This window comes from Lactuca virosa, chromosome 9 (assembly GCF_052849685.1).
Source record: "Lactuca virosa cultivar CGN04683 chromosome 9, Lactuca_virosa_CGN04683_v6, whole genome shotgun sequence".
Lineage (NCBI taxonomy): Eukaryota > Viridiplantae > Streptophyta > Magnoliopsida > Asterales > Asteraceae > Lactuca > Lactuca virosa.
Genome location: NC_136434.1, coordinates 169,132,275 through 169,276,453, shown reverse-complemented (window position 1 = coordinate 169,276,453; position 144,179 = coordinate 169,132,275).

Below are 144,179 nucleotides of genomic sequence, written 5' to 3'. Positions count from 1 at the left end.
GCTTTCTTTGACCCTCTGCCCCCTTTCTTGGCTTTATCTGCCTCAACCAAAATTGCATGGAATTCATCAGTTAATAGACGAGGTCCTGAAGGAGTAAGAGCGCGATAACCTTCTAGAATTTTACTGGAGGGAGAAACATCACGAAACATAGCTTCCGGAATCAAGCCGATGAAAGAAAACTTTAAGCTGTCAGCCATAATGATACCAGTTGTGTGGAGTGTTGCAATAGAAGCCATCAGTGCATCAGACATCACTGGAATTTTGAGCTGCTGAATTGCTCTGTTAACGATGACGGTCCAAAATCTCGCACATGAGATCTCACTGTGACGAGTAACAGAGTGAGTGCTTTGAATAAGTTGAGCCCAGAGGATAGAAACATAGTCAACATTTTGACTAGTATACAAGACATACATTAGACCCATGAAGAGCTTGTTCGCATAGTCGTTGCCAGTGACCCTTTCAGAAAAGGCTTTGAACAAGATAATGAAAAGGGCGTTCCATGTAGGTGGAAGATTGGGTTTCTTGAACTTGGATACAACAGTGAGATTTTCCTTGTACCCCATTTGATAAAACATTTCCAAGATAGAAGCGTTGGAGATGGTTTCCGGGTTGACCATGTTTTCAAACTGAGGGAGCCTTAACAGATTGCAGAAATGGGTTTTGGAAATTGAGGTTGTATGATTATGGATGTCGAAGTACATCCGTTGTTCTGCCTTGACATAGTTGGCCGTTGTGTATGCTTTGGAGAGAATCGATAGTGGAACATTCTCAACTTGAGACAGAGCAATGGTGAGAGGGGAGTATTTCAGGCACTCAACAAGAGGTAGTAGAAAGGGATCATATCTAACCGGATCCAGGTCGATGATGAGGTTTTGATGTTGCTTCACGGCCAGAAGAGATGAATGAACAGTTTGGTCTTGAACAGAAAGATTTTCAGATGAAGCCGCCATTGATGAAGCTTGAAGAAGAAGATGAACAGTGGAGAGCTTTGTAATCGCCAGAAATCGTTGAGAGATTTTGAAAGTGGAATGGAACCGTCAAAACCTTTATATACGATTTGATTTGGTGAGGAAAATCCGCTGAGAGAGTATCTCGAATACTGAACCGTCGCCTGAAAAAACGCGATTTGACAGCTGTTATAAATCAGAAGCGTGCGTCACGCGGCGTGTTAATATCTGTCCGTTCAACTTTGCACGCGTCCGTTTGAATTCTTATCGTTTAAAATTTTCCGCGTCAGCTCATCTTCTTTCACAGTAGAGAAAGCATGTTGAATTCATACAACTGCGAACGTTCAGTGTCACTAATCATGGGAACAACTGCGAACCTAAAAATTATTTGTAACCACGAACTAGATCTTTGGAAAATCACTAGGATCTTTGTGCAAGAGTGTCAAAGAAAAAGAAATAAAACGAATTTTATCTGTGGGATGTTGTGATGTCTAATTAGAGACATAAATCTATTGATCCTAGGCAAAGATCTCTTTCTTCACAGTCAAGAGAGACTAAGAAGTGTCTGTGTGGAATCCTGTTGAATACGATCAAATGTTTGATGAGAAACAGTGAAAGGCATCTTTTTAATGAGGCTTATAAAGGTGGTTAAACCTTCAATCAAACTACGAACTTGACATAAGTGCGAAAGTTGGAAAAGGTACTCGTGTGACCAGTGTAGGCAGTTGAACGAGTAGGTTTGGAATTTATTTTAAGTGACTTGGAAGAATATTGAAATCTCAAAAAAATTTAAAATGGATCCATTGGAAGAAATGTCTTGGGACTAGAACACTTCATTAGGATCTCTCAAAAGAAAAGAGATTTCTTGGTACTGACCACGAATGTAGACTTTCGTTAATTCTTGGGTGAAAATACTAGAACGTTTGATTGTTCACCGTCAACTCATATAAGGTATTGACTTTTGGGTTTCACTCAGTTCGTGGTAGAAGGAAACTAAGATCATTAACACAGATGTTTGTGTAACAATAAACCTCAGTGGTAATTTCTGAGAGTCTCAAGGGTTACATGTATGGATGCGAAAGTGATGGAGAAGAGAGTAGATGGTTACAAGATAGTGACCATGCAGACAACTCTTAACTCAATGTGAGAAGAGTAAGGTAGCTCATTATCAATGTGAATTCGTAGCCTGATTGGTGGTATCAACTCATTAAGGCTTCGCAGTCAAGTCATTGAGGCTTAGGTCAACATGCAACAACATGCTTCTAGGGACACTTAGCTAACACATAAGTAAAGAGATTTATACCTGCCCCATCACACGAGTTGATAAATGTTGCGAACATCTTCGTCTATGATCTTGGTGTGAATCTACAATTTTTGAAATTTTTAATATTTTGTAAAAGGAAATAAAATTAGACACAAATTAAAAATATTTTTGTGATTTTCATTTTTATGAAAAACAATAAAATAAAACAAATAAATTATTTTTGGTTTTGGAGATTTTCTGAAAATGAAATAAAAAAAAAATAAAAAAAATAAATTAAAAAAAATAAAATATACAAAATTGAAAATAAAGATAAGCAATGATATACAAAATGTACAAAAGGATATATGAAATACCAAATCACGAATGAACAGTGCCCTTCGAACTACTACGAACATTCGCATTGATTCGCATCGATAAAATAGACCGTAAATGAGCAGTTGACTGTGAAAGCCTGCGAACATTCGCACCAATTCACAGTGAAAATTTTATGAGTGCGATAGTGGATTTGGTACAGAATCAGCTTCCATCATTCCCAGCCCTTGAAGGATTCTATTAAATGTTGTTTCAGGTAGGGCCTTGGTAAATATGTCAGCCAATTAATCAGTGGATCTTACGAAATGAATCTCGACATTGCCATCTTCCACATGATCCATGATAAAGTGATACCTTAGTGCTATGTGTTTCGTCTTTGAGTGTTGCACTGGGTTGTGACAAATGTGAATGGCACTTTCGGAGTCACAATAGAGAGGAATTCTTTTCGTATTTAAGCCATAATCACGAAGGTTGCTTTGAATCCAAATGACTTGAGATATGCACGAAGCTGCATCTATATATTCAGCCTCAGCTGTTGACAACGAAGTCCATGTTTGTTTCTTTGATTGCCAACTCACCAGCGTGCCATCAAGAAATTGGCATCCACCAGTTGTGCTTTTTCTATCCAAACCGCAACCGCCTAAGTCAGCATCTGAAAATGCTTGTACGAAAAAACCTGAGTTCGCAGGATACCATACTCCAAGAGATGACGTTCGTTTTAGATACCAGAAGATATTGTTGACAGTCACCATATGAGGTTCGTGTGGGTTGGCTTGGAACCTAGCACAATAACAAACTGAAAACATAATATCTGGTCTACTAGCTGTTAGATACATGAGTGAACCTATGATCTGACGATAAAGGGTCATATCAGCAACTGGTTTATCCAGCGAAGGAGTCAGTTTTGTTCCGAATGCCATTGGTACCTTCGTCTTTGAGTCTCCCAACATTCCAAACTTAGCGAGTAGGGTTTTCGTGTAAGCCTCCTGATTGATGAAAATTCCTTTCAGTCCATGTCTAATGTTTAAGTCAAGAAAAAAGTTAATTGGACCCATTGAGCTCATCTCAAATTTAGTTTCCATCAGCTTTCGAAACTTAGCTGTTAGGCTGGGATTAGTAGATCCGAAGATGATGTCATCAACATAAATTTGTACGATCATCAAGTGGTCACCCTATTTCTTGCGAAAGAAGGTTGGGTCAACCGAACCTTGCTTGAATTTGGACATTTTAAGAAAACGAGTTAGTGTTTCATACCAGGCTCTTGGAGCTTGCTTTAAACCGTAAACTGCTTTGTCAAGAATATAACAGTGGTTGGGATATTTTTCATTTACAAATCCAAGTAGTTGCTCCACATAGACGGTCTCTTTTAGTTCGCCATTTAAGAATGCACACTTCACATCCATTTGAAAGACTTCAAAAATTTTGTGTGCTGCATATGCCAAGAAGATGCGAACGGATTCAAACCTTGCAACGGGTGCGAAGGTCTCTTCGTAGTCAATCCCTTCTTCCTGGCAATAACCTTTGACCACAAGCCTAGCTTTGTTCCTGATCACATTCCCTTCTTTATCCATTTTATTCTGAAACACCCATTTTAAACCAACAACCGATGCATCTGGAGGAGTTGGAATTAGTCTCCAAACTGTGTTTCGTTCGAACTCATTGAGTTCATCTTGCATTGCTTGCACCCAGTCGGAGTGATCGAGAACAGTGTTGATGGTTTTGGGTTCAATCTTGGATACGAACGAATTAAACATACAAAATTCTACTTTGGAGAATAATGCAGTTTGCTTCCCTTTCAGTTGAGAACGGGTAAGGACACCTGCAGAGGATTCACCAATGACTTTAGCTTTTGGGTGATCTCTTGTCCATTTGATCATAGGAGGATAATTTGGATCTAAGGATGGATTTAGCTCAACATTAACTTCCTCGAATTCAGATTGAGCATCCGAGTCATCATTCGCTTCTTTATTCTCCCCCTCGAATGATGCGAACTCATTGACCTCAGGAATTGAATCATCACCTGCGAATGGAGGTTCGTGGGTCATAGTTAGTGGGGAACAATCTCCATCAGAAGGAGGTTCAGTAGAAATGGGTGATGCAAAACCCTCCCCCTGCAGAGAAGCATTTGTGGTTAGAGGTGTAGAATCCTCCCCCTAGAATTGTGTGTTAGACCCAGAATTCTCCCCCTGGAAAGTTTTGCGCGTGTCTTGAGGGACATTCGCAGTGGATGGCTGTTGTGGCATGTCTTTCGCAGTATCATCGATAATCTTCTTAAGTTCGTTGACTTTATTATCCGCTGCCTTAGCTTCATATGAGATGGCTTTCTCAGGTTCATCGATGAGTAACATGAATTCTTCATAAAGATTGGACATAGGAATAACGGCTGGACAAGGTTTAGGAAAGATTTCCTTGATATGACTTTCGTTCGACTGAATTTGCTTTAGATAATTGTCATCAAACGTGACATAGTAGGTTTCTTCTATCTTCTTGAGCATTTGTTGAGAACCCTATATGCCTTGGATGTTAGTGAATATCCCAAGAATATACATTCGTCGGCTTTCACATCGAACTTGTTCTGTTGTTCTTTGGAGTTGAATATGAAACACCTGGAGCCAAAAACATGGAAAAACTTAACGTTAGGTTTGCGATTATTTATGATTTCATAAGGAGTTATTTAGAATCGCTTATTTAGGATGGATCGATTTTGGGTAAAGCAAGCGGTAGCTATCGCATCAGCCTAGAAGTAGAGTGGCAGACATGAGAACGATAACATGGTTCGTGCAGCTTCACATAAGGAACGGTTTCGTCTTTCAACTACGGAAATCTTTTGTGGAGTGTAGGGAGCAGAGAAGTTATGTGTGACTCCCTTTTCAGCAAGAAATTCTTCAAACACTTGGTTTTTGAACTCTAGCCCGTTGTCACTGCGAACATTGCGAACCAGCTTTCGCAGTTGAAGTTCGATTTGCTTGATAAAGTCCTTGAGCTTTGGCGTTGCTTCAGATTTCTGTCTAAGAAAGAACACCCAAGTGAAACGTGAAAAATCATCAACAATTACTAGAATATACTTACTACCACCAACGCTTTCAATAGAAGAAGGCCCGCAAAGGTCGATGTGTAGAAGTTCCAAAGGTTCGATGACTTTCGTGTTCACAATAGTTGGATGAATTTTTCTACTTTGCTTTCCCATCTCACAGGCTGCACACAAATGATCCTTGTCGAATTTCAATAGAGGAAGTCCTCGTACATGATCACCAAGAACGAGCTTGTTGATGTCTTTGAAGTTTAAATGCGAAAGACGCCTATGCCATAACCAGCTTTCGTCTGAGTGAGCTTTTGTAACCAGGAAAATGGAAGGCTTTCCTCGTATCGGGTTTAGATTTAGTGGATACATTTCACCCTTTCGTTGTGATTTCAGAAGAACAGTCTTGGATTTCTTTTCAATGATTTCTGATCCTTCGTCATCAAATGACACTTTTAATCCGGTTCCTACAACCAACTGCAAGACATTTATTAGGTTGTGTTGCAAGCCTTCAACATAAGCCATTTTACGAATAGAGAATTCCCCATTCGTTATCATGCCGTAGCCTTTTATTCTGCCAAAAGAATTATTCTCGTATTTTACATTTCTGCCATCCTTGAGAGCCCTGAACTCTCGTAGTTCCTCCTTTCTTCCTGTCATGTGACGTGAACAACCACTGTCGATGTATCATTCAGTGTCGAACTGTTCGTCACGTATAACCTACAACATTTAAGCAGATTTAGGAACCCAAAGTTTCCTTGGTCCTTGTGAGCCTTTCACACAACTAGGAAAAGTAATATCAAAATCAACCATATATGTTCGTTTTATAAGAGTGGTTTTATCTTTTCGTTTGATTGTGAAAACTTTGATTTTGTTATCTTTTGAGTTAGTTTCTTTATAATCAAAAGTTTTATTCTTGTTATTGACTTGATTCTTGACGGGCTTCTTTTTAGCTTCCTTTTGGTTAGCATTGGTTTTCTTAGTTGGAGCTTTCGGCTCTGAAAATAGCTTTCCCTTGCCTTTGATGTTATTAGGCGTTGACTTGTGGATTGAGAGTGACAAGGCTTTGGTCTCTCCATTGGTTGCTTTGTGAAGAAGGGTTTTGGAGTCCCTTTTCGCTGAGAGTCCTTTGGACTATTAGAACAACAATGCAAACACTGATTGGAGTTCACTTGCAAAGGTGCTTTCGCTTTGTGATTCATTCTTCTTTCGTAGCGAATATAATCTGAATTTTGGGATTGCCAAAATTGCTTCCTTTCATTGAGATTTCTTCTATATCTGTCATTCCTTTGTCGTTTTTGATCAGCAAGTTGCTTTGATGACTTATGGATGTTCACCTTAGGATTCGCTTTTCTCACTTCAGGTTCGCTTTTCACGGGGTTAGGTTCGCTGCGAACCTCTTTGGTATCACTAGGACTACCTTTTGCAAATGCTGAGCGATTATTTAAGGGTTCAGCCACGTATCTTCCTTTGACTTTCCACGAAGTTCTTTCAGATAAACCAACGGTTTCGTCAGCATTATCTATGGGAGCTGACCAGAAGAATTCATCACATCTGTCTTTGTTGTCTTCGTTGACAATGGTTTTTAGCTCGACGGTTTGATTTTCGGTTACCCCATTGACTTTAAAAACTTGATTGGGTGTTATTTGAACTTTTGGAAAAACAGTTGCTTTTTCTTTCAAAATTTCAGGTTTGTTGTGAAAAACTCTTGCGAAGTCAACAGAATTTTCAGAAATAAGAGCTTTCACAAGTTGAGATTCATTTTTAACAAACTCTGAGCAGTCAACCTCATCCTCTACAGAAATTACGCTCATATCACTATCCTCATCAAATTCAGAAGTGCTTTCATGTAACGCCCGTAGATCCGGGCTAGTCAATTTAGAGACGATACGCATCAAAAATAACTTTTTGATGGAAGATTATTTAGAAGGATTAATCTTAACCAAGTGTAGTATATGTCTCAAGGTTTCCGGATATATAAAGAATGCCAAAATCCGAGTTATAACGAAGAAGTTATGACCTATCGAAGTTTCGCGACAAACCGGCACGGTGCCGAATGTCGTAAAAAGTGAGTTTTTGATAAACTACTTTTTAGCCTTAGTAATCTAAACGAAACTCGTAGTATTCGTTAAACCGAGAAGTTCGATAAAAAGAACACCCAAATCTGACTTCGTATGAGGAAGTTATGATTTTTCGAAGTTTCAGCTTAGCAGTAGACAGCTAAAAACTCGAATTTTAGATCGAGTGATTTTTAGCCGACACTACCTAAACGAGAATCGAAGGTCTCGTCATTAGTAGCACAATGGTAAAAAGTCTGACGAAAACAGACGTCGGATGAAAAAGTTATGAATTTTTAACGGATTTCCTGTCCCGGTCTGTTAAAAATAATAATATAAAAATTAAAATCAAAATTAGCCGACGAAGTCTAAACGAAAGTTGTAGAGCGTAATTTTACCTATGCGTGCATATAAAGAATGTCAAAAACGGAGCTCGTATGCGAAAGTTATGGATTTTAGAAGTTTTGGCGCGAAAATGGAGAAATTATTTTAAAATCCGAGAAAATTCGCATAGGCCACGTGATCCTCGCATGCTTGGCTCGTGCCCGACTCGCGTGTTGCATGCTGATTCGACCGAGGGTGCGGTCCAATAGGCTTCCGACGCGCATCGCTGCTGATGCCCCGCGTCCGAGGTGCTGGCCCAATCTGAAGCCTACACGTAGCCTCCTCGCATCCGAGCCTCGCCGAAGCTGCCACCTGGTCCGAACCTCGCAGCCAACAGCCTTCCCTCCGGATCCGAGGCTCGCATCTGCTGCCGCGTGGAGCTTCCTCAGCCATTGATCTTCGGTCTCGCAGCCTAGAAATAGGAGGGTGCGAGACCTCCCGGGTATACTTTGAAAATTTGTCATTTTTAGCCCTTTTTTCAATATTTCTTTCATTTCAACTTCCCTCGAAGCCCCGATATCAATTATAAACCCCGGAATACGCCCCGAAGTGCCCGAGAAGCCCGGAAAATTTATCTTTTCGGTTTCGAAGCCGTACCTTTCGCAGAGCCCGGTTTCTCAATAAAACTCCCGGTTTTATTGAAAACGATCGTTTTAGGAAACGAATTGCTGCCCGATTTTCATTAAATCAGGTCAGTGTGTAGTCACTTTCATCTTACACATAGATATGAAGTATTTTATATAAAATACGTGATATGTGTATATATTATTTTATATAAAATACGTGATATGTGTATATATGTTGTTTGTTTATTTGAGATGGATGTTGAATGAATGTTTTATACATGTTTAAAATGATTTAAAATGTATATATATTTTATCTTCAAATATGTTGGGTAAAACATGGGTAGATAAAGTATGAGGGATAGAAGTCCAGTATAGATGTACGTTGGTAGCTATGAATTTAGTACAGTATAGATGTACGTTGGTAGCTATGAATTTAGTACAGTATAGATGTACGTTGGTAGCTACGGATTTAGTATGTTGGCAGCTATGGACTTAGTGCCTGTTGTATAAACCTTGGCGACGATGTGACTTCGTGCCTATTAGATAAACCTTGGCGACGATGTGACTTCGTGCCTATTAGATAAACCCTGGTGACTATGAGACGTAGTGCCTATTGTATAAACCCTGGCGACTATGTGACGTAGTGCCTGTTGTATAAACCTTGGCGACAATGTGACTTCGTGCCTATTTCACATAAATTGCTGAGGGAAAGCAATGTTGTCACCCCGGTGTTTGTTTTATTTGACATAAATTGCTGAGGAAAAGCAATGTTGTCACCCTTTTGACATAAATTGCTGAGAGAACAGCAATGTTGTCACCTCGATGTTTGTTTGACATAAATTGCTGAGGAAAGCAATGTTGTCACCATTTTAGTTGTCTTATTTGACATAAATTGCTGAAGGAAAGCAATGTTGTCACCTTATTGGTTGTTTTATGTTAGGTTGTTTTGTTTAACATAAATTGCTGAGGGAAAGCAATGTTGTCACCCTGATTTTTGTCTTGTTTGACATAATTTGCTGAGGAAAGCAAAGTTGTCACCTTATTGGTTGTCTTGTTTGACATAAATTGTTGAGGAAAAAAATGTTGTCACCCCTAATGAAAATCCTTAGGCTAGGTCCCTTGTGATTGTTGTTTTAGTGACGTAAGGTGAGGATAACGGGAACGAGTAATTAGGGTTGTTTTTGGGTTGATGAAATTAATAAATTATTTGTTGATTGATAAACTTAAAGAGTTTATTATTTATTGTGGGTTGAAAACCCTATATGCTCACCAGGCTTCTAAGCCTGACCCACTCAGCTTTTTATATTACAGGTAGTGGACCCCGAGCATAGTCGGATGATGACAATGAGTGATTTTTGGATTATAGGCCAGTAGTTGTAAATAACTGTGTAAGGCTTATAATGTCTTGTTTATGCTTTTGATCTGTATCGGAACATGACATCCCGAGGTTTTGATATAAAAGGAAATTATATATTTCTTAAAGAAAGGTTTTGACAAACTTTTATCATGTTTTGTTTTGGGGACCAATTCCGCAACATCTTTTAAAAAGATTTATCTGAATTTATTTTAAAAAAAGCATAAACGAAATCGGTCTTTTCTGGCCGTGAAATTGGGGATGTCACAGTTGGTATCAGAGCATTAGTTTAAGCGAATTAGGAATTTGTAGGATTTCTAGACTTAAACTTATAATGCTAAGTGATGATTGTGAGATGAGTGTCTACCATATTTTAGACACGAGCACTAGTTTATTTTAGGAAAGATGCCTAAAATGCCCTTATGTGCTAAATGTTATATGTTTGCCATATATGCCATTATTTGTTCGGATCTATGGTCTGTTGTCGACCGGATCTGGAAACTTTATATGTATAGGATTCTAAGCGTATGATTACGAGATTAGAACTAACATGTAAACGTTTCGGAGTGATAAGGAGATTTATACGTCTATCGTAAATAAAGCTTTCTTATCTTAAATTCTCGTCCAGTACACCGAACGTCTGCTTGGGTGTACAAAACGTTATGGTGAAGACTCGTAGAGAATTGAGTAGATGGAGGAAATGAAAAGCTTATGATAGTGAATGATACCTATGAGAAGATATCGTAACAGTGGTATCTTGCCTTTATAATATGTTTAATAAAATAACGAAACGTTTAGAGGGGTATGGTACGTCTGAAGTACACCTCCGATTAGCAGGATGATGAATGGTTGGTGTATTTCTTGATGATGTCCCGTTGTCTGGAATTTCCATCACCAACCAAGTTGATGTAGAATTGATGATTGAAGATACTCGTGGAAGAAGTCCTAGTAGAGTCTAGGAAAATTCTATGATTAATTGGACACATTCGTATGTGTTAAATTGTTTTGTTATTTTAGGACTTGGGAACTGCGAGACAGTACTTGGGACGAGTATGAGTAGGTGTGAATAGTAGTAGAGATCTATACTACTGGAAGCACAGGACTCACGCTTGGATCAGGGAAAGTCACAAGGTTACCAAGAAACTAGTGATTGATTCCGTTTTATTCGGATATGTCATTACCCTTGTTTCGGTAATGACTAGTAAGTTGGTTGTTATTCCGACCCTAGTGGTCATATCAAATTGAGTCCGACTACGATGAGTTTATTACATGGTTCGGAGGACCAAGTTCGATGTAGCATCTGACTAAAGTCAGAAGGTTGAAATTAATGCGATCGATAGCATCGCGCTCGTTGTTAATGCAGCTTGTAGCTGGAAATGCTATATGCTAAAATGTGATTATATCACATTAAGATACGAACGAAGGTATATTCCATTTTGGAATTTGACTCAAAGAGACTTTAGTCTAGACGTTGCATCATCCGATGAAGGTCATTAGAACATGACCCGTCGATCTGCTACAATAGATAAGGGGAAGTACTTATCCTAAGAAGAAGAAGGAGTCCTCAGTAAGGATTTATTTTGTAACTTGTAGGTTACGATTGAAAGTCCAACCTAGTACGAAGAGCAGGTGTAAGATTGAGCATCATGGTTATTACTTAGGATGGAAAGATAACGTATGGAATCATTATACAAGTCCTATTTTCGTTGATGATTCCGGGACGTAATCATCCTAAGGGGGAGATAATTGTAACGCCCGTAGATCCGGGCTAGTCAATTTACAGACGATAAGCATCAAAAATGACTTTTTGATGGAAGATTATTTATAAGGATTAATCTTAACCAAGTGTAGTATATGTCTCAAGGTTTCCAGATATATATAAAGAATGCCGAAATCCGAGTTATAACGAAGAAGTTATGACCTGTCGAAGTTTCGCGACAAACCGGCACGGTGCCGAATGTCGTAAAAAGTGAGTTTTTGATAAACTACTTCTTAGCCTTAGTAATCTAAATGAAACTCGTAGTATTCGTTAAACCGAGAAGTTCGATAAAAAGAACGCCCAAATTTGACTTCGTATGAGGAAGTTATGATTTTTCGAAATTTCAGCTTAGCAGTAGACAGCTAAAAACTCGAATTTTAGATCGAGTGATTTTTGGCCGACACTACCTAAACAAGAATCGAAGGTCTCGTCATTAGTAGCACAATGGTAAAAAGTCTGACGAAAACGGACGTCGGATGAAGAAGTTATGAATTTTTAACGGATTTCCTGTCCCGGTCTGTTAAAAATAACAATATAAAAATTAAAATCAAATTTAGCCGTTGAAGTCTAAACGAAATTTGTAGAGCGTAATTTTACCTATGCGTGCATATAAAGAATGTCAAAAACGGAGCTCGTATGTGAAAGTTATGGATTTTAGAAGTTTTGGCGCAAAAATCGAGAAATTATTTTAAAATCCGAGAAAATTCGCATAGGCCACGTGATCCTCGCATGCTTGGCTCGTGCCCGACTCGCGTGTCGCATGCTGATTCGACTGAGGGTGCGGTCCAATAGGCTTCCGACGCGCATCGCTGGTGATGCCCCGTGTCCGAGGTGCTGGCCCAATCCGAAGCCTGCACGTAGCCTCCTCGCATCCGAGCCTCGCCGAAGCTGCCACCTGGTCCGAACCTCGCAGCCAGCAGCCTTCCCTCCGGATCCGAAGCTCGCATCTGCTGCCACGTGGAGCTTCCTCAGCCATTGATCTTCGGTCTCACAGCCTATAAATAGGAGGGTGCGAGACCTCCCGGGTATACTTTGAAAATTTGTCATTTTTAGCCCTTTTTTCAATATTTCTTTCATTTCAACTTCCCTCGAAGCCCCGATATCAATTATAACCCCCGGAATACGCCCCAAAGTGCCCGAGAAGCCCGGAAAATTTATCTTTTCGGTTTCAAAGCCCGACCTTTCGTAGAGCCCTGTTTCTCAATAAAACTCCCGGTTTTATTAGAAACGATCGTTTTAGGAAACGAATTGCTGCCCGATTTTCATTAAATCAGGTGAGTGTGTAGTCACTTTCATCTTACACATAGATATGAAGTATTTTATATAAAATACGTGATATGTGTATATATTATTTTATATAAAATACGTGATATGTGTATATATGTTGTTTGTTTATTTGAGATGGATGTTGAATGAATGTTTTATACATGTTTAAAATGATTTAAAATGTATATATATTTTATCTTCAAATATGTTGGGTAAAACATGGGTAGATAAAGTATGAGGGATAGAAGTACAGTATAGATGTACTTTGGTAGCTATGAATTTAGTAAAGTATAGATGTACGTTGGTAGCTATGAATTTAGTACAGTATAGATGTACGTTGGTAGCTACGGATTTAGTATGTTGGCACCTATGGACTTAGTGCCTGTTGTATAAACCGTGGCGACGATGTGACTTCGTGCCTATTAGATAAACCTTGGCGACGATGTGACTTCGTGCCTATTAGATAAACCCTGGTGACTATGAGACGTAGTGCCTATTGTATAAACCCTGGCGACTATGTGACGTAGTGCCTGTTGTATAAACCTTGGCGACAATGTGACTTCGTGCCTATTTCACATAAATTGCTGAGGGAAAGCAATGTTGTCACCCCGGTGTTTGTTTTATTTGACATAAATTGCTGAGGAAAAGCAATGTTGTCACCCTTTTGACATAAATTGCTGAGAGAACAGCAATGTTGTCACCTCGATGTTTGTTTGACATAAATTGCTGAGGAAAGCAATGTTGTCACCATTTTAGTTGTCTTATTTGACATAAATTGCTGAAGGAAAGCAATGTTGTCACCTTATTGGTTGTTTTATGTTAGGTTGTTTTATGTTAGGTTGTTTTGTTTAACATAAATTGCTGAGGGAAAGCAATGTTGTCACCCTGATTTTTGTCTTGTTTGACATAATTTGCTGAGGAAAGCAAAGTTGTCACCTTATTGGTTGTCTTGTTTGACATAAATTGTTGAGGAAAACAATGTTGTCACCCCTAATGAAAATCCTTAGGCTAGGTTCCTTGTGATAGTTGTTTTAGTGACGTAAGGTGAGGATAACGGGAACGGGTAATTAGGGTTGTTTTTGGGTTGATGAAATTAATAAATTATTTGTTGATTGATAAACTTAAAGAGTTTATTATTTATTGTGGGTTGAAAACCCTATATGCTCACCAGGCTTCCAAGCCTGACCCACTCAGCTTTTTATATTACAGGTAGTGGACCCCGAGCATAGTCGGATGATGACAATGATTGATTTTTGGATTATAGGCCAGTAGTTGTAAATAACTGTGTAAGGCTTATAATGTCTTGTTTATGCTTTTGATCTGTATCGGAACATGACATCCCGAGGTTTTGATATAAAAGGAAATTATATATTTCTTAAAGAAAGGTTTTGACAAACTTTTATCATGTTTTGTTTTGGGGACCAATTCCGCAACATCTTTTAAAAAGATTTATCAGATTTTATTTTAAAAAAAGCATAAACGAAATCGGTCTTTTCTCGCCGTGAAATTGGGGATGTCGCATTTCAACATTTATTTTATTATCTGAACTCAACTTGGCGTTCAATGAATCAAATTTTTGCACAGTATCGGATTTGATCTTCTTTTTATCATTCTCATCCGAAATTTGTTTCAACATGTTTTTGTGGTCCTTGGACTTAATGTAATTTTCAATACGTTCAAGTACGAATTTGTATGCTTCAGAAGTTTCTTCAGACGAAACAATAGATTCGCAATTGTAGCAATCTGCGTCTATTTCGTCTTCCTTTAATTCGAGAAATGGCAAAATCATTTTATGAATTTTCTTACCGATTACACAATCAAGGTGCAGTTGAGTGATATTAAAGTAAAGCCTTTTTGCAATCAAACAAAAAATGTTTCTCTGTTTTAAAAGCATTAAATTATCTCTCTGCAAATAAATAGATTCGTCCCTAGACTTAGACAAATCCAACTCAAATTTCTGGATCCACATACGCCTCTCCTCACTCTTGGATGTTGCCCTGCTCAATTGATTGGTTAGGTTAGAGTTTGATAGCCGGGTTCACTTTAAACTATCGCTTATACTTGAAAAAGTGAATTTTAGATCGTTAAGTTCTGTTTCGTATCTAGATACAAGAACATTAACTGATTCAAGAATGGAGTTTACCTTATTGATCAGTTGTTCGCATTCGTTGATCTGTTCCGGAACAGGGCTTGCTGCGAAACAACTATCTTCGCTCCTTCCACTCCCACTTGCATTCTCCTGCATCTGTGATCCGCCTTCAGTCACCATCCAGCATCTTACTGAGTACTATGAATTCTGCTCTTTCGCAACAAACGCCCTTCTATGTGTGGGCTTTCATACTTCTTCATCCTCTGAGTCTGTTGACTAGACTTCCACTCCTCCAAACTCACCTTGAGCCAAGTTTTCCTGTACAACAAAAGCAGGCATAGAATTATCATTAGATTTCTTTTTCTTAATCTCTTCCAGCTTTCGTATGTGATAGGCCTCCTCATCCTCTCCTTCATTCTTCTCATTCATCCTTCGCAGCATGCGCTCCTTTGCAAGATTGGTTTTACCATGACAATAATTGCAATCGTATCCGGAGTCACCAACTACCTTTTTCTCCTTCTTCTCTTCCTCTTTCTGAGAACTACTTTTGTTCTCTTCTTTCACTTTCTCTGAGCTATAGCTTCCCTGTCAGTTTCTATTTTTGTTTGAGGGAAACTTCTTCCTAGCAAATCGCTTAGGGTTAGACACCATTAAAGTAAAATCTTCGTTTGAGAGCTCGTACTCAGAATGATCTGAATCAGATCCATCATCAACAACAGTATTGACTTTCGCAACTAAGGCCAAAGACCCCATCCCAGACAACACCTTTCCTCATTTCATTATTTCACTCTCTCGCGCCTTCAGAATTCCCACAAGCCTCGCTAGAGTATAGTTCTTGAACTGTTCGTGTGCTTTAACAGTTGACACTACTGCCTTCCACTCTGATCGTAGTCCGTTCATGAACGTGACCTTTTGCTCAATCAGTTCTCGTCCAATCCCGTGCTTCATCATCTTGCTGAGAATATGATTATATCGATTGAAAGTGACACTCAGAGTTTCATCAGGCTTTTGAACGAATTCGCCAAACTCGGATAACAAGAGCGTTTGAGTCGAGTGTTCTAGATCTGCGTCTGTGGAATAGAGTTCTCTCAACCTATCACATATATCCTTCGCTGTGTCACATGAACTTACAAGACAAAAAGTATCTGCTTGCAAAGCGAATATGATAATCCTCATTCCTTTAATGTTGCTCATGAGTTTGTCTTTTTCGTCCTGAGGCACGTCCTTCACATCAAGAAGCAGTTGGTTGTATTATTTCTGGGTTTTGATTTTTTTTTTGGTCGCTGTGTGAACAAACGGACCTAGAATGATTGCTTCCCAAATCATATAACCATTCTCTTCTAAGCCTAAAACATAATCTTCAAAGTGCATCGCCTAGACTTCATATTCTTGAGGAAAGAGAATCGGGATCCTGGTTGTTGATCCGATGCTGCTCGAGATATTCAAGGAGTTGATATTTGAATCGTCGTTCTGCATGGTGAATAATCTCTTAATACCTGCAATTAATCAGACTGTAAACACTTATTAGGTTAATATCGAGATCACAGAGTAACATCAATAAATCAGTGACGGCTCTTAACAGATCCAATATTTGCGGAAACCCTAATAATTTCTTCAAACAGAAGAGATGTGTATTAAGTACACAGTCTCCCGCTCTGATACCAATTGATAAGAATAAGTCCTTAAAGATCGAATAGATTAAAAACAAGTAAACAAGAACACGATATGATCAAACTCGTGCTTAATGATTAATAGTCACATCTCAGAAGAACTCGATGAAGAATTGCTTCTGTAGAGGTGTAAAATAGGGTTACAACGATAATTATGAGAGTTCTCCAAAATACGTAGCATGCATGAACCTTATATACTATAACCCTAGCAGTAAATATGAGTGGTCAAGCCTAACTCGTTTATACAAAGTGGACTAGACAAAACAGGCCCAATGACGCAACACAAAATCTTCAACACATATCATGATGCAAGAGTGGCACATCAAGATCACCATGTCATGTTAACCATCATGGTGGCGCATCAAGCAATAATCCTTGAGCATCTTCAACTTCTGAGCTTCCTTGAACAATATCGAGCATCATTGGAGACTTCATATCATACGAATCATCAAGGAACATAAGTGGCACATCCTTGCAACAAGATGGCGCATCAACATGAGGCGCTTCTTGTGCAAGGAATGCCACTTCTTCTTAAAGGATGGCACTTCCTCCTTATGAGTGGCGCTTCTAGAACCATAATGGAGCTTCTACCTTCAAAGTGGCGCTTCTTCCTCCAGAATGGCATATCTAGACAATGAGTGACACTCCCACATTATGGATGTAGCTTCCACATCCATAATGGCACTTCTAAAATTGTACTTCAAGCATATATTGCACATCCATGCACCAGGATCTCCATTCCACTTCCAGGTGCTCCATACCCCCTTTTAGAATATTCGTTCCTTTGTCATTTTATCTGTTCTTTTGTCAGGAGATCCATTCATTTCTCAGATGATCCGTTCATTTGTCACATGCTCCATGAACCCCAAGTGTTCCATTGAGTTCCAAGTGCTCCAAATGCTCCATGTGAATGCTCCAAATGCTCAAGTCACATTTAACAATCTCCACCTTGACTTGAGCATCCTCCGAACTCCATGTTAAACAAGAACTTCCTCTCCATTCCTACCATCAATCCCCAAATGGGCTTACCTCATGCGAACATTAAACAAGTCCAAAGAAAGCTTGAACTTATCCGTGGGTAGTGACTTTGTTAACATGTCTGCTGGATTCACCTTGGTATCAATCTTCATAATTGAGAACCTGTCTGCTTCCAGAATGCACAAATAAAATTCAATCTGACATCAATGTGCTTCGTCTTCTCATGATACATGAGATTCTTTGCAAGATTCAATGCACTCTGACTGCCACAGTACAATACAAGCTTCTCCACCGTCAGACCAACACTCTGAATAAGCCCATGTAACCATAACTTCTCCTTTATTCCTTCCGTCATAGACATGTACTTGGATTCAGTTGTAGACAAATCCATGGGATCTTGTAAAGTTGACTTCCAACTGATGGCATATCTGAACAAAGTTAAAATAACATGTTCATGACATGCGCTTCAATAGATCACCTTCATGATCAAAGTCAGCATATCCAACCAAGTCAGTTTTTGTATTGGCTCCATACACTAATCAAACATCCGTCCTTCCCTTCAAGTATCGCATGATCCACTTGATAGCTTCCCAATGAGCCTTACCTGAATTGCTCATAAACCTGCTTACCACAATAACTAAATGAGCCAAATCAGGTCGGGTACAGACTATTACATACATGATACTTCCAATAACACTAGATTAAGGAACCATGCTCGTTTACTTCCTTTCTTCATTAGCTGTGGGTATATTATCTGGACCAAATTTAAAGTAAGTCGCCAAAGGATTTCCAACTGTTTTGGACTGATCATAGTTGAAAGACTGCATAACTTTCTTAATGTACTTTTTTTGAGAAATACATAACCGCCATGCTCTTCCATTCCTTTGAATCTCCATCCTCAATATCTTCTTTTTTTCTCCTAAATACTTCATCTCAAACTCATTCTTTAGGGTCGCCTTCAAGTCATATATTCCAGCTATGTCCTAGGCTGCGAAGAGAATATCATCAACATATAGCAATAAATATATGTAGGAATCTGGTGACAATTCCTTTAAGTAAACACAATTGGAAAATTGGTCCCGACTGTAGCCATGTGGGATCATGAATGAATCAAATATCTTATACCATTGTCATGAAGACTTCTTCAAACCATACATATATTTCTTCAGCAAACATACATGATCCTTCTTAGAATCAAGGAACCCTTCTGGTTGGTACATATAAATCTTCTATTCTAAGTTCCCATGAAGAAATTCAGTTTTCAAATCTAATTGTTCAAGCTCCAGATCATATTCACTCACCATGGCCAAAAAAACTCGAATTGTCTTGTGATTCACGACCAATGAGAACACGTCGTGATAATTAATTCTTTCTTTCTAAGAAAACCCTTTCATTACCAACCTTGACTTGAACCTAGTTGGTTCAAATCCTTGTATCCCTTCCTTCTTCTTAAAGATCTATTTGCATCTCATTGGTTTTTCTCCCTTTGGTAATGGAACTAGATCCCATGTTTCATTCTTCTCCATTGATTGCATATCTTCATTCATGGCCATCAACCAATTTGTTGCTTCTTTACTCGCCACTACCTCTTTATATGATTGAGGCTCCTTAATGTCAATGTCCTCTCCAGTTACTAAAGAAAAAGCAATGGATTTAAGATCACCAGAATTGACACATCCTACATATCTATCAGGTTGTCGAATAACCCTCTTCAATCTTCTCCTTGCTATTGACTCATAACCATGATCCTTCCAGGCATCAACACCACTAGACGAAGATCACATGTGTTGCCTTCGATAACCCTTTACTCTTGTTGCATATTCTAGAAATATGCACTTCATTTCCCTTGGCTCTAGTTTACCATCATTCACATGAGCATATACATGGCATCCAAATATACGTAAGCTGGAATAGGCAGAGGGTTTCCCGAACCATACATGTTAAGGATTCTTCAAGTCTATTGAAGTTGATGGCGATCTATTCACCAGATAGCAAGCAGTGTTAGATGCTTCCACCCATAATTGCTTGGATAAGTTAGCAAATATCCGCATTCATCTTGCATGTTTCATGAGTGTTTGGTTCATTCATTCTGCCACTCCATTTTGTTGTGGTGTGTTCTGTACAATGCGATGCCTCACTATACCTTCTGCCTTACAAAAATTATTAAATCGAGCATCACTAAACTCCAACCCATTGTCAGTCCTCAGAGTCTTGACCTATTTTCCAGTCCTTTTCTCAACCATGGTCTTCCACTCCTTGAACTTCCCAAATACTTCATATTTGATCTTCATAAATTAGAACCAAAACTTCTTTGAATAATCATCATTGAACGTCATAAAGTATGAGCATCCTCCTTCAGACTTCACTGGTGCAGGACCCCATAGATATAAGTGAAAATATTCCATGATTTCCTTGCTTGTGTGTTGACTATTACCGAACTTCACTTTGCGATGCTTTCCCTTAACATAAGCTTCACAAAACTTTATCTTTACAGTAGCCTCTCCACCAAGCAGTCCCTATTTACTCAGAACTGACATTCCCTTCTCAGTGATGTACCCCAACCTACAATGCCACAACTCTTTCTTGTCTTCGCCTTCATTCAAGGATTGATAGATATACATTTTTCCCATAATTGTACTGTCTTCTAGGATATAAATTCATCAATGATGCATTTTCCCTTTCATTATAACTAGATAAACTTTGGTCACTTTGACCCAATCACCTTCACCAGTATACCTCATCCCATTCTTAGCCAATGTGCCAAGAGATAGTAAATTCTTCCGAAGTTTCAGAACATACCATCAATCTAACGTCTTGACCATGTCTTCGTGCATCTTGATCTTGTAAGTCCCCAAAATTTAGCTTGATGTATCAATCAGATCCACTTGATGGTGCAGAATCCCAATCAAGTGGATGATGCAAGATAGAATGGAGGAGAAGAAGAATAAGAACTTGATGAATGTATGGTGTATTCAATAATATGAATGATGTTCCATACACATAAGATCCACACACACACACACTCTTCTTCTCTCTAGTTTCTCTCTCTAGAACACCTTGATTTACACACACACTTGACCGTAAACTCCCCTACCCTCCTCTCTTAGACTAGAGCTCCTAAGGACTCTATTTATAGTGAACAGTGGTTACAAACACGTTTACATCCGTAAACCTGTTTACAGCGGTAAACACGTTTACAACCGTAAACGCCACATGGAACGTAAACGCCACCCAACCATAAACCCAAGGCTGTTTTCGGTCCTAGACTGAAAACTATTAAAGCCTAGAAAAGTAAAGTATAAACCATATTATTGACCCAACAATCTCCCCCTTGGTTTATAGCTTTCTTTTCTTTTGACCCAACAAAACCCCCTAGGATTGTAGCTGGCTTTTCTTGTCAATCTTCATTTGGAGCTTGGCTTCAGCTTTTTGTCTTCTATATCTTCACAACTTCAAGATGAACAACTGAATCTTCTAGGTGAATGACTTCATCTTGAACGGATGGGCATTTTTTCAGAATTTGGCTTTGAACGAACGTTGGGTGTGGAGGCTTCATGTAGAGATTGTTGAAAATCAACACTTTCATCTTGAGAATCTTCAGAGAGAATAGAGAATGAACTTTTGGATCACTTCAGTAGGTACAAAGATAGCAGAAAATTGATTGAGAAGACTTCAATGAAACTTGTCACATAATCTTCAAGTCAGCTTCACCTTGCTACTGGGGTTGAAAGGTTGTATGTTGAAAAATGATCTTCACTTCTAGTTCCTTCGAATGAATGCTCTGAATGATCACCGTTACGTCTTAAGAAGTAACCGTGACTAAAAATTCCTTGTAGATCACAGAAAGAATCATAAAGACCCTTCTCACCACAGTTGTTCAAGGATGAATCCTTGGCTCAGAAAGAGACTCCTCGCAGTATCTGTGTGAACTCGGAGGAACGCACTGCGATTTGTTGAGTATCGAAGAACTACTCTTGGCTAGTTTTGATGTTATCCCCTGTATATCCTTGATCATAGATCTCAATACAGTTATCAAGTTAAAAAGTTTGGCGATACGTTCAGCAATACCCGTTTCCCTGTTGGGTGAATCGCCCTGGTGCCGTGACAGTTATTAGGTAAAGAAAGCTGACAAGACCAATCTAACAATTTGTACAGTTTCGGACTTTTAATTCCTTAGATACGACAGTTCTTAGATAAGAAACTACCTGACTAGCGTTTTATACAATGTCACACCAGGTATGAGCCATTATCCGTCAATTCATGGGTGAAATCTAGAACATATAAAATGTTCACCGTCAATTCAGAAATAAATGGTGTTGGATTTTGGGTTTCACTTAAAGTCATGGTGGCAATGACATCTAAGATCATAAACACAGACTTTTTGGCAATCGTCAGCCGAGTTGTTTTATACTCGAACCTCAAGGGGTACCAGTACGTGGAAGTGATTTGATGGAGAAAATTTTAGATATGGGTGAAGAATGGTTGGGTGTTTCACATTGTTCATGGTGAAAATGACCTTTGATCATTAACATTTGATGAGAAGACTCCTATTAAGACTGGTATATGTCTCAATATGGAAGATTTTATCACTCGCATTTGAATTTTCCGTCAATTCCTTGTGAAAGTAGTGTGAAGTGTAATGACCGTCAATTCCTTTCCACTTTCAGGTTTCTTCTCCTTGCTCAGAATATTTCGATACAGTCTCCTTGAGTCTCATCTTCTTCTGAATTCATTTTTCAAGACAAATGAAATTTTGAGATAAACATAAAAAATAAGAGTAAACTTAGCACACTAAGAAAAAGTAAAAGTAAAATACGCTCAAAAACAATATTTTTGGATTTTTGATTTTTCTGAAAAAGAAATAAAAATATTTTTGTATTTTTGAAATATTATAAATTTTTTTTTGTTTTTTTTTTAATTTTTCTCCCCGTAAATTTGTGCATATAAGAGAATATGAACAAATTTAATAAAAAACAAACGAAAAATACAAAAACTTTTGGGATCAAAGTTGTCAAGCAATTTAACTTGCCCTTTATCACTAAATCTTCATATCATTTCCCAAAATGATTTCCTACCAAAGAAAGACATTTTTTTAATTTGTTTTTTGATTTATTTGATTTTTTTGTATTTTGATTTCTCCCCCATAAATTGAGCACGGGAAGGAAATACAATAAATGTGCAAAATTAAAAGAAATTTGTCTTTGAAATGAATCATTTTAAGAAAAACTCAGGAGCATCGAAAGAATTCAAACTGAAAGTCAGCAATTGAAGACGCAAGCAGTCAACGAATTCAGCCTTAGCTGTGTTTCAATCTCGGAACAGATCCAAAAATTCTTCACATCATTAAGCACAAACCCCATGTATGATCCTTTCCTTTCTTCCTTTCCCGCAAAGGACACATACTCTCAGTTGAAGTTCTGAGTGTTGTACAGTTGAGAGATGCCTCCTATCATGTGCCAGGAACAACCACTATCAACAAACCGAAGTCTGATGATATGTCTCCATAGCTGCTCCGACACAGAGTGGGATCAATTGGTCTTTGGAACCCAGTCCATTTTGAAACTGGGTTGACCGTTGTCATCTTTGCAAGGAACTCTCTCCCATGACATATACTACTTATCACAAACATAAGATGTAGAAATATTAGAATCATTAGAAGATTTGGGAGATTGAAACTTTGGTACCCATCTGTAGTTGGGTTTAACCCATTTCTTGTTCGATCGGATGGGTGGCTCAGTACTTGCTTTTAAACTTGAAGTCGGCCGTCGAGATGGCTTTGACCTAAGCATTTTTGGTTTCACTGGAGCATCTCTTGGATTGGGCTTCTTGGCCGGAATTCCCTTCTTGTTCTTGGGATTTCGATTCTTGGCCTTCGGAGTTGAATTATTGTTCTTCTTGGCATTCCAGTCGCCATTTCGCGATTGTGATCTCGAATGATTTCCTTTGGAAAATCTTCCTCTTGGCGCGTTCTGCCATCCTTGTGCATAGTAGGGAACATATGCGCGATTTGGACAATTTCTGGTAATGTGACCAGGTGTTCCACAGTGAAAACATGTCATTTTCTTCACGTAGGAGTTGTTTCTTCCTTCCCCTGGTGACGTACTCTTGCCTTGTTTCTGATTGTTCCTACATGCACACTTGCAGCAGGCACTCTGTTTAGCTTGTGTTGGCAGCCTATATTTACCAATAGCAGATTGATCAGGAGTAACTGAGTTAGAAGCAACAAATTCATAGTTCAAGGAGACATTGGTTTGTTCAATAGTGTTCTCTTTGTTCTCATCTTCCGCTACTTTACCTGCACAAGAAGTACAATCATTAAAATCTTTCATCTCAACACCCTCAGTTGGCCCTGATTGCTCAGTCTTAACTGAAGCCGGTGTAGAGGGTTGACCATACTGAAGGTGTGCTTCATTTGCTATTTCCTCATTAGTTAGAGGAGTAGAAATGTAGTTATCATTGAAATGAGGTGGAACACTGTGATACCCTAAACCTTTATTTTGATTATCCTTAAATTTCAATTGTTTCTCAATCATAGTCTCAACTTTCTCACTTGATACATCAAACTTTTTGAAGTTAAAATCTGCATTTTCAAATTTGTTTTTCAATGTGTCAAGTTCAGCATTCAAACTGGCAAGTTTTCCCCTGATATAATCATAATTCACACATTTATTGCTGTACTCTTCCTGAAATGTCCTAAAGTCCTTAGTTTTGGCCTCTAATTGTTCTTTCTGGGGTTTCTGAGCTTTCCTAAGAGTATAGCCTTCGTACTTAAGGTCCTCATTTTCTCTTTTTAATAAATCGATTTGTTCACGAACAAACTTAATCGTAGTTTCACAAGATTGTGAGCATGAAACTTCATTGATCAGGACGTTTGTGGAACTCATTGTTTACCAAAAATTCCCTTTGACTATAAACCTCAAAAGTCAACCTTAAAAGTCAAAATTAAAAAGTCAAACTTAAAAGTCAAACTTGAAAAGTCAAACTTAAAAGTCAAACCGAAAGCTAAAAATGAAAATTTGAAAATTAAACGAGAAAGTCAAAGTTTAAAGTCAAAGGTCAAACTTGGAAGTCAAAGTCAATTTTTGAGGTCAAAAGTCAATTTAGAAAGTCAAAACTTTGAGTTGAAAATGAAACTTTAAAATTTGAAAAATTAATTTTTGGGCTAAAATTGTAAAAAATCCGAAAATAGGAACGGAATTGCGAAGCTATATGATTTAATCAGGGAAGGTGTTAAACATCTGGCTTGCTAGATCAATTGGTAAGGCGTGAGTTGGGTGTGGAAGAGACCCGAGTTCGATCCTTGCTCCCACCAAGATGCTTTTATTTATTCGTTGCTGACTGAACTAGACCACACACGCGAGCTGAAAACATGTTGGCCGCAAACGAGGACCGAAAACTAGGACTGCAATCGAGGACACGTTCCTCCGGCTGTAAACGCTTCGGACCACAAACTCGGACACGCTCCTCCGGCTGTAAACGCTACGGACCGCAAAATCGTACACGCTCCTTCGGCTGTAAACGCTTCGGTTGTAAACGAGTTTACAGCTGTAAACACTTCGGAAAAACACGCTGAATGCGAAAATGGCCGCCATATTTCGCTGTTTACGACCAAAAAACACGATTTTTCACTTTTTTAGCTCCAAAACTCGATCAAAAACTCGTTTTTATGAAAAACACGTAGAAGAAACCCCTAATATTTTTTCAAAAACTATTGAAAAACGTAAAATCCTTTAAGAAAAAGTGCAAAAATGCTCGATATCTTGCCAAAGAGATTGATACAATCCAAGCTCTGATACCAACTATAAGTCCCCAAAATTTAGCTTGATGTATCAATCAGATCCACTTGATGGTGTGCAATCCCAATCAAGTGGATGATGCAAGATAGATTGGAGGAGAAGAAGAAGAAGAACTTGATGAATCTATGGTGTATTCAATAATATGAATGATGTTCCATACACATAAGATCCACACACACACACACTCTTCTTCTCTCTAGTTTCTCTCTCTAGAACACCTTGATTTACACACACACTTGACCGTAAACTCCCCTACCCTCCTCTCTTAGACTAGAGCTCCTAAGGACTCTATTTATAGTGAACAGTGGTTACAAACACGTTTACATCCGTAAACCTGTTTACAGCGGTAAACACGTTTACAACCGTAAACGCCACATGGACCGTAAACGCCACCCAACCATAAACCCAAGGCTGTTTTCGGTCCTAGACTGAAAACTATTAAAGCCTAGAAAAGTAAAGTATAAACCATATTTTTGACCCAACAAAGCTACATCATGTCACTACCCTTGATACTGCTCACCCAATCATCACCCATGTTAAATGCGACTCGAGCATTTGGATCATGTTCATGGAGAATTTGGAGCACTTGGAACTCAATGGAGCACTTAGGGTTCATGGAGCATGTGACAAAGGAATGAATCATATGAGAAAGAAAATGGGTCATCTGAAAAAGGAACGGATCAAGTGCCAAAGGAACAGATCGTACAGAAGGGGGTTTGTAGCACCTGGAAGAGGTTTGCAGCACTTGGGAGTGATATGGAGCAACAAGGGAACCTTGTTGCGCCATATGTTGAAGGGATAGGCCAAGAAGGATACTTTTGCACCAAAGGAATTCCTTCTTGCACCATTATGCTCCCTCTTGCGCCATAAGGAGTTCCTCTTGTGCCAAGCGGTACTCCTCTTGCACCATGAGGATTGCTCTTGTGCCATGCATGGCCTTGTTGTCTCATGCATGGCCTTGTTGCGCCATGCATGTTCCAGTTGCACCATGGTGATGTTGTTGCTCAAATCTTGATTTTCTTGTGCCACATTTGAAGTCACTTGCGCCATCCATATTCCTGTTGTGCCATGATGGTGCAAAATGGACCATCTTGGTCCTTGATGAGCCAAGTATGCTATAAAGTCCTCTATGATTCTCAAGATCGTTCAAGGATGCTCAGAAGTTGGTATTTCTCAAGGATTACACCATGTTTTGCCACCATGATGGATGTTGGGCCATTAGTGTTCATGATGTGCCACTTGTACATCATGATGCTCCACTATAGCAAAAGGTGCTCCATTATGTGTGTTGCTGACGCTCATGGCTTGTATGACATGGATGAATGTTCCAGAAGATGTTACATGGCGGATTGTGATTGGCTGACACCTTTCATGGGCCTATGGGCCAATGGGCTTGGCCCATTAGGGGTTTAGGTATGATTTATCAACTATAAATAGGGATGCATGCTAGGTCATTTTGTATCTTGAATTATAGAGCGATAGGCGAATCTCTGTGTAATTGTACTTGTAACCTCTATTTGAGAGCTCTAAAATAAAAGAATACTCCCTTCCTTCCCGTAGACGTAGGTCACCTTGACCGAACCACATAAATACCGTGTCTTGTGTGCTTATAGTTTTGGTAGTTATCCGCTTTACTTACTAACAACCCATCTTGACTATGTCATCCCACTCTTTGAAGGATTTGAACCAGTCACGATTATACGTCATGTGATAGGATGCTCCAAAATCCAAGACCCAAGCATCTGCAAAGCTAGATTTACTTACAGTCAATACATCACCATAGTACCCTTCATCATAACTTTCTCGAACAACAACAACAATTTTATTACTGCTTGATCTACTCTTGAACTTGTTCTTCATCTGTGGAAAATTTCGCTTTGATGTGCCCTTTTTCCTTGCAATTATAACATTTGGCATTCGATGAACCTTTAGACTCTGACTTAGAACGTGATCTCCCTCTGTTTCCCCCTTTCCTCTCTTATGTCCTTCTTCTCCCTGCGAACAACACGGAACAAGACACCTCCTCTCCAATTGAAACTTTTCTTTTCAGTTCCTTGGACATCTGAGATTCCTTCACATCATTCATAGTGATCATTGTCCTACCATAGAGCATGGTATCAATGAAATCCTCATGTGAGTTTGGAAGAGAACATAAGAGAATGAGCTTCTGATCTTCATCTTAAATCTTCACATCTACCGCTTGTAGATCCAAGATGATGCAATTGAAGTTATCCAGATGATATTTCACTTGGGTACTTTCATACATTCTGAGAGTGTACAACCTTTGCTTCTGTTAAAACATGTTTCGTTAGAGAGTTGTTCTAGTACTTATCACAAAGTTTCTCCCAGAGCCCAGAAGCAGTTGTTTGATTCACTACTTCCCTCAGTACTTCATTTGGCAAACTCAACAGAATGGCACTATGTGCCTTCATCAGAATGCCCACCTTTTTATCAATCGTCATGTCCTTTAGCAGTTTTGGCTCTGCTTCCAGTGTCGCTGCACATCCTTGTTGAACTAGAAGAGCCCTCATATTCACCATCCACAAAGTGAAGTGAAAGACCCAAACTTTCATAAAAACTACATCATAATACTCCAAATCACTCCAAAACATGCTACATTCATATTCATAAAACAATATTTTACATTGATAGTTTAATTACATAGACTAGATACAAATCGACTATTAAGATTTTTACAAAATTATATATATATATATATATATATATATATATATATATATATATATTACATTACTTCCCAAGAAATTAAACATTAAATACAAAAGCTATAATATTATCTATTCTACATCTTCTACCAGTACATGACTATACTGGATGCTTATCACCTGCAATAGATTAAACATTGAGAGGGATAAGCGGGTGACGCTTAGTGAGTTCAATAATAGTTACAATATAACGGTATGCCATATACATATCAATATGACAGAAGCAAAAAGGGACAAAGAACAACAAAGGCATATGTATATCTTATAACAGACTTTCCATATCAACCAACAATCAATTTCAACTTGATATACATCAATAAAGTTTCAGCCCAAATGGCACAACAAATTTCAACTTGATATCAACCAACAATCAATTTCAACTTGCTAGAATATTCAGGCTTTCAGCCCTACATAGCCCTATGCCAATACCAGAAGTTATACAAGTCATGCTCTACATGGCCAAAGTCACAAAGCCAATACTAGAAAATTATACGAGTCATGCTCTACATGGCCAAAGGCATAAATCCGATATAACACAGAAAAGTACATTGAATATATAACACATAACATACAATTGTCCCTATATTGAACTCACCGTGAAATAACCGTAGGAATAAATGATAATTTGGGCAGCACTTCGGCTATAAATATGACTTTCTGTAATGAAAACGGGGATTTTAGTTGAAAACCGGGCCTTACTCGGGCAGAGTTTTGACTTGAAAATGTGATTTTCTCTGGAACTTTGGAGCGTCGGGACTTGCTTCGGGTGTCGGGGATGATATCAGGACTTTGGGGGGTTAAAAGTAGGTAAAAAGGAGCGTAAAGGGTGAAAGAGATTGAGAAATGGCAACCATAACCGGGCAATCTCGCATGCCTTTTATAGCTGGCCAAAGCCTCGGAGTACGCTGGGCGTACGCGGCGTGGCAGCTGCTCGGTTCCCGGGTCTCATACGTGTCATCAACTGTGATAGATGGCATCTGCGCGAAGAGAGGGGCGACGTGGCTAATCTGAGGCCCTGCATGCGAACGCTGGGCTTAAGCTTCTACGCGGGGCGTTCTCCATCGGATAAGTCTCGAATTTTCATTTATTTTTATTTATAAACTTCAAAAATTCATATCTTTCGCATACGAGCTCCGTTTTTGACGTTCTTTATATCCACGCGTAGATGAAATTATTTTCTACAACCTTTGTTTCGACTCCGTCGGCTAATTTTCATTTCATTTTTTAATATTATATTTTTAATGGGCCGGGGACAGGAAAAGTCCGTTAAAAATTCATAACTTCTTCATTCGATGTCCGTTTTCGTCTGTCTTTTTACCGTTGTACTACTATTGATGAGACCTTCGATTCTCGTTTAGGTTGCGTGGGCTAAAAATGAATCGATCTTTATTTCGAGTTTTTAGCTGTCTACTACTGTTCCGAAACTTAGAAAAATCATAACTTCCTCATACGAAGTCATGTATATAGACGTTCTTTTTATAAAAATTATCGGTTTAACGAATACTACGAATTTCGTTTAGATCACTAAAGCTAAAAAGTAGTTTTTCGAAAACTCACTTTTTACGTCATACGGCGTCGTGCCGGTTCTGTCGTGAAACTTCAATAAGTCATAACTTTTTCGTTATAACTCGGATTTCGATGAGGTTTTCGCCTAAATGTTTCTAACGAGATTATTTACAACTTTCAATAATAAAATTTTACTTATTTTCAACTTTTATATTTTCGTTAAATTTCAATATTTGACTTTTGTTCGGAATCTCATAAGACTTCCAAAACATTCTGAATGATTCTAGACATAGTTTTACTTCAATTCAAGTAAAAACTATCTCTTAGAACTCAATACTCAAATTCATATAATATTTCATAATATTATTCATTATAAAACACGATAATTGAACGTGTATGTTACAAATACCTCCTCCTTTTTGAGGATTTCGTCCCCGAAATTACAGCGATTAAAACAAATGGGGATATTTTGCTCTTATCTCATTTTTATTTTCCCAAGTATAATTTGGGCCTCTATGGTGTTTCCACTTGAAAAGCAGCAACTTCACTTCTTTATTACGTAGATTAGTCGTTCGTTTGTTTACGATCTCTTCAGGCTCTTCTACATATGTTAACTTATTATCCAGTTTCACCTCGGATAACGGAACCGCTTCATCATATATGCTTAAACATTTACACAGATAACTCACATGAAACACATCATGAATACCTGCCAAATCTTCCGGTAATTCCAAGCGGTATGCTTGTTTACCAATTCTCTGGATGATTTTGAAAGGACCAACAAATCTAGGACTTAGTTTTCCTTTCTTCCCAAATCTCATAATGCCTTTCCATGGGGACACCTTCAGCATTACGAAATCACTCACCTGGAATTCTATGTGTCGTCTCCTCTTTTCTGCATAGGACTTCTATCGATCCTAGGCCGCTTTCATTATTTCTCGTACAATTTGAATCTTTTTAGTGGTGTCTTGAATCATTTCAGGGCCTCCAAGGATTTTTTGTCCTACATCACGCCAACATAATGGAGTACGACATTTACGACCATATAATGCTTCATATGGTGGTATTTTGATCGAAGTGTGGTAATTGTTATTATATGAAAATTCAACAAGAGGTAAATATTTATCCCATTTACCACCGAACTCTAAGACGCATGCACGAAGCATATCTTCTACTATTTGGATTGTTCTCTCCATCTGACTATCTATCTGGGGATGATAAGTTGTGCTGAGAGCAATCCGAGATCCCAATTCACGTTGCATACTAGCCCAAAAATGAGAAGTGAAGAGAGTATCACGATCACAAATAATCTTTAGTGTCACGCCATGTCTTGTAATAATTTCATCTAAGTATACTTGTGTATATTTCTTCATTGGGGCTGTTTCACGCATGGCAAGGAAATATGCACTCTTAGTTAGTCGGTCGACAATTACCCATATGTTATCATTCTGTCTCGCAGTCTTCGGCAATTTGGTAATCAAATCCATGGACAGTTCCTCCCATTTCCACATAGGGACATTAATACCTTCTGGACTACCATATGGCTTTTGGTGTTCCGCTTTGACTTGTAAACATACTAAGCATTCTTGTACATATCTTCCAATGTCTCTCTTAAATCCAGGCCACCAATAATCAGATCGTACATCATAGTACATTTTACTTGTACCAGGATGTATTTGTTGGATTAGTGTCTAAGTCCATAACTATTTTGGTATGTACTTGACCCGATGGTGCATGGTCCTTTTGGGTTGCCTTCACCAAAGCAACTTGATAGGATGAATTATGGAGTGAAAGGATTAAATATGATTTATTAATATATTATGAGAATAATATATTAAAGGAGAAATCATATTGTTTAATTTATATTAGTCAAGAATTAATAAGAATTAAGTTTGTGGCTAAAAGAGATTAATTAAACTTAAGGGACTAGAATTGTAATTATAAGATAATTGCAATTGGGCTATGGATTACCTTATAATATAAGGTTGGACGAATTCTATGGGGAAACCCATTAGAAATCGTCCAAGGCTTATTAAAAAGGGGTTCATGGGTTGCTTAGGGCCTAAGCATCCAAATTAGGGTTTCCTTGTTAGATAACCCTAATAGCCTCACTATTTAAAGATCCCTTAAGCCCCAAAAACGTGGTGAATTGGTTCTCTAGGGTTTCCACACGTTTTGGGCAGCCTCCTTCTTTTCTCCTCTTCATCCTCTTGCTCTTGGTGTTTGTGAACCATTAGAGGAGTGACATTTGTGACTCTAAGCTTTCTAAAGTCAATACAAGAAGGATTTGAGATTGTTATTACTACATAACAATCAAGGTATGATCTAAACCCTAATTCATATGTTATATTGATTATCATATACTAGATCTAGGGTTTGAAGTCTTGGATGAATTGCATGTACAATAGAGAAACCTAGATCCAAGCATTAGGGTTTGTATGAGCACATATGATGTTCTTATAGCTAAAACCCATCAGTATTGACAACTTGGACTTATGGGCTTCATCTAAAATCTTCTGTCTTAATCCACCAATCTTTGGAATCCATAGTTGATTCTTGAACACCTTCAATCCTCGTGGATCATCAAGTAAAACATCAGCATAATGTAACATCCCTTCATTCTTCATATTTTCTGGCTTTAAGGCCTCTACTTTCCATTTCTCTAGTTCATCAAGAATAGTAAATTTTACGGTAGTGTGGGTAATAGTATAACACACACTATTATGATAAACCTTTCTGCTAAGTGCATCGGCAAACTACATTGGCCTTTCTAGGATGATATAGGATTTCACAGTCATCGTCTTTGATCAGCTCCATGGCTCGCTGTTGTCTCATATTCAAAGTTTGCTGACTGAATATATACTTGAGACTTTTGTGGTCGGTAAACAATTGGCATTTTGTACCAAAAAGATAATGTCTCCAAAGTTTTAGGGCAAATACTACTGCAGCGAGTTCGAGGTCATGGATGGGATAATTCTTTTCATACTCTTTTAGTTGTCTTGAGGCATAGGCTATCACTTTATCGCGTTGCATCAACACATAACCGAGTCCCAATCTTGAAGCGTCGCTATACACAGAAAAATCATTATCACCTTCTGGAAGTGATAAGATCGGAGCATGAGTCAAAAGATCTTTTAGAGTTGAGAAAGCTTTTTCTTGGGCTTCACCCCATTCGAACTTTACTTCCTTTCGTGTACGACTCATGAGAGGTACAGCTATACATGAAAAATCTTTAATGAATCTCCGGTAATATCCCACGAGACCCAAGAAACTGCGAATTTCGGAAGCATTACGAGGTGCTTCCCAATTTTGAATGGCTTTGATTTTGGTAGGATCTACGGATATACCGTCACCAGAAATCACATGACCGAGAAATTAAACTTGGCGAAACCAAAATTCACACTTCGAGAATTTAACATATAGTTTCTCTTTTCGAAGAAGTTATAATATTTCACGAATATGAATGGCGTGATCAGATTCAGACTTGGAATAGATTAGAATGTCATGAATGAATACGATGATAGATTTATCGAGCATCGAATGACATACGCGATTCATCATATCCATGAATACAGTAGGAGCATTTGTCAGACCGAACGGCATGACAAGGAATTCATAATGCCCATATCGAGTACGAAAAGCAGTCTTCGGTACATCCTGCTCGTGTACTTTCAACTGATGATAGCCAGATCTCAAATCAATCTTCGAGAAATAGCTAACACCCTGAAGTTGATCGAACAAATCATCAATGCGAGGTAGTGGGTACTTGTTCTTGATAGTTACCTTACTTAGCTCACGGTAATCAATACACATTCGCATTGAACCGTCTTTCTTCTTGACAAACAACACTGGAGTACCCCAAGGAGAGGTACTCGGTCGAATAAAGCCTTTGTCAAGTACTTCCTGCAGTTGGATCATCATTTCCTTCATCTCAGCTGGCGCAAGACGATAAGGAGTCTTTGCAATCGGAGCAGCACCAGGCACAAGGTCAATTCGGAATTCTACTTGCCTGTCTGGAGGAAGTCAATGCAAATCATCAGGGAAAACATTAGGATATTCATTAACAACGGGAACATCATTTACAGTTCTCTTCTCATCTTTTGAGATATCAACTGTGTAGACCATATAAATAGAACATCCCTTCTATATGAATTTACAAGCTTTGAGGATAGAGATTATTTTTAAAATTCTTTGTTTACCGTAGACATAAATATGATTCTCTCATTCAATAGGAATGTGTACTATCTTTTCATAGCACAAGAGTTCTGCATGGTTCTTTGACAACCAATCCATGCCGAGAATAATATCAAAGTTGGGCAAGGAGATATGAATCAAGTTAGCAAGAAAACTATAGCTTTCAATTTCTATGATACAATCCCTATAGACTTTATCAGCAAGTAATGATATACTTCCCGCAGTATCTACATGAAATGGTTGCGTGAGTTCATAGCAAGCAATTTGAAAGGAATGCGCAAATTCATGAGACACCAAAGAATCTGAGGCACCAGAATCGAATAAGATGTGAGCAGGTCTAGAGTGTACCCGTCACAACATTCGGGTCCCCGCGTGCCTCCTCTGTGGTAATCTGGAATGCACGGCCCTTAACTTTTGGCACCTCCTCCTTTTTAGTTGGAGTATCCTTTAGTTGTTGAACATGAGCTTGACTTTTTGCTGGTTGTTGAACAGAAGCTTGACTTCCCGTCACTTGGCTAGTAAGAGTAGGACATAAACGCTTCCTGTGGCCAATAACACCACAAGCAAAGCATGTAACACTCTTCATCGGGAAAACGGGTTTTATGTGGCCCATTTCTCCACATCCGTAACAGATCACCGATTCTTTTTCTGTTCTGCATTGGCCCTGATGGTTCTTCCACATTTTTGACACGATGGTGACTGAAGAGAAAAAGATTGTGACCTACCGCGACCACGAGAGGTATTATGAGATTGCACTTGTTTACCAGGATCAGTTCGATTAGATTGAGCTGGTGGAATAGAGGAAACAGGAACAGTTCGATCGACACGTGGATGCTTCGGGACAGAAAAAGTAGCACCACGTATTTCTAAGTCATGCTCGCGCTTTCGGGCATACTCAACAACTTTATGAAATGATAGAACATCCCGATTGCTCACGAAATCGTGGATTTCATATCGTAATCCTTCCAAGAATAACTGAATTTTCTCGTCTTCAGTTGGAATATACTTTGCAGCAAACCGTGCTTTTTGATTGAACTGAGTTTCATACTCATTCACATTCATTCCTCCTTGTTTAAGTTCGAGGATTTCTTTCTCTAATCTCCTCCTCATGTCTAGAGGACAATACTTCCCTAGAAAACGAGTTTTGAACATTTCCCAGGATAAATTCTCATGGTCATACTCGTTAAGAGCTTCATATGTTGCCTCCCACCAGACCAAGGCTTCTCCGATGAGCATTGTAGAAGCATAATTAGCCTTGTCTTCATTATCCACATGAGAGATACAAAATACTTTCTATGTGTTCTGAATCCAAGTTAGAACAACTATTGGATTAAGGACACCATAAAACTCTGTAGCACCACTACTCTTGAAAGTCTTGAATGAGGGACGTCTCGACTCTCCTTTTGAAGATTCTCCGGTGACTTTCTCTTTTCCTTTATCACCATTCTTTTTGTGTTCTTCGAGAGTCTGCCGAATAACACCAGTAAGTTTACCCAAGAGTCGTTCCTCACAAGGGGATGCTGGAGTATTTACTTCCTCAGGACGAGGATCTCCACCCACTTCTGGTGTATGGCTACCCACCGGCTCAGCCATTCTTCTGAAAATTAGGAGCGACATAATATTTTAGAATATTAGGATTTTATATTACCTAATACTTTACTTAATTCTTCCCTATAGTTTGTATCCATATACTTATAATGAATCTGTTCATATATTGAACTTCCGACGGTTTAAGTCTAAATACCAATCTGTGGTATTTAGTTCACTTAAACTACTGCTCTGATACCATGATTGAAAGACCCAAACTTTCATAAAAACTACATCATAATACTCCAAATCACTCCAAAACATGCTACATGCATATTTATAAAACAATATTTTACAGTGATAGTTTAATTACATAGACTAGATACAAACCGAATATTAAGCTTTTTACAAAATTATATATATATATATATATATATATATATATATATATATATATATATATATATATATATATATATATATATATATTTATATATATTACATAACTTCCCAGGAAATTAAACACTAAATACAAAAGCTATAATATTATCTATTCTACATCTTCTACCAGTACATGACTATACTGGATGCTTATCACCTGCAATAGATTAAACATTGAGAGGGATAAGCGGGTGACGCTTAGTGAGTTCAATAACAATTACAATATAACGCTATGTCATATACATATCAATATGACAGAAGCAAAGAGGGACAAAGAACAACAAAGGCATATTTGTATCTTATAACAGACTTTCAATATCAACCAACAATCAATTTCAACTTGATATACATCAATAAAGCTTCAGCCCAAATGGCATAGAAAATACAAATTTCGGATTATCATTTTGCTAGAATATTCAGGCTTTCAGCCCTACATAGCCCTATGCCAATACCAGAAGTTATACGAGTCATGCTCTACATGGCCAAAGGCACAAAGCCAATACCAGAAAATAATACGAGTCATGCTCTACATGGCCAAAGGAATAAATCTGATATAACACAGAAAAGTACATTGAATATGTAACATATAACATACAATTGTTCCTATATTGAACTCACCCTGAAATAACCGAAGGAATAAATGATAATTTGGGCAGCACTTCGGCTCTAAATATGACTTTCTGTAATGAAACCGGGGATTTTAGTTGAAAATTGGGCCTTACTCGGGCAGAGTTTCGACTTGAAAATGTGATTTTCTCGGGAACTTCGGAGCGTTGAGACTTGCTTTGGGTGTCGGGGATAATATCGGGACTTCGAGGGGTTAAAAGTAGATAAAAAGGAGAGTAAAGGGTGAAAGAGATTGAAAAATGGCAACCATAACCAGCCAATCTCGCATGCCTTTTATAGATGGCCGAAGCCTTGGAGTACGTTGGGCGTACTTCGGTACGCTGGGCGTACGCGGCGTGGCAGCTGCTCGGTTCCCGGGTCTCGGACGTGTCATCAACTGTGATAGGTGGAATCTGAGCGAAGAGAGGGGAGACGTGGCTAATCTGAGGCCCTGCATGCGAACGTTGGGCGTAAGCTTCTACGCGGGGCGTTCTCCTTCGAATAAGTCTCGAATTTTCATTTATTTTTATTTATAAACTTCAAAAATTCATATCTTTCGCATACGAGCTCCGTTTTTAAGATTCTTTATATCCACGCGTAGATGAAATTATGCTCTACAACTTTTGTTTAGACTCCGTCGGCTAATTTTGACTTAATTTTTTAATATTATATTTTTAACGGGCCGGGACAGGAAAAGTCTGTTAAAAATTCATAACTTCTTCATCCGATGTCCGTTTTCGTTTGTCTTTTTACCGTTCTACTACTATTGACGAGACCTTCGATTCTCGTTTAGGTTGCGTCGACTAAAAATGAATCGATCTTTATTTTGAGTTTTTAGTTGTCTACTGCTATTCTGAAACTTAGAAAAATCATAACTTCCTCATACGAAGTCAGATTTGGACGTTCTTTTTATAAAAATTCTCGGTTTAACGAATACTACGACTTTCGTTTAGATCACTAAAGCTAAAATGTAGTTTGTCGAAAACTCACTTTTTACGTCATATGGCGTCGTGCCGGTTCTGTCGCGAAACTTCAATAAGTCATAACTTTTTCGTTATAACTCAGATTTCGATGAGGTTTTCGCGTAAATGTTTCTAACGAGATTATTTACAACTTTCAATAATAAAATTTTACTTATTTTCAACTTTTATATTTTCGTTAAATTTCAATATTTGACTTTTGTTCGGAATCTCATAAGACTTCCAAAACATTCTGAATGATTCTAAACATAGTTTTACTTTAATTTAAGTAAAAACTATCTGTTAGAACTCAATACTCAAATTCATATAATATTTCATAATATTATTCATTATAAAACACGATAACTGAACGTGTATGTTACATGAAGTCATTTGAACCATTGAACTTCTCCAAATCAAACTTGTGAGATGCCATCTTCAATCGTAGGAATACAAACCGCAGCTCTGATACCACTTGTTAGGAAGTAAAGTGTATAACAAGCAAAACTAAAAGCATACAAGGAATAGTATTTATGTGGTTCAGTCAATGTGACCTACGTGCACAGGCAGGAGGGGAGTATTATTTATTTCAAAGCTCTCAAACAGAGGTTACAAGTATAATTTTCATAGAGATTCGCCTAACACTCTAGAACTCAAGATACTACATGACGTAGCATGCATCCCTATATATACTTGAGGGATAAGACTTAAAACCCTATTGGGCCAAGCCAATTGGCCCATAGGCCCATGAAAGGTTTCAACCAATCATAATCCACCATGAAATATCTTGTAGAACATTCATCCTTGCATGAGCATTAACAACACGCATGATAGAGCATCATGATCCCTAGAGGCATATCATGATGCAAGAGTGGCACATCAAGATCACCATGGCATATCAACCATCATAGTGGTGCATCAAGTTATAATCCTTAAGCATATTTAACTTCTAAGCTTCCTTGAACAATACTGAGCATCATAGGGGACTTCATAGCTTACAACTCATCAAGGAACCTAAGTGGCGCATCCTTGTAACATATGGTGCATCAGCATGTGTAGAGACCCATTTTTATATGAACGGTGTATGCGGAAGTAAGATATCTCGAGATTTATCGTGTTTTTGTAAGTATGAACACGAAGAACATATTATGAGTTCATGAAAAAGACTAAGAAAAAAGAGAGAATAATATTGATATTCATGAAGAACATGGTGGGAGAGAAACTCTCCCTGGGTGGGAGAACCCACCAAATTTCTCTCTCTAGAGATTACATTGTGAGAAAAGTAATCTACTAAGAAAAGTAAAATGAGCTAGCTAAAGTAAGAAATGACCAACTCTCCCTTTATATAGGAGGGAGAGTATTTACACCATAAATACAATAAGGGAAAATACAACATAATAAACACTCATTATTTGTAGAGCATTTCCATGCACCAACATTGTCTCCCTAAATGCTTACAAATGATGAGAGATCCAATAAGTGATACAAGGCTATAATATAGTAATCCGACTAGCAAGTGTGGTAATAAAATGAAATCAAGTGTTGAAATGTCTCTGAAACTCTGAAGTGTCTGTGTAGTCTGAAACTGGCCATGAATCTCTAACAATGAAGGTCTTCGGCTTCAAAGCAAAACCAATGAAGCAGAAAAAATAAGATCCAAATATTCAAACCAGTCATAATCACCCGAAGAAGGAGGTCACCATGAGCAAGTAGAAGATCCAATAAAAGAAACACTTCGGCTTCAAAAGTCTGAAAAACATCTCAAGTTCTCGAATCATAATACACCAAAATTCTTCAAAGAATAACCTGCTAACAATGTGAAGCATCCATAAAATAAAGTCCGGATAAAAATAATGTGAGTCCAAAAACATGGTCTAGCATTGCCGAAAATTTGATCCAAGGATCAAAAATAAGTGCCACGTCACATTGCCAAAATAATCTTCGTCTTCAACATATCACAAATCCAAACTCGTGAAACCATAAGATCTGAACCGGATGCGAACAAAAAATCATCCTGTGGTAGAGTCCGAATAATAAATAATATGAATCGGAAAACATCGAGTAATGCCAAAAATTTGATCCGTAAAGACCAAAAATAAGTGCCACATCGCATCACTAAATAAATAATCGTCTTTAGAAGTCTTCAAAAATCCAAACTCAAACAATCATAATAACCAAATCTGGATGATATTCTCTCCCTATTTTTGATAACCAATGACCGAATATCAAAAATCAACAAATCATCGGATGGAGAGTGTCGGATACCAAGAGCTAACAGAGAAGCTCTCCCTAGATGTATGAAGGGTCTCGATAAGAAACGAGAAAGAGTAAAAGAGATACTCTTGCGGTCATGAGGAGGCGGGTGACATAGTTGCTGAAGCTGTGCTGAGAATAATCTGTTGTGCCAAAAATATATATCCAAATATCCAAACTGCGGTGCCGGAACACTTGAAGTGGTCTTCAATAGAGAATAAAGTCCACATGCTCAAGATACATGATTCGTCAACCAAAAATCAAGAGCGCCAAGTCATAATATCCCATAAAGTGAAGAATGCGAAACAACTATGTTGATCAATCGCCATTGCGGTGCAAGCATCACAAAAATAAGATGAAGTCCGACTGCGGTAGGAGTATTCTTCCAATAATAACCGGCATGAAATGAACCAATGTGACAATCCAAGGTTCGGTTGTGGCAAAAATTGATGTTAAAAAAATAATTGGTGTAAAAAAATAATTGGCTAAATAAAAATAATTGGTGTTAAAAAAAGAATAGCTGAATAAAAAAAATTTGCGTTAAAAAAAAATTAGCTGAAAGAAAAAAAGAAAAAAATAATAATAAAAAAAACTGAATAAAAAGAAGTTAAAAAAATAAGAGGGTTTTTAAAAAAAAAAAAAAGGAAGGAAAAAAAGGAGGAAGGAGGGAATAAGGAGGGGGGAAGGAGGAAGAAGGAGGAAGGAGGGAAGAAGGAAGGAAGAGAGGGGAGGAGGGAGGGAAAATCCGAAGTTGAGAAAGGGGGGGGGGGCTGATGAGAGGGGTTGCGGGTCTAAGGTGTTACGGATCAGAGGGGAAGACGGAGGTGGAGTTGCGGTCGGATGGAATGGCTACAGATCGGAATGGGTGCGGATGGTGTTGACTGCGGTGCGAGGAGGCAAGCGGCTGCGGTGCGAGACTGCAGTGGAGCGCCTGTGGTCCGAACCGAAGTGAAGAAGGCTGCGTCCGAAGGGAATTCTGAAGTTGCGGTAGTTTTACTTTGAAGTTCGTCGGAAACGGACTTATAATGGAGAAGTAATAGCACTTTGAAGTTATTGACATTATTGGTCCCTGATAGAGAAAGATGGCAACAAAGGACCATGCATGCAAGGTAGTAGGCGCGAGAGTACGCCCAGCGTAGCGAATTAAGTGGACGCAGGTGTGGGAGGAGTATGCCCAGCGTACACTTAGAGGTCCTAAACCCTAATTTTGGGGGCTAAGCACTATATAAGGAACATTATAACATAAACCCTAGCCTCCTTACTAGCCCCTCACCTTCAAAAAACCCTAATACGCCCTCATACTCCATTGTGGTGTGTGTTTGATCTCTTGAGCTTATTTTTGGTGAAGAAAAGCTTGGAAGAAGTGAAGAGGAGTTGGAGAAGAAGAACTTGAGTATCTTGAGCTCAAGGATCTGGAACTTTTTCATCTTTTGGCACTCAAAGGAGTTATAAAGCTCCTAACTTTCCTCTTAGAAACTTAGATATAGGATTATGGAGCCTTGGACCTTTTTAGGTCCAAAGGATGGATCTTTATCATGCAACTTCGTTTTTGAGCTTAGGGTTGCCACCCTTGGAGCTCAAAGAATTCCTCTAGCAGTAAAGTTTCAACCTTTAAGGCCTTTATGTGGCCATTCATGAGATCTAGCCATTTCTATGGAGTTAGTTGCTATTATTCAATGTTTGGGCTCATTTGGTGGATTGCAAGCCACCAAGTGATCGAATTTATGGATTAAGACGATGAGAAGGACTTGGATCTGTGTTTGTAGCTTCTGGATTAGAGTATTAAGCACTTAATGGGAAAAGTGACTTAACAGAGGAGTACGCTAGGCGTACATACAGTTACACGCAGCGTACACTTCATTCAGCTAGTACGCTTAGTGTACACAAGAGTACGCCCTACATACTCATCAGTTATGGTATTGGTGTGTTTTGGGCCTCGGGTTGGACCAATGTGACATCCCCTAATTTCTCGGCCAGAAAAGACCGATTTAATTTATGCTTTTAAAATAAAATATGAGTAATCTTTTTAAAGGATGTTGCGGAATTCGTCCCCAAAACAAAACATGATAAAAATTTATCAAAACCTTTCTTGAAGAAATACATATTTGCATTTTATATCAAAACCTCGGGATGTCATGTTCCGATATAGCTCAAAAGCATAAACAACACATTATAAGCCTTACAACAATTATTTACAACTACTGGCCTATAATTCCAAAATCTCTCATCATCATCCGACTATGCTCGGGATCCACTACCTATAATACAAAAAGCTGAGTGGGTCAGGCTTGGGAGCCTGGTGAGCATATAGGGTTTTCAACCCACAAATAATAATAAATTTATTAATTTAATCAACCGACAATGACCCTGATTACCCATTCTCGTTATCCTCACTTTACGTCCCTAAACACCTATCACAAGGGACCTAGCCTAAGGATTATCATCGGGATGGACACTACTGCTAAGGGGACTCCTCATCCATACAGGTCCTTAAGGAAACCATGAGGGGGATGGAGTACACCAATGAACATATAGTTCACCAACACCTACAGGATGCGAACCTGCTAGCATTCCACTGGACTGTCTGGAAAGGTCTGTGGTCATCATCTATACTCCGCTAGACGACAACAACAACAACAACAACAACAACAACAACAACAAAAACAACAACAACAACAACAACAACAACAACAACAACAACAACAACAACAACAACAACAACAACAACATCGAGGCCTCTCATCATTTTAACACACATCAACTATTTCGTCTACCCATGTTTTACCCAACATATTTGTAGATAAAAATACATATACAGTTTAAAACTTGTATAAAACATCTATTCAGTAGTCATCTCAAATAAAAAATTAATATAATTACACATAGCACATATTTTATGGAAAATACTTCATATCTATGTGTAAGATGAAAGTGACTATACACTCACTTGATTTAACGATAATCGGGCAGCACTTTGTTTCATAAAACAATCGCTTCTGATAAAACCGGGAGTTTTAATGAGAAACCGGGCTCTGCGAGGGTTGAGCTTCAAAACCGAAAAGATAAATTTCTCGGGCTCTTCGGGACGTGTTTCGGGTGTTTGGTATGATACCGGGGCTTTAGGGGAAGTTGGAATGTAAGAAATATGGGTTTAGGGGTGAAATATGGCAATTTTCCAAATTATCATCGGGAGGTCTCACACCCTTCTATTTATAGCAGGAAGCTTCGAATTTGAGGGCTGAGAAGCGAACACGTGGCAGCAGATGCGAGGGGGCAGGTGGCGCACATGTGAGGCTAGGACACCTGGTGCGACACGCGTCGGACGGAGGCGAGGCGGCTTCGGAAGTGAGGAGTCACCGGGCACGCGTCGGACGCCTATTGGACCGCACTTCGGACAGCTCTCCGGATCAGACACGCGTCTGATGACTCACCGAGATCGGACACGGGGCGGGTTCCGAGTGAGGGTGATGTGGCTATTCCAGACCATGCGAAATTTCTCGGATTTCGTGTTTTTCTGGATTTTTGAGTCAGAAACTTCTAAAATCCATAACTTTCGCATACGGGCTCCGTTTTTGACGTTCTTTATATGCACGCATAGGTAAAATTTTGCTCTACAACTTTTGTTTAGACTTCGTTGGCTAATTTTGATTTTAATTTTAATATTATTATTTTTAAATGACCGGGACAGGAAAATCCGTTAAAAATTCATAACTTCTTCAACCGACGTCCGTTTTCGTCTGTCTTTTTACCGTTGTACTACTATTGATGAGACCTTCGATTCTCGTTTAGGTTGTGTCGGCTAAAAATCACTCGATCTAAAATTCGAGTTTTTAGCTGTCTATTGCTAAGCTGAAACTTAGAAAAATCATAACTTCCTCATACGAAGTCATATTTGGGCGTTCTTTTTATGCATACTCTCGGTTTAACAAACACTACGACTTTAATTTAGATCACCAAGGCTAATAAGTAGTTTATCAAAAACTGACTTTTTATGTCATTCGGCGCCATGCCGGTTTTGTCGTGGAACTTCGACAAGTCATAACTTCTTCGTTATAACTCGGATTTCGGTATTCTTTATATATCCGGAATCCTTGTCACGACCACTACAACTTTCTTAATAGATATCGACTTTATCTAATATTTATTTTCGATGCTTATTTTTTTTCTTAATTAATTAAATCCTAATAATTAAGCATAAAACACATAATTCACATAATAATCACATAATTCCTCTTCATTTCTTCAAAATGAGTTACAAAGGTTGACCTAGAATATTACATCATCATTAATGCCTATCGTAGAAACACGGGCGTTACAATTCTCTCCCCCTTAGGATGATTCCGTCCCCAGAATCACACATCAACAAACAAATGCGGATAGCGACTCATCATATCACTCTCCGTTTCCCAGGTGAGATTTGGCTCATTCGTATGTTTCCATCGCACAAGCACTAAATCGACCATCTTGAGTCGCAACTTCTTAGTCTTACGGTCAACGATTGCCTCTGGTTCTTCAATTAACCTCTTATTTTCATCTAACCTTAATTCAGAAATTGGAATTATGTCGGGTACTGTTGGGTTTTGAGCATTCTAACACTCATATGGTGTACATGCAACCCTATAAACCTTGGATCTGTGTTTTCTCTATTATACATGCAAATATTAACTATTCCAAGGTTTCATCCTAACTAGCATATTATGAAGCATCTATACTACAAAGTTCTAGTTAGATGAAATACCTTTTGATGTAGCTTGATGATTTCAAGCTTTAAGAGCTTAGCCCCAATAGTGTGGAAGCCTCAAATGGAATCACAAATCACCAAAACACATTGGAAGAACTTGAGAGAATATGTATGCACACTAAAATCGGCCCACTCTTATTTTCACACACTTGTGCCTATTTTGTGAGCCAAGGACCCCTTTATATATTATGGAGGATTAGGGTTATATCCATGTAAACCCTAATACCCATGACCTTTCATTTACATAGGATCCATGGGTTAAAATCTCCATGGACCATCCATGAATGCTTAGCCCAACCTAAATGAACTTGGCCCATTCCATATATATAAGAGTCCATATTTAATTAGTTCTTTTTGATCACTTAATTAATTCTAAATTAATTCTTGATCAATACTAATTAAATAATATGATTCCATATTAGTATATTAGAACTTATAATATATTAATATAAATCATAAATATACTATTCTCAAAAGACTATCCATATAAATTATGCCGGTGAAGTGCAACCCAAATGGACCATGCCGGGTCGGGTCAAGTACATACTAAATATAGTTATGGACTTAGACATTAATCCAACAGTCTCCCACTTGGATAAGTCTAAAACTATTATTGAGTATGACTTCAAAACCTAACTGGCAATCGTAGCTCTTAAAGCCGCTGTCGAACTCTGACCTTGTCAATGACTTGTCCATTAGATAAGGGATCATATATTCCTCCATTGTAGATATCATATGGACTGAGACATGGATTATAATCATTCTCTTTGTCCATTTGTTGTTTCCCGATTTTCGATTTATGATGACTGACTGATTGAACAAATCAAATCAGTCCTGGCTTGGCCAAGCACTCACTTGTGTCATCGCTAAATCATCGAGGGGCCCACAGATATTGCTTTTATCCCGAAGGCAAAAGGAATGGATAAACTTCGACTCATATGGCTTGCTCTACTACTTGTTGAATCATACACAAAGGCACGTTTTATAACATCGAGTTACCAATGCGTTTTCGTGCAATCAATGTATAACCAACTCATAGCAACAACTCATATCTCTAGGTTTTAAGAATATAAGATATTATCGTCTCATGATCACTCGTGATAAAATCCATGAAGTGATTCAAATGAGCGTGGGTTGAATCCAATACTCAGAACTTATGAGCACTCATGAGTGTTATAGCACCACTTTGTCCACCAACTTGGACCTCTACAAACCAACCCATGATAGTCTTGATTCATATCTACTTCCAACATATGACCGACTGTGGATGGTTTGAATAACTTAATCATTCAGGAAGAGCGACTTAGTTATTCTGGAAGTCAAAACATGCAAAGTGAAACACAAGAATAAATGAATCAAATATGGTATCAAACCCTATGAATTAAAAACACTAGTTGTCAACTTTATACTTGAATAACTTAATCATTCAGGAAGAGCGACTTAGTTATTCATTGTTTCAGTTTTATCAACTTTATACTTGAATTAAAAACACTAGTTGTCCCATGCTCCAAGCATGTACACTATGTTTTTCTTAAACAATAGCTTTGCCATACACCAAGTATGCACTCTATGTTTGTCTATGATCCTTACTTTGTGAAATAAACCAATTGAACATAATTTCAATGATTCTAATTTCACACTCCCAAATCCTTATCGAAAAATGTGAGAATTTCAAAGTCCTATCAGTTATCGAAATTTCTTTAGATTTTAAACTTATATGCACTGACCGTCCTGTAATGAATATGTACAAAGTCACAAAGACTTGTCAACAGTCATTATAAGGTATTCCAATGGAGATCAACTCCATGGAAACTAAGTCTCATATTCAAAGTACATTACTTTGGACATGCTTCTTGCATTAAGTTTTCTAATCTTACATAGATAACTTCCACCTATGGAGACAACTCCATATTCTCATTTTGACTATCACTTCTGAATAAGAGATGCCTCTTTTCAGAATATGTCAATATGGTCCTTCCAAAATTAGCACTATACTTCCAACTGTCCCTGAGCAACCAATCTTTGGAAAACCTCAGATTGTCCTCGACAATTGCTTAATCATTTTAGTCATGTCCAATTCTAGACCTTTTCCCTTCTTAATGCCTCTGGGCATTTGGAAAAATTTAGAAATGACAAATATTATAGCACATGCAATCGATCCTGTACCCAAAGCAAATGGTACACGATTCATGATGTCTCACATAAAGACATGATTCTAGACCAGTCTTTTGCTACAATATTTTTATTTGCCATGTTTTCAAAATTTGACTATGAAGAGGGATGCCGTAATCATAATCGAATTTTGAGAACGCAATATATAGAATTTCCTTAAGTTGAACCAATCCAACATGAAATTCATATATATATTCTTGACTAAAGATAATTAAGGTCTCAATCTAAGCCTTTAGAACTGAAATGAAGTATATCCTCTGCCTTAATTATAGCAAAACAACTTTTTCAATCCCTGCAGCCTCACGAATTGAAACTTTTGTTTTCTATAATTAACATTGCTAACTTGCAACACTAACAATAATTATCATGCTCCCACTAACATGATGATTATTATCATAACACTTATGCTCCCACTAGCTTTGACATGTACTCAGAGATCAGCTGGACTTCTAGAAATCAATACTTTATTGACTTTCTTACCAAAGTTCAGATTTCTGATACGAGATGCTTTGATAAAACTTTATCAAAATGATACACCTTTCGTTAGATAGCATGCATGTGTGTCTAAACAATTTTAGAACTATGAAAAGGGATGTCGTAATCATAGTCTCAATTGTTTAGACCTTTTGCCATCTGCTTCAAATCTACTTGGTGGAAGTGTTTCCTCATAATCATTTTCATGAATCGGAGAGAAACCTTATGACCCTTAGATTTTATGGTGTATGTGTTCTTATCCATGTGAATCGTCAAAACCATAGTCATAAGACAAGGATAATGACAAATCCAAACTCATATGGACTGAACTTATGCAATCTTAACTTCTTGCCACCTGGCAGTACAGGGCCTGCCATTGCTTCCAAGTTGTTATGCAACCAATTGAGAACTTTCAGAACTCCTATGCAAAGCCAACTTTAACTGGAATGGGCACAGAATATGTCAACACGATAGGTTATAAACCTCAAGTCGTGTGCTAGTGAAGAACCTAAGGTTTTATTCTTGATTAGTTCTTGAAATTCTTGCCAAATATTCAAGAGATAGTGCGGATTCTTTATCAAGACAAACACTTCACACAATTGGCCTTAGTTGGTCTTTGTTTTATCCAAAACATCACAACTTACCAATTTCAAATGTACAAGAGTAGGACACTTTTACTCTTTCATTTGACAAGTGTTTTAAACCTTTCTTTAAGATATGTCACTCAAGTTACAATCTTGGAGTATGACTCTAAGAATTGTTTTGGAACGAAGTATGACTCATCTTCCTGATCTAACCATTTCAACAATTCATGACTCCTCTTCTTAGTCATAAGAATGCACTAAGATGACATTTAGAGGACTAATTGTGATATGATTTCTAAATCATTAAGATGATCACAAACATGATACTAAAGTACTCTCCCATCTTTTCAGATTTGAGAAACTTTTATCTTTCTGCCTAATTTGATTCTTCCCATTCGTTCTGCCATACATTGAGACTTTTCCAATGTTTCAGAATTATACTTAAACTTGTAAGTATAACCATATTTACTAAACTTTAGTAAATCAAATAGTCTTAACGAGCTTTGTGGTGCACATGACCAGTACACAAGAATGTGTACTCGATCCCTTTAGTCCTTCACTTGACTCACACATCCATGTGAACAAGTAATTAGTCTTGATTTTCCAATGCTTGAAAGTTCTCATTCATCATACTATTCAACTTGCATGATTCCAAGTTTCGGTCCAATTGAAACTTGGGTGATGAGGAACTTTCCTGATTTGGTAAACTTGGACACTATCACAAATGAAAGAATCAAATCCATTTTCCAATATTGCTGTCAGTGGAATCATATAAGCAACAATTTTCCACAAATGCCATTGTAAGGATACTTCAAATAAATAAAATTAAACAATTTTCTTGTATTTTAAAACTTTGCAGAAAAACTTATCCTTACAATCCACATGGAAAATTGTTGTTATCTATTCCTTAGCAATATATCATAAATTCTTAAGCAACTGTTCAAAATTCTGATGCGATCGAAATCCACCTTCGCGATCAGAATCAACATATACTTCCTTTAAGATTTCTCTCTATTCTTTGATTCTTAAAACATCAACATGTGACCCAGTCACATCATGTAATGAGGACCTCAGAATAGAACTTAACAGAGTTAGATAATGGGCTCTACCTGATGTAGAGTCAAACTTATTGACTTTAACATCCGTAGGTAAATTTGGCAGCTTTGCAATCAACGCCCCTTCCTTTGGCAAAATAAACATATGGACCCTTTGGTAATGGGACTATCTCAGACTTAGCCTTTCTCTTTACCATTTGGTCAATCGGGTTGACTATGGCCAATCCCTTTCCATTGGGAAGAGAATGCTTTTTCTGGATTTCCAGTGTCACCATTGTCACTGTCCATAAAGTTTTTGGTAAGTTGATCTTCTAATCAAATTTGCTTTACTATCGATCCAAATCATTGCTGATTCAGCAGCACCAAGCAAATAGATATGATCATTAAGGTTCATTTCATAGTCTGTTTCATAGTAGTCCCAAAGGAACTCACTATGTGACTTAGAAAGTGATTGAACATCCAACTTTCTCAAGACTTTGACACCCAACTCTCCCGGCTTGTCAATATGTGACTTCATCTCTAAGATGTGATCACACATAGACCTTGCTTGCCATTAGGGCTTGAGTGACCTTGAACTTGTGGGTTAGGGAGAATAATTGGAGGAGGTGGAGGAAGAGAAGTATGACTTCCATGAGCCAAACTCGGGAAGTCATATTCATTAGGAAAGCTTGGTTTGGGAAGATCATTGTTATCTAAACCAGACATCAACAATGGGAGAAATTCACGTAAAGTTGATTTAAGTCCTTAATATAACACCCAATATGATATATTAAGGCTAGGACCCAACAAACTATTTTATAACTTGGAAGAGGGATGCCGTAATCCAAGCTATAAAATATTTGAAGGTAGGTGAATGACGATTCACTAATTTCCACCAAGATAAACGAAATGTATTATTAGGTTTTAATTGGTTTTGAAACTCCTAGATTCTTTTGAGATTCATTGAACTTTTCAATGGCATGTTTCAATCTCGAGTGTGCTCTTCAGGTTTTGTGACTGGGATGCCGAGGATCACAAAACAAGGTGTGAAGTAACCATGCAAATATACTTGGTACCCTTAATATTTACCCTCAATCGATGTGTTGGTTAACCACACACGCTCCAACGATACTATGATAAACATTAAGTTACCCTTTGCCTACCTTGTTAAGTCCAGGTTAGTGTGCCGGTTAACCACACACGCTCCACTAACAGCTTAAACAAAGTGCAAAGTGTAATTTCATGGATTAGCACGTTATTCACATTTTCCTAAGTAACTAAGATTAGGAATTTATAAGTGTTTAGTTACTTAGTATTTATCATTATACTTATAATGAAGGGAGAATTATAGTCCTTGTCCTACCTGTTCGGCTAACGACCCTCCACCGGTCAAGGAAGCGGTGAGTGAGAGTAGACACCCATTAAACTGCCATTTTATAGGCAGTAACCTTATACCCCCCTTATAGACCGGCTTCGTGAATGAGACCTACTAATGGTAAGACGACTTGCTCTTATACATATAATATATTAAACTTTTAATATTATAATAGTATAAGGGTGTATTTTAGACATTTAAAATACTTGGTGGTTTAATCTATTAATTAAACTAGACTTTTAATTTAATTAAAATCAAACCATATATTTATGGATTAATAATACTCTTTTAATTAAACGCTTTAATTAACTATTAATAAAGTCCATAAGAGTTAATTTGAACTATTCAACAAAACATCATAATTCCAATTATTAAACTCAAAATTAAAACCATTTAATTAATTGTTTAAGTTATGAACCCAAGAGTTTTAGAATTCAATTCTTTTTTTTCATAAAAAACTTTTCTCAAATTCCAAAACTTGAGGGCAAGTTTTGTAATTCTTGAAAACCTTTGAATTCCATAACTTATGGAATTAATGTGTTTTATGATGAAACTTTCCATGTTCCATAACTTAAGAACAAGTTATGAAATTCTTTAAAACATTAACACCAAATTTTGTAACTCCATAAAATTTTGAATCAAATTTTTTTTTTTAAAAAAACTTTCATATCCATAACTTATGGAAGTTTCAAAAACCCTTAAGATCACAACTTTAAAAAAAACTTTTGAGCTCCAAAATTTTATGACAAAATATGTAACTCCTTAAAACATTTAGATCAAACTTTTAAAACTAATAAAATAATCATATCATTTTATCTTTTACTAAATTTGACATAATTCAACTCATATAACAAATGATTCAAATTTTACAAATAATTCGTTTTTCACAAAACAAGTAATTATCTTAAAATTTGACAAACATCATGTTTTTTTTTCCTTTTTTTTCAACTTTGAAAATAAAACATTTGCATCAATATAACAGAAAACAACCCATGTCTCTGATACCACTGTTGGGTTTTGAGCATTCTAACACTCCTATGGTGTACATGCAACCCTATAAACCTTGGATCTATGTTTTCTCTATTATACATGCAAATATTAACTATTCCAAGGTTTCATCCTAACTAGCATATTATGAAGCACCTATACTACAAAGTTCTAGTTAGATGACATACCTTTTGATGTAGCTTGATGTCTTCAAGCTTTAAGAGCTTAGCCCCAATAGTGTGGAAGCCTCAAATGGAATCACAAATCACCAAAACACCTTGGAAGAACTTGAGAGAATATGTATGCACACTAAAATCGGCCCACTCTTATTTTCACACACTTGTGCCTATTTTGTGAGCCAATGACCCCTTTATATATAATGGAGGATTAGGGTTACATCCATGTAAACCCTAATACCCATGACCTTTCATTTACATAGGATCCATGGGTTAAAAGCTCCATGGACCATCCATGAAAGCTTAGCCCAACCAAAATGAACTTGGCCCATTCCATATATATAAGAGTCCATATTTAATTAGTTCTTTTTGATCACTTAATTAATTCTAAATTAATTCTTGATCAATACTAATTAAATAATATGATTCCATATTAATATATTAGAACTTATAATATATTAATATAAATCATAAATATACTATTCTCAAAAGACTATCCATATAAATTGTGCCGGTGAAGTGTAACCCAAATGGACCATGCCGGGTCGGGTCAAGTACATACCAAATATAGTTATGGACTTAGACATTAATCCAACAGGTACATCTCCCGTGAACTTCCTCAAATAACACACATGGAAAGTGTTATGAATACCATCTAGTTCTTCTAGTAATTCTAGCTTGTAAACTTGATTCCCGATCCTCTGAAGAACTTTAAATGGTCCAATAAACCTTGGACTCAACTATCCCCTTTTACCAAATCTTATAAGTCCCTTCCACAGCGAGACTTTAAGTAAAACCGAATATCCAACTTCGAATGTTATTAGTTGTCTTTTCTTGTCAGCATAGCTCTTTTGAAGATCTTGAGCAGCTAACATCCTTTCCCTAATCACTTTCAACTTTCCAGCAGTTTGATGGACTATTTCAGGTCCCATAAACTGCTTTTCCCCAACTTCCAGCCAACATGACGACGTTCGACACTTTTCTCCATATAAAGCTTGGTAAGGTGCCATCTTGATGCTTGAGTGGAAACTATTATTATAGGAAAATTCTACCAGAGGTAAATGTTCATCCCAGTTACCTTGGAATTCTTGGGTACATGGTATTAGCATATCCTCCAATGTTTGAATTGTTTGTTCGCTCTGACCATCGGTTTGCAGATGGTAAGCTGTACTTAAACACAACTTGGTACCCAATTCCTCTTGTAGACTCCTCCAATACCTTGAGGTAAAACGGCTGTCACGATCTAATATTAATGGAACACCGTGAAGCCTCACAATTTCCTTCACGTAAGAATTCGCAAGTTTATCCATAGACCATTTCTCGTTGGCAGCTATGAAATGCGCACTCTTAGTGAAGCGATCAACGACCACCCAAATCATGTCGTGACCGTTCTTTGTTCTGGGCAGTTTAGTCACGAAATCCATGGTGATGTCTTCCCATTTACCCATGGGTACATGTAAAGGTTCTAAACTCCCATACGGTTTCTGATGTTGTGCCTTAACCCTAGCACATGTCACACACTTGGCCACATACTTAGCAACATCGAGCTTCATCGTCGGCCACCAGTAGTATGGTTTTAGATCCCTATACATTTTTGTGATGCCGGGATGAATCGAGTACATGGTCTTGTGAGCTTCTTCCATCAAAAGATCTCTTATTCCTCCTGTCTTAGGTACCCAAATCCTATCTTGGAATACCTTTAGTCCTTGACCGTTTGTAACAAACACTAACGTTTTGCCCAAACGTTCTTCCTTTTGGTCATTTTTCTCTAAAGCTTCCTCTTGAGCTTTCTTTATACTTTCCACAATTGTCTAGACAACTTCAATTCTCAACGCTCTTGGCCTTTTCTTTTCAAGGTTTACCTTCCGACTGAGAGCATCAGCAACAACATTTGCTTTACCAGGGTGTTAAAGTATCTCACAGTCGTAGTCGTTGAGTAACTCTAGCCAGCGTCGTTGCCTCATGTTCAATTCCTTCTGATTAAAGAGATATTGAAGACTCTTATGATCAGTGAAAACTTTGCATTTAGTGCCATAAAGATAATGCCTCCATATCTTTAAGGCGAATACTACCGCTGCCAACTCCAGATCATGAGTGGGGTAGTTCTTTTCATGTTCTTTAAATTGCCTCGATGCATATGCTATCACTTTATCACTTTGGGTCAGAACACAACCTAACCCAACTCCAAATGCATCGCTATAAACTGCAAAGTCATCAACTCCTTCAGGCAAAGAAAGAATTGGTGCTTCACACAATTTCTTCTTTAACTTCTCAAAAGCTTCCTTATGCTTCTCATTCCAAGTATAAGTAGATCCTTTATGGGTCAAAGTTGTTAATGGAGTCGCGATCAAAGAAAATTCCTGGATAAATCTTCGATAATATCCAGCTAATCCTAAAAAGCTTCGGATCTCCGTAGGACTTTTTGTTTGTTCCCACTTCATCACAGCTTCAATCTTCGCTGGGTCAACCATTATCCCTTCTTGGTTAACCACATGACCCAAAAATTGGACTTCTTGAATCCAAAATTCACATTTGGAGAACTTTGCATACAGCTTTTCCTTTTTCAGAGCTTCTAGCACTTCACGCAGATGCTTGTCGTGCTCCTGCTTGCTTTTTGAATAAATCAAAATATCATCTATGAACACTATCACAGATTTATCGAGGTATGGTTTACAAAACCTGTTCATCAAATCCATGAGAGCTGCTGGAGCATTGGTTAGTTCAAATGACATAACCAAGAACTTATAGTGTCCATATCTTGTTCTGAACGCAGTCTTCTCAATATCCTGCTCTCTTACCTTTAGCTGATGATATCCCGACCTAAGATCGATCTTTGAAAAATAGCTCGAACCTTGCAACTGATCGAACAGGTCATCAATCCTTGGCAACAGATACTTGTTCTTTATTGTTGCCTTATTCAGCTCTCTGTAATCGATGCACGTTCTCATGTTCCCGTCCTTTTTCTTTACAAATAACATTGGGGCTCCCCAGGGTGATGAACTAGGTCGAATAAAACCTTTGTCCAATAATTCCTGAAGTTGTGTCATAAGCTCTTTCATCTCTGTTGGTGCTAGTCGATACGGTGCTTTTGCTATTCGCGTCGTTCCTGGTAACAAGTCGATACGAAATTCTACTTGTCGATCAGGGGGTAATCCGGGAAGATCTTCGGGAAAGACTTCTGGATAGTCACACACCACTGGAATATTCTGCACCTCCTTCTTTTCCTTCTTAGCATCGATCACGAATGCTAGATATGATGTACATCCCTTGGCCAAACACTTTCTGGCTTTCATTAGGGAAATGATTCCAGAGTTTACTCTTCTCCATACACCATAAACGATTCTTTCCCTAGCGGTTTTACTTTTACTATGTTCTTCCTACACAATATTTCGGCATCATTGGCGCTAAGCCAATCCATTCCTAGAACGATGTCGAAACCATTTAACTCGATAGGCAATAATTCCTCGTGGAACTTATTCCCATTCAAGTCAATGATGATGTTTTTCATACGATGGCTAACAGGTAGAAACTTGCCACTAGCAACCTCGACTATTAAAACATTGACTAGTCTATCAACACACAAAGCTAGTTTTCTACCAAATTCATGCGAAATAAAGGAGTAATTGGCTCCAGAATCAAACAAAATTTGGGCAGGCAATTCGTTTACGAGAAAGGTACCTAAAGCGACATCGGCTTCTTATTTCGCAGCTTCAAGTGTCATCTGAAAGGCTCTCGCCTTCGGCTTTGGTGGAAGATTGGGCTTTGCTGCATCCTTCTTCTTTGGGCAATCCTTCAAAATGTGCCCCTCTTCATTGCACCCATAACAGACTTTCTTATTGAAGGGGCATTCATTGGCATAATGCCCAGGCTTTCTATATTTATAACAAGTGACTTCATCGCTACATTTCCCACCATGTTTCTTCTTACACTTGTCACACCACTTGGCTTCGGCTCCTCCTCCGAATTTCCTCGAACCAGTCTTCGAGAACTTGTTCTTTTTATTGGAACCTAAAGTTCCTTCAAAATTTCTCTTTTCACCAACTTCAACCTTGCTGGCGGCTCTCCCCTTAATCATATCTTCAACAGACTTGGCAGCCCAGATAGCTGCCTCCAAAGTATGTGCCTGACGCACTAGCACCGCATACTCCCATGGAAGTCCCTTTGCGTACCTGTCAATTTTTGTCAGCTCATCTGGGACAATACGCAAAGCAAACTCCATTTTGTCTGTGAAGTTATTTGTGTATTCATCAACGGTCATACTTCGCTTCTTCAACGTCGGAAATTGGTTTTCTAGCTCAAGCACATTTTGGGCCGAGCAGTACTTACGCTTGAATTGCACCAAGAACTCTACCCAAGTCAGTTGCAGTGGCTCATTAGGGCTTAGGATTTTCCCCATAGTGTTCCACCAACGAACAGCTCTACCTCTGAACTAACGCACTGCAAATGTGGTTTGTAACTTTCCTTGACAGCCACATGTCATGAAAGCCAATTCCATTTCTGAGATCCAATCTATTACTCTGACGGGATCTTCTTTTCCAGTGAAGGTTGATGGCTTGCAAGTCATAAAGTCTTTATACTTGCACCCATTTCTCTCCACTCTATCTTCGTGGTTATTTTTCCCAACCACAAGCGGTTCACTATGACCAACAAATCTATGTTGTTTCCTTCTTCAGATTGATCGTCATTTAATTTAGGTTGTTCAACAGGAATTGAAGGTTCACTCCTGTTGTTCAGCAATATTTGCCTCATTTCCTCCCTTTGTTCAACCATCATTGTCTGAATCATGGCTCGTACTCCAGCCATGGTGATGGGTTCTAGTGCAGCTCCTGCTGTAGGCACCTGTTCCACCACTTGGGGTTGAGGTTGCTAGTTTCTATTTGCATTTCCAGCTCCACTTCGGGTTCTTGCCATTATAATCTATATACAAAATAAGGCAAATTTAGATCTTTATTCACGATAGATTTTTTTAAATTCTCCTTATCACTCCAAAACGTTTACATGCTAGTTCTTATATCGTAATCGTACACTTAGAATCCTAAACACATAAGTTTTTCCAGATCCAGTCGGCAACAGACCATAGATCCGAACAAATAATGGCATATATGGCAAACACATAGCATTTAGCACATAAAAGCATTTTAGGCATCTTTCCTAAAATAAACTAGTGCTCGTGTCTAAAATATACTAGACACTCATCTCACAATCATCACTTAGCATTCTAAGTTTAAGTCTAGAAATCCTACAAATTCCTAGTTCGCTTAAACTAATTTTCTGATACCGACTGTGACATCTCCTAATTTCTCGGCCGGAAAAGACCGATTTAATTTATGCTTTTAAAATAAAATCAGAGTAATCTTTTTAAAAGATGTTGCGGAATTCGTCCCCAAAACAAAACATGATAAAAATTTATCAAAACCTTTCTTAAAGAAATATATATTTTCATTTTATATCAAAACCTCGGGATGTCATGTTCCGATACAGCTCAAAAACATAAACAACACATTATAAGCCTTACAACAGTTATTTACAATTACTGACCTATAATCCAAAAATCTCTCATCATCATCCGACTATGCTCGGGGTCCACTACATGTAATACAAAAAGTTGAGTGGGTCATTCTTGGGAGCCTCGTGAGCATATAGGATTTTCAACCCACAAATAATAATAAATTTATTAATTTCATCAACCAAGAATGACCCTGATTACCCATTCTCGTTATCCTCACTTTACGTCCCTAAACACCTATCACAAGGGACCTAGCCTAAGGATTATCATCGGGATGGACACTAATGCTAAGGGGACTCCTCATCCATACAGGTCTTTAAGGCAACCATGAGGGGGATGGAGTACACCAATGAACATATAGTTCACCAACACCTACAGGATGCGAACCTGCTAGCATTCCACTGGACTGCCTAGAAAGGTCCGTGGTCGTCATCTATACTCTGCTAGACGACAACAACAACAACAACAACATCTAGGCCTCTCATTATTTTAACACACATCAACTATTTCGTCTACCCATGTTTTACCCAACATATTTGTAGATAAAAATACATATACAGTTTAAAACTTGTATAAAACATCTATTCAACACTCATCTCAAATAAACAATTAATATAATTACACATAGCACGTATTTTATGGAAAATACTTCATATCTATGTGTAAGATGAAAGTGACTATACACTCACTTGATTTAACAATAATCGGGTAGCACTTCGTTTCCTAAAACAATCGCTTCTGATAAAACCGGGAGTTTTAATGAGAAACCCGGCTCTGCGAGCGTTGAGCTTCAAAACCGAAAAGATAAATTTCTCGGGCTCTTCGGGACGTGTTTCAGATGTTTGGTATGATATCGGGCCTTTAGGGGAAGTTGGAATGGAAGAAATATGGGTTTAGGGGTGAAATATGGCAATATTCCAAATTATCACCGGAGGTCTCGCACCCTTCTATTTATAAGGGGAAGCTTCGGATCCGAGGGATGAGAAGCGAACACGCGGCATCTGATACGAGGGGGCAGGTGGCGCGCGTGCGAGGCTCAGACACCTGGTGCGACACGCGTCGGACGGAGGCGAGGCGGCTTCGGAAGTGAGGAGTCACCGGGCACGCGTCGGACGCCTATTGGACCGCGCTTCGGACAGCTCTCAGGATCAGACACGCGTCTGATGACTCACCGAGATCGGACACGGGTTGGGTTCCGAGCAAGGGTGACGTGGCCTATTCCGGACCATGCGAAATTTCTCGGATTTCGTGTTTTTCTCGCTTTTTGAGCCAAAAACTTCTAAAATCCATAACTTTTGCATACAGGTTCCATTTTTGACGTTCTTTATATGCACACGTAGGTAAAATTATGCTCTACAACTTTCGTTTAGACTTTGTCGGCTAATTTTGACTTTAATTTTAATATTATTATTTTTAAGAAACCGGGACAGGAAAATCCGTTAAAAATTCAAAACTTCTTCATCCGATGTCCGTTTTCGTCTGTCTTTTTACCGTTGTACTACTATTGACGAGACCTTCGATTCTCATTTAGGTTGTGTCGGCTAAAAGTCACTCGATCTAAAATTCGAGTTTTTAGAAGTCTACTGCTAAGCTGAAACTTAGAAAAATCATAACTTCCTCATACGAAGTCAGATTTGGGCGTTCTTTTTATGCATACTCTCGGTTTAACGAACACTACGACTTTCATTTAGATCTCCAAGGCTAAAAAGTAGTTTATCAAAAACTGACTTTTTACGTCATTTGGCGCCGTGCCGGTTTTGTCGCGGAACTTCGACAGGTCATAACTTCTTCGTTTTAACTCGGATTTCGGTATTCTTTATATATCTGAAATCTTTGTCACGACCACTAGAACTTTCTTAATAGATATCGACTTTATCTAATATTTATTTTCGACGCTTATTTTTTTTCTTAATTAATTAAATCGTAATAATTAAGCATAAAACACATAATTCACATAATAATCACATAATTCCTCTTCATTTCTTCAAAATGAGTTACAAAGGTTGACCTAGAATATTACATCATCATTAATGCCTATCGTAGAAACACGGGCGTTTCAACCAAGCAGTGAACTTTGGGTCTTTGGGCCTTAGTGGGCCATCAGAAGTTAGATGTTTTGGGTTAATAATATGTTCGGGCTTAGGGTAAGGCCCATTAGAGGGATTGGGACGAATTTAGCAAATTGGGCCATTAGTGGACCACTAGTGGGCTTGGGAAGCCTACCTAGTGTTGGGCCTTTTATATTATGGTTTTGGGCCTTAGATATGGACCAAGTTGGAGTAGGGGAAAATGGTCATTTTACCCTAAGGAGGACTATTGGTTTTTGGGCTAAGTGTTACTTTGGTACTGATAGCTCGAGGAGCCGAAGGAGCACCAGTTCGGGGAATTGCCAGTTAGCAGCCAGAGGTTCATCGGTGGGATTTCAGCAGTGTGAGGTGAGTCTCCTCACTGTGTGCATGGGTCTACGGCTACAATGTCGGCCCATTATGTTTGTGTATAGTAGGAAGACCCGGGGGTTAGCCCTAGGCATTTTTATGATATGTGTTCCGGATTATGATCCAATGTCGGGCGAGGCCCGAGGTATGTTAGTATGCTAGTGGTCTTTTGTGATTCTTGTATGTGTCGGTAGTATGTTTCCGGACTAGGTTCCGATGTCGGGGTAAGCTTGAGGAATGTTATATGTTGCATAGTAGTTTATACTTGTTGTCTTTGTGATACATGTATGTGCCTCGTAGGGAGGAGAGTATGGGCGAGGTCCCGTATCTCACCACTACCTGAGTACGAACGGGGTTTCGTTTCTTATTATTAGCAGAGCAGGGGCGGGGCCTGGGACAGAAGAAAGGTGAGTGTGGGCGGGGGCCCGTATCTCACCAATAGCAGGAGTATGGACGGGGTTCCAGGACTCTTCCGTAGCAGGACAGGGGCGGGGCCCAAGATAGGCGAGGCCTTAGAACAGGAATACAGTAGAATATGCTTGCTTATTGTGCTAGTATGTTTATGTGAATGTATATGTATAGCGGGCGGGGCCTAAGAGAAGCAGATATGTATACTAAGAGGGGCTCGATGCCAGGCGGGGCCTGATGTCGGGAGGGGCCCGATGCCGGAGTGAGTCCGATGCCGGACAAGTCCCGATGTAGCGGGCGGGGGCCTAGTATGTGGTTATATCTATGGTATGTGGTAGATTGGGGAACTCATTAAGCTTCGTGCTTACGGTTTTCAGTTTTGGTTTCAGGTACTTCCGGTAGCGGAGCGAAGAGCTCGGGATGAAAGCATCGCACACACCATGATGTTTAGCCTGGGATGTTTTACTCTGATGAAATGAATAAGTGTTCTAAAAAGATACTCTGATTTGATAACTATGGTTTATTAATGAATTAAAATGAAAAGTTTGGTCTTGATTTTTGGGATGTTACATCTTCCTTATGAGTGGCGCTTTTAGAACCATAGTGGCGTTTCTACCTTCAAAGTGGCGCTTCTTCCTCCAGAGTGGCATATCTAGAAAATGATTGGCGCTTCCCAAGTATGGATGGCGCTTCTACATCCATTATGGCGCTTCTAGAATGGCGCTTCAAGTATTGATGGTGCATTCATGCAACGAGATTCTCCATTCCACTTCCAGGTGCTCCATACCCCCTTTTAAAAGATCTGTTCCTTTGTCGCTTTATTCGTTCCTTTGTCAGGAGATCCATTCCTTTATCAGATAATTCGTTTGTTTGTCAGATGCTCCATGAACCCCAAGTACTCCATTGAGTTCCAAGTGCTCTAAATGCTCTATGTGAATGCTCCAAATGCTCGAGTCATATTTAAAAATCTCCACCTTGACTTGAGTATCCTCCCAACTCCACGTTAAACATGAACTTCCTTTCCATTCCTACCATCAATCCCCAAAGGGGCTTACCTCCTGCGAACATTAAGCAACTCCAAGCAAAGCTTGAAATTATCCGTCGGCAGCGACTTTGTTAACATGTATGTTGGATTCACCTTGGTATCAATCTTCAGAATTGAGAACCTGTTTGTTTCCAGAATCCACAAATAAAATTCAATCTGACATCAATGTACTTCGTCTTCTCATGATACATGGGATTATTTACAAGATGCAATGCACTCTGACTGGCACAATACAATACAAGCTTCTCCACTGTCAGACCAACACTCTGAATAAGCCCATGTAACCATAAATTCTTCTTTATTCCTTCCGTCATTCAAATGTACTTGGATTCAGTTGTAGACAAAGCCACAATATCTTGTAAAGTTGACTTCCAACTGATGGCATATATGAACAAAGTGAAAAATATAACATGTTCGTGACATGCGCTTCAATAAATCACCTTCATGATCAGAGTCAGCATATCCAACCAATTCAGTTTTCTTATTGGCTCCATACACTAAGAAAACATCCGTCATTCCCTTCAAGTATTGAATGATCCACTTGATAGCTTCCCAATGAGCCTTACCTGGATTGCTCATAAACTTGCTTACCACAATAACTAAATGAGCCAAATTAGGTCTGGTACAGACCATTACATACATGAGACTTCCAACAAAAGATTATGGAACCATGCTCATTTACTTCCATTCTTCATTAGTTGTGGGTATATTATCTAGACCAAATTTAAATTAAGTCGCCAAAGGAGTTCCAACTGTGTTGGACTGATCATAGTTGAAAGACTGCAGAACTTTCTAAATGTACTTTTGTTGATAAATACGAAACCGCCATGCTCTTCTATTCCTTTGAATCTCCATCCTCAATATCTTCTTTGTTGCTCCTAAATACTTCATCACAAACTCATTATTCAGGGTCGCCTTCAAGTCATATATTCCAGCCATGTCCTAGGCTGCGATGAGCATATCATCAACATATACCAACTAATATATGTAGGAATCTGGTGACAATTCCTTTAAGTAAAGACATTTGTAAAAGTTGTTCCGAGTGTAGCCATGTGGGATCATTAATGAATCAAATATCTTGTACCATTGTCATGAAGACTGCTTCAAACCATATAGATATTTCTTCAGCAAACATACATGATTCTTCTTACAATCAAGGAACCCTTCTGGTTGGTACATATAAATCTTCTATTCTAAGTTCCCATGAAGAAATGCAGTTTTCAAATCTAATTGTTCAAGCTCCAGATCAAATGCACTCACCATGGCCAAAAGAACACGAATTGTCTTGTGCTTCACGACCAATGAGAACACCTCATGATAATCAATTCTTTCTTTCTAAGAAAATCCTTTCGCTACCAACCTTGACTTGAACCTAGTTGGTTCAACTCCTGGTATCCCTTCCTTCTTCTTAAAGATCCATTTGCATCCCACTGGTTTTGCTCCCTTTGGTAATGGAACTAGATCCCATGTTTCATTCTTCTCCAATGATTGCATTTCTTCATTCATGGCCATCAACCAATTTATTGCTTCTTTACTCGCCCCTGCCTCTTTATATGATTGAGGCTCCTCAATTTCAATGTCCTCTCTAGTTACTAAAGAAAAAGAATTAGATTTAAGATCACTAGAATTAACACATCCTACATATCTATCAGGTTGTCGAATAACCCTCTTCGATCTTCTCCTTGCTATAGATTCAGAACCGTCATCCTTCCAGGCATCAACACCAGTAGACGAAGATCACATGTGTTGCTCTTGGATTTCATCTTGTCCAGTTTTTTCATTGTCGCCTTGCTCTTCATCACTTATCATAACTTTGTTTGGAGTTTGAGATGCAAACTCCACCTTCAGGTTAACATCCTGATCTTTGTTCCCTACTTTACTTGTATCACCACCTCCCTGGTTACCCATGGCAAATTCATCAAATGGTACATCTCTACTCATGAAAAATGTAGGAGTTCTTTCTTATTCTGTACAACACATTCGATAACCTTTTACTCTTGTTGCATATTCTTGAAATATGCACTTCATTTCCATTGGATCTAGTTTACCATCATTCACATGAGCATATACAGGGCATCCAAATATACATATGCCAGAATAGTCAGAGGGTTTCCCGGACCATACCTGTTAAGGATTCTTCAAGTCTATTGCAGATGATGGTGATCTGTTCACCAGATAGCAAGCAGTGTTAAATGCTTCCATCCATAATTGCTTGGATAAGTTAGAAAATATCCGCATTCATCTTGCACGTTGCATGAGTGTTTGGTTCATTCATTCTGCCACTCCATTTTCTTGTGGTGTGTTCCATACAGTGCGGTGCCTCACTATACCTTCTGCCTTACAAAAATTATTAAATGGAGCATTGCAGAATTCCAACCCATTGTCAGTCCTCAGAGTCTTGCCCTATTTTCCAGTCCTTTTCTCAACCATGGTCTTCCACTCCTTGAACTTACCAAACACTTCATATTTGATCTTCATAAATTAGAACCAAAACTTCTTTGAATAATCATCAATGAATGTCACAAAGTATGAGCATCCTCCTTCACTGGTGCAGGACCCCATATATCTAATTGAACATATTCCATGATTTCCTTGCTTGTGTGTTGACCGGTACCGAACTTCACTTTGCGATGCTTTCCCTTAACAAAAGCTTCACAAAACATTATCTTTACAATAGCCTCTCCACCAAGCAGTCCCTATTTACTTAGAACTGACATGCCCTTCTCACTGATGTGCCCCAACCTACAATTCCATAGCTCTTTCTTGTGTTCGCCTTCATTCAAGGATTTATAGATAGACATTGTTCCCATAATTGTACTGTCTTCTAGGATATAAATCCCTCCATGATTCATTTTCCCTTTCATTATAACTAGAGAACCTTTGGTCACTTTGACCTAATCACCTTCACCAATATACCTCATCCCATTTTTAGCCAATGTGCTAAGACATATTAAATTCTTCCGAAGTTTCGGAACGTACCCGCAATCTAACTTCCTGACGGTGTCATTGAGAATATTGATCTACATCGTGTCACTTCCCTTGATACTGCTCACCCAATCATCACCCATGTTAAATGTGACTCGAGTATTTGGATCATGTTCATGGAGCATTTGGAGCACTTGGAACTCGATGGAGCAAATAGATTTCATGGAGCATGTGACAAAGGAACGGATCATCTGAGAAAGGAATGGATCGTCTAACAAAGGCACGAATCAAGTGATAAAGGAACAGATCGTACATAAGGGGGTTTCGAGCACCTAGAAGAGGCTTGGAGCACTTGGGAGTGATATGGAGCAACAAAGGAACCTTGTTGCGCCATTTATTGAAGGGAGGGGCCAAGAAGGATACTTTTGCACCAAGGGCATTCCTTCTTGCACCATTATGCTCCCTCTTGCGTCATGAGGGGTTCCTCTTGTGCCATGAGGATCCCTCTAGCGCCAAGAGGTACTCCTCTTACGCCATGAAGATTTCTCTTGCGCCATGCATGGACTTGTTGTGTCATGCATGACCTTGTTGGGCCATGCATGTTCCAGTTGCACCATGGAGATGTTGTTGCTCAAATCTTAATGTTCTTGTGCCACACTTGAAGTAACTTGCGCCATCCATATTCCTGTTGTGCCATGATGTCGGAAGATGGACCATCTTGGTCCTTGATGAGCCAAGTATGCTATGAAGTCCTCTATAATTCTCAAGATCGTTCAAGGATGCTCAGAAGTTGGTATTGCTCAAGGATTACACCATGTTCTGCCACGAAGATGGATGTTGGTCCATTAGTGTTCATGATGTGCCACTTCTACATCATGATGCTCCACTATGGCAAAAGGTGCTACATCATGTGTGTTGTTGATGCTCATTAGTTGTATGACATGGATGAATGTTCCAGAAGATTCTGCATGGCGGATTGTGATTGGTTTACACCTTTCATAGGCTTATGGGCCAATGGGCTTGGCCCATTAGGGTCTTAGGTATTATCTATCAACTATAAATATGGATGCATGCTAGGTCATTTTATATCTTGAATTATAGAGTGATAGGAGAATCTCTGTGTAATTTTACTTGTAACCTCTGTTTAAGAGCTCTGAAATAAAAGAATACTCCCCTCCTTCCCATGGACGTAGGTCACCTTGACCAAACTACATAAATAATGTGTCTTGTGTGCTTATAGTTTTGCTAGTTATCCGCTTTACTTCCTAACAAACCATCTTCACTGTGTCATCCCATTCTTTAAAGGACTCAAACCAGTTACAATTATACGTCATGTGATAGGATGCTCCAGAATCCAAGACCCAAGCATCTGCAAAGCTAGATGTACTTACAGTCAATACATCACCATGATCCCCTTCATCATAACTTTCCTAAACAACAACAACAATTTTATTATTGCTTGATGCACTCTTGAACTTATTCTTCATCGGTGGATAATTTCGCTTTGAAGTGCCCTTTCTCCTTGCAGTTATAACATTTGGCATTTGATGAACCTTTATACATTGACTTAGAACGTGATCTCCCTCTGTTTCCCCCTTTCCTCTCTTATGTCCTTCCTCTCCCTGCGAACAACCCGGAACTGGACACCTCCTCTCCAACTAAAACTTTTCTTTTCAGTTCCTTGGACATCTGAGATTCCTTCACATCATTCACATTGATCATTGTCCTACTATATAGCATGGTATCAATGAAATCCTCATATGATTTTGGAAGAGAACATAAGAGAATGAGCATCTGATCTTCATCTTAAATGTTCACATCAACCCCTTATAGATCCAAGATGATGCAATTGAAGTTATCCAAGTGATCTTTCACTTGGGTACTTTCATACATTCCGAGAGTGTACAACATTTGCTTCTGATAAAACCTTTTTCGTCAGAGAGTTGTTCTAGTACTTATTACAAAGTTTCTCCCAGAGCCTAGAAGCAGTTTTTTGATCCGTGACTTCCCTCAGTACTTCATTTTTCAAACTGAACAGAATGGCACTATGTGCCTTCATCAAAATGTCCACCTTCTTATCAGTCGCCGTGTCATTTAGCAGTTTTGGCTATCGTTCCAGTGTCGCTGCACCTCCTTGTCGAACTAGAAGAGCCCTCATATTCACCATCCAAAATATGAAGTCATTTGAACCATTGAACTTCTCCAAATCAAACTTGTGAGATGCCATCTTCAATCATAGGAATACAAACTGCAGCTCTGATACCACTTGTTAGGAAGTAAAGTGTATAACAATTAAAACTAAAACCACACAAGGCATAGTATTTATGTGGTTCAGTCAATGTGACCTACGTCTACAGGCAGGAGGGGAGTATTATTTATTTCAAAGCTCTCAAACAGAAGTTACAAGTACAATTTTCACAGAGATTCGCCTAACACTCTAGAACTCAATATACAACATGATGTAGCATGCATCCCTATATATACTTGAGGGATCAGACTTAAAACCCTAATGGGCCAAGCCAATTGGCCATATGCCCATGAAAGGTTTCAACCTATCATAATCCACCATGAAACATCTTGTAGAACATGCATCCTTGCATGAGCATTAACAACACACATGATAGAGCATCATGATCCATAGAGGCATATCATGATGTAAGATTGGCACATCAAGATCACCATGGCATATAAACCATCATAGTGGCGCATCAAGCAATAATCCTTAAGCATATTTAACTTCTAAGCTTCCTTGACCAATATTGAGCATCACAGGGTACTTCATAGCATACAGCTCATCAAGGAACATAATTAGCGCATCCTTGCAACAGATGGTGCATCAACATGAGAATGGTGCTTCTTGTCCAAGTAATGACGCTTCATCTCAAGGGTTGGCACTTCTTCCTTATGAGTGCCGCTTTTAGAACCATATTGGCACTTCTACCTTCAAAGTGGTGCTTCTTCCTCCAGAGTGGCATATCTAGACGATGAGTGGGGCTTCCCAATTATGGATGGCGCTTCTACATCCATAATGACGCTTCTAGAATGGCGCTTCAAGCATTGATGGTGCATCCATGCACCGGGATGCTCCATTCCACTTCCAGGTGCTCCATACCCCTTTTAAAATATATGTTCCTTTGTCAATTTATTCGTTCCTTAATTAGGAGATCCATTCCTTTCTCAGATGATTCGTTCGTTTGTTAGATGCTCCATGAACCCCAAGTGATCCATTGAGTTCCAAGTGCTCCAAATGCTCCATGTGAATGTTCCAAATACTCGAGTCACATTTAAAAATCTGCACCTTGACTTGAGCATCCTCCCAACTCCACGTTAAACAAGAACTTCCTCTCCATTCCTACCATCAATCCCCGAAGGGATTACCTCCTGCAAACATTAAGCAAGTCCAAGCAAAGCTTGAGCTTATCCGTGGGCAGAGACTTTGTTAACATGTCTGCTGGATTCACCTTGGTATCAATCTTCATAATTGAGAACCTGTCTGCTTCCAAATTGCACAAATAAAATTGAATCTGACATTAATATGCTTCGCCTTCTCATGATACATCGGATTCTTTGCAAGATTCAATGCACTTTGACTGCCACAGTCTAATACAAGCTTCTCCACTGTCATACCAACACTTTGAGTAAGCCCATGTAACTATAACTTCTCCTTTATTCCTTCTATCATAGACATGTACTTGGATTCAGTTGTAGACAAACCCACGGTATCTTGTAAAGTTGACTTCCAACCGATGGCATATCCGAACAAAGTGAAAATATAACATGTTTGTGACATGGGATTCAATAAATCACCTTCATGATTAGAGTCAGCATATCCAACCAAGTCAGTTTTCGTATTGGCTCCATACACTAAGCAAACATCCGTCATTCCCTTCAAGTATCGCATGATCCACTTGACAGCTTCCCAACTTGTTCTTTTTCGACAAAAGATGAAACCCCTCCTGCGATCATACCTCCACAGACATCATCGTCCTCTCCTACTCTTCATCATCCCATGGTTTCATCATCTTCTAACACACATGACTCAACCACCTCTCAACCTTTTCCACCGGTCTTCGATGTTCCTACTCCTAACCCTCCATCTCGCTCTACGTCTCATCCTATGACTACCTAGTCTTAAATAGGTTCCTTACGACCTTGAAACATTCTTAATCTCTTTGACACGAATGACATCTCTCCTATACTTCGATTTACTGCTCAGGCCATGTGTGATTTCAATTGGAAGTCTTCCATGGAAATCAAAATGTCTTCTCTCAACCATAATCTCACTTGGGATCTTGTTCCTAAACCTCCTAACGCAAATACAGTTGGTTTTCATTAGCTATATCGTCACAAGTTTCACTCTTAAGGTAACCTTGATCGCTATAAAATTTGTCTAGTTGGGAAAGACTTCTCCCAACAGCTTGGTGTTGATTTTGACAATACCTTTAGTCCCGTTGTCAATCCTGCAACTATTTGTACCGTTCTTAGTATAGTCATCTCTCGTAATTCTGCTATTCATTAACTCGATGTCAAAAATGCCTTTTTGCATGGTGATTTAACCGAAGAAGTTTACATGAAACAACCTCCAGGTTACGTGCACCCTAATCATCCAGACTATGTTTGTCGCCTGCGTAAAGCTCTATATGGTCTCAAACAGGCACCACGTGCCTCGTAGCGATTTGCATCATATATTTCCACCATTGGGTTTAAGAGCAATCACTCTAACAACTCTCTTTTCACTTTTCATTGTGGCAATGATACTATCTACCTCCTTCTGTATGTTGATGGCATCATTCTCATAACTTCTAGTTCTTCTTTGGTCACTCAAGTGATCTTTCGTCTATCGACTAAATTCTCTATGATGGACTTAGGCTCTCTATCTTTTTTCTTGGCATTAGTGGTACTCGTTCTTACAAGGGATTGTTTCTTTCACAAATTGTGTTTGCTAAGGATATCCTATCTCGTGCTGACATGACGTTTTTCAATCCTAGCACCCCGACGGACACCAAACCAAAGCTTTCTCCTTTTGGTAATACCGTTTCTAACCCTATCCTGTATTGCTGCTTAGCGGGGGCTCTCCAGTATTTTACATTCACTCGTCCGGATATTACCTACGTTGTTTAAAAGATATGTCTTTTTATGCACGATCCTCGTGAACCTCACATGCTTGCTCTAAAATGCATTTTACGTTATCTACAGGGCACCTATAACATCCCAAAATTTAAGACCAAAATTTTCATTTCAAATATAATAATTATAAAACCATTTGTCTGAAAACAACCATATTATCAACTCAAATCAAACCATGGTATGAATAGTGAAAACATATCATGATAAAACCATGTCAGAGTACAATCCCAAAAATCTCATATACGAAAAATCATGTGTGTGATGCGCTGCAGTCATGCCGTCTCTTTCCCCTTCGAAGAAGAGGTACCTGAAACCAAAACTGTAAACCGTAAGCACAAAACTTAGTGAGTTCCCCCGTCATACCACATACCATATATAACACACACTATCTAACATATTCGGGTACTAGCTACCCCTTCGGTCTCTTTCAACCGGTAACTTTCCTAGCATATCAGGGTGATAGCCTACCCCTTCGGTCCCGTCGACCGGTACCTAGCCTAGCATATCAGGGTGCTGGCCTACCCCTTCGGTCCTGTCGACCGGTACCTAGCCTATCATATTAGGGTGCTGACCTACCCCTTCGGTCCTTTCGACTAGTACCAGGAACTATTTCACCCCCTACTTCTACCACATAGCATCCTAGTACATAAACATATAAATTGTATACTGCCTAGCTTATCCGGTACTGGGGTCTATCTTACCCCTCCTACCACTATCACATAATATCATAACATACTATATATTTAGGAAATACACGCCGTCCCCATCCCGAAAATATAAATTTCGTCGAAACCCGAATCCGTATGAATTAGATATGATTTTTATAAGATATAAAAATCAGCCGCGCACAACGAATATATGACGTAAAAAGCTACGAAGACAATGGTTGACTTTTAGCTAATGCGACCAAAATGAAAATCGTAGTACTCCTTAAAATAGGAATTTTGAGAAAAAGGATGCCAAAAACGGAGTCCGTACGAGAGAGTTATGATTTTAGCAAAATTATTTAATTTTATAAAAATATGGACAAAAATATAAATTCAAAATTAGCCGACGGAGTCTAAACGAACGTTGTAGATCTCGTTGATAGCTACACGTGGATATAAAGAACGTCAAAAACGGAGTATGTATGAACGAGTTATAATTTTTAATAGCACATTTACGTATTAAAATAAAGTGTAAATCATATATACGTCTACATATATATACATATGTATATATCATTAGAAAGGTATCGACGATGCGGTCGTTATAAGACTGTTGTTGAGTACTTTCGACATTAGTTTAGTACAAATATCATTAAATCTATTTAAAATAGTATTATTATAAAGGGGTGTTTAGTCATTTAAGTAAATATAGAGGGTTGTTTTTGAAAATTCAATTACTATAAATAAGAGCCTCTAGGCTCTCATATTTCTTGCACCATTCTCTTGATTCAAGAGTCTTTCTCTTCTTATCCCCCGAGCATTTCGATCCCTCGTGATTCGACTTCTCTTTCTGTAGTTTTTAGTATAGTAAGGTGAGCGCTGAAGCGATGCAAGAATCTTTCTTAGAAACATTCAGCGATGAAGTTCTGCGCCTACAGAGCCCGACTCCTAGCTAAGTAAGTTATGCTACCCTACTTTAAATATAGCTTATAATATCGTTATTATGAACCTATAAATAAAATTTGTTAGTGATTCAAAGTCATTATACTGATTGAACTACTTACGGGAGAGGTGTCTAGAATGGTCACATTAGGTTTGGTTGTTGGATTTCAAAAAAGCTATATGCCGAAATGCTCCTGCCTCCCAACTGTCCTGTCTGGCTGATCCTTCATTGATAGATCATGAAGTAGACTCTGAGTTAATGACGAATCTAGACTAATAATTAGTCGCAATAAATATTAGACTAAAATCTAGTGGTAATAATACTAGGTTTCGTCGAAGGAAATTATATTGATAAGAACCGAAGCGTTGTCCGAGTTTGGAATCATCACTTTAACAAGTGAGTGCATAGTTACTTTCATCTTACACATAGATATGAAGTATTTTATATAAATTACATGCTATGTGTGCATATTATTTGAATACTAGCTTTCTATGCTGGATGAACGATTTTATACATGTTTTAAATGATTTAAACTGTATATGTATTTTATATTTACGAATATGTTGGGTAAAACATGGGTAGATGAACGATGATAGATGAAAGATGGTATGAGTAAACGTTGGCAGCTATAGACTTAGTGCCTAATAAATAACATCGCCAGCTATGGACTTAGTGCCTATTAGATAAATACTGGTAGCTATGGACTTAGTACCTGTTACAGAAATGCTGGTAGCTATGGACTTAGTACCTGTTAGATAAACGATGGTAGCTATGGACTTAATGCCCGATAAATGAAGATTAGCGGCTATGGATTTAGTGCTTTACGAACGAGCATTCGCAGCAATGGACTTAGTGCCTGTCATATAAACCCGGGAATTGATGGACTTCGGAATTAACTAATGCAGGATAGATGATTCTTAGGGTAGACCCTTAAGAATAACAAAGATAATGGGGATGGGTAATTGGGGTAATTGTTTTATGATTAAACATAATAATTATATTATTGTGTGTTGAAAACCCTATGTACTCACCAGGTTTCCCAACATGACCCACTCAGTTTATTTGTATCACAAGTGTCAATATGAAATTACATTACAGTGAGAGATTAAGGAGACATAAATCACTAGTGATGATAATGTAAGTTCTGTTTATAATTATGTTTCTGTATTGACGATGACATCCCGATGTTTTAAAATGAATAAAATACATTTCTTCGGAGATGCTTTGATAACGTATTTATCGTGTTTTTCTGGGAACAAATTCCGCAAATCTTTTCTTTAAAAGGTTACTCTGATTTTCAAAATAAAGCATAAACAAATCGTTTTTTTTCTGGCCGTGAAAATGGGGATGTCACAGTTGGTATCAGAGCATTAGTTTAAGCGAACTAGGAATAAGGATTTATTTCTAGACTTAAACTTAGAATGCTAAGCGTTTATCATGAGAAGTGTGTCTAATATATTTTAGGAAGTACGCCTGAATAGACACAAGCACTAGCTTATTTAGGGAAGATGTCTAACATGCTTTTATGTGCTAAATGATTTATGATGTTTTATGATGTTATCTTCTTATCGGATCTATGGTCTGTTGCCGACCGAATCTGGAAATTTTATATGTTCATATTTCTAAACGTTTAATTACGGTATTAGAACTGGCATATAACTTTTCGGAGTAATAGGTTGATTTACACGTCGATCGTAAATAAAATCTTTCCTATCTTAATTCTCGTCATTACACACCGAACGTCTGCTTTGGTGTATAGATTGAAATGGCAAAAACCCGAAGTGGAGTCGGAAACGCGAATGGAAATAGGAATCAACAACCTCAACCCCAAGTAATTAAGCAACTAGTAGCAGTTGCACCCGAGCCAATCACTATGGCTGGGGTACAAGGAACGATCCAGATGATGTTAGATCATCAAATGGAAGAAACAACGCGTTTGCTTCAACAGAATCGAGATGAACCTACAGTGCCTGTGGAACAGCCCGAACTGAATGAAGAGTTGTTAGAGGAGGGAAATTACAGCCGGACGGTGAGTCAAGTTAGACCTCGAGTGGTCAGGAGAAACGACCCGGACATAAGGATTGACAGGGATGAGCGCGTGTATAAGAACTTCTTGAGTGCCAAACCACCAAGTCTTTCTGGAAACCCAAAACCAGTGGAGATTATGGACTGGATCTCCGAGATGGAGATGGTATTCGAGAGCTGCAGCTGCGGCGATAAGCAAAAGATCGTCTTTGCTGTCAGACAACTAAAGACCGGAGTGTTAAGTAGGTGGAAGTTGTTGGTAGATACAATGCCACGAGGAGAATCCATGCGAATGTCTTGGGAAGCATTCATGGAGCAGTTGAAAATACAGTACTGCTCAGAGATAGATCTGATAGACCTAAATAATGGGTTGCAGAACCTGAAGAAAGGGAATATGAATGTTGATGAGTATACCACCGCATTCACCGAAAGGATGAAGCTATTCCCCTACTTGGTGCCTACTGAACTCTCCAAGATTGATAGGTTTGCTAACGGACTGCCCACAGACTTTGGCCCAACGGTCAAAATGGCAACTACTTTGAAAACAGCCATTAGAGCAGCTAAGAACGTAGAGACCTAGATAAGAGAAAAGAGTCCAGAAAAAGATAAGGCAGGAGAAAAGAGGAAGTTTGAAGGATCTTCAAGGTCCGAGAAGGAGAGCAAATTCTCGAAGCTTGGAGGAGGAGAAAGAGGTGAAGCGAGATGGTGTGATAAGTGCAAGAACAAGCATTATGGGAGATGCAACGAAGAAGTGACTTGTTACAAGTGTGGGAGGACTGGTCATTATTCCAAGGATTGTACACATAATGATAAGGTATGCTACGGATGTGGAGGTAAGGGGCACATGTCTAGAGAATGCTCGAGGAAAGATAAAGCAGCAAGGCCAGATGCACCACCAAGGCCAAGGGCATTCCACATGATCCTTGACGAAGCAGATAACAACGCGAGGAATCAAGGATGAGGACTTCATATCCAAAGATCAAGATATGAAATAGCCATGCGGATAGTATCAGGAGGTGTAGCCTATTAGAGGCATAATATAGGTTAAACTTGAACGTTTATGTAATCGTTTCAAGAAATAATATAAGACTTCGTTATGTTATCTGTTGTGTTAAATGATTTTGTGAAATTCTTGCATGGTGACTTGGAAAACTATGAGACAATACTTGTGATGAGTTTGAGTAGGTATGATTGGTAGTAGAGGCCTATACTACCGGAAGCACAAGACTCACGCTTGGATCATGGAAACTCACAACGTTACCAAGGCACTAGTAATTGATTCTGTTTTGTTCATGTCTATCGTTACCATCGTTTCTGTAATGACTAAGAAGATGATTGTTAATCCGACCCTAGTGGTCATATCAAATCGAGTCCGAATAAGATGAATATGTTACGTGGTTCAAAGAACCAAGATCGATGTATCATCTGACTTAAGTCAGAAGATTGAAGTGAAAGATAATCGAAGCGATCAATAGAAGTATCGCAACCGTTCTTAAAGTAAGAAGCTTGTAGCTAGAAGTGCTACATGCTAGAATGTGATTATATCACGTTAGATCATGAAGGAATGTATATTTCGTTCTGGAATTTGACTCTAAAAGACCTAAGTCTAAGCATTGCATCATACGACGAGATCTCATTAGAACATGTCCCATCGGTCTATTACAGTAATCGAAGTAAAGAACTTATCTTAATTTAAGTCTGTTTAAGAAAGAGCAGGAGTCTCCAATAAGGACTGAGTTTATAACTCGAATATTAAGATCGAAAGTCCAACATAGGATAAAGAGCGGGTGCAAGATTGTGCACCGCCAGCAGTCAAGGAGTCCTAGAGTTAGATACTCATTTGAAAGGACATAAGAGTTACGATTACCACCTAGGATGGGAAGGAAATGAACATAGTCATTAAACAAGCCCTGTTCTTTTTATGATTCTGGGACGTAATCATCCTAAAGGGGAGATAATTGTATCACCCGCAGATTTGGGTTAGTCAATTAAGACATAATAAGTATTCAAAATGATTTTTTTTATTATCTAGGATAAATAATCTTAACCAAAGTAATATTTAGGGTTAACATTTGTAACCTATTTGATGTAACAAACAAGAATTATTTGAATATTATATGTTTTAGTATTATTATAATATAATAAAATAGGAAAAATCAGTGGAATCGTCCGTAAATCGTAAAAATAAGTGCGCCAAAACATATGTATATTATTATATATTTACGAAGTACACACCGTCCCCATCCCGAAAATATAAATTTCGTCGAAATCCGAATCCGTATGAATTAGATATGATTTTTATAAAATATAAAAGTCAGACGCACACAACGAATGTATGACGTAAAAAGCTACGAAGACAATGGTTGACTTTTAGCTAATGCGACCAAAATGAAAATCGTAGTACTCCTTAAAATATGAATTTTGAGAAAAAGAATGCCAAAAACGGAGTCCGTACGAGAGAGTTATAATTTTAGCAAAATTATTTAATTTTATAAAAATATGGACAAAAATATAAATTCAAAATTAGCCGACGGAGTCTAAACGAAAGTTGTGGATCTCGTCGATAGCTACACGTGGATATAAAGAACGTCAAAAACGGAGTTCGTATGAATGAGTTATAATTTTTAATAGCACATTTACATATTAAAATAAAGTGTAAATCATATATATATCTACATATATATACATATGTATATATGATTAGAAATGTATTGACGGTACGGTCGTTATAAGACTGGTGTTGAATACTTTCGACATTAGTTTAGTACAAATATCATTAAATCTATTTAAAATACTATTATAAAGGGGCATTTAGTCATTTAAGTAAATATAGATGGTGGTTTTTGAAAATTTAATTACTATAAATAAGAGCCTCCAGGCTTTCATATTTCTTGCACCATTTTCTTGATTCAACAGTCTTTCTCTTCTTATCCCCCGAGCATTTTGGTCCCTCGTGATTCGACTTCTTTTTCTGTAGTTTTTAGTACAGTAAGGTGAGTGCTGAAGCGCTGCAAGAATCTTTCTTAGAAAGATTCAGCGACGAAGTTCGACCCTACAGAGCCCGACTCCTAGCTAAGTAAGTTATGCTACCCTACTTTAAATATAGCTTATAATATCGTTATTATGAACCTATAAATAAAATTTATCAGTAATTCAAAGTCGTTATTGTAACGTCCGGGTTTCGGGGCTAAGTATTAATAGATGATGTAATAGTCTAGCTCAACTATTGCAACTCTTTTTGAAGTAATAATGATGAAATATTTGAGTATTATGTAAATTATATGCATTTATATGCTTATTACTTATTTATAAATATATAATAATAAAAGGATAAAAAATAAGCGTCAAAATTAAAGTATGAGATAAGCCTGATATCTTTACATAAAGTTGTAGTGGTCGAAACAAGGATTCTGGATATATAAAGAACGCCGAAATCCGAGTTATAACGAAGAAGTTATGACCCGTCGAAGTTTCGCGACGGAACCGGCACGACATCGGGAAGCGTAAATAGTGAATTTACGATAGAAGACTTTTTGGCCTTAGTAATCTAAACGAAAGTCGTAGAATATGTTAAACCGAGAACATCCATAAAAAGAACGCCCAAATATGACTTCGTATGAGGAAGTTATGATTTTTCTAAGATTTGACATAGCAGTACACAGCCCGAAACCCGAATTTTAGTTCGAGCGGTTTTTGGCCTACGCGACCTAAATGAGAGATGAAGATCTCATTAATAGGAACTCAACGATAAAATGACAGACGAAAACGGAGTCCGTATGAAGAAGTTACGAATTTTACGCGGTTATTTAACAATATAATCTCCTCCTACTGTTAAATTTAAGATCGGTCGAGAATTAGCCAACTGAGTCTAAATAAAAGTTGTAGATCTTGTTTTTACCTACGCATGGATATAAAGAACGTCGAAAACGGAGCTCGTATGCGAGAGTTATGATTTTTCTAAGACGGGAAGGTGATGTGCGAAATCGGATGACGTGGCGCAATCCTGACCGTTGCTTCCTCCCCAAGGCTAGCCACCAGATGGTGACACCTGGCCTGGAACTCGACGAGTTTTGGTGATTTCCAGCCTATAAATAGAGTGTCGGGGCACCCTCATTTCTCACACCTTCCAACTTCTCTTTCTCTCTCTACACTCTCTCTCTAAGCTCCCTAAGCCCCCCTAAAGTCTAGGTAAACCCCCTAGCATCCGAAGGAAGCCCCGAGGCTCCCGGAGTCCCGAGAAAAGAGCCTTTCGGCTCGGAAACGCTGCTCCAACGAAGCCCGGTTTTAAGAAAAACCAGCTGTAAGTGAGCTACGCCTAACCTATCTTTAGTATAGCTTATGTTTTAATATAGTAATGTTATTAGTTCCTTATAATAAGTACTTGGGCTATTATTATGGGTTATATAAGTATCGTTTAACGCTTATATAATAGTAATAATAGCTAGACTATTAATTAGTCGCGGTTAACGTTAGACTAAACTCTAGTGGTAATGATACTAGGTTTTGTCGAAGGAAATTGTTTTAAGAGTAACGAAGTGCTGTTCGAGTGCCGAGTCACCACCATATCAGGTGAGTGCATAGTTACTTTCATCTTACACATAGATATGAAGTATTTTAAATAAATTACGTGCTATGTGTGCATATTATCTGTATACTTGCTATCTATGCTGGATGAACGATTTTATACATGTTTTAAATGATTTAAACTATATATATATATATATATATATATATATATATATATATATATATATATATATATATATATATATATATATATATATATCTACGAGAATATGTTGGGTAAAACATGGGTAGATGTAATAGATGGAATATGAGTTGGATGATGAGTTGAGAGGTGTTATAGACCACGAGGTAAGTGTGAGAGGTGGATGATGTGAGAAGGCTTTCCCAAATGATGGCCCCGTCATCTAGCAGAGTATGGATGACAACCACGGACTATTCTAGACAGTCCAGTGGAACACTGGCAGGCTCGCAACCTGTAGGTGTTGTGAACGATGTGTTCACCGGTGTACTCTAAAAAACCCATTGACATGTATTGCGAGTGGACTCTCGAAAACGATACTGTCAATAAACGAGATAACCCTAACAGATGTGCTCGAAGGACAATACTGGTAGCTGCGCCTCACATAGAATGTCACAATTCTGGCAGCTGCACCTAAGTGATAGAACTAGCAGCTGTGCTTGACAGCTGTGTCATTGACAACGATGGACTACGTGCCGATTCCTTAGGATGATCCTTAGGAATGAATGAACGAGGAATAATTGATTCTTAGGGTAGATCCTTACGAGTAAAGAAGATAATGGGGATGGGTAATTGGGTTGATTGTTTGATGTTTAAACATAGTAATTATATTATTGTGGGTTGAAAGCCCTATGTACTCACCAGGTTTCCCAACCTGACCCACTCAGTTTATTTGTATCACAGGTGTCGATATGAAGTTACATTACACTGAGAGATTTAAAAGAGATATAGATCACTAGTGTAAATGAATGTAAGTTCTGTTTATGCTTATGTTTCTGTATTAACGATGACATCCCAAATGTTTTAAATTGAATAAAAATACATTTCTTCGGAAATTCTTTGATAACGTATTTATCATGTTTTTCTAGGAACAAATTCCGCAAGATTTTTATTAAAAGAAGTACTCTGATTTTTATAAAGCATAAACAAAATCGGTCTTTCCTGGGCGTGAAAATGGGGATGTCACAATTATACTAATTGAACTACTTACAGGAGAGGTGTCTAGAATGGTTACATTGGGTTTGGTTGTTGGATTTCAGAAAAGCTATATGCTGAAATGGTCCTGCCTCCCAACTGTCGTGTCTGGCTGATCCTTACTTGATAGACCATGAAGTAGTCTCTGATTTAATGACGAATCTAGACTAATAATTATTCGCAATAAATATTAGACTAAAATCTAGTGGTAATAATACTAGGTTTTGTCGAAGGAAATTATATTGTAAAGAAGCGAAGCACTGTCCGAGTTTGGAATCATCACTTTAACAAGTGAGTGCATAGTTACTTTCATCTTACACATAGATATGAAGTATTTTATATAAATTACGTGCTATGTGTGCATATTATTTGAATACTTGCTTTCAATGTTGGATGAATGATTTTATACATGCTTTAAATGATTTAAACTGTATATGTATTTTATATCTACGAATATGTTTGGTGAAACATGGATAGATGAACGATGAGAGATGAAACATGGTATGAGTAAACATTAGAAGCTATAGACTTAGTGCCAAATAAATAATATTGACAGCTATGGACTTAGTGCCTATTAGATAAACACTGGAAGCTATGGACTTAGTACTTGTTATATAAACGCTGGTAGCTATGGACTTAATGCCCGATAAATGAAGATTAGGAGCTATGGATTTAGTGCTTTACGAACAAGCATTGGAAGTTATGGACTTAGTGCCTGTCGTATAAACTCTGGAAGCGATGGACTTCGGAATGAACAAATGCATGATAGATGATTCTTAGGGTAGACCCTTAAGAATAACGAAGATAATGGGGATGGGTAATTGGGTTAATTGTTTAATGATTAAACATAATAATTATATTATTCTGGGTTGAAAACCATATGTACTCACCAGGTTTCCCAACCTGACCCAGTCAGTTTATTTGTATCACATGTGTCGATATGAAGTTACATTACACTGAGAGATTAAGGAGACATAAATCACTAGTGATAATGAATGTAAGTTCTGTTTATGCTTATGTTTCTGTATTAACGATGACATCCCAATGTTTTAAAATGAATAAAATACATTTCTTCGGAGATGCTTTGATAACGTATTTATCATGTTTTTCTGGAAACAAATTCCACAACTCTTTTCTTTAAAAGGTTACTCTAATTTTCAAAATAAAGCATAAACAAATCGTTTTTTTCTGGCCGTGAAAATGGGGATGTCACATACTAGCACATAAAGCATAACAGATAGTGACATACCAAATAATTATCACAAAGAAAATCATCTCTACTATAACTCTTACTTGTGGGTCGACATTGTGGCGTTAGACCCACTTCTACTGGAAGGTAACTCACCTCAATGTCGTGAAGTAGCTGAAATGTCCTCGACTCAGGGATCAGCTCCTCTCAAACGCCTACAAATATAATTTCCTTTAATTACCCTTTCATACACATAACCACTCTATGGGTCAACTCTGGTAAATGGTCAAAGTCAAAGTCAACTTTCTGGTCAAAGTCAACATTCTGGTTGACTCAACTCGCCGAGTTGGTCCAACAACTCGTCGAGCTCCATAATCCATAAAACCCTGAAATCTCGATCCTACTTGTCGAGTCCTTTCATGAACTCGTCGAGTTCATCCTCAAAGCATAGTCGGGACCTTTTACCTACAACTCGCCAAGTCCCTCCTTATACTCTTCGAGTTCCTCAATCCTCATAACCCAAACCATGGCCAACTCGATGAGTCATCTTCTAGACTCAACGAGTTTGCTCAGTAACAGAAAAGGTTGGGGGACCACGACCCAACTCGCCGAGTTGTATGAACAACTCGTCGAGTCCGCCATATTCTAAATCCATACAGTCGATTTTAGTCGGGCTTAATGCATCCAAAACGTAGATCTGGATCCCTAGGGTCGATATATCACGTAAAGTTTCTAACTTTACATGAATTCATGGGTTATTTAGCTCAAAAAGCCCTAAAAAGTGATTCATATGATGCATGGGACTCCCATGGCCATAAAGTTGGCACTTTTATGCCATAGAGTCCCTCAAAGACTCTAGATCTGAAGTTATTACCCCAAAACATGCTTGCATCCATGACTGGTTCCATAATATGCTCCATGTGGCCCTAAACTACCCCACGAAGAGATCTAGTAAACAAATAGACAAGGTATAGACTTTATACCTTAAATGAACTGGAAATGAAGTTCTTCTTCTGAATCCAAAGCTCCTTCCCTCAACCAAGCACTTCTAGCTTCTATTCCTTCAAGAAAATACCAAAGAATCACTTCTTTTTCACTCACACACACTCACAAAGCTCAAGATCCCAAATTAAGGTTTTCTGGACTAAGGGAGGCTATGAGGGAGGCCACAATGGGGTGTTAAGGTCTTTAAATAGGGTGCAAACCCTAAAAATTAGGGTTTCACTCTGGCAGTCCTACTCGTCGAGTCGAGGCTCCTCAACTCGTCGAGTTGGTTTCAAGTCCCGCGTCCAAAAAGAATTCCATTCCTACTCGACGAGTTTGGGGCCTCCAACTTGTCGAGCCCTTTGCAAAAAATGAATAATTTCTATTAAAATGCATACCAGGAACCAGACATTACAAATCTCCCCCACTTATTTTAGACTTAGTCCTCGAAGTCTACCGCATCTGGGAAAAGCTCGGGGTAGTGCTCCCTCATCTCGTCCTTCGGCTCCCAAGTCCATTCTGAGCCCTTACGGTGCTGCCATTATACCTTCACTAATTCGACCTTCTTGTTCCTCATATCCTTTTTCTTCCTATCGAGGATGGCTACCGGCCACTCGATGTAGTTCAGGTTGTCATCCACCTGAATATCCTCTAGGGGTACCACTGCAGAGTCATCTACCAAGCACTTCCGCAGCTGGGATACATGAAAGGTGTTGTGGATCTGAATAAGCTCGGCTGGTAGATCCATTCGATACGCAACCTTGCCCACCCGGGCTACAACCCTGAAAGGACCAATGTACCTGGGGACCAACTTGCCCCGCTTCCTAAACTGGATGACACCTTTCCAAGGTGACACCTTCAGGAGAACCATATCCCCGACCTAGAACTCCAGGTCTGATCAGTGTCTGTCGGCGTAGCTCTTCTGCCGACTCTGAGCAGTCTGAAGCCTGCTCCTGACCTGTTGGATCCTCTCTGTCGTCTTAAATACCACTTTGGAACTCCCCAAGCCCCTCTATCCAACCTCACCCCAACATATCGAGGTTCTACACTTCCTCCCATATCACATCTCGAAGGGAGGGCGGTCAATACTCGCGTGGTAGCTATTATTGTAGGAAAACTCTGCCAAGGAAAGGTAGGTATCCAAGCTAACACCGAAGTCTAGTACGCATGCCCGCAGCATGTCCTCCAACTTCTGGATGGTCTGCTCACTCTGATCATCCGTCTACGGGTGAAAATTCATGCTAAAGTGCAGGAGAGTACCCAACTCGTCATGAAATTTCTTCCAGAATCTAAAAGTAAACCGCACGTCTAGATCAGAGATCACGGAAACTGGCACTCCGTGACGAGCTACTACCTCTCCGATGTAGATGTCGGTCAAGATGCTCTCCTGGATCGATATGAAATGGGCACTCTTGGTCAACCGATCCACGATGACCCAAATCGAATCCACTCCCCGTGCGGTCCTGGGAAGCTTCGTGATGAAATCCATAGTAATGTCTTCTGATTTCCACATAGGGATATCCAACGGCTGTGTATTGTCGTGAGCCCTTTAGTGCTCGGCCTTGACCTTACTGCAGGTCAAGCACCTCTCAGCGTATCAGGCTACATCCTGCTTCATGCAGGGCCACCAGTAATCAGGATGAAGATCTTTGTACATCTTCGTCGCCCCCGGATGAATAGAAAACCTGGATTTGTGCGGCTCCTCCATCAAAACCTGGCGCACACCTCCATGATACGGAAGTCACACTCTACGATGGAGTTTCAAAAACCCACGGCTATCATAGTCGAAGGAGGAAACCTGACCCACAATACACTCGCTCTTCCGATTTTCCTCCTTCATAGCCTCCTGCTGGGCCTCCCGAATCTTCTCCAGAAGCAGAGTCACTACCGTCATCCTAAGACAGATGTCTCTAATCGGGGCTGCCTTGCGGCTAAGCGCATCGGTCACAACATTGGCCTTCCCCGGGTGGTAGAGGATCTCACAATCATAATCCTTCACCACATCTAGCCACCGACGCTGCCTCATGTTCAGATTCGCCTGATCCATGAGGTACCTCAAGCTCTTGTGATCTGTGTAAATGGTACAACGGACGCCATAGAGGTAATGTCGCCAAATCTTGAGGGCGAAGACAACCGCCCCCAATTCCATATCGTGCGTCGGGTAGTTCTCCTCGTGAGGCTTCAGCTGCCTCGAGGCGTAGGCGATGACGTGCCCCCTTTACATCAAGACGGCACCTAAGCCTGAAATGGACGCATTGCAGTACACTACAAAATCCTCCATGCCCTCTCGCATGGCTAAGATCGGTGTGTTGCATAACCTCTGCCTCAGTGTCTCGAATGTCGCCTGCTGCTCTAGCCCCCAGCGAAATACCATGGCCTTCTTCGTCAGCTGAGTCAAGGGTACTCCAAGACGCAGGAGGAGCATGAGGAGCATCTGCGAGAGGTGTTGGAGACTCTATGGAGGGAGAGCTTGTACGCCAAGTTCTCCAAGTGCGAGTTCTGGTTGCGCGAGGTGCAGTTCCTTGGGCACCTTGTCAACCAGAACGGTATGCTGGTCGACCCGGCCAAGGTTGAGGCCGTGATGAGATGGGAGGTTCCGAAGTCTCCATCCGAGATTCGGAGTTTCCTGGGATTAGCCAGCTATTATCGGAGATTCATCCAGGACTTCTCCAAGATAGTCGTACCTTTGACGCGGCTGACGAAGAAAGTCGTAGTTTTCCGTTGGGGGCCTGAGCAGCAGGCGGCGTTCGAGTCACTGAGACAGAGGTTGTGCGAGGCGCCAATCTTAGCCCTGCCAGAGGGCGTAGAGTATTTTGTTGTGTACTGCGACAAGTCTATTTCGGGTTTGGGCGCGGTATTGATGCAGAGGGGGCATGTCATCGCCTACACTTCGAGGCAGCTGATGCCTCACGAGGCGAATTATCCGACGCATGATTTGGAGTTGGGGGATGTTGTGCTCGCCCTCAAGATTTGGCGTCATTACCTATATGGGGTCAGTTGTACCATTTACACGGACCACAAGCGTTTGAGGTACCTCATGGATCAGCCGAATCTGAACATGAGGCAGCGTCGGTGGTTGGACGTGGTGAAGGATTATGATTGCGAGATCCTTTACCACCCGGGGAAGGCCAATGTGGTGGCAGACGCGCTTAGCCGCAAGGCGGCGCCGATCAGGGATATCTGCATGCGGATGACCGTCGTGACTCCGCTGCTGAAGCAGATCCGAGAGGCCCAACAGGAGGCTATGAAGGAGGAACATCAGAAGAGCGAGTGTATAGTGGGTCAGGTTTCCTCCTTCGACTATGATAGCCGAGGGTTATTAACACTACACCGCAGGCTGTGGGTTCCATACCACGGGGGTGTGCGCCAGGTTCTGATGGAGGAGGCACACAAATCCCGATTCTCCATTCATCCCGGGGCAACGAAGATGTATAGAGACCTTCGTCTTGACTATTGGTGGCCCTACATGAAGCGGTATGTAGCATGGTATGTGGAGCGGTGCTTGACCGCAGGAAGGTCAAGGCCAAGCACCAGAGGCCACACGGCATGATGCAGCCGTTGGATATTCTCATGTGGAAGTGGGAAGATATCACTATGGACTTCATCACCAAACTTCCCAGGACCGCGCGGGGAGTGGATTCCATATGGGTCATCGTGGATCGGTTGACCAAAAGTGCCCATTTTATACCGATCCAGGAGAGTATATCGGCCGAGAAGCTGGCCGACATCTACATTCGGGAGGTGGTGGCTCGGCATGGAGTTCCAGTCTCCGTGATTTCTGACAGGGATGTGCGGTTTACTTCCAGATTTTGGAAGAAATTCCACGACGAGTTGGGTACTCGACTACACTTTAGCATCGCTTTTCACCCGCAGACGGATGGGCAGAGCGAGCGGACCATCCAGACACTTGAGGATATGATGCGGGCATGTGTATTGGACTTCGGTGGTAATTGGGATACTTACCTCCCATTGGCTGCGTTCTCGTACAACAACAGCTACCACACGAGTATTGACCGTCCTCCCTTTGAGATGTTATACGGGAGGAAGTGCAGGACCCCGATATGTTGGGGTGAGGTTGGCCAGAGAGTCATGGGGAGCACCGAAGTGGTGCTCAAGACGACATAGAGGATTCAGCAGGTTCGGAGCAGGCTTCAGATTGCTCAGAGTCGGCAGAAAAGTTATGCCGACAAGCACCGATCAGACCTGGAGTTTCAGGTCGGGGATATGGTTCTCCTGAAGGTGTCGCCATGGAAGGGCGTCATCCGATTCAGGAAGCGGGGCAAGTTGGGCGCCAGGTATATTAGACCCTTCAGGGGTATAGCCCGGGTGGGCAAAGTGGCATATAGGCTAGACCTGCCAGCCGAGCTCAGTCAGATCCACAACACATTTCACGTCTCCCAGCTGCGGAAGTGCCTGGTGGAAGACTCAGCAGTGGTACCCTTAGAGGATATTCAGGTCGATGACAGTCTGAATTACATTGAGCGACCTGTAGCAATCCTCGACCGGAAGTCGAAGGATCTGAGGAACAAGAGCGTCGAGCTGGTGAAGGTGCAATGGCAGCACCGGAAGGGCTCGGAATGGACTTGGGAGCCGGTGGATGAGATGATGGAGCATTACCCAGAGCTTTTCCAGGAACGAGCAGCAGACTTCGAGGACGAAGTCTAAAATATGTGGGGGAGATTTGTAGCACCTGGTTCCTGTTATGTATTTTATTTGAGTATTTTGCATTTTTGGCCTGGGACTCGACGAGTTGAAGGACCAACTCATCGAGTAGAAACGGATTTGACTCGGGATTTAAATGACGGACTCGTCGAGTCGGCTGCAGATTCGACAAGTAGGCTCTGACTGGACAAAAACCCTAATCTAAGGGTTTGCACCCTATTTAAACGTCTCATTCAGCCACCCTTCGTCCCTATTGCTTCCAGAAAACCCCCCATAGCAAACCCTAGCCATTTGTATAAGAGCTAAGGCTTTTGTGGTGCTTCTTGGTGATTTTGAATTCAAAGGAGAAGGAAAAGCCTAGAGGAATCAAGAGGAGACCAAGGGAGTTCAAGTTTGTGCACCATTTGCAGTTCACAGAACGTATAAAGTTGATACCTTGCTTGTTCTTTTACTAGATCCCTTTTTGGGGAGATTTAGGGCTTTTATAAGCCATTCTTGGTAACCAACCATGATTGCACGCATGGTTGGGGGTTGAGGCTTCGGATCTAGGTCCATGAAGGAGTTACAAGGCAGAAAAGGGTTGCTTTTGCACCCATGGAAGCCCCCATGCAACCCAAGAGTCTCTTTTAGAGCCTTTTTTGACTCAAAGTCCCATGCATGCACGTAAAGTTCGTAACTTTACGTGCTAGATCGAGTTCAGGGACCTAGATCTATCATTTGGACAAGAGTTGTACACCAGAAATCGAAGAAATAAGACTTGGACTGTATCGACTCGGCGAGTCGTTCTTGGGACTCGGCGAGTCCGAGGCTAGACTTCCCTTTTCTGTTATGGGTCAAAGAGACCCAGTGGAGTGCTGGAAAGGTTTTTAGAGGGTCCAGGGGAGTGACCCAACGTATTGGGCTAAGCCATAGTCCTGGAGTTCATAGGACTCGGCGTGTGCATGAACAGACTCGGCGAGTCCAAGGCAATCTTCCAACTCTTGAAGATGAACTCGACGAGTTGTTCATACAACTCGGCGAGTCGAGGACAGGACTGGTTTTTAGGATGAGGATGAACTCGACGAGTTCTTCATACAACTCGACGAGTCGGATGAAGGTTCATTCGATGCTCGTATAGAAGGAGAACTCGTCGAGTCATTTATACACTCGACGAGTAGAGACGTGGATGAGGAGAGTTAAAAGGATAGGGACTCGACGAGTTGACGGCCCAACTCGGCGAGTCAGGTCAACTGGAAGTTGACTTTGACTTTGACTTTGACTTGGACTTGGTCAGGGGTAAAATAGTCATTTTACCCCAAGAGTAGATATCAGTTTCTGACTGAGTGTTTTGTGGGGATTATAGCTGGAGGATTTCCGGAGCAGCAGCAGCAGACAAAGATTTCCCACACAGATTATCAGCAGCTACTCGTACGAGGTGAGTTACCTTCCAGTAACGGTGGGTCTACGGCCACAATGCCGTCCCACCAGTAGGAGTTGTATGTGGATGATTGTCTTTGTGATATCATCCAGGTTTGCTACTACCTGATATGTTATATGCTAACATGATATGTTATATGTGATAGTAATAGAGTTCGGTTGTTAGGACCGAAGGGTAGGTCAGGCACCCCAGATATGTGTGACACTATGTGATGATATGTTGATATGCTGGCATGATTTGTTATATGTGATAGTGGTAGTAGGAAGGGAATAGTCCCCAAGTTCGGTTGTTAAGACCGAAGGGTAGTTCGGACACCCCAGATATGTCTGATAGTATGTTTGTGTTATGATACATGTGATAGTAGCAATAAGGGGTGGAATAGTCCCTGAGGTTCGGTTGTTAGGACCGATGGGTAGGTCAGCACCCCAGAACGGCTTGACACGGGTAGGTCAGCACCCCAGAATGGCTTGACACGGGTAGGTCGGCACCCTAGAATGGCCGTACCGGGTAGGTCGGGCACCCCATAATTGTCGGGCAGTATGTATGCTATATGATTATATGGTATGAGGTACGATGGGGAAAACTCAGTAAGCTTCGTGCTTACAGTTTGTAGTTTTGGTTTCAGGTACCTCTTCAGCGAAGGGGAAGGAGCTGGCGCGGTAGCAGCATATCATGTTATTTTATGACTTGGGTTTTCGGACATGATATACTGATTTACGGAATGATATATTTTATGTGGTTTTCTTATGAATGCTTTTATAATCAGTTAATTAAAATGAAATTTTTGGACTCGAAATTTGGGATGTTACACTATCATGCTTCTGTATAGAGTTAAATCAACTGCAGGTTTATCTAACGAAGGTGTGAGCCTTGTTCCAGTCGCCATTGGTACTCGTAATTTCATGCTATTCGTCAATCCAAATTTGCAAGCAGATTCTTGGTATATTTTTCTTGATTGATAAAAATTCCTTCTCTGTTTTGACGAATATTTAAACCAAGAAAATTGTTGATTTTTCCCCATCATACTCACCTCAAATTTGCTTTTCATCAGATTTTCGAATTCATTAGACAAAACAGGGTCAGTAGAGCCAAAATTAATACCATTAACATAAATTTGAACAAGCATTAGATGATCCCCAACTTTCTTTCGAAAGAGAGTGGGATCAACTGCTCCTTGTTTAAATTTCGATTGTTTCAAGAAAGAAGTTAAAGTTCCATACCATGCTCTCGGTGCTTGTTTTAACCCATAAACAGCTTTATCTAAAATATAGCAATGATTAGGATATTCTTCATTTACAAAACCTAGAGGTTGTCCCACATACACTGTCTCTTCGAGTTCTCCATTCAAAAATGCACATTTCACATCCATTTGATAAACATCAAAATCTTTATGAGCTGCATAGGCCAAAAATATTCGAACTGCCTCGAGTCTTGCGACAGGGGCGAAGGTTTCTTCATAGTCTATTCCTTCTTGTTGCGAATAACCTTTTACTACAAGTCTAACTTTATTTCGAATAATATTACCATCTTTATCAGTTTTATTTTTGAAAATCCATTTTAACCCAACTATCGAAACGTCTTTTGGTTTAGGAATTAATCTCCAAACCTTGTTTCTTTCGAATTCAGCTAATTCAAATTGCATTGCAACAACCCAATCTGAGTGTTCCATTGCAACCTTAACTATTTTTGGTTCAATTTTCGAAATGAAAACGTTAAACATGCAAAATTCCTGATGAACGTTAAGTACCTCATTCTTTGCACGAACTTGAGCTCTCGTTAACACACCGTCTTGTGGATTTCCAAGAACTTGTTCCTTTGGATGATTTCTTGCCCATTTATCTAAAGGTGGATATGCTGGATCAAAATCCAATGGTGCATCTTCAAACATTTCGTCATTTTCAGATCATGCAACAGAAACATTGTCATTTGAATCATGAAAATTTTCATTATTATCACTATTCGACATAATTGAATCATTTTGCTCCCCCTCATTAGGATGCTCCCCCTCAATAGGATGCTCCCTCTCAACATGAGTTGTCGAATGCAAGTGCTCCCCCTCCACTTGATCATTTAGCATGCTTTCGCCATTTCTTGGAGAATTTGATGTTAAATTCAAGTCTGAAGCATCTTGGGTCAATGACAAATTGTCAGAATGCTTTGAAACTTCAGCTATGCGATTATCAGTTGCATTAACTTCAGCATCAGCAGCCATATCTGGAGTACCAAAGATTAAATCATAATCAAAATCTATCGAATTTGAAATTTCAGACTCAACATTTGATTAATTAAGAATTGGTTTGTGATCAAAACATTTTTTGACTTCTTTAACATAATAATCATCAAAGGTTAGATTAAATGTTTCTTCCACTTTGCATGTTCGTTTATTAAAAACTCGATATGCAACCGAATTATGAGAATATCCCAAGAAAATTCCTTCGTCAGCTTTGGACTGGAATTTTAAAAGATTATCCTTGAGATTCATGATAAAACACCCGCAACCAAAAACATGAAAGAATTTGACATTAGGTTTTCGGTTATTAAGAATTTCATAAGGAGTAATGTTAAAACGACGATGAATAAACGATCTGTTTTGAGTAAAACAGGCAGTGGAAACAGCTTCAGCCCATAGATATTGAGGAAGATTCGCATATGTAAGCATTGTTCGTGTTGCTTCACAAAGAGAACGATTTCTTCTCTCAAACACACCATTCTGCTGAGGTGTATATGGTGAAGAGAAATTATATGAAATCCCTTGATAAACTAAAAACGAATCAAGAAAGTTATTCTTAAATTCAGAACCATTATCGCTTTTCATTTTTCGAACTTTCTTCTTTAAGCTGATCTTTATCTTCTTGATAAAGTCGATCATTACTTGAGCAACCTCAGATTTTAGCCTGAGAAAATAAACCCAAGTAAACTGTGAAAAATCATCAACAATAACTAAAATGTACCGTTTCTTGTTGAGTGTCTCAACAGTCGATGGTCCACATAAGTCAATGTGAAGTAATTCCAACGGTTCAACGATCTTTGAATCAATAACCACAGGATGACCTTTGCGATGTTGTTTTCCTTGTTTGCAAGCTGCACATAAAGTATCATTATCAAATTTTAACACAGGCAAACCTCGGACAAGATCATCAACTACCAATTTGTTGATATTTCGAAAATTCAAGTGAGAGAGTCTTCGATGCCAAAGCCAGCTAACATCAGCTGAAGCTTTCGAGAGTAAACACACTGAGGGTTTTCCAACGATTGGTTTGATATCAAGAGTAAACATGTCTCCATGTCGTTTGGATTTGAGCAAAACTTCTTTACTGTTCACATTAGAATTGATGCTTCCTGCTTCCTTCAACACCACTTGATTGCCAGTGCCCACAACAAGTTGTGAAACACTTATCAAGTTATGTTGAAGACCTTCGACATATGCGACTCTCTTAATGATAAACTTCCCATTCGTGACTTTGCCATATCCTTTCACCAGACACTTGTGGTTGTTTCCAAATTTAACTACTCCTGCATTCTCCAAACTTCGATAATCACGTAAATTCTCATTCTTTCCAGTCATGTGACGAGAGCAACCACTATCAATGTACCATTTATCATCATATTGCTCGTCACACAAAACCTGCAATTAATGAAAGAATTTAGGTACCCAAGGCTGTTTGGGTCCTTGGTTATTAGTTTTGAAAACCGAGTGAAATGAAGAACCTAAAACCCAATCACGAACTTTTGATTTGAAAGTATCAATTAAGTCGACATCATTAGGTAAAGGAGCAGAAACATAAGTTTTCGAAGGTTTAGGATTGTCACTGACATTCACCTTTTTGTTCTCAGTTTGTATCTCAACATGTCTATCTTTCGAAACTGATTTCCATGTTTTCGCATGAATATTTGATTCTTTGGAAGATGAACTTCCGTTTAAAGAATCATTCAAATATTTCTCATAAGCTTCTCGAATTTGTTGTTGGGAAAACTTGCGAGATTGAAACATCTTTCCTTGTCCTTCAAGCCAATGGTCGATATTCTTCACATTTAATGAACCCTTAGTTTATGAAACTTTCGAATTCTGTTTCCCACAAGGATTTGGAAATTTGGTTTTTGTGGAGTGAAATCAACATTAGATTTAGGACGAAATTTTTCGAATTGTCGATTTTTAACATTGTTTTCGACATTTGTGTTACGTGAAAATCGATTTTGAAACTTCTTTGATTGAGTTGGTGGAGGATTTTGTTTTAAATTTTGATTTTGAGAAAATCTTTGTTGTGAATGATGAGAGAATCTTTTTGTGCAGTTTTGATTTTGAAATTCCTGTGATGAATGATTGGAATTTTTTGAAAATGATGTAGTGGCTTGTGTTTTATTGCTCGAAAATGTAGTTTGTGAAATGGATTCAGACAATGATTGATTCATTTGAGCGGGATTTTTCTGATTGTCTGAATATAACGAAGACTTTGTTGTAACAGATTTAAACTCTGCCTTTTCAGATGTTTTCTTTGTCAATCCGTTTTGTTTCTTTCGAGACTCAACAATTTGCCAAAAAATTTCTTTCGTGCTTGTCTTTTTGAAATTTCATTATCTTTCGAAAATTTATCAATTTGATCTTTAAATTCTTTTGAGTTGATTTTGACAAGTTGTTCAGTTTGCTCCTCAATTTGTTTTGGAATTTCGTTTGAAACTTTTTGTTTTTCAATCCATTTTCTTTGAAATTTTTGTCTTTGAAAAACACACGAATTCTTTGTTAGATTATTTTCGACAGTGCTTTGGTTTGAAAAGAATCCTTCGTTTGATGTGTTCTTGTTATCTTCAACCATTTTGTTGAACTCCGGTTTAATGTTTTCGACATTTCCTTTTGTCACAAACACTTGATTTGGAAAAACAACATCATCTGAGCATTTGAAGTTCGGATACACCACTTGATTAGTTTCGAGATAATGAGCACCCTTTTCAGTCATTACCTTGTCGAATTTTTCAGTGTCACCATACACCTAATCAACAACAATTCATGGAATTACTGTTTCTTTCGAATCTTTACTTGTTGATGGTGATTTATTCGAAACTTCATCAACATTTTCATCATCACTGCTATCGGTTTGACTATCTCTGACACTCACATGATCGAAATAAAAAACTTTCAAAGTTGAGGGTTTGTCAGTGACAATCTTAACCAACGAATCATTACACTTTTCTTTTCCTTTAGACTTAGATGCAACATTAACGATACACAACTAAGAACCATCAACATCTTCAATATCACTAATTTCACTAATATTATCAAAATTATCTTCAATATCAGCAAAATTAGATTGAGAATTAGATGTCGAATTCTCAGTTCGTCTCAAAATTTTAATTTGTTCAGTTTTGGTCAAGGTATCATTCACAATATCCACTAATTCGTCTACATCAAGATATTCATCAATTTTCACAATTCCATAAGCATATCTATCATCAGAAATTTTATCAAATTCTGCAATTGTTTTCTCACAATCATAAGAAATGTTATCAACCTTCTCTCTCTCGTAAGCTAGAAAAGTTAATAACTTCGTATGTTGTTCCTTGCTTATATCAGATGAATGATGCACAGTAGTTAATTTCGTGTAAAGTCTTTTAGCAGAATTACAATATATGTTTCTTTGTGCCAACAACATTTTGACTTCACTACTCAATGAATCCCTATCACACATGATATTTGTAATTTGTAACTCTAGACTTTCTACTTTTATTTTCTTGAAATCTAACTGCTTCTGAACCTCTAGCAACTTAGAAGTTGATTTCTTAGCTTCGTTACTAGCAGAGATAACCAAAGTATCGAAATAAGCAACAATATCATCAAAAGCAATTAATTCAGAATCATAAGCACTCAAAGGAATATTAAAAGATTGAAGAATAGAATGTACCTTTGTTGTCATGGGTGATTTATCTCCTCCTTTGGTCATAAAACAACGACCAGTCACCGCTTCGTTACTTTCTTCCTCATACTTTGCATACATGGCACCATACGTAGGATTACACATTTACTCATCATCCGAACCTGACGACCAAATCTGGTAAGTTCCTTCATCATCATCCTCACCCTTCGCCACCAGAGAAATTCCTTTCGCTTTTGCCCAAACTTCTTTTAAACGCTCCACATAGTATGCTTCGTCCTTGACTTTATACTTCTTTTCATCTTTCTTACGAAGCATACAATCACTCGCCATATGATTAGCTCTGTGACAGTTGTGGCAATCAATTCCCGAATCTCCTTTAAGTTTCTTCTCAATTTTGGATTCATCAGTCTTTGTTTCATTTTTCTCAAATTTTTTCTTTTCCTCACCAGCTGACTTTTTAACGAAACTTCCTTTGGCATCACCTTGTTTCATCTTTGGATTAAAAGGTTTCTTGAAAAACTTCTTTACCCTATTGTTCGAGTAAAATGCAATAGCTTCATCGTCCGAATTCACCAAAAACCCTTCACTATCAGAATCTTCCTTTTCGACTAACTCTTTCTCATTAACTTTCGACATCAAAGCTAATGGTCCTCCAAGACTCATTTTCGATTCCTCAGAAATTTCATTTACTTCTCCGTCATGAGTTTTTAGCAGATTGTACAAGTCATTAAGTGTCGAAGTATCAAAACTATGCTGAGTTTTCACCATTAATGTCACATTCCTCCATTCTTTGCGTAAGCCCATGATGCATGCCAGATTAAACTCTATGGTTGTTCGAGTTATTCCATGGCGATTACATTTGTAGATTAATTCGTTCAAACGATCATAATAGTCTTCTATTGATTCACCATCCTTCTGTTTGAAATCTTTCAATTCAATCAAACAATGTTTTACAGAATTGATCTTAGTCTTTTCGCTTCCTTGAAACTTTTCTTTGAGATTGTTCCAGATGTCTTTTGCAGTTGTACAGCTTCTGACATAGTTGTACACAACAGGAGGCAAAGCTGATGGGTTTTGAGCATTCTAACACTCCTATGGTGTACATGCAACCCTTGAAAAGGCGCGGAAACTTTTGAATCCAGAATTTCAAAACAAAAGGCGCGGAAACTTTTGAATCCAGAATTTGAGTCAAAAACCTTTTGATTCAGAATGAAAATCCGATCGCAGAGATATGATTCCTTCTCTGATACCAATTGATGAATTATTGAATCAAGTAATGAACGTAGAATCAGAGTTACGAGAATTAAGAACACCAAGAGTAAATAAGATCTTGTTTCAGCTCAATTATGCTTCACAATTACAAAGAGAGAATAGACAAGACAGACTCCCAAAACTCTTCTCTAACTCTAAGTAACGTTTCCTATTTATAGGAAAACGGTAAAGCATGCAAAAAATACTAACGCAAGCATTCGGCTTCGAATAAAAGGTGCCTTAGTAAATACATAATGAAACTAACGAAAGCATCTATTACACAGACTTCGACATATTACAACATATTTTCGACCTTACAAATCTCAGAGTAAATGATTTAACCCTGTTCCACAGCTCTCGTCTGAGTCTAACCGTTACAGGGATGAGTTTCTACTCGAAGGATTATATGAGCCTTCTGTCATGTATAAGTGTTTGCAGCAATAAATGGTCAGTGATTTTGTTCCCAATAGAAGCATCAAGTCAATCAAGAGTTGCAAGCGTTTTTTTTAAGCCTGGACTTCAATGAGGATTTGAACTGGTAGTGGTTCAATATGGGCGGTCTGTCGGGGAGTCAGACCAATTCGAGATTTCAGGTTTCGGGGAAAGTAGAGCTGGTTTTCTGCAAGGGATTAAGAATTCGTTCATCTTCGGGTTGGAGATCCCTTCTACGGTTGGTTTCGGTTTCCTTGGTAAGGTTGTGGAATGCTCGGAATGTGGCCGTGTTGCTCGGGTTGTTTGGTGTGTCAGGGATGGTAAGGAATGATTTCGAGGACGAAATCTAATTTAAGTGGGGGAAAGTTGTAACACCCTGTTTCGAATCATTTCATATTTAAGGGTAGTGATCAAAGATCGGGTATTAGCAGGCTTAGGACCTTTGTGTTGGATTAGTGTTTAAGCCCGTAACTATATTTGGTAAGTACTTGCCCGGTTGTGCATGGTCCTTTTGGGTTGCCTTCACCATAGCAACTTGACAGGGTGATTTATGAAGAGAGAAGAGATATTATTATATTAATATATTATGAGAATAATATATTAAAGGAATAATAATATTTTCTGATTAATATTAGTCATAAATTAATTAGGAATTAATTTGGTGACTAAAAGAGGTTAATTGAATAAAGGGGCTTAAACTGTCAAATGTGTGATAGTTGAGTTTTTAGGCTATGGATCCTTATAGGATATAGGGTGGCCGAAATTAAGGAGTATGGGCTCCTTGAATTCGTCCAAGCCTTACTCTAGAAGGATCCTTGGATTGCTTAAGGCCTAAGTTATTCAATTAGGGTTAAGGAGGTAACCCTAGTAGCTCATAGTATAAGAAGACCCTATGGGTTGGAGAAATTGGCCACCTTGCTTCCTGGGGAACCCTAGAGCCGATTTCTACACCTCTCCTCTCTCTCCGAATCAACCTCTTGCTAGTTGGTGTTTGTAAGCCATTAGAGGAGTGACAATTGTGACTCTAAGCTCCAAGAACGATAAGATTCAAGCAAACAACTTAACGTATTCATCTAGATCTGATTTCATGTGTTATGTTTCAATTGTATTCTCTAGATCTAGGATTGTAAGCCTTGGATACATTGCATGTTCAATTAGAGAAACCTAGATCCAAGCATTAGGGTTTGCATGTGCACATAGGAAAGTTCTTATGGCTCAAACCCATCAGTGGTATCAGAGCTTAGATTGATTTCTATTGAATTGATGCATTGTTTGATTGTTCTTGCCTTGAAAAATCGGTTTTTTGTGCCCCTGACTAACAGAATCGGTGAGTCCCATTGTGGACTCGGCGAGTTCATGCTACTCGGCGAGTCCATGATGGTACTCGGCGAGTCCAAGCGTCTGTCAAAGTGATTTTCGGGATTTCTTGCTGTTTTGCTTGAGGATACTTGCCTTAATCGTTTTGGGTCAATAAAATCCGAATTTTATCATATATTTGACTATATCCTTGACAAAACAAAAGATAATTACCATTTAGTTAAATAATAATTTCCTTATGTGATAATAATTGATTATTTGAATTAATTGGTAGATTGTCTTGCAAGTAATATTGACTAGGTCAAATTTAGATAACCACTAAATTAATTAGTTAATTTATATTATTTGCTATTTGATCCTTTATGTTTTGAAAAGTTCAAAACATGTCCTCAAGTTTTGAAATTTAAGTTTTGTGATTAAAAGTTTTAATTTGAACCATTTAAATTTCAAACCTTATAAACTTTACAAGTTTTAAAATTCAACCTTATACTTATAGTATTATAAGATTAATATATATACGTATAACTTAAATGCTAGTCTTACCGTTAGTAGGCCTCATTCACGAAGCCGATCTATAAGGGGGTATATGGTTATGGCCTATAAAATGGCCGTTTAATGGGTGTCCATTCTCATCTACCGCTTCCTTGATTGGTGGAGGGTCGTTAGCCGAACGGGTAGGATCGGGCAAACCTTTCCTCATTAAAAGTATAATGAATCTATTTAAAGTAACTAGAATGTTTTCATAAAATTCCCAATCTTAGTTACTTTAGGCAAAAGTGAATTGATGCAATTCCATGAAATTACACTTTGTGCCCTTGCTAAGACGTTAATGGAGCGCGTGTGGTTAACCGGCACATTAATTGGGTTCTATGCAATGGTAGCAAAGGGTGACTCGTTGTTTGTCATAGTTCAATGGAGCGTGTGTGGTTAACCAGCACATCGAATAGGTGACTGTAACAATAAGGGCACCATGTACATTTGCATGGTTATTCACACCCACTTTGTGATCCTCGGCATCCCAGTCACAAACAAGAGGGGCATATCGAGATTTAAACATGCCATTGAAAGGTTTAATGTATCTCAAAAGATCTAGGAGTTTTCAATACATTTAAAACCTAATTTCTTTTTCGTTTTTTCATGGTGGAGAATTAGTGAATCGACATTCACTTGCCTTCAAATTATTTACTTGTTAGATTACGGCATCCCTTTTCTAATTTATAAATAACGTTGTTGGTTCCTAGCCCTAATTTCTCATTTGGGTGATTAATTGGGGAAATTCATTTCTAATAAACTTTGTTCTTTTTCCTTTTCAGATGTCGAACGCAAACAACAACGCTTCTGGGTCAAACTCCTCTGGTTCATTCTCACTAATGAACTTGTGTGGGAAAGTGATCTTCGATGGGACCAATTTCAGTAATTGGATCCGCAACATTCGCATGGTCACTCGCTACGAGGACAAAGAATATGTCCTCGACGAGAAGCTAAAGGAGATTGATATCGAAACTGCTACTGCCGATGAGATCGCGGCCTACGAGGCCCACGAGCGTGATGCCACGAAAGTCCATTGCATCATGCTCGCGACTATGACTGCTGAACTTCAAAAGTCCTATGAGGACAAGTACCCCTATGAGATGCATCGGGATCTTCTGGAACGCTACGACTAGAGCGCTAGGCAAGAGAGGTATGAGATCATCACTTCGATGATCACTACCAAAATGGGCAATGGAGAGTCCCTTACTGCCCATCTGCAAAAGATGCATAGATATGTTGATCGCCTGCTGAAGTTGAATGTGAACTTCGATGAAGAGCTGGCAATTGACATTATCCTTCACTCATTGCCTTCCTGCTATAGCCAGTTCCGCATGACCTACCACATGAATAAGGAAGAGGTCTCCTTGAGCAAGCTTCAGGGCTTGTTGAGGACTGCTGAGAGCAACCTCAAGGATAAATCTGTTGCATCACCTCCTACTCCAGCTGCTGCCCCTGTCTTGGCAATAGGGAAAGGGAAGGGTAAGAAGAGGAAGGCCTCTTCAAGGGGCCACCACAAGGGAAAGTCCCAAGATGACACCTCTTCTAGTGGAACCAAAGTTGGTTCTGCTAAACCCAACTCTAACCCTAAGGAGGCAGAGTGCCACCACTACCACAAGATAGGGCATTGGAAGAGAAGTTGCCACTTGGGTTCTTGATACAGGATGTGGTTTTCACATATGTTCTGATTTGCAGGGACTAAAAGGAAATAGGGATGTGGAGCGTGGAAGGATGAATCTGATCATGGGAAATAGAAGATCGTCGCCTGTGACCAAGATTGGAGTTTATTCCTTGGTGCTTAGTAATGGTTTAGATTTAAATTTGAATAATTGTTGCTATGCGCCAGATATGGCTAGAAACATCATTTCATTTCATGGTTTATACAAACAAGGTTTTAGATAATCATTTGATAATGAAAAGGGTTCTATTTACGCTTATTTTAATAATGTTTTATATTTTGAAGCATTGCCTTGTAATGGAATATATGAAACTATGATGGTTGAAGACAATTTTGGAAATGATGTGTTGTGTGTGGATTCTTCCAATAGTATGGATAAAGCATGCTTGTGGTATTGTCGTCTAGGACATGTCAACAAGAAACGCATAGCCCAACTCCAAAAGGATGGAGTGTTGGAGTCATTCGACCTTAGGGACGATGATGTGTGCGAGTCTTGTTTACCTGGAAAGATGACCAAGTCACCCTTCGCTGGCACTTGTGCAAGGGGTGAAGGTTTATTGGATCTCATACATATAGATGTATGTGGACCCTTTAGATCCACCACGAGGGATGCGAATCGCTTCTATGTGACTTTCACAGATGATTATAGCAGATATGGGTATATCTACTTAATCAAGCACAAGTCAGAAACCTTTGAAAAGTTCAAAGAGTTTAAACAAGAAGTGGAGAATCAGTTGGGCAGGAAAATCAAGATTCTTCGATCTGATCGAGGTGGAGAGTACATAAGTCTTGAGTTCCACGACTACCTCAAGGAATGTGGAATAGTTTCACAATTGACGCCACCTAGGACACCACAATTAAATGGTGTAGCTAAGAGGCGTAATCGAACCTTGCTAGACATGGTTCGTTCCATGACGAGTCATGCTTCACTACATATCTCATTATGGGGGTATGCCTTAGAGACTGCCGCCCATATCCTTAACTTAGTACCTACGAAGAAGGTTGCCAAAATACCTCACGTGATGTGGACAAGGAAGGCTCCCTCGTTGGCACATATCAAGGTTTGGGGTTGCAAAGTTTTCGTAAGAAGAGAAACTCACGACAAACTCGAACCTCGTAGTGAGCGATGTATTTTCATTGGCTACCCACATAAATCCTTTGGATATCTCTTCTACAGACCGAGTGACAATGTTGTCTTCGTTGCGAGGAGAGGGGTTTTCCGAGAGCGAGAACTCATAAGCCAAGGAGACGGTGGGAGGGAAATCGATCTTGAAGAGCTTCAAGAGTCAAGCGATGAAGGAATCTCTAACACTGGCGCTCAACCCGAGGAGGAAACTCCGGTTGAACCGATTGACGAGTAATTACCTCTTAGACGTTCCGATAGGGTTAGTGTTCCACCCCAATTCTATGGTTTTCATATTACTGTGGAAGGGGATACGTTCATTAGTGAATATGGACGAACCTAACAGCTATAAGGAAGCCATGGCAGGCCCAGAGTCTGTGAAATGGAAAGAGGCTATGGACAGCGAGATTCAATCCATGTATGACAACCAAGTTTGGAATTTGGTTGACAATGTACCAGGTCGGTAGACGGTCGGGTGCAAGTGGATCTTCAAGAAGAAGACTGACGTGGATGGAAACGTGCACACTTATAAAGCGCGATTGGTTGCGAAGGGTTTCACTCAAACTCCTGGAGTTGACTATGACGAAACCTTCTCACCAGTTACGAAGATAAAGTCTATCAGGGTGATGCTGGCCATTGCTGCATTTCAGGACTATGAAATATGGCAAATGGATGTCAAAACCGCTTTCCTTAATGGGAAGTTGGCTGAGGATTTTTAAATGGCTCAGCTAGAGGGTTTTATCAATGTGAAGCATCCCAACAGAGTGTGTAAGCTTGAGAAGTCCATTTATGGACTTAAGCAAGCATCTCGCAGATGGAATCTTTGTGTTGACGAGAAGGTCAAAGAGTTTGGCTTTCAGCGAAGCGAAGATGAATCGTGTGTATATGTTAAGGCCAGTGGGAGTGTAGTAAGCTTTCTCGTATTGTATGTCGACGACATACTACTCATAGGAAACGACATCTCGACACTGCAGGAGGTTATGTACTGGCTCGGGAAGTGCTTTGCTATGAAGGACCTCGGAGAGGCTTCCTATATTCTGGGAATAAGGATAGTGAGAGACAGAAGTAAGAGACTAATAGGACTTAGTCAGAATACTTACTTGGACAAGGTACTAAAACGTTTTAGTATGGAGAATTCAAAGAAAAGGGAGTTACCAATCCAGAGTAATGCCAAGTTGAGTAAGACTCAGAGTCCGAGTACTGAAGTCGAGATAGCAGAGATGAGCCGAGTAACTTACGCTTCCGCAGTTGGCTCAATCATGTATGCTATGACTTGTACTCGCCCTAATGTGGCCTTTGCTTTGAGCATGGTCAGCAGATATCATGGGAACCCTGGCAGAGCGCATTGGATCGCGGTCAAGAATATTCTTAAGTACCTTCGGAGGACCAAGGAATGGTTTCTAGTCCTCGGTGAGAGTGATGACTTAAAGGTGCGAGGGTACAGTGAAGCCAGTTTTCGGAACCGATAGGGACAACTACCATTCGCAGTCGGGCTGGGTCTTTACCCTCAATGGAGGAGCAGTGACTTGGAAAAGTTCCAAGCAGGAAACCGTAGTTGATTCAACGTGCGAATCAGAGTACATTGCAGCAAGCGAAGCGTCAAAGGAGGCAATATGGTTGAAAAACTTCATTGGAGACCTTGGAGTTGTGCCAGCCATAAAGGAGCCCATGGAGATTTTCTGTGATAATGAAGGAGCAGTTGCCTTGACCAAGGAACCAAGAGATCACGGTAGATCTCGAGGTATCGACAGAAAATATCACTTTATTCGACATCGGGTGGAAGAAGGACTCCTCGTAGTAAAGAGGGTATCGTCAGAGGATAACCCAGCAGATCCGCTTACGAAGGGACTGAGCAGGGTTAAGCATTTGCAGCACGCTAGGAGCATCGGGCTGAAGGACGATATTAGTTTAGATTAGATAGTTTGGAAACGTGTAATAGATGAGTTGTTATTAACATTTGATGATTAAATAAAGGAGTATTATTTATTAGTAATGTTACTGTCTTATGTTAATCTTTTACCTATTGTTTCAATTTTGCATGTTTTGACTTCCTGAATAATTTAGTTATTTGATAATAATCGAATTATTCGAACGGTCCACAGTCGTTCATATGTTGGAAGTAGATATGAATGAAGGCTGTCATGAATTGGTGTGTAGATTGTATAAAGTGTATTATACATAGCAAAAGTTTGCTACAATGTTCATGAGTGCTTATGAACTTGATTTGAGCATTGGAATAAACCCACACTTGCCGGAATCACTTCATGGAATTTATCAATAGTGATCGCAAGATGGTAATATCATATGGTCTTAAAACCTAGATATATGGTTTATTATTTATTAATTAGTTGTGCATTGATAATGCATAAAGGCATCAGTAACTTGATGTTATAAAACGCATTGTTGTGTATGATTTGATTAATGGATAATAAATGTATATAAGTCGAAGTTTATCTGTTCCTTTTATCCTAAGAGGGTAAAAGCGATATCATGGCCCCTCGATGATTTGATTTGACTTATGTGTCGGGCCCAGTCAGGACTGAATTGATGTGTTCAATTGAGTTCTATGTCAAATGAATCTGAGATCGAGAAACCAATTGCTGGACAATAAGTATGACCATGTGTCCATGTGTCCACACGATATCTAGAACAGAGGATTATACGATCCCTTATCTGAAGGACAGGTTACTGATAAGATCAGAGTTTGACAACGTCTTTGAGAGCTACGATTGCTAATCGGATTAGGTTTGCATTTATAGTTACTAGACTTATCCAAGTGGGAGACTGTTGGATTAGTGTCTAAGCCCGTAAATATATTTGGTAAGTACTTGACCCGGTTGTGCATGGTCCTTTTGGGTTGCCTTCACCATAGCAACTTGACAGGGTGATTTATGAAGAGAGAAGAGATATTATTATATTAATATATTATGAGAATAATATATTATGAGAATAATATATTAAAGGAATAATAATATTATTTGATTAATATTAATCATAAATTAATTAGGAATTAATTTGGTGACTAAAAGAGGTTAATTGAATAAAGGGGCTTAAACTGTCAAATGTGTGATAGTTGAGTTTTTGGGCTATGGATCCTTATGGGATATAGGGTGGCCGAAATTAAGGAGTATGGGCTCCTTGAATTTTTCCAAGCCTTACTCTAGAAGGATCCTTGGATTGTTTAAGGCCTAAGTTATTCAATTAGGGTTAAGGAGGTAACCCTAGTAGCTCATAGTATAAATAGACCCTATGGGTTGGAGAAATCGGCCACCTTGCTTCCTGGGGAACCCTAGAGCCGATTTCTACACCTCTCCTCTCTCTCCAAATCAACCTCTTTCTAGTTGGTGTTTGTAAGCCATTAGAGGAGTGACAATTGTGACTCTAAGCTCCAAGAACGAGAAGATTCAAGCAAGCAACTTAAGGTATTCATCTAGATCTGATTTCATGTGTTATGTTTCAATTGTATTCTCTAGATCTAGGATTGTAAGCCTTGGATACATTGCATGTTCAATTAGAGAAACCTAGATCCAAGAATTAGGGTTTGCATGTGCACATAAGAAAGTTCTTATTGCTCAAACCCATCACTTTGAATAATTAAGATATGGACTCATTTGGAGGTGGGTGATGTAATTTAGATGATCCGGTAGTTCGGTATGTGTTTTGGAGCCAAGGGGTATTTTGGGTATAGTGTCAGCTCGGGCTTTTATGGAAAATTAGATTTTCTCGGGATTGTAAGGCAGGTATGAGTTGATAAAGTGTAGAGCTTCTCGTTACCTTTTCATGGATATAAGGGCCGTCGAAAACGGGCTTATAATGAAGACGTTACAGTCTTCGGATGAATTTAGGGTTTAAGGAAAATCCCTAGTACGTGGGGCGTACTAGTGTATAGTCATTACTGATGGGTTTTGAGCATTCTAACACTTCCTAAGTGTACATGCAACCCTAATAACCTTGGATCTATGTTTGTCTAATAATCATGCAAAGTTGAATTCCAAGGTTATATTCCTATCTAGCATACATGGGGAACATTTTTAACTTGAATGAAAGATAGAATAACTTACCTTGTTGTTGATTATGATCCTTGAAACCTTGTGAGCCTAGCACCCCAAGTGTGATGCCTCAAATGCTTCACACAACACCAAATGCAAAGGAGTAAACTTTGAGAGAATCTTACACTTGCAAAATCGACTCTAGCCCTCTTGTTTCTTAGTGTCACCGATTTTGGTGGAGAATGGGTTTCTTAGATAGTGTTGACACATCTAGGGTTACACCATGTAAATCCTAATGTGTCATGACTCTTCATTTCCATGACCCATGGGTTTGTAACTCCCATGGAGCATCCATGGAGCATCCTATGGGTGGAACCCAACTTGATAATCCATGGAGCCTCTTAGCCCACTATATAAGATATGGAAGATTTACATAATCTACCCATATATTTAATTAGTTATCTTTTGATCACTTAATTAATTCTAAATTAATTCTTGATCAAACTAATTAAATAATATTATTAATATATTAGAACTTATAATATATTAATAAACCATAAGTGTTATTTCTCTCATTTTAGTTTATCCAATTGCATGGTGCCATGCAACCCAAATGGACCATGCCGGGTCGGGTCAAGTACATACCAGAAATAGTTATGGACTTAGACACCTTATCCAACAGTCTCCCACTTGGATAAGTCTAATAACTATAACTGCAATACTTCAGGAACCGATCGGCAATCGTAGCTCTTTCAAGGTCTCTCGGAACTGAGAAGATGATGATACGCCATTTAAGATAAGTGATCATATAATCCTCTGTTCTAGATATCAGCCGGACAAATACATGGAACAATGTCTTACTTATTGTCCAGCAGTTTGTTTCCCAATTTCCGATTTGTTTGACAAAGAACTTAATTGAACACATCAACTTAGTTCTGACCGGGCCCTGTACATAGGTCAAAACAAAATCATCGAGGGGCCCATATATCAGCTTCTAATCCAAGAAGGAACAGATAAACTTCGACTCATATGTTTGTTCTACCACTCATTGAATTATACACAAAAGCACGTTTTATAACATCGAGTTACCAATGCGTTAACGTACAATCAATGCATAACCAACTCATAAGTAACAAATCATATCTCTAGGTTTGAAGACTTATATGATATTACCGTCTCACGATCACTCGAGATAAATTCCATGAAGTGATTCCAGTGAGCGTGGGTTGAGTCCAATGCTCAGAACTTATGAGCACTCATGAGTGTTGTAGCCATGTCCAACAACTTAGACCTCTGCAACCAATCATGACAGTCTTGATTCATACCTACTTCCGGCATATGACAGACTGTGGAGGTTTGAATAATATGATATACCAAACATAATTATTCTGGAAGTCAAAACATGCAAAAGAAATATAGTAAACGATCGACAAGAGATAGCAACACTTTACTCATAAATAAAACACCTTTTATTCATCATCTAATGTCAATTACACATTACAAATTTCAAGGTTATCTAACTACTAAATCTAATATCATCCTTCAGCCCTATGCTCCGAGCATGCTGGAGATGCTTAACCCGAGTCAGTCCCTTCGTGAGGGGATCTGCTAGATTCTCATCCGATGATACCCTCTTTGCCACGAGGAGTCCTTCTTCTATTCGATGTCTGATGAAATGGTATTTTCTGTCGATGTGTCTGGATCTCCCGTGATCCCTTGGTTCCTTGGCTAAGGCAACTGCACTTTCACTATCACAGAAAATTTCCATTGGCTCTTTAATAGCTGGTACAACTCCAAGGTCTCCAATGAAGTTCTTCAGCCATATCGCCTCTTTTGCTGCCTCGCTAGCTGCTATATACTCTGATTCGCAAGTTGAATCAGCCACTGTCTCTTTCTTGGAACTCTTCCAAGAAATTGCTCCTCCATTTATGGTAAAGACCCAGCCCGACTGAGAGCGGAAATTATCCCTATCAGTCTGAAAGCTAGCATCACTATACCCTACAACTCTCAAGTCTTCACTCCCACTGAGGGTAAGGACCCAGTCCTTAGTCCTCCGTAGGTACTTGAGGATATTCTTTACCGCAGTCCAGTGTGCCTTGTCAGGGTTCCCCTGATACCTGCTAACCATGCTCAAAGCAAAGGCTACATCAGGTCGAGTACACGTCATAGCATACATGATCGATCCTACAGCCGAAGCATAAGGTATTCGACTCATTTCTGCTATCTCAGCCTCAGTACTAGGGCTTTGTGTCTTACTCAATCTGGCATTACTCTGGATGGGTAACTCTCCTTTCTTGGAGTCCTGCATGCCGAATCTCTTCAACACCTTATCCAAGTAAGTACTCTGACTAAGTCCAATTAGTCTTTTACTCCGGTCTCTCAAGATCCTTATCCCTAGAATATAGGCAGCTTCTGCTAGGTCCTTCATAGAGAAACACTTCCCAAGCCAGGACTTAACTTCCTGCAGAGTTGGGATGTCATTTCCTATGAGTAGTATGTCATCCACATACAATACCAAAAAGCTAACTATACTCCCACTAGCCTTGACATATACACAAGATTCATCTTCACTCCTAGAAAAGCCAAATTCCTTGACTTTCTCATCAAAGCAAAGATTCCATCTGCGAGGTGCTTGCTTTAACCCATAAATGGATTTCTCAAGCTTACACACTTTATTAGGGTACTATGTATTGACAAAATCCTCTGGCTGACTCATGTAAACATCCTCAGCCAACTTTCCATTAAGGAAAGCGGTTTTGACATCCATTTGCCATATTTCATAGTCATGAAATGCAGCTATGGCTAACAGAACCCTAATAGACTTAATCTTGGCCACTGGAGAAAAGGTCTCATCATAATCAACTCCTGGAGTTTGTGAGAAACCCTTTGCAACCAGTCGTGCCTTATAAGTGTGTACATTACCATCCATGTCGGTCTTCTTCTTGAAGATCCATTTGCACCCTACAGTCTTACGACCTGGTACATTCTCAACCAAGTTCCAAACTTGATTGTCATACATGGACTGTATCTCGCTGTCCATTGCCTCTTTCCACTTGGCTGACTCAGGGCCTGCCATGGCTTCCGCGTAACTGTTAGGTTCATCCAGACCTATCAGTGTCTCATCACTGATAAGTGTATCACCTTCCGCAGTAATATGGAATCCATAGTAATGCTTAGGTGCATTCCTAACCCTTGTGGAACGCCTCAGAGGTACAGACTTGTCAATTGGCTCAACAGAAGTTTCCTCCTCAAGTTGAGTGCTAGGGTTTGAAGTTCCTTCACCACTTGACTCTTGAATTTCTTCAAGGTCAACTTGCCTCCCACTGTCTCCTTGGCTTATGAACTCTCTCTCTCGAAAGAAAGCCCTCCTAGCTACAAAGACCACATTCTCACTAGGTCTGTAGAAGAAGTAATCAAAGGATTTCTGTGGGTAGCCGATGAAAATACACCTCTCACTTCGAGGTTCGAGCTTATCATGAGTCTCGCGTCTCACGAAAGCCTCGCAACCCCAAATCTTAATGTGGTCTAGTTTGGGTACTTTACCAGTCCACATCTCATGAGGAGTTTTGGCAACTTTCTTTGTGGGAACTAGATTAAGGATATGGGCGGCAGTCTCTAAGGCATACCCCCAAAATGATATTGGTAGCGAAGCTCGACTCATCATGGAACGAACCATATCCAACAAGGTTCGATTACGCCTCTCAGCTACACCATTCAACTGCGGTGTCCTGGGAGGTGTCAATTGTGAGACAATCCCACATTCCCTAAGATAGTCGAGGAACTCTAAACTAAGATACTCACCACCTCGATCGGATCGAAGCATCTTAATGTTCCTGCCCAATTGATTCTCGACTTCCTGTTTAAACTCTTTAAACCTCTCAAAAGTCTCTGACTTATGCTTGATTAAGTAGACATATCCATATCTACTGTAATCATCAGTAAAAGTCAAATAATAATGATTAGCATCCCTTGTGGCATGTTTGAAGGGCCCACACACATCCGTGTGTATAAGATCCAACAAACCTTCACCCCTCTCACAAGAACCTGTGAAGGGTGACTTTGTTATTTTTCCAAGTAAGCATGATTCGCAACTATCATCTGATTTTAGGTCAAATGACTCCAATACTCCATCCTTTTGGAGTTGGCCTATGCGTTTCTTGCTTATATGTCCAAGACGACAATGCCATAATGATGCTTTATCCAAGTTATTATCATTAACAGAATCAATACACAATACATTATTTCCTAAGTTATCAACCACATATACAGTTTCATACACACCATCACAAGGTAATGCTTTAAAATAAAGAACATTATTAAAGAAAGCATTAATCGAACCAACTTCATTATCAAATGAAAAGGTGAAACCTTGTTTATACAATGCATGAATGGAAATAATATTTCTTGCCATTTCTGGCGAATAAGAACATTTATTCAAATCTAAACTAAACCCACTACTTAGCGATAAAGTATAAACTCCAATCTTGGTGACAGGTAAAGCTTTCCTATTCCCCATGATTAAGTTTATTCTTCCATGCTCCACATTCTCACTTCTTCTTAGTCCCTGCAAATCAGAACATATATGAATACCACAACCGGTATCAAGGACCCAAGAGTTAGAATGGGGTGAGTTATTAGATAAGATAGTGTAAATACCTGCATGGTTGGGTTTAACTTTCCCATCCTTCACATCTTGCTGGTATTTTGGGCAGTTCCGCTTCCAATGTGACTTTTCATGGCAATAGAAGCATTCAGCCTCTTTAGGGTCAGAAGAAGGAGTGACAAAACCTTTCTTGGTTCCACTTGAAGAAGAGCCATCAAGGGTCCTAGCCTTGGTACCCTTCGAAGAGCTCTTCCTCTTCTTCCCTCTACCTTTCCCGATTGCCAAAACCGGGGCAGAGTTTGGAGTAGGAGTGTTAACAACCGACTTACCCTTAAGACCTGTTTCTGCGGTCTTGAGGAGTCCCTGAAGTTTGCTGAGTGTGACCTCTTCCTTATTCATGTGATATGTCATGCGGAATTGATCATAGCACGATGGTAAGGAGTGCAAAATGATATCTATTGCAAGCTCCTTAGGGAAGTTCACATTAAGCTTCAACAACCGATCCACATACCTTTGCATTTTCTGCATGTGGCTCGTGACGGATTCCCCGTCCTTCATCATGGTTGTTATGATAGAGCATATGATTTCATACCTCTCTTGTCATGCACTTTGATGGTATCTTTCCATCAGATCTTGGTGCATTTAAAAAGGGTAGAAGTCCTCATAGGACTTTTGGAGTTCCGCTGTCATGGTGGCCAACATGATGCATGCCACTTTTGTAGCATCCCTTTCATGTGCCCGGAAGTCAGCGATCTCCTGGGGAGTTGCAGTAGTCTCATCAATCTCCTTAAGCTCCTTGTCAAGACATATTCTTTGTCCTCGTAGCGGGTAATCATCCTGATGTTTCTGATCCATTCATTGAAGTTGGATCCATCAAAAGTGACTTTCCCACACAAGTTCATAAGGGTAAAGGAGCCATTAGGATTAGAGCCAGAAGCTGCATTGTTTGAAGACATCTGAAAGAAGAGAACAAGATTAGTTTAGATATTAAGAGAGTCCTTAATAAAACACCCAAATGTAATATTAAGGCTAGGATCCAATCACAATATATTATAACTTAGAAGAGGTATGCCGTAATCCAAGCTATAACATATTTGAAAGGTAGGTGAATGACGATTCACCAATTTCCACCATGAAAAACGAAATATAAATATTAGGTTTTTAATTGGTTCTTAGAAATTCCTAGATTCTTTTGAGATTCAATGAACTTTTCAAAGGCATGTTTCAATCTCGAGTGTGCCCTCCAAGTTTTGTGACTGGGATACCGAGGATCACAAAACAAGGTGTGAAGTAACCATGCAAATCACTTGGTACCCTCAAGGTTTATCACTCAATCGATGTGCCGGTAAACCACACACGCTCCACCGATGCTATGGTAAACCTTAAGTCACCCTTTACCTACCTTGTTAAGTCCAAGTTAGTGTGCCGGTTAACCACACACGCTCCACCAACGACTTAAACAAAGTGTAAAGTGTAATTTCATGGATTAGCACCTTATTCACATTTTCCTAAAGTAACTAAGATTGGGAATTTAATAAAAGCATTTAGTTACTTTATAATATTCATCATACTTTTAATGAGAATTTATAAGTCCTTGTCTTACCCGTTCGGCTAACGACCCTCCACCGATCAAGGAAGCGGTGGGTGAGAGTGGACACCCATTAAGTTGCCATTTTATAGGCAACAACCTTATACCCCCCTTATAGACCGACTTCGTGAATGAGGCGTACTAGCGGTAAGACGACTTGACGTTATACATATATATATATATATATATATATATATATATATATATATATATATATATATATATATATATATATATATATATATATATATATATATATATATATATATATATATAACTTATAATATTATAAAGTATAAGGGTTGAATTTTAACTTTTAAAATTCTAAGTGTTGGAACTAAAGTTTTAATCAAGACTTTACATATTCCAAAACTTGAGGGCAAGTTTTGTAAACTTCCAAAACTTTTCATTTCTTATAACTTATGAATTAATTGAGTAATAAAAATGAAGACTCTTCATTTTTATAACTCTTGTGTTCTTTTAATGACTTTAATAAAAGTGAGACTTTTGGTTTTCCATAACTTGAGGACAAGTTATGGACTCCATTAAAACACATTATGATCATGAATTAAACTACCATGAAGGTTACAAACAATTCCTATGATCATCTAATCTTCATAAGTTCAAGAACATGAATATGAACACTTTCAAGAATCAAAAATTACACTTAAAAAAAACTTGTAATTTTAATAATTGTCATTGTAAATGGATTAGCATAAACATTACACCATCTAAAACAAGCTTTAAAACATCAAAACAGTTTAGGGTAATGTTTCTAGTCCATTTCCAGCAACAAATGTGCAAACTTTCATACGAGCAGAAAACAGAAAAACAATTTTTTTTCAAGCTGTTTGCACACAAAAAAAAAACAACAAACAAACCTAGGCTCTGATACCACTGATGGGTTTTGAGCATTCTAACACTTCCTAAGTGTACATGCAACCCTAATAACCTTGGATCTATGTTTGTCTAATAATCATGCAAAGTTGAATTCCAAGGTTATATTCCTATCTAGCATACATGGGGAACATTTTTAACTTGAATGAAAGATAGAATAACTTACCTTGTTGTTGATTATGATCCTTGAAACCTTGTGAGCCTAGCACCCCCAGTGTGATGCCTCAACTGCTTCACACAACACCAAATGCAAAGGAGTAAACTTTGAGAGAATCTTACACTTGCAAAATCGGCTCTAGCCCTCTTGTTTCTTAGTGTCACCGATTTTGGTGGAGAATGGGTTTCTTATATAGTGTTGACACATCTAGGGTTACACCATGTAAACCCTAATGTGTCATGACTCTTCATTTCCATGACCCATGGGTTTGTAACTCCCATGGAGCATCCTATGGGTGGAACCCAACTTGATAATCCATGGAGCCTCTTAGTCCACTATATAAGATATGGAAGATTTACATAATCTACCTATATATTTAATTAGTTATCTTTTGATCACTTAATTAATTCTACATTAATTCTTGATCAAACTAATTAAATAATATTATTAATATATTAGAACTTATAATATATTAATAAACCATAAGTGTTATTTCTCTCATTTTAGTTTATCCAATTGCATGGTGCCATGCAACCCAAATGGACCATGCCGGGTCGGGTCAAGTACATACCAGAAATAGTTATGGACTTAGACACCTTATCCAACAATTACGCGCGGTGTAATTTGGTGTGCTTAGCATACTGCGAAGGGTGGATCGGGAGTGTGATGTCTCGTATGTTGGGCGTACGAGGATTATGTGGGGTGCACAAATGGATTAAGAAACCCTAATTTTAGGGTGTTGTACCCTATATAAACACCTTACGTCATTAGGGTTGGCCTCTTTAGCAGCATCTAAGTCTCCAAAACCCTAGAAATCGTCCCTTAGCATCTATTGGTGTGCATTTGAGTTCTTAAGAAGATTTAGGTGGTTGTTTTGCTCTTTGTGAAGGAAGTATAGAAGTTAGAAGGTGCTTTGCTTGGTGAGAAGGTTATAGATCCATAATCATCACCCTTGGTTCAAGCTTATTGAGGTATCAAGTTTAAACCTTGTCTTCTCCATGATTAGATCTCTTCATTTCCTTGTTTTTATGCTTTTGGTCCCTTTTGGGTTGGTTTGAGGAGTTGGATCGTATAAAGGACTTATTGTTTTAGATCTGAGCTTGTTATGGATTCCTATGGAATAAAGGTGAAAGATTTATGGGATTTTTGGTCACATTCTTACATTAAGTCACTTGTTTAGTCCTCTTGAGCTTTAAGAGCTTCATTAAGCCATGCATGAACGTAAACTTAGCAACTTTACGTGATAATCCAGCTTAAGGAAATCAGATCTACGTTTTGGAGCAATGTCTTAAGGGATTAAGGGTTGAATGTGAAAGGTGGTTGAGTAGGAGGAGTACGTTGCGCGTACAAGCCAGTACACGCAGCGTACAAGCCCTAAAGCATGTATGCTTAGCGTACAGCTGAGTACGCCCCGCGTACTCAGCAGAGCGGGCCTCGGATCTTTTGGTGTTCGGTTTGGGCCATGTTTTGGGCTTAGATGTTTAGGGCTTTGTTGGGCCATCTGATTCCTCTTGTTTTGGGTTGGGAATTATTGGGCCTTGGGTTAAGGCCCATGGAAGGGATTTAGTACTAATTTGGAAAAATTGGGCCATGTTTGGGTCTTGAGTGTTTATTTGGAATTTGGACTTTTGCATTGTTGGATTGGGCCTTGGCCTTGGGCCAAGTTATGAAAAGGGTAAAAAGGTATTTTACCATATTTCCGACACTTAAGTTGGGTCGGGATCTCATTGTTGACTGTATGATTATTTTGTGATTGTTAGCGCGTGGATTTTAGCGGGACAACAGCCAATTATTCTTTCTGTGCGATTCGGCAGTATGAGGTGAGTTTTCTCACTGGGTTCAGCGGGTCTAAGGCACCAATGTCGGCCCTTATTGTTTATGTTAGGATGCTAGGAGTTTGCGTGACCCTTTCATGTGATATGTGACGTTGTGTATACCGGGCGAGGCCCGATGACTGAATTGTATGCTATTTTTTATGATCATTGTATGTGTTAGTATGATTATGTGATATATGTCTATGTGTATGGTGGGCAGGGCCTATGTCAAGCGGGCCTAATAATAACAGATCTGTATACCGAGTGGGGCTCGATGTTGGACGGGGCCTGAAGCCGAGTGGGACTCGATACCGGGTGGGGCCCGTTGAGGGTGGGGGCCTAGTATGTGGTTTATTATATATGGTATTGGGTACTTTGGAGGACTCGCTAAGCTTTGCGTTTATGGTTTTCAGTTTATGTTTCAGGTACTTCCAGTTCCAAAGGGAAGAGCTCGTAATGATTGCAGAGCACAAACCACTTAGTTCCGCCTTTGTGTTTTACTCTAATTCGAGATGATGTTTGATATACTTGTTATATTGAGTTTGTATTGATGTTGTGTTTGGAATAATGATTTTTATTAAATTAAAAATGAGCCTTTTGGGTCGTATCATTTGGGACGTTACAGTGGTGATGATGGTCTGACAATGGTGGTGGTGTAGTTTTTTATTTCGAGAAAAAAGAAGAAAGGAACCGGATATAGAGGGAGAAAAGAACAACATGCTACGTACGCAACGTGTGTCTATCCTTGGGTGTTAACGTAAGAAAGGAAGAACGGTGGGTGTGATGTTGTTTCATCAAATCAAAAGGAGAAAATAAAGAGTGAAAGAGAGACAAAAATCAACATGGGAAAGAGACACAAAGCGAGAAATAGAAATCGGGAAAAAGGATTGTGAGAAATAGATAATGGCTCTGTGGTGGCCGGAAAGGCAAACTCAACCTCAATCATCTCTAATTTCTTCTTGGGGTAACTTCTAATCCTAATTTGGGCCATTATTTTTTTGTTTTTTTTTGTGTCTGGTGTATAATAGGAATTAAGGGGCTGTGAAGTGAAGCCTGGTATAACAAATTAATACCATTTTTTGTTTCTCTTCTTGAATGCTTATGAATTAGCATCTATTCTAAACATGATATTGTTGAGTATGCTGAATCTTAAGCAAGAGGAGGTGTTGACCGAATTAATGGCAAAACACTCAACTTTATTCAGCATCATGGTCTAACTTTTCATGTTAATGGCCATTTTGTTCAATAGAAAAACGTATGTATGTCTTTGTATCTTCTAATTGTTGTGATAAAGTTGAAGGTAAAGTATTTTAATTATATATGACAGTGGAATTTTCGAATTGGGTTTACTCCAACTGAGGATTTAATCATATATATGTTGCATATGTTGATGGAAGCTATGGCCCATAGATTAAGATTTATAGAAATGGCGGTTCTTTATGGTGATCCAAATGATCCACATTACCGAAAGAATATGTTTAATGAAGGGGAAGATAGATTAGGAAAAAATGATTATTCTCTTATAAAGGTAATCTTGTTTTTCAACTTTCAAATTTTAATCATGTATTCCTTTGTCTAAATTATAATATATGATGTGTTAGTTTTGCAGTTTTCAGATTGTCCGGGGTATGTGAAGTATTCTAATACACATGACAAATTTATTGGTGGTGTTGAAGTATATATATATATATATATATATATATATATATATATATATATATATATATATATATATATATTATATATATATATACTTTATTTATGAACATATGTTCATTGATGAACATTGGTTGTAAGTTGTAACAATGGTTTTAATCATGATTTTATATAAATGTTCGGTATGAACATGAATGATTTTGTATAAATGTACAATTATGAAAAAATATGAATTTGAATGTTCACTAACTAACATAATCAAATTCTATATTTTGTATAAATGTTTACTTATGAGCATGTATTACCATATATTGTACAAACATAATTCACGTTTATAGATATATCTTCATTTATGAACATATGGTCATTTATGAAAATATGTTCATTAATCGATTGGTTCATATAATTTATGAGTTTTTGTATAAAATGTTCAATTAACAAATATATATATATATATATATATATATATATATATATATATATATATATATATATATATATGAGAAAATTCAATAGAAAACCATAATTATTTGGTTCTTTAAGGAAACAAATCCTAAAGTTTATTCTTTATCGAAAAAAAAATCTAAAAATATCTAAATTCATATATTAACATTGTGAATGTGAAAAATATTTTTCGCATTCACCGTGTGAATCCGGATTCACATTGTGAATTTTCAAATATTCACATTGAGAATTTAACGTAAAAAAAAATTCGAATTTGATATCATTGGAAAAATGATAAAAAGTTATGAATTTCTGTATTTTTAGTTTTTTTTTTTTTGATAAAAAATAAGTTCTAAAAGTTGAAAAAAAGATTGGTTCCTTGGTTCCTTGATTAATTATGGTTCTCTATTGAACATCGTCATATATATATATATATATATATATATATATATATATATATATATATATATATATATATATATATATATATATAAAGTTTAATAGACAACCATTATTAATCAAGGAACCAAGTAAGCAATTTAAAGCGTCGGAATTTAAAGCGAACAACGGCAAAAAGAAGGGTTGTAAACTTTTATAATGGACGCACATGTACCGGATTATAACAAAACTCACTTCTTTTTTTTTCATTTAAAATTTATTTTAGGCCAAATTTTTTATCGAAAAAAAAAACCGAATATACCGTTGTTCACGATTTTTCGTCATCTTTCCATAGAGATCCATGATGATATATAAAAAACGAACTTTTTTTTCCGAAAAAAACCCACTTAATTTTCTTAGTTTTTTTTCAATATTTAAGTTTATTTTTATCAAAAAAAAAAACTAATTATACCAAAAATATTAATTTTTTGTACTCTATTAATAAAATCAACACCGATTTAAAAAAAAAAGAAAAAAAAATTAGAAAAAAAAAATAACTTGAACAGTGTAGATTCACACTGTGAATCTAATTCATCTACCTACCGGTTACGAGAACACCTTATGAACATATAGTTCGAGAACACCTTATGAACATATAGTTCAAACATACCTACCGGTTACGAGTCTGCTAACGTTCCACTAGACTATCTAAAGTAGTCTGTGGTCGTTGTATATATTCTGCTAGATGACTAGATCATCTTAAACATCGATAACTCTCATTAATTTTTATTTCATCACATATCATCCAATTCATCTATCCATGTTTTACCCAACATATTTGTAGATATAAATTACATATACAGTTTAAATAAATTAAAACATGTATAAAATTGTTCATCCATCATAGATAGCAAGTATACAGATAATATGCACACACATAGCACGTAATTTATATAAAATACTTCATATATATGTGTAAGATGAAAATAATATGCACTCACTTGATTTAACGATAATTGGGCAGCACTTCGTTTCCTAAAACAATCGTTTTCGATAAAACTTGGATGTTTTATTGAAAACCGGGCCCTGCAAGGGTGGAGCTTCAAACCGAAAAGATAAATTTATCGGGCTTCTCGGGCACTTTGGGACGTGTTTCGGGTGTTGGAAATGATCTCGGGGCTTCGGGGGAAGTGGAAATGGTGAAAATATGAGTTTAGGGGTGAAAAAGGGCAAAATCCAAAAATTACCCGGGAGGTTTCGCACCCTTCTATTTATAGGGGCGAGCTTCGGACCGAGGGGGACAGGTAGCAGCAGCAGCGAAGGGCAGGTGGCTTCAGGTGGCTCGCATGCGAGGCTCCAGATGGCTCGTGCGAGGCTCGGACACGCGAAGACACGCGTCGACTTCGGGTTGGACCTGCGCTTCGGATGCGAGGGTTGCGACACGCGGGTCAGACACGGGGCAGCTTCTGATTGGCCGAGTGTTGAGAGAAAAACTTGGAGACACACTTGAACAAAAGTTAGAACAAGTATAATGCGAAATAGTTAATCTCAAAGGATCTAAAAGCTCAACAATAATATAGTTAGATAGTTAGAGAGTTAGTTGCGGAAATGTAAAGGAATGGAAATGACAACAATTGTTATATCAAGAAGACACTTAAGCTAATTCATAACAAGGAATGCATTCACTCCAAGTTAATAAGGAAGATCAAGCTTAGTGATTAAGTCTTAAAGACTTGCTCTGAAGAGGGATTATGATCAACAGGATTAAGATAAGATTTAAGTAAGAAGATATGAGTGAAGAAAGATAAGAGAGATAACTTCAGAATGTGTATTCAGATAGAATTCATAAGTTATCGGTTCCTTTTCTTATCTCTATGAATACAAAGAGAGTAAGTCTCTATTTATAGAGACTTAGAAACTACACTAGATTACAACTCTATAAGAAGTCGTGCAATGCATACTGGATAATAGAGTGTATTACATAAAAGACAAATAACGTAATCTAGCTAAGTTGACTGTGGTAGCTGACTCAGGTTGCTGATGCGGTTGCTGTAGACAGATGGTTGCGGTAGCTGAGATGTTTGCGGTAGCTGAGATGGTTGCGGTAGCTGAGTTCAAGAGGGTCACTTTTATGATTCAACAATTTCCCCCTAAGTGACCTCTTTAACTCCGGTTTAGCTATCAAGTTTGAGGAACTTGATCAGAATCCACCAGAACTTCCTGACATTTTCCAACCATGTGATTCTTCTTGTGATCTCGAACTTGACTTCTGCGGTAGTATGCTTAGATCTTTCAATTGCAGTCCGGCAGATGTCAAGTTGTTTCTTGGTCAGGCGGTGCATGGCAGTCATAGGAATGAAATATTTGACATTGTCAATCTTCCTTTTGAATATGACTCCAAGTTCAGGGTAGTTTGTTGCGCCTAGAGATCTTTCTTGGAAGCCTTCTGAAGGCATTGGCACAGGTTCAAAAGGTGGCAGATCAAACTTCTTGAGGATGGTGGGGTAGATATCCGCATCTATCTTGGCAAAGTCACAGACCGTATCCATGAGAAAAGAGTTGGCTTTTTCAAGCGCTATCTGCATTTTAGGGTGCTTTTCTGATTTGTTTTGGAACACCCTGGCAATAAGGAAGATTTCTTCCGGATTCATACAAGGAAAGTCTGCCTGGGTGCGGATGTAGTCATGCTCCCTTCTGGTGAGGGTATACTGGATGTAGTCAGCCTTCATAAATTTCCTGACTTTGTAGTTCTTGACTGCGGATGGTCTGTCATTAGACCATATGTTTTCAATGGAGGAGGCATGTTTAGCATGAAAAAGACTAAGTCTCTCAAACTCCATTGGCAGTCTCTTGTGATCTGGAAGGCTTTGGTCAAACTGCTCAAATACAGTGAAGTACTTGGCATTTGGAGAAATTGGTATATCCCAGTATCCATCAGTAGGGGGTTCAGCATAAGTGAGGTGCGGTCTGTAATCTTCGTCTAGGAGCCTGCGGTGCGGATTGATCCAAGAATTGATTAAGGACTCATCCATCATGGTGTCAAACCCGCATTCTCTCCAAATTAACTCTGCCAGCTTGGCTGCTTTCCAATCATGCTTCCTTTGAGCGGTGGCAGGGGAGTCTGTGGTGCTAGGAGAAGACATGTATTCAGCCAAGTTCTTGAAGTGCGGAGGAGTCTCTGGCTTTTTGGGAGTATCTTTTGGAGGTGAAGTGTGAGGAGATGGAGTATGTTGAGATGGTTGCGGTGGTGTGGGAATTTTTTCAGTGATGATGGGGGGACTCTGATGAATAGAAGTATCAGAGTGATGAACTTCTTGTTCTTCATCACTTCCCCCTCTTGAGGGATGCAACCCCGGTGCTTCCTCAAGCCATTGCTTAAGTCCATCCACCTTGTTGAAGACTTCTTGGAACTGAGCTTTGAGAGCTTCTGCCAAATGTTGGTTGTTTGGAGTGGAGGAGCTGAAGAGCAACTTGTGGATTTCTTTGGTGAGCTGGAGGATCTCAGGGCCATGGAAGTTGGAGGAAAGGGATTTCTGCAGTCTGTTGATGGTTGCTTGAAGAACAGAGATAGTGGACTCATAAGCAGTATAAGTCTCATCTATCAATTTCTGAGACTGAGAAGCTTGATCCGCGATGGCCGCTTGAAGATCCGTTTTGATTGTGGTCACCTCAGTGATGAGGCGTTCCGCTGCAGCCATGAAGTCCTTGTGGTCAGCCTTGCGGTTATTGTCAAGGGACCGGATTCCCATCTCTACTTTGAGAGAGATTCGTTCAGCAGCCATGCGTTCCCTTGTTTCCAGACGCTCTATTCTTTCAATCAGTGACTGCGGTCCTGGAGTTTCTTCAGGTTGAGGTTGAGTAGGCTGGACTGCAGCCAGGATCTGATCGATTTTGGCTTGAAGGCTCATGAACTCCTTCCGGGTGACAACATTCTTCTTATTTTTCTTCTTCTCTTTAGGCTTGGAAGTCGAATGTTGAGAACCGCTGGACTCCTCTTCTTCAAACATCATGAGGTCATCATCAGAAGGGCTTGGCTTGTTTACTTCTTGGATGTCTTCATCATCAAGACCGAAGGTGGGAGCTGAACTGAGTTCGATTGCAGGTTCGTCGTCTTATGATGGATTAACTGTAGGAGTGGGAGATGGAATGGGAGTTGGAGTAGGAGGAACTTTGGAGGTACCTGCGGCTGCACTTGAAGCTTGAGCTTTGGAAATTGTTTCAGCCATCTGATCCATCCAGTTCTGAATTTTTTGAATGGTGGCTACGCTACTGGCATTGCTGATGGCATTTGCCCAATATCTAGCCATGGACTGGATCTCCTGTTCTTTCAGTTGTTGCTGCTTGATTTGTTGTTCCTTGCGGGCTTGGAAAGCCCTTTGGAACGCAGCATACTTCTTCTTGTCTGACTCAGTTACCGGATTGTACTGTAACCAAGAGTCATTGGATGCATCATGGTCAAATCCTTCAAAGCGCATCGAAGTGTCCTTCGGGTCGACGGATCCTTGCACATTTGTGCTCACCGTGCCTAAACCACCTGTAAAAGATGAAAGCAGAGTAGGATTTCCTGAGCTTCCTCGGTCTCCTTGACCCGTGGTCAAGTGTGGCCTGTGCTCAGTTCTGGCATGGGCGAAAGAAGTGTCCTGCGGGTGGGAAGGTATTTGTAGTGTTTGGGTGACAGAAAGAAGGATGGAGCGCAACTCCTCTGGTGAAAAGAAATGCAGTCGGGAAGCCCTGGAGACCTTAGGGCGTGAACCAGTGTCGTCCTCTTGGGAGTGCACTGGGGGGGAGTCTCCACGTAGTTGAGAATCAGACTCACTTTCTGAGTCTGACTGGAAAATGATGGTGGTGTCGAATGGGTGTGCGGGCACCCCAAGGACTACTGGAGCCTGTTGAGAGGCTTCAGCATCGGTCCGGTCACGCATATGGATAGTGGTATCAGTTGTTTTCCTTTTCTTGAAGATAGAGATTGGATGCCTATCCTCATCTGAATCACTGCCAGATCTGATTGGGGCAGGTTTTGTTTTGCGTTTCTTGGTGGATGCGGTTCGTTTAGGAGCATCCTTCTTGGGTGTTCTTTGTTTCTTGGATGCCAACTGCTTTCTTCTTTGAGAAAGATTGGATAGTGTAGTGGAAGAGGGGACTGCGGTACCCTCAGGGATAATGGCTGCGGATGGAAGAGGCGGGGTAGGAGGGTATGGGGCAATACCTTCTATAGCCTCAATGTGGTCTGAGACATCAGCAGTCTCAAGACCAAGAGAAGAAAGGATATGAGTAGGGAGTCTGCGGATCGGTCCAAATATCGTTTGATCAGAAGAAGGGTTGTACCTTTTAAGATCCTTAGTGATGAAAAAGTTGATGTCACTACCCATGTCTATTCCAGCATGCGCATGTAAGTCTGAGATGCAGAGTGACCAAAACCGTGCAAATGTGAGCTCGGTTGGGTTCTCCCTTGGGTGCTATTTGGGAATGTATTGGAGGAAGTCGTCCCAAAAGGATTTGTCCATAGTTTATGTCGTGGGCTGTCTAGATGCTCCATACCAATTCCAGTAGCTTCAGTCCCATGTTGTCGATGCCTCCGGTTCTGCCGGATAGGCAGCGGATGACAAAATGACACACAAACTGCCATACCGCAGGCAGCTGATTCTTTTTGAACTCACCAATCCCTCGAATTGGTTTCTGATACCCCATCAGGTAGAGTGCGGATGTAACGTCTGCCATTGAAGGTGAGAAAATCTTGATGGAAGGGTGAACCAGAAGATTAATGGCATTTAAGAACTTTTATTTGGACAAGATGACCAAAGAATCGTTCATGAGATTGAGGTGAACTTCTTGGGGGTTTTCCATTGGGCGATATGCAGAGAATGCACATTTGAATAGAGTAGAAACTGGAACAATGTCTGTAAATGCATCAAATGGACCGAACAGAGGGTGGTTCCTGAGAAACTTGATCATAAGCTTGATGGAAGCATTATATGACGGATGATCTTCAAATATTGCTCTGAAATTACTTGAAGCGATTGTTGGAGAGTCGGAACCTGTTTGATTTACAGAACCTGAAGCCTTGGATTGCTTCTTTGATGCACCTGATTTCACCATTGTTGAAGATTTGAGAGAAGAAAACAGAGTTCTTGAAAGTTTTGAAGGTTTTGAGGAATTTGGGAGAAAGAATCGATATTCAGAAAAACATAAAGTATTGTTGGGGAAGAAGATGAGTTTATAAAGGGGGTAAAAAGGTGTTTAACCCTAGGTAAATGGTAAGGATAGGGTAAAATGTCGATTGGGGTTTTGGGGGGAATCTATGAACTTTGGATTAAATCTCAGCCACACATAATTAAAACGGGTTTGAAGAGATTTTGGGAGATTTCCAAAAAGGGTTTTGCATTTAATGTAAAGTCAGACGCATGTCAATACGTTAGGTGATCGAAGGGGGTGATGGGAGAGGAAGTTGTAACGGATGGGACGTATTGGGGAGAGGAAAGGACAAATTAAGGATGAGTTTATTGAAAAACGTTCTTTTTGTCATCATCCCTAAAATAGGTCTGATACAAGAATTATTCAGAAAGAGAATGTGACAGTTTCTAAAGAGAATGTTTTTTTTTGTCTTTAATTTTTAATTTAATGAAGGATCATTAAATAGCACACAAAGATTCAAGAGTTGATAAAACTGTTGAGAAATTATCATGATGATCGCGGATGGAAAATTCATTGCAGTTGGAAACGTCATTGCGGATGGAACTTTCATTGCGGTTGAGAAACGTCATCGCGGATGAACAAGGAAGGACTGTAGTGACAAACTGAGGAAAACACTTGTACAAAGATTAGTAATAACAGACCATAAAGACCCATGAGAGATACGTATGATATATGGTTGCGGTACCTAGACAGCGGTACCAAAACCATCTATCCCATGTAATTCTCAGTTAGAACCGCAACGGAGGCCAAGGATGGTCTGCGGTAGCTAACAATTCAAAAAGAATTGCGGGTCTGGATTCATCATTCCTAACATTTGCAGGAAGATGTTAAGCTTTGTTGAGTCGAGCGCTTTTGTGAACACATCAACAATCTCTTCATGAGAAGGGACAAAGATGAGTTCAATATTACCTTTTAAGATGTGGTCTTTGATGAAATGATACCGTAGTTCAATGTGCTTAGTCTTGGAGTGCTGAATTGGATTGTGAGAAATAGCAATAGCACTTTCAGAGTCACAATAGATCGGTATCCGCAGTATTCTATACTCGTAGTCCATTAGTTGAGTTTTCATCCAAAGGACTTGAGAGCAACAGCTGGCTGCGGCCACATACTCGGCTTCTGCAGTTGATAGAGAGACACAGCTTTGTTTTCTTGAGGACCAGCTGACTAGTCTTTCACCCAAGAATTGACATCCTCCTGAAGTGCTTTTTCGATCGAGCTTGCATCCGGCATGATCCGCATCTGTGAAAGCTTGCAGGCTGAAGTCATTGCCTGCGGGGTGCCATAGACCAAGAGATTTGCTTACTTTCAGGTACCGTAGTATCTGTTTGGCTGCGGTCATATGTGAGACTTTTGGGTCAGCCTGATACCTTGCACATACACCAGTTGCAAAGACAATGTCTGGCCTGCTTGCAGTGAGGTACATCAAAGAGCCGATGATGCCTCTATAAGTCTTGTGATCCACAGATTCGCTGAGGGATCAGCAGAGATCTTATAACCGAAGGCCATGGGGACCTTAGCAGATGAACAGTTGTCCATAGAATATTTCTTCAATAGTTCAGTGGTGTATTTTTCTTGATGAATGAATATGCCTTGCGGTACTTGTTTCACTTGAAGACCTAGAAATAAATTAATCTCTATTCATGCTCATTTTGAACTTGTTGGTCATGAGCTTAGCAAATTCATCCACCATGCCTTGATCAGTCGAACCGAAGATGATATCATCCACATATATCTGTACCATCATGAGGTGGTCGCCATTTGCTTTTCTGAATAATGTGGGATCAATCACTCCTCTCTTGTACCCGGATGAGACAAGGAATTCAGAAAGAGTCTCATACCATGCTCTTGGGGCTTGCTTCAGACCGTAGACTGCCTTTTCAAGCTTGTAGCAGTGGTCTGGGAATTTAACATTTTCAAAGCCTGGAGGTTGCTGAAGATAAACCTCTTCTTTTAGTTCCCCATTGAGAAAGGCACTTTTAACGTCCATTTAGTGTACCTTGACGTTTTTGTGGGCTGCGTATGTTAGAAAGATCTGGATAGCTTCCATGCGTGCTACCGGAGCATACGTTTCATCGTAGTCAATGCCTTCAAGTTGACTATACCCCTTTGCAACTAGCCTTGCCTTGTTTCTGACTACCGCACCAGATTCATCCAACTTATTTTTGAACACCCATCTAGTGCCAACAATGGAGTGACCACGTGGCTTCGGAACGAGCTGCCAAACTTTATTTCTTTGAAATTCTTCAAGCTCTTCTTGCATTGCAGCTATCCAGTCAGATTCAAGCAATGCTTCTTTGATCGTTCTGGGTTCTACCGAGGACATAAATGCTGCATAGTGGCAGTGATCAGATAGGTCCTTGGAAGATCTAGTCTGGATGCCTGCGGATGGGTTCCTAATGATTTGACCTGGTGGGTGGTCTTTCGTCCATACATGAAGACGTGGCAGCAGATGATCAGCAGCTGCGGTAGAGGGAATATCTTGAATGTCAGAGGAATCTGCGGTTGGAGATGACAGTTCCCCCTAGACTTGAGAACATCCTGCTGAGTCATCTTGATCTATTGGAATGGAATTCTCTTGAGCAGTTGGGAGAGGTTCCCCCTGGGTTGCAGATAGGAGTTCCTCTGGAACCTGAGAAGGTTCCCCCTGGACTGCAGATGGGAGAGTGACAATCTTTGGATCAGTTCTAGTGTCGATATTTTCTATGAGTTCATCATCCGAATCCGAAGATACGTTTGATGGTAATGCTTCTCTGCGGACAGGAATTTGAACAACATCAAGTATTGGAACCTCGACGGTTGCGGCTAGATCCGGAGTAGATCTTCCCCCCTCAACCGGAGAGGTGGAAGTATTGAGAGAGGCTACTTCAGATAGGGATGGTCCAGAAACATCAGCATGTTGTTGTTGAGCTGCGGGTGACACAAGAACTTCGGATAGTTTCGTTGTTTCAATAGGATCGAAAAGATCCTCATAGTTGACTTCAAGTAGATTCAAGGGACCTGAAGAGGCAGGAATGTCACTTTCCATGATTGCGGTGGTTTCAGTAGATAGAGGGGCGTCGCGGATGTGAGAATCATCAAATTTCACATCGAAGCTTTCAATAATCAGCCTTGTACGCCTGATGAGCACTCGATAAGCAACCTTGTTAGTGGAGTAACCAAGGAATATGCCTTCGTCGGACTTCGGTGCAAACTTGTTGAGCTGATCTCTATTGTTGATCACGAAGCATCTACACCCAAAAATATGAAAGAAGCGAACATTGGGCTTGCGGTTGTTAAGGCCCTCATATGGTGTTTTATTGAGGCGTTTGCACATGATACTTCGGTTTTGGACAAAGCATGCGGTTGCTACTGCTTCAACCCAGAAGTAGAGAGGAAGTTGGGCGAAGTTAAGTATGGATCTGGCTGCTTCTACTAGTGTGCGGTTCCTTCTTTCTACTACACCATTTTGTTGCGGTGTGTAGGGTGCGGAGAAGTTGTGAGAAATGCCTTTGGACACCAAGAAACTATTAAGAAGATGATTAGTGAACTCGGTTCCATTATCACTGCGGATGCGTCTAACTGGAAGCTTGATCTGAAGTTCGATTTCTTTGATGAAGTTGATGAAGATCTGCGGTGTCTCTGATTTGAGTCTGAGGAAGAAGACCCATGTGAAGCGTGTATAGTCATCAACAATAACAAGTATATACTTCTTGTGGTGGAGGCTGGCTACGGTTGATGGACCGCAGAGATCAATGTGCAATAGCTCCAGTGGTTCAGAAATGGAAGAGTCCATTATCAGAGGGTGACTTGCTTTAGACTGCTTACCACATTCACAAGCCGGACAGAGAGTATCGTTGCTAAATTTGAGAATAGGGAGACCGCAGACTAGTTCTCCAGTGACTAAGTTGTTGATGTACCGGAAGTTGAGATGAGCTAGCTTACGGTGCCATAGCCAGCTGACTTCGGATACAGCTTTGGACAAGAAACACAATTGCGGTTTACCAATGATTAGACAAACATCCAAAGGGTACATGGTACCTTCGGATCGAGATTTGATCAGGCAAGTGTTTCTATCACTCGTCATTACGTAGCAAAACTGATCATCAAATTCAACACGATGTCCTGCTTTACATAGTTGGCCAACACTGATGAGATTGTGTTTAAGGCTTTCTACATAAGCAACCTTCTGAATGGAAAAGTTCCCCGTAGTGAGAACACCGTAACCTCGGATGACACCGTTTGCATTGTTACCAAACGTGACATTTCCACCATTGCATATAGGCCTGAAATCCCGAAGGTATTCTAACCTTCCGGTCATGTGCAAGGAGCAGGCACTGTCAATTAACCACTCTTCTTCTTGTTCCTCCTTGCACAAAGCCTGAGAATTACACGGTTAGTTTAGGCATCCAAACAAGTTTGGAGCCTGAGACAATTGATGTGTTTCTGAGTGATGCATGGTCCGAGGTTGCAGGGACAGGTCTCTTGTCAACTTTTGAGCCTAGTCCTGGGTGTTTGAGTAGATTTGGAGTGTTGTGATTTTTTGAAAAAATACGAGGTTTCTGACTCTGACTTGATTTGACATGAGATAAAACCTTTTGACAACTACACTGACATTTACAAAAGGAGATTTTGTCTTTTGATCTAACACTCTGATTGGTCAGCGGTTTTAAGGATGTTTTGGATCTGTTACCGGTCCAAGATGGGTTATTCCTGACACGAGTGTTTATGGGCTTTGAAAAAGTCTGTTTATGAAAGGTTTTAGCACGTGTAGATTTCTGAATTCTTTTTGATGGATTTGGTAAGATACCCTTCCATTTGAAATTTTGACGTGACTTTAAAAGTGTTGGAGTGGGTAAAATACCTTTCCATTTAGGATCATTTGAAGAATAGATCTGAAAAACATAGTTTCGAAAAGATTGAACACCCTTTTGGGTTGTGTCAGAAGGAGTAGGAATGACTTTTGAAACTGAACTTTCCTTTTTGTTTGTTTTCTTGAAAGAAGAGTTTTTTGAAATGTAGTGAGAGAAAACAAATTTTTTAGGACTTTTGGATTTAGGAAATCTGACTTGCTTCTTGTTTTTTGAAAAAATTTGTCTATTAGTACCGCGAGATCTGATTTCTTATTTAAAAGCCTTTTTTGCCAAAGATTTTGGTGAACCGCAGTCATTGTTGTTCAACTGCGGTTTCCTGGAATTCTTGGAATGATTTTGAAAACGCGGAGTTGAGTCATCAGAGCTTGAGGATTCAGGAATTTGGGAACATTGACCTACTTCAAAATTTTCTATAGGTAGTTCATGAAATATGGACTGAAGAGTTACAGTTCCTTGAACTGATGACTGCGGTAGGGATGAATTGACTACCGCTGAGTAAGTCTTAGATGGGACTTTGGTGGGACATTTGTGGTACATTTAACTACAGTGAGAGACACTACGGTCTGAGGACAGAGATGGAAAGTCTTTTGAGACTTCGGGGCCCTCAACAACAATCTCTTCGTCAACTACGGATGAAGTTTGAGAATTTGGATAGATGGTGCCACAGAGGAATTTGATCACATGTGTGACCCGAAACCTCCGGCACAATTTCCTCAATGACACAATTATTGCTTAAGTAGTGCAGTCTACCGAAGTGAGTTTTAATATCTTCGGGAAAAGTCTTGTCATTGACAGGGAAATGAAATTCTCGGTCTGGAGGGACATACAGTCTGTCTTTGTTGAACCGGGGTGAGGACTCCATTGAGGTAGGATATCCATTTGACCAACCCCAATTGTATGTATTGTCCACGGTTCCATTGTTTACCAAATTTTCAATAGCTTCACTTTCATTAAACAATTTTTCAATTAAGAGATTTAAGCGTACAATTTCTCTCTGAGCTAAATCTCTCTGGTTCAAAGCTATCTCTAATTGGGTTTCACTTAACATTCTTGCATCCTTTTCTAACTCTAGGTCCTTCTCTAACATAGCCATATTAAGTCTTTTGTTATCCAGTCGTCCTCTCACGTGGAACATCTCTTGGGACGCAATGTTCTTCTCATCTAAGGCTTTATTATAGTCTGTAAGGACGGTAGCACAAGTGTCATTAAGATCATCTATGTAAGGCTGACAGTCATGCATGCTATAGTTTAGAGTTTGGATCATGAGTTTTACCTGTTCGACGATGCTTAGTGTTCCATCCTTTGCCATGTAGCAGTAATTCTTGTTCAACATTGTAGACCCATCATCATCCGCAGTGGACAGCATGCAGATTTTCCCTTTTCCTTTGACACTGCTGATGGCCTCATCTTCGTCTCCGGATGACCAGACTTGATGGTCTCTTTTGACATGGGCCACGTATGCCCTTGCCTTTTCAGCTTTTTCTTTGTCTTCCAACTCTTGAGCCATTCTAAGGTAGAATGCTCTGTCTTTTACTACATTGGCCTTACAATCTCGTGCAAAGTGATTCTCTTTGTTGCATTTGTGACAAATTACAACATCAGTCTTGTCTTCTGAAGGAGTACCAGAGTCAGTGATTTGAGGAGACTGCGGTACCTCCTTTGGTTGAATATTCTGAGATTGCGGTGGTGGATGAGAACTTTTGGGAAATCGAGAGTAGTTATTCTAAGAACCGAAGTTACGGTTGAATGGAGGTTTGTTGAACTGCTGATTCTTGCGGAAGGAAGGATGCGGTAGACGGTTGAACTGTTGGCTAACCAGAGCGATAGCCTTCTAAAAATCTTCTTCATCATCATATTCAGAATCCGCTTCGTATGACTGCGGTAGAGTGTCATACGAGGAAGGATAAGGTGACTGCGGTGGAGCTTGTGCTATGAGAGAAAGTGGTCCTCCGAAGTCAGCACAGTCTTTGAGTACGGTGGATTCTTGAGCTTGCAGCTCTCCATAGAGCTTGTAAAGTGACAGGGAGTGAATCTTTCTATCGCCTTGGACTATCATCTTGGCCGTAGTCCAATGTCTGCCCAAACCATTAAGAAACTGAAGATTGATTTCATGGTTACTGCGGATGGTGCCCGCATTGGATAACTTGGTGACTATCAGGTTGAACCTTTTGAAGGAGTCTTCCAAACATTCTCCAGTATGAGCTTTGAAGTTGTTGAACTCGTTGAGTGCGGTAGTAAGCTTCTTATCTTGTGCTTGTTCTGAGCCTTCGTACAGGTTTTTGAGAACATCCAAGATCTCTTTCGCTGATTTGCAATTTATGATAATATCGAAGTTGTCAGGAGCAACTCCGCAGGAGATTTCATAAAAAGCAATAGCATCATTTTCCATTTTATCGAGATCATCCTTGGTGGGACGGCTCATGGCTGGTTGACCTCCTCCTAGCCTGGTTGCAGCGCCGTCAGTTTGGACTGGTGTAAGGACTGGAACATGTGGTCCTTCTTCTACGGATCGCCATACATCTCTACCCAGTCTTCTCAAGTACCTTTCCATTCTTTGTGACCAGTGATGATATTCATTTGCAACTAGTATTGGGGCTCGGTTAGAACCACCGACACTGTTGGAAACATTTAGAGATAATGATTGTGCCATTTGAAATTGTTTTTTTTTGTTTTGAAGAAATGAGCTTTAGTGGTATAGAAGGCTCTTTGAAAATTCAGAGTTCCGTTTTCAAAAAGCAACCACTTTGGCTCTGATACCAATTGTTGAGAGAAAAACTTGGAGACACACTTGAACAAAAGTTAGAACAAGTATAATGCGAAATAGTTAATCTCAAAGGATCTAAAAGCTCAACAATAATATAGTTAGATAGTTAGAGAGTTAGTTGCGGAAATGTAAAGGAATGGAAATGACAACAATTGTTATATCAAGAAGACACTTAAGCTGATTCATAACAAGGAATGCATTCACTCCAAGTTAATATGGAAGATCAAGCTTTGTGATTAAGTCTTAAAGACTTGCTTTGAAGAGGGATTATGATCAGCAGGATTAAGATAAGATTTAAGTAAGAAGATATGAGTGAAAAAAGATAAGAGAGATAACTTCAGAATGTGTATTCAGATAGAATTCATAAGTTATCGGTTCCTTTTCTTATCTCTATGAATACAAAGAGAGTAAGTCTCTATTTATAGAGACTTAGAAACTACACTAGATTACAACTCTATAAGCAGCCGTGCAAGGCATACTGGATAATAGAGTGTATTACATAAAAGACAAATAACGTAATCTAGCTAAGTTGACTGCGGTAGCTGACTCAGGTTGCTGATGCGGTTGCTGAAGACAGATGGTTGCGGTAGCTGAGATGGTTGCGGTAGCTGAGATGGTTGCGGTAGCTGAGTTCAAGAGGGTCACTTTTATGATTCAACACCGAGCCTTCGGTGCGAGGATGGTGCGACACGCCTCGCTAGCTGGCCTCGGATGACTCATCAATTTGGACACGTGGCATGCTACGAGCGAGGGTAACGTGGCATATTCCGGACCACACGCAATTTCTCGGATTTCGTGTTTTTCTCGATTTTTGAGCCAAAACTTCTAAAATCCATAACTTTCGCATACGGGCTCCATTTTTTACGTTCTTTATATGCACACGTAGGTAAAATTACACTCTACAACTTTCATTTAGACTTCGTCGGCTAATTTTGAATTTAATTTTAATATTATTATTTTTAACAGAGCGAGAAAGGAAATCCGTTAAAAATTCATAACTTCTTCATCCGACGTCCGTTTTCGTCTGTCTTTTTACCGTTGTACTACTATTGACGAGACCTTCGATTCTCTTTTAGGTTGTGTCAGCTAAAACTCACTCGATTTGAAATTCCAGTTTTTAGCCGTCTACTAGTAAGCTGAAATTTAGAAAAATCATAACTTCCTCATACGGAGTCAGATTTGGGCGTTCTTTTTATACATACTCTCGGTTTAACGAACACTAAGACTTTCATTTAGATCACCAAAGCTAAAAAGTAGTTTATCAAAAACTCACTTTTTACGTCATTCGGCGCCGTGTCGGTTTTGTCGCGAAACTTCGACAGGTCATAACTTCTTCGTTATAACTCGGATTTCGGTATTCTTTATATATCCGGAATCCTTGTCACGACCTCTACAACTTTCTTAATAGATATAGGCTTTATCTAATATTTTTTTCAACGCTCATTTTTATTCTTAATTAATTAAATCCTAATAATTAAGCATAAAATACATAATTCACATAATAATCACATAATTCCTCTTCATTTCTTCAAAATGAGTTATAAAGGTTGACCTAGACTATTTCATCATCATTAATGCCTATCTTGGAAACACGGGTGTTACAATTCTCTCCCCTTTAGGATGATTCCGTCCCCGGAATCACACATCAGCAAACAAATGCGGGTAGCGACTTATCATGTCACTCTCCGTTTCCCAGGTGAGATTTGGCTCATTCGTATGTTTCCAACGCACAAGCACTAAATCGACCATCTTGCGTCGCAAATTTTTAGTCTTACGGTCAACGATTGCCTCTGGTTCTTCAATCAACCTCTTGTTTTCATCCAACCTTAATTCAGAAATTGGAATTATGTCGGGTACATCTCCCGTGAATTTCCTCAAATAACACACATGGAAAGTGTTATGAATACCATCTAGTTACTCTGGTAATTCTAGCTTGTAAGCTTGATTCCCGGTCCTCTGAAGAACTTTAAATGGTCCAATAAACCTTGGACTCAACTTTCCCCTATTACCAAATCTTATAAGTCCCTTCCACGGCGAGACTTTAAGTAAAACCGAATCTCCAACTTCGAATGATATCAGTTGTCTTTTCTTGTCAGCATAGCTCTTTTGACGATCTTGAGCAGCTAACATCCTTTCTCTAATCACTTTCAACTTTTCATCAGTCTGATGGACTATTTCAGGTCCCATAAACTGCTTTTCCCCAGCTTCCAGCCAACATGACGACATTTGACACTTTTCTCCATACAAAGCTTGGTAAGGTGCCATCTTGATGCTTGAGTGGAAACTATTATTGTAGGAAAATTCTACCAGAGGTAAATGTTCATCCTAGTTACCTTGGAATTCTAGGGTACATGCTCTTAGCATATCCTCCAACGTTTGAATTGTTAGTTCACTCTGACCATCTGTCCGCGGATGGTAAGCAGTACTCAAACATAACTTGGTACCCAATTCCTCTTGTAGACTCTTCCAAAACCTTGAGGTAAAACGGCTGTCACGATTTGATACAATCGTTAACGGAACACCGTGAAGCCTCACAATTTCCTTCACGTAAGAATTCGCAAGTTTATCCATAGACCATTTCTCGTTGGCTGCTATGAAATGCGCACTCTTAGTGAAGCGATCAACGACCACCCAAGTCATGTCGTAACCTTTCCTTGTTCTGTGCAGTTTAGTCACAAAATCCATGGTGACGTCTTCCCATTTACCCATGGGTACAGGTAAATGTTCTAGACTCCCATATGGTCTCTGCTGTTGTGCCTTAACCCTAGCACATGTTACACACTTGGCCACATACTTAGCAATATCAAGCTTCATCGTCGGCCACCAGTAGTAGGGTTTTAGATCCTTATACATTTTTGTGCTGTCGGGATGAATCGAGTACATGGTCTTCTGAGCTTCTTCCATCAGAAGATCTCTTACTCCTCCCGTCTTAGGTACCCAAATCCTACCTTGGAATACCTTCAGCCCTTGATCGTTTGTACCGAACATTAACGTTTTGCCCAAACGTTCTTCCTTTCGGTCATTTTTCTCTAAAGCTTCCTCTTGAGCTTTCTTTATACTTTCCACAATTGTCGAGACAACTTCAATTCTCAACGCTCTTGGCCTTTTCTTTTCAAGGTTTACCTTTCGACTGAGAGCATCAGCAACAACATTTGCTTTACTAGGGTGGTAAAGTATCTCACAGTCGTAGTCCTTGAGTAACTCTAGCCAGCATCGTTGCCTGATGTTCAATTCCTTTTGATTAAAGAGATATTGAAGACTCTTATGATCAGTGAAAAGTTTGCACTTTGTGCCATAAAGATAATGCCTCAATATATTTAAGGCGAATACTACCACTGCCAACTCCAGATCATGAGTGGGGTAGTTCTTTTCATGCTCTTTCAATTGCCTTGATGCATGCGCTATCACTTTATCCCTTTGGGTCAGAACACAACCTACCCCAACTCCAGATGCATCGCTATAAACTGCGAAGTCATAAACTCCTTCAGGAAAAGAAAGAATCGGTGCTTCACATAATTTCTTCTTTAACTTCTCAAAAGCTTCCTTATGCTTCTCATTCCAAGTGTAAATAGCTCCTTTGTGGGTCAAAGCTGTTAATGGAGTAGCGATCGAAGAAAAGCCTTGGATAAACCTTCGGTAATATCCAGCTAATCCTAAAAAGCTTCAGATCTCCGTACGACTTTCAATCGTAACCTTCGAGTTACAAAATAAATCCTTATTGAGGACTCCTTTTTCTTCTTAGAATAAGTACTTTCCTTAATTTATTGTAACAGAACGATGGTTCATGTTCTAATGATTTCTCATCGTATAATGCAATGCTTAGACTCAGGTCTCTTAGAGACAAATTCCAGAACAGACTATACCTTCCTTCATGTTCTAATGTGATACAATCACATTTCAACATGTATCATTTCTAACTACCAACTTCTTTAACAATGAGCGCGATACTTCTATTGATCGCTTTGATCATCTTTCACTTCAATTTGGCTTAAGTCAAATGCTACATCGAACTTGGTTCTCTGAACCACATAACATACTCATCTTAGTCGGACTCAATTTGATATGACCACTAGGGTCGGAATAACAATCATCTTCTTAGTCATTACCGAAACGATGGTAACGACATACTTGAACAAAAACGAAATCAATTACTAGCTTCTTGGTAACCTTGTGACTTTCCCTGATCCAAGTGTGAGTCATGTGCTTCCAGTAGTATAGATCTCTAATACTATTCACACCTACTCATACTCGTCCCAAGTATTGTCTCGTAGTCCCCAAGTCCTAAAATAACAAAAACAATTTAACACATACGAATGTGCCCAAATAATCATAAAAATTTTCCTAGACTCTACTAGGACTTCTTTCATGCGTATCTTCAATCATCAATTCTACTTCAACTCGGTTGGTGATATAAATTCCAGACGATGGGACAACTTCAAGAATTACACCAATCGTTCCATCATCCTGCCAATCGAAGGTGTACTTCAGACGTACTGTACTCCTCTAAACGTTCCATTATTTTATCAGACATATTCTAAAGGCAAGATACCACTCTTACGATATCTTCTTATAGGTATCATTCACTATCGTAAGCCTTTCATTTCATCCATCTACTCAATTCTCTACGAGTCTTCACCATAACGTTTTGTACACCCAAGCAGACGTTCGGTGTACCGGGCGTGAATTTAAGATAGGAAAGCTTTATTTACGATAGGCGTATAAATCTCCTTATCACTTCGAAACGTTTACATGCTAGTTCTAATATCGAAGTCATACGCTTATAATCCTAAACACATAAGGTTTCCAGATCCGGTCGGTAACAGACCATAGATCCGAACAAATAATATCATATATGGCAAACATATAACATCTAGCACATAAAAGCATTTTAGGCATCTTTCCTAAAATATACTAGTGCTCGTGTCTTAAAATTGTTGGATTAGTGTCTAAGCCCGTAACTATATTTGGTAAGTACTTGACCCGGTTGTGCATGGTCCTTTTGGGTTGCCTTCACCATAGCAACTTGACAAGGTGATTTATGAAGAGAGAAGAGATATTATTATATTAATATATTATGAGAATAATATATTAAAGGAATAATAATATTATTTGATTAATATTAGTCATAAATTAATTAGGAATTAATTTGGTGACTAAAAGAGGTTAATTGAATAAAGGGGCTTAAACTGTCAAATGTGTGATAGTTGTGTTTTTGGGCTATGGATCCTTATGGGATATAGGGTGGCCGAAATTAAGGAGTATGGGCTCCTTGAATTCGTCCAAGCCTTACTCTAGAACGATCCTTGGATTGCTTAAGGCCTAAGATATTCAATTAGGGTTAAGGAGCTAACCCTAGTAGCTCATAGTATAAATAGACCCTATGGGTTGGAGAAATCGACCACCTTGCTTCCTGGGGAACCCTAGAGCCGATTTCTACACCTCTCCTCTCTCTCCAAATCAACCTCTTGCTAGTTGGTGTTTGTAAGCCATTAGAGGAGTGACAATTGTGACTCTAAGCTCCCAGAACAAGAAGATTCAAGCAAGCAACTTAAGGTATTCATCTAGATCTGATTTCATGTGTTATGTATCAATTGTATTCTCTAGATCTAGGATTGTAAGCCTTGGATACATTGCATGTTCAATTGGAGAAACCTAGATCCAAGCATTAGGGTTTGCATGTGCACATAGGAAAGTTCTTATGGCTCAAACCCATCAGTGGTATCAGAGCTTAGATTGATTTCTATTGAATTGATGCATTGTTTGATTGTTCTTGCCTTGAAAAATCGGTTTTTTGTGCCCCTGACTAACAGAATCGGTGAGTCCCATTGTGGACTCGGCGAGTTCATGCTACTCAGCGAGTCCATGATGGTACTCGGCGAGTCCAAGCGTCTGTCAGAGTGATTTTCGGGATTTCTTGCTGTTTTGCTTGAGGATACTTGCCTTAATCGTTTTGGGTCAATAAAATCCGAATTTTATCATATATTTGACTATATCCTTGACAAAACAAAAGATAATTACCATTTAGTTAAATAATAATTTCCTTATGTGATAATAATTGATTATTTGAATTAATTGGTAGATTGTCTTGCAAGTAATATTGACTAGGTCAAATTTAGATAACCACTAAATTAATTAGTTAATTTATATTATTTGCTATTTGATCCTTTATGTTTTGAAAAGTTCAAAACATGTCCTCAAGTTTTGAAATTTAAGTTTTGTGATTAAAAGTTTTAATTTAAACCATTTAAATTTCAAACCTTAGAATTTTACAAGTTTTAAAATTCAACCTTATACTTATAGTATTATAAGATTAATATATATACGTATAACTTAAATGCTAGTCTTACCGTTAGTAGGCCTCATTCATGAAGCCGATCTATAAGGGGGGTATAAGGTTATGGCCTATAAAATGGTCGTTTAATGGGTGTCCATTCTCACCCACCGCTTCCTTGATTGGTGGAGGGTCATTAGCCGAACGGGTAGGATCGGGCAAACCTTTCTTCATTAAAAGTATAATGAATCTATATAAAGTAACTAGAACGTTTTCATAAAATTCCCAATCTTAGTTACTTTAGGCAAAAGTGAATTGATGCAATTCAATGAAATTACACTTTGTGCCCTTGCTAAGAAGTTAATGGAGCGCGTGTGGTTAACCGGCACATTAATTGGGTTCTAAGCAATGATAGCAAAGGGTGACTCATTGTTTGTCATAGTTCGATGGAGCGTGTGTGGTTAACCAGCACATCGAATAGGTGACTGTAACAATAAGGGCACCATGTACATTTGCATGGTTATTCACACCCACTTTGTGAACCTCGGCGTCCCAGTTACAAACGAGAGGGGCATATCAAGATTTAAACATGTCATTGAAAGGTTCAATGTATCTCAAAAGATCTAGGACTTTTCAATACATTTAAAACCTAATTTCTTTTTCGTTTTTCATGGTGGAGAATTAGTGAATCGACATTCACTTGCCTTCAAATTATTTACTTGTTAGATTACGGCATCCCTTTTCTAATTTGTAAATAATGTAGTTGGTTCCTAGCCCTAATTTCTCATTTGGGTGATTAATTGGGGAAATTCATCTCTAATCAACTTTGTTCTTTTTCCTTTTCAGATATGGAACGCAAACAACAATGCTTCTGGGTCAAACTCCTCTGGTTCATTCTCACTCATGAACTTGTGTGGGAAAGTGATCTTCGATGGGACCAATTTCAGTAATTGGATCCGCAACATTCGCATGGTCACTCGCTACGAGGACAAAGAATATGTCCTCGACGAGAAGCTAAAGGAGACTGATATGGAAACTGCTACTACCGATGAGATCGCGGCCTACGAGGCCCACGAGCGTGGTTTTCTTGGGTTCTTGATAGAGGATGTGGTTTTGTTGGGTTCTTGATAGAGGATGGAAAGATCAAGCCATCTTTCGCAGGTATTTACACAATTAAATCTAATAGTTTATCACATGCTACTTCTTGGGTTCTTAATAGAGGATGTGGTTTTCACGTATGTTATGATTTGCAGGGACTAAAAGGAAATAGGGATGTAGAGGGTGGAAGGATGAATCTGATCATGGGAAACAGAAGATCGTCGCCTGTGACCAAGATTGGAGTTTATTCCTAAGTGCTTAGTAATGGTTTAGATTTAAATTTGAAAAATTGTTGCTATTCGCCAGATATGGATAGAAACATCATTTCATTTCATGGTTTATATAAACAAGGTTTTAGATATTCATTTGATAATGTAAAGGGTTCTATTTACGCTTATTTTAATAATGTTTTATATTTTGAAGCATTGCCTTGTAATGGAATATATGAAACTATGATGGTTGTAGACAATTTAGGAAATGATGTGTTGTGTGTGGATTCTTCCAATAGTATGGATAAATCATGCTTGTGGCATTGTCGTCCAGGACATGTCAACAAGAAACGCATAGCCCAACTCCAAAAGGATGGAGTGTTGGAGTCATTCAACCTTAGGGACGATGACGTGTGCGAGTCTTGTTTACTTGGAAAGATGACCAAGTCACCCTTCACTGGCACTCGTGCAAGGGGTGAGGGTTTATTGGATCTCATACATACAGATGTATGTGGACCCTTTAGATCCACCACTAAGGATGCGAATCGCTTCTATGTGACTTTCACAGATGATTATAGCAGATATGGGTATATCTACTTAATCAAGCACAAGTCAGAAACCTTTGAAAAGTTCAAAGAGTTTAAACAAGAAGTGGAGAATCAGTTGGGCAGGAAAATCAAGATGCTTCGATCTGATCGAGGTGGAGAGTACCTAAGTCTTGAGTTCCACGACTACCTCATGGAAAGTGGAATAGTTTCACAATTGACGCCACCTAGGACACCACAATTAAATGGTGTAGCTGAGAGGCGTAATCGAACCTTGCTAGACATGGTTCGTTCCATGATGAGTCTTGCTTCACTACCTATCTCATTCTGGGGGTATGCCTTAGAGACTGCCGCCCATATCCTTAACTTAGTACCTACGAAGAAGGTTGCCAAAACACCTCACAATATGTGGACAGGGAAGGCTCCCTCGTTGGCACATATCAAGTTTTGGGGTTGCGAAGTTTTCGTAAGACGAGAAACTCACGACAAACTCGAACCTTGTAGTGAGCGATGTATTTTCATTGGCTACCCACAGAAATCCTTTAGATATCTCTTCTACAGACCGAGTGACAATGTTGTCTTCGTTGTGAGGAGAGGGGTTTTTCGAGAGCGAGAACTCATAAGCCAAGGAGACAGTGGGAGGCAAATCGATCTTGAAGAGCTTCAAGAGTCGAGCGATGAAGGAACCTCTAACACTGGCGCTCAACCCGAGGAGGAAACTCCGGTTGAAGCGATTGACGAGTCATTACCTCTTAGACGTTCCGAAAGGGTTAGTGTTCCACCCCAGTTCTATGGTTTTCATATTACTGTGGAAGGGGATACATTCATTAGTGATAGTATACTAGTGAATATGGACGAACCTAACAGCTATAAGGAAGCCATGGCAGGCCCAGAGTCTGCGAAATGGAAAGAGGCTATGGACAGCGAGATTAAATCCATGTATGACAACCAAGTTTGGCATTTGGTTGACAATGTACCAGGTCGTAAGACGGCCGGGTGCAAGTGGATCTTCAAGAAGAAGACCAACGTGGATGGAAACGTGCACACTTATAAAGCGCGATTGGTTGCGAAGGGTTTCACTCAAACTCCTGGAGTTGACTACGACGAAACCTTCTCACCAGTTGCGAAGATAAAGTCTATCAGGGTGATTTTGGCCATTGCTGCATTTCATGACTATGAAATATGGCAAATGGATGTCAAAACCGCTTTCCTTAATGGGAAGTTGGCTGAGGATGTTTACATGGCTCAGCCAGAGGGTTTTGTCAATGCGAAGCATCCCAACAGAGTGTGTAAGCTTGAGAAGTCTATTTATGGACTTAAGCAAGCGTCTCGCAGATGGAATCTTTGTTTTGACGAGAAGGTCAAAGAGTTTGGCTTTCAGCGAAGCGAAGATGAATCGTGTGTATATGTCAAGGCCAGTGGGAGTGTAGTAAGCTTTCTCGTATTGTATGTCGACGACATACTACTCATAGGAAACGACATCCCGACACTGCAGGAGGTTAAGTCCTTGCTCGGGAAGTGCTTTGCTATGAAGGACCTCGGAGAGGCTTCCTATATTCTGGGAATAAGGATAGTGAGAGACAGAAGTAAGAGACTAATAGGAGTTAGTCAGAATACTTACTTGGACAAGGTACTAAAACGTCTTAGTATGGAGAATTCAAAGAAAAGGGAGTTACCAATCCAGAGTAATGCCAAGTTGAGTAAGACTCAGAGTCCGAGTACTGAAGTCGAGATATCAGAGATGAGCTGAGTACCTTACGCTTCCGCAGTTGGCTCAATCATGTATCCTATGACTTGTACTCGCCCTGATGTGGCCTTTGCTTTGATCATGGTCAGCAGATATCAAGGGAACCCTGGCAGAGCACATTGGATCGCGGTCAAGAATATTCTTAAGTACCTTCGGAGGACCAAGGAATGGTTTCTAGTCCTCGGTGGGAGTGATGACTTAATGGTGCGAGGGTACAGTGACGCCAGTTTTCAGACCGACAGGGACAACTACCGTTCGCAGTCGGGCTGGGTCTTTACCCTCAATGGAGGAGCAGTGACTTGGAAAAGTTCCAAGCAGGAAACCATAGTTGATTCAATGTGTGAATCAGAATACATTGCAGCAAGCGAAGCGTCAAAGGAGGCAATATGGTTGAAAAACTTCATTGGAGACCTTGGAGTTGTGCCTGCCATAAAGGAGCCCATGGAGATTTTCTGTGATAATGAAGGAGCAGTTGCCTTGACCAGGATTGATGACCTTGTCATATGAAGGTCTCACCCCGGAAGGACAAGATACGCTTGAGAAAGTGTGGAATACAAAATTCAAGGTACATAGGACCATTTGAGATTTTTACCAGAATCGGTCTTGTACTTATAAACTTAAACTACCACAAAAACTTAATAACATTCATCCCACCTTTCACATATCTAATCTAAAGAGGTGTCTATCCGATAAAACACTTGTTATTTCACTCGATGAAATCAAGTTAAATAAAAGTCTACACTTTGTAGAAGAACCAATAGAAACCATGGATAGGGAAATCTAAAGAACCAAGCAAAGTCTTATCCCATTAGTGAAGTTTCGCTGGATTACAAACCGGGGACCTGAATTCACTTGGGGAAGGGAAGATTAGACCTAGTCCATGAGTATCACTTTAGACTTAATTTCGGGACGAAATTCCCTCTAACGGGGGGATAATGTGACACCAGTCAAATTTAGGTCAAAATTAAATTGATCAATAATTGTAATTGGGATGAACCAAGTGGTAGAGATTGTAACAAGGTTTCCAAAAATATAAAGAACACTGAAATCCGAGTTATAACGAAGAAATTATGACCAATCGAAAATCCACGACAAACCGGCAAAACACTGTTCAGTGTAAAAAATGAATTTTCGATAAAAGGCTTTTTAGCCTTAACAATCTAAATGAAAGTTGTAGAATATGTTAAACCGAGAACGTTCATAAAAAGAATGTAAAAATCTGACTTCGTATGAGGAAGTTATGATTTTTCTAAGTTTCGGTTTAGTAGTAGACAACTAAAAATTCGAAATATAAATCGATCGATATTTAGCCTAAGCAACTTAAACGAGAATCGAAGGTCTTTTCAAAAGTAGTACAACGGTAAAAAGACATACGAAAACGGACGTCGGATGAAGAAGTTATGAATTTTTAACGGATTTCCTGTCCCGGACTGTTAAAAATAATCATATTAAAAATAAAATCAAAATTAGCCGACGAAGTCTAAACGAAACTCGTAGAGTATAATTTTACCTACGCGTGCATATAAAGAACGTCGAAAACGGAGCTTGTATGCGAAAGTTATGATTTTCGCAAGTTTTTGGCACAAAAACCAAGAAATATTGAAAACCGGGCAATTTCGCATGGGTGACCATCGGACACGTCACCCTCGCATGCGAGCCTCCACGTGTCACCTTCTGATAGGACCGAAGTTCGCCGTGTCAGCATCTGATTGGATCGCAGCCGAGGTCCAGTAAGCAGCCGACACCTTCGCGTGAGACACCCCTCGGACACATGCCTTCTTCCCATTGGACCGAAGTTCGGTCCACTCAGAAGCTACCACGTCTGAAACCTCGCCCCGTGTACCATTCGGATGACTGGCGCGTGTGCTGCTGACTCCTTCCTTCGCCACCTGTCCGAACACGTGGCAGCCTCGCATAGCCTCGGATCCGAGGCTCCGGCCTATATAAGGCATGCGAGGGCTTCCGAAGAATTCACATATTTCACCCCAAAATTCATCTTTCTTCACACTTTCTACCCCCACAAGCATATTTACAATCCCGAAAGCCCCGGTATCCTATTTCAAACCCTAAGCAAGCATCGAAGCCCCGAGATTCTCGAGAAGTTAACCTCTCTCCAGTCGAAACTCTGCTCAATTTAAGCCGGCTTCTCGTCAAACAAACTCCTTTCCGGGAAACGAAACGCTGTCCAAATCACCACTTATCAAGTGAGTTCATACCCCTATAATTTACCTTTTTAATGGTTTTTAAATGCTTTTTAGGGGGGGGGGGGGAATACAAGTTTAACACAATAATAAATTGTGTTAATAACTGTATGTGATAATAATCACACAAAGGGTTTCTGTATGCTTTTAAGAATTACCAAATACTTCCAAAATGACTAAAAGTCATGTTAAATCTTTAAAGTCATGTAAACTCCGTTAAACTCTTTGAAAAAGGTTTTATAAACTATGTCAAATTATAATTGCCAAAATCAGGTTTATATATGTATAAATATATAAATAAGATTTGAAGGGCTTACGACTAATGAATTATCTTATTCCTTTTCCTTGTTTGGATGTGGAATTAAGGTGAAGTTATTTGTCCGAAGGTCGTTTCCTTATTATATATATATATATATATATATATATATATATATATATATATATATATATATATATATATATATATATATATATATATATATATATTAAACATATATGAATATAAAAGGTTACTCCATTCGATATCATTACCTTTGTATCATGCTGAGCAAAGGTGTTCATCCATGAGAAATCATGCTAATCAAATAGAACATATAAATTATAATAGGTATAATTTATAATTCAAAACTAAATATACAAGTATGATTCACGATTGTATACTTTCCAAGGAAATTACCAAAATTCATTTAACTATACCAGGATATGTATAATACCTTTAATATATGAACAACATATTAAAGAAGTAATAATACATCATACCGGGTTTGCATTAACAAAGGTACAAATACAACGTACCAGGGTTAGCAATCACGGGGTAATAATACATCATACCGGGTTTGCATTAACAAAGGTACAATACAGAGTACCAGGGTTAGCAATCACGGGGTAATAATACATCGTAAATCTCGTTGAAACAATAAATTTGTGAGACTCTTCATGGTGTACTTATCTAAGTACGACCTTAAGTCCTGACTTATTAACCAGAATCTCTTGTAGGGAGAGCGTGAATTTGTGTATAGATCTATGTGGGACTGACAATCCCGCACCTTTACTGTTCGCTACAGTTTGGCCGGCAGGCCTAGGGTGTCAAATATTCATATCGTTTCCGACGCCTGAAGAACGTCGCAACAGGCATATCAGTCATATTATTATGGTTAATAGAACTCACATGGATAAAACAACGAGTAAATTACTAAGTAATATACTTCTCTTAAAACAGTAAGAAAAGATAATTACATCCTGACCAAATATTCCTTCTGTTAGTTTTTACTTACAGTAAAAACTATGTATCATGAAATCAAGTATGGTAAATATACTTGTACTTCTGGTTTTGAACATTTAAAACCACAAGGCAGTATTATGGATAATATAATATTTTCCAGGTTTAATGCTAAGGTTTTTATTGTAGAACAGATATAACTAAGAATACTTTTACAAATGAAACGGTTTATGGGATTAAACCACTTTTACAAATGAAACAGTTTATGGAATTAAACTACTCTTACAAATGAAACGGTTTATGGGTTTAAACCACTTTTACAAAGGAAACGGTTTATGGGATTAAACCACTTTTACAAAGGAAACGGTTTATGGAATTAAACCACTTTTACAAATGAAACGGTTTATGGGATTAAACCACTTTTACAAATGGGAACTTAGTCATTCACTTTCTGTAAACTAGTATAACATAAAGGACCTTTAGTGGTTAATTCTATAATTCCTTAGTTTTTACATCAGAGTTATACATAAGTAATGTCCGATTGACAGTGAAATGTGTGACTTCCGCCTTACTTCCTGTTCCTTGTTTGGTTGGTGGGCTTAGGTCAGATACACCCATTTAACTGTCCATTCGATATTGTGTTATATATAATCAGTATAAACTAAGTAATTATAGAGGGAAACTATTGAGGTTATCAGTCTATCACCTCAGGAAATATAGGATTTTCTGGAGGAACCAGTGAACTTTTCCAAAGAACTTAGAGTATACTTATCAGAACTAAAATACTTATGAACTCACCAGCTTAAATGCTGATCTACTCTTTCCAACTAACTTGTATTCTCAGGAATCCAGTCGACAGGTACACTCCCGAAGCTTTTGAGAAGACTACCTAGTACCATACCGCGACTCTTGTCTTCTACTGTACCTACTTTGGTATTTGAATATGTAATGTTTAAACACTTATGTAAAACTTATACTTATTAATGCAATGGTTGTGTGTACTTTGATTACTATATTGCATGTGTTGTGATACTTACCTGAAGTCCTCCGCCCTCGAACGTTTCCGCCGTTCTGGTTTGGGGGTGTGACAGTTTTCTCACAATGTCACTGGGTCTAAGGAACCAAGGTCAGCCCACTTGATTATGTTATGTATCCTCAGGTATAGGATGTTGCTATGTTATATTGGTATGATAGGCAGGTAGATTTGTTGTGATTACCTTTGTTTTCTTGATATTTTTATATGTATATGTCGACATGTTGTGGTTAGGTTGAGGCATGTCAACTGTGTGTTGAAGGCCAAGAGGCCCAGGCAGTCCAGTTGATACTGTAGGCCCAAGGTGAGTGGTCTAACTACTATAGGCCTTATGAGGCGGGTCAATAGATTGTAGGCTCGGTAGAGCGGTCCAAGTAGCCTGTAGGCCTTGCGAGGCGGCCCAGGCAAACTGAAGGCTCATGGCTGCATGCATTATATTTGTATTTGGTGTGTGTGTGTGTGTGTGGTATTTTGGGGAAACTCACTAAGCGTTGGCCTGTAGTTGTGAATTTTAATGTTTCAGGTACTTTAGGGGATCAGGTAAAAGCGAAGGCGTGATCCTACATCATCCTATGGAGTTGATATTTGAGAGATTTATTGATACTCTGATTTGTTTGATGTTTTGGAAAACAATGTTTATTGACTTGAGGCTTTTATGAAAATGTTTTGGAAAAGAAAAATTTTATTATGAGTTTTGGAACGTTACAAGTTGGTATCAGATCTCTGGTTTGAGAGAAGTGGAAGAACACTCTTGTGATTCCAGACTCAAACCAAGGATCTGCAATAGATTTTCAAAAATTGTTTTCAAATAACCAAAAAGGGAGGATGCGATGTGTACGGTCAGTTGGAGCTCAAGAGAAAGTTGTTAGGGTGAAAAGCTCTTCATTGGATGGTGTCTTAGGCTTTCCCTTATTCAATATGTGTAACATCTTGATTCAAGTAATTTACATCTTTGACCCCTTGTATGAAAATTGTTGCAAAGTTGGTCCCTTTAGCTCTTAAATGAAACACGTGGATTTTTTTAGGTACGTTGGGTGTACGTGACTGATGCCTAAACCCTAATTTTTATGGTTTGGACCTTATTTAAGCATCATTAACTCCCAATACCTCATCCTCTCATCAGTCTCCATTTCCCACTTCGTCCCTTATAAACCCTAATCCGCATTTGTGGTGTTTTGAGCTCATTTTTGGTGTTTGGTGTCCACTCTTGAAGGAAGGAAGCCATTGGAAAGCAAGGAAGGAACTCCAAGATTTGTAGATATGATTCTTACACTCCTTGAGCAACCTCCAGAAGGTATAAAGCTCTGAACTTGATGATTATACCATTTGATGTTGCTAGTTTTAAAACTTATGTGCTTTTAGTCCAATATTATTGGTCTAAGTGAGTATGAATTACTCTATACCGAATGATTTGTCATTTTGGATGTTTTAGAGTGTCTTGAGTTAGAAAAACGGAATCTTGATTGTTCATATCCCTCCATGCATGATCTTTAGTGGTTTAGAACCTTGTGTTAAGTTAGGGTTTTGGTGTTGAGCACTTAATTGCCATGCAAGATCATAAAGTTGGAAACTTTATGATTTAGAACGTTATTTGGGACTAGGGCTTTGGACAAAAGGACTTAAGAGAATAAGCACTTAATGGGAAAGTTTCCATCTGTCAAGTACGTTGCGTGTACTTCTGAGTATGCTGCGTGTACTCCCTTGGAGCCCTGTTTCTGGATTAGTGAGTACGCCGTGTGTACATGCTGAGTACACTGGGCGTACTCAGCCGGAGTTGACTCGGTTGACTTTTTGACCTTTTACTTTGACCATGATTTTGACCAAGTTTGACCTAGGTTGTATTTTGGGTATTTTTAGTTGTGAATTGGGTCTAGGTCATTGTTTTCTATATAGGTGACCCGTAGAGTTTCCAGTTGGAGCAACGTTTTTTCTGCAATCTTTTCAGACTATGAGGTGAGTTCTCCTCACTGTACTTGTGGATCGAAGGCACTAATGTCGGTCCAGTAGATGGTGTACTCTTGTTTGAATTGTTTCTATATTGTAGTGAACTATTAAGCTC